This window comes from Fundulus heteroclitus, chromosome 3 (genome assembly GCF_011125445.2).
Source record: "Fundulus heteroclitus isolate FHET01 chromosome 3, MU-UCD_Fhet_4.1, whole genome shotgun sequence".
In the NCBI taxonomy this organism is placed as follows: Eukaryota; Metazoa; Chordata; class Actinopteri; order Cyprinodontiformes; family Fundulidae; genus Fundulus; species Fundulus heteroclitus.
The window spans coordinates 10,091,935-10,214,348 of record NC_046363.1 but is presented as its reverse complement, the minus strand read 5'-3'; the positions used below and the strand labels follow the sequence as shown (position 1 = coordinate 10,214,348).

At 40.9% G+C, this 122,414-nt stretch overlaps 1 protein-coding gene and 1 long non-coding RNA gene across 3 annotated transcripts; one reads left to right on the top strand and one right to left on the bottom strand.

Moving 5' to 3' along the window:
* Positions 1–2,615: 2,615 nt before the first annotated feature.
* LOC110369167 lies at positions 2,616–44,650 on the bottom strand. Of its 2 annotated transcripts, XR_004928743.1 has the most exons (5): positions 44,556–44,650; positions 44,381–44,448; positions 12,301–12,366; positions 8,890–8,972; positions 2,616–2,805 (listed from the first exon to the last, which is right to left on the bottom strand). It is a non-coding gene; the product is annotated as an uncharacterized LOC110369167 (long non-coding RNA). The 2 variants fall into 2 exon arrangements; XR_004928741.1 differs by lacking the exon at positions 44,556–44,650 and having other exon boundaries at positions 44,381–44,547.
* Positions 44,651–49,452: 4,802 nt separating this feature from the next.
* sall3a (spalt-like transcription factor 3a) lies at positions 49,453–64,918 on the top strand. Its single transcript, XM_012872978.3, has 4 exons — positions 49,453–50,854; positions 58,885–62,037; positions 62,253–62,584; positions 63,254–64,918. Exons 1-4 carry the CDS (start codon positions 50,773–50,775, stop codon positions 63,683–63,685), a joined length of 3,999 nt encoding a protein of 1,332 aa, XP_012728432.2. The 5' UTR covers positions 49,453–50,772; the 3' UTR covers positions 63,686–64,918.
* Positions 64,919–122,414: the final 57,496 nt, after the last annotated feature.

Sequence of the window (122,414 nt, the reverse complement as noted above, 5' to 3'; positions counted from 1 at the left end):
TAGAAATGCATTGCACACACACACACACACTAACACACACGTGTACAGCCATATGCTACGGAAAACATAACAACTGTGTCCCAGATGGCACAATGGGCAGGTTGGTGGGTCCAGAAATTTTGAGAGAGGAAACATTTTCAACACTGGGACACATTTTATTCAAAGGAACAGCAAATCTTCATGCCCCATAAACCTTTACACATTTTTCTGATGTTACAGTCACATACTGTACTTCTACATCTATCGCTGTGATTTTATGTGACAGAGCAACATAAAGCAGTGAATAATTGTGCACTTTTATAAATAAAGCCTGAAAAGGAGGACTGTCTTTCCCTTTACTGTTAGAAGTTTTCTGAATTGTGTCCCAAACAGCTTTATACATTTAGAGGCCTAAATTCTAGTCATTTTTTCTTTGAAAAATAGCTCAAACTCAGTCATATTTGAGGATGACCATCTGTATACATCAGTTTTCAAATCGTCTGACAAGTTCTCAGCTGAGTTCAGTTCAAGACTTTGACTGGGCCATTCTAATATATGAATTTGCTGTGATCTAACCACTCCATTGTGGCTCTCATTGTTTGATTGGGTGCTGTTCTAATGGAACCCATTCTGTTCCTGCAGGAGGAAATAATTCCCACAGCATCAGCAAACAGGCTTAAATTTTGTTCAGTTCTTTTTGAAAATGTTTCAACACCTATCCAGGAGTCCATTACCCCATTTACGCTATCCTTTTTTAACCGTGCCGAAAACGATCTGAGCTCAGTAACTGAGATAAGTATCGAGTGTAAATGGATCGCAAACTGAACTGAACCATGCCAGACACAACCGGACCGCGCTAAATCTAGACCAGTTCGATGGGTGGGCTCGGCCCGGTTTTTCAGTGGCACGGTTCTCTGATAACAAAGAGGCATGAGCAGATCGCGTCATCTCCTTACAGTCAGCTGACTAATTTTGCGGTTTCAGACATTCATAAAAATACTAGCTTCCCTACTGTGACACACAGTTTCCAGTGATGATTCTGCTTAGCAGTGTGATGAACCTCAACGTCTGTCGTTGTTTCCTGCGTCTGTAAGCCCTGATTAGACGTTTGTTTGTCTTATCCACGTCTCAAAAGCCGACTTTGACAAGTAAATTTACCAAAGGTTGGCTTCTTCACCTGACTCTCCGCAAACTACGAAATATCACAATTATAACCAAACATAACTTTCTGAATCTTACAGGTGCCGCCATTTTGATTTGCTTGAGTACCTCCTTCAATCCTAGAGAGCAGTAGTACCGTAGATCGTCACTAGGAGGCGAGGATCGTCGATAGGATGCTAGCGTGATGTGTAAACGGTCGTCAGAACCAAGCTCGGCTTGGTTAATTGATCCAAGCTCGGACCGAGCTCGGCATGAATCAGTTTAACAAGGGTAGTGTAAATGGGGCTATTGTCAGTTCTGGTGGCTAGCCCTTGAGCAACTGGCTGTTGGTCCACTGCTGATTCTAAGCACATGGAGGCCCATTCTCCTAGGTGCATCCTGAGTCAGAACAGCTTCTCATGACCCAGGACCATGGCGAGTGGGTCATTGATTTGCATCTGACTTGGAATGGGCCCAGGAGGACTGGCCTCCATGTCCTTAAAAACAGCAGTGTACCAACAGCTGGTTGCTTAAATCCCCCAGAATCGACTCCTCGATAGGTGTCAAAACAATTTTAAAAAGAACTGAACGAAAGTGGGGTTGCCTCCGATTTGAGCCAGTTTGCTGTTGCAACGACGCGGATAACTGAGAATTTGCACAGGCATCTTCCGACAGCATGATGGTGTGACTGGTGCATGTTTCACCACAAGTTTGAACTGTCTATGGTGATGTGCACAGCTGTTTTTTTTAAACACACACAGCTTTTTTTCAGGATGGCTAAAAAAGGTTTGGCAGTCCCCTTCCAGATGTTTGGCCTGTCCCCTACATAGCAGATCCTCTCCTTGCCTTGTCTGTCATTTGATGTGCATGGCATTGTCTTTGCTGGTATTTTAAAGCAGAATTTTACAATGAGGGATTGAACAGCGACTGGCGACCTGTCCAGGGTGTACCCCGCCTCTCGGCCATTCACAGCTGGAGATAAGCACCAGCACCCGTTGCGACCCCAATAGGGATAAGTGTGACAGAAAATGGATGGATGGATGGATTGAACAGCGCTTTGGTAAATGTTAACATGGGATAATGTTTTATAACCTAACCCTGCTTCTCCACAACTTTCTCCCTGACCTGTCTGCTATGTTCCTTGGTCTTTGTGATGCTGCTTGTTTACCTCTAAGGCCTTCACAGGATAGCTGAATTTATACAGACATTAAATCAAACAACGTTCCTAATGAGAAAACTCCTGAAAGCAATTGATTTCTCCGTGTCCCCTTTATTTGGGGGTATCAAATTAAATCAGGCTAAAGGCATTCCACATGCATTTGCAAAAATATGTTGTGAAAAAGTTCTAGAGGTACGATTACTTCTGCACGGTATATACTGCTCTAATCTGCAACTATGTGGCTGTTCCATAAACCAAAGAAGAAAAACGCCACAAATAAAATGAGAGTGGCCTGTATTCAGTATCAGTTTTGAAAATAAAACACAAAGTACCTCATTATTAGAAATGTGACTTTACTCACTGATCCTGACCCTCAGACGGGCTTTTGATTCCCGACACCTCCGCTGTACCCGCCTCCATGCTTCTTCATTTACGCCCCACATGGCCCGGCTCGGCGACTCGTGCCAGCCACTCCTTAACAACCACAGTCGCTCCACTATTTGCCCGTGCCAGGTTTGTTGTTATGTCTAGACGACAGGAAATGCAACATTACATTTGTTTACAACCAGCAGGAACTTGAACAAGAAGCCGTTACGAGATTAAACAGCGCTACCCAGAGAGAGAGAGTGCAAGAGAGGCGTTTGTGTGTGGCACAACCGCCTGAGTTTGGCAACCATCGACGGGTTCCAGGAGAACCCAACCAGAGACAGACAGAACCGAGGTCAGCAAAGTGAAAAGTTTATATTCAAGAGAGAAAAAAAAAATGTTGTTGGGATTAAAAGTATCAGAGTTGAAATGTGGGATTTCCTTCTGTTTTTTGCTTTTTTTTTTATTTGTGCACTTGTGTTGCTGTGAGCATGCGACTATTAATAATATGCGCTCGTTGTGGCTGTGGCTGCATATGTGTGTGATTTTGTGTGGCTGAGTTAACTTTCAATCCCTCAGCACCCTCTTAAATCTATACCCAATAAAAATCAGCACCGACTTGAAAAACAAAACCCAGGGAAACATCTGTAAAACATCGATTTCGCAGATTGCAAACCAACTGCATGGCTAATGAGAAAAGAAATCATTTTTGATTAATTAACCTAAAATTGGAGGATCTAAGCTGCCACTGGGGAGATGACAAGTGCTGCAGGCTTGAGATCACACAGGGGGGGTTTGGGAGGGTGAGGGGGGTGGTGTGATGTGGGGTGGGGGTGTGTGTGTGTGGGGGGGGGGGGGTCAGTACAGTGGAGCTGCTGCTTTAGTCCCACGTCACTACGATGAGGGAAAGAGGTATGGCTCCCATTACTGAGCCAAATTTACCAGGAGTCTCTCTGTGGTGATCAAATAAGAGTAAAATATTTTCCACTTGATGATGATTGTGCCCATTTTATTCATGAGGGGAAACATGTTGGTTAACTTTAGCCCGGGTGGAATTTACTGCTTTTACAGTATTTTAGTCAAGTTAGCTTAGGAATGGCTTCACACAGACCGCACCGGCAAACTCACACGAACGTCTTTTTCTTTTTTTTTTCTTTTTTTTTTACTTCTGAGGTTTCTGTGCAATAATGACAAGTTTGGGGTTTTTGTTTGCATTTGGGGAAAGCATTTCTGACATTTCCCGGAAACAGGGGAGTTTGTGGCGTTCACTAGTGTGGAAAACTTAAGCGACACTAATACCTCTGTCACTCCAGGATATGCTTGGTGTGTAATTCAGAAATATTCTGGGCCTGGTTGTATTATTATTTTCAGTTCGACGCATCATAGCTGACAATTCAGTGTCTTGCAGGGAAGTCCGAAATAACCGATTATGATCAACTGAAACATGTCTGGGTGTGTTAATCAGGAGCTAAGGCGCCCTTTGGATGATCCAAAACTCTGTCAACAGTTGTTATTGGATCCACTGCATTAAGCTTTTTAATCTTGTAGAGATGAATTTTGTCAGTTGCATAGAAGAAAACAATCATCTACAGATAATGGGCTACAGAAGTAGTTTTAGATTAAATACTATGTAAGAATAATGACAAATTAATTAACTAAATATGATGTCCCGTGTTAAATACTGAACATAATTTCTGCAAGCTATTCAAATATCCTAAACATTTAATACATTCATTTTAGGCTGTAAAAAGTCTTAAATATGTCTGAATTTTTCATTTGAGGTATTAAAATCTATTTTTAATATTAAAAATATTTTTTAAAAACCCAGGGAATAGTTAAAAAAAAAACTATTTTTCTCGGTCAACTTCTTTTTACTTCTTTTTTTTTCTGACATGGGGGTGGATCTCTTTGAGTGTTAATGTGATACAGCAAAGCTGCAAATACCGTGGCACATGTAAGAGATCAAGCCCATTGACAGGGATTCATCCAAAGTTATTCAGCTTTCGCGGTGAATCCGTGAGATAATTTTGTTCCACTTTAGTGGTTCCAAATTAAGTGTAATTAAATATGGTAGCATTCTCGCCGTGTTGTCAGGCTGTGGATTTGTAGATATTAAAAAGGTTTGGCCGAAAATAACAAAAATAAAATAAACAGGGAATAAACAATAGCTAAAACCAGCCATCAACAGCTGTTACAGAGCTCAGTGTTTAGTTTAGGGAGGCAGTAAAATCAGGTAACCTTGGCAAAAAAAAGAACTAGAGGCTCAGGCCAGAGCTGGTAAACAGCAATTTTAGTTTACAATGCTGTGCTAAACTTGCTAAAGCTATTTACTTATTATGTTATGGAGTTTTTTTTTTTTCCTATTTTATGTGAACTATTTGTTACCAACACGGTTACTGAATTAAAACAATTTTGTTTAGATAATTGTGTATTTTTACACGTTTTCATGTATAATTTAATGCATTTGATCACCCTCTCTGAGGGTGTGTAAGGTGTGTATGGAGTTATGCCAACAGAAATGTTCCATTCCACCATTCCTGCGCTATAAACTCATTTCAGTCAGATGCCAGTGAATGTCTACGAGGAACAAGGCATACACTGGCATCTGATTGAAATTACTTGTTTTACAAAGCAGCATGGCATCTCCCCCACCTTGTGCTCCGCACTGCTGCTCTGCTGCCTGAAAGAAGGCCACTACGCCTTTCCCTTTCTTTTTATATTTCCAATTGTGAAAAACGCGGTCTTGGCATGGAAACTAAAGGAGTTCCACTTATCGCCGCTCCCTTTTCAAAAAGCAGTAAAACTGTTCTAAATAACAAGTACATTTACTTGAAAACCACTTCTACATTAAGCAGCTGATTATTTTATTTCAAATAGGACTATTGAAACTATAATAGTTTATGCATTCAATAATTTCGACCCTGGTAGGAATAAGTGTCTCTTTGAAATATTTTATTTTCACTTCAAACTAATTGAAATCATGTTTCACATTTTTGAATAAATGTTTTTTTTGCATAAACGCCGTAAAAAGCAGCTGTATTTTTACTCAAGGTTGTCACACTGTGAGAATCTCATACCGGCCCTGCTTACCGTGCACACAGAATGAGAACACCAGGCTTCCTTGAAGAAGGAAATTGCTGATATCAACGCTGATGAGCAAAGGAGGAATTTCCTAAGACTTATTCCTAAATACCAAAGAGCAAAAGTGGCAAGAGTTTACTTTGAAGTGCTTGGGTTTGATCAAAAAAACACAATATATTAGCTGAGACAGAAAACCAAGCACTCATATCCAGTCCAGTGCTATAATAGAAGGAGAGTCCAGGGAGCCAAGCTGAGCTGTACTCACAACACAGCTGGCTCTCTGAGGTCAGTCAGGAACTCGCCGTTTATTTGTCTGACTGCTTTATTTGCTTTCTAATACGGCAGATTTGACAGATCTACGTGAAAAGAATGGCAGCGTGTAAAGAGTGTGGGAAATTCCCCCCCGTCAAAGAAATCCGTCTTTCCCCTTCCTCCTTTTAATTCTATTAGTTTTTCATAATTCATTAGCATCCTGGCTGTTTGCGCCCGACGCCTTCGTTTTACCGTTCCCCAACTGAACAACATATAATGGTTGTGCCCTAGAAGCTCAGCAGGGGGCTGCAGTAACAACCTTCCAGACCTCTGATGGCTAGACAGTAGGCCATTGTAAAGCTGAATCACCATGGATTTATAGCTGTGGTCCTGGCTTCCCAGAATGCAATGTCACTCTGTCACCATGTCATCAATCTGCTGTCTCTGACCAAAGACAAAGAGGGGGAAAATTGCGGTCGAAAAAGGGGGCACATCAGCAAGAGTGAAACTTATTTATGCATGATCTTATTTTTATCAGCTGCCCTGTCTGTCATGGGTAAAATCGTGTGAGCACAAACCGACAAGTCTGGGTCGCACATGCTTCCCAAGATCGACGTTGCACAATAAGACGGGGTAGAAGAACGCGCCTTCCAACAAGGACCGCTTTCAGAGAATTCCGACCTTATATAAGCTGTGAAACTTTCTGTACGGTACACCCGTTACACACGTGTTTATTTAAAAAGGAAAGCAGGTAATAAAAGTGCCAGGTTTTCTTAAAGGATCCAGTTTTCAGTATGGCAAATTGGAGCATTTGCCATACTGAAAAATAAAAAATAAATAAAGTGATGCCCTTAAACGCTAAGGCTGAAGTACTGGAAGCTCCTGAAGTCTTTTCCCATGATCGGCGAACAGAGGCTGATTTATCAGCTTCATAAAGGAGAGGTTCTGTGTCTTTTTTAAATGAGCAAGGGAAATCTAAATCCTCATGATTAATATGCTCTTGAACCCTCTCATAGCCATGGCAACCAGGGTGATTTGCCATGCCATGTGGAGGATTCTAGGCCTCAGCATAAAAGTAGCGTTTCTCGGTTGTTTATTTCACCCCCAAGTCTCTCAAAGATGTCCCTGTAGCTCACAGCATTTAAAATGTAACCTAACACTTTTCTGATTGAGATAAATATGATCAGTCAATGTAGTAACACTGTAAAACCAAACTTCATTATTAACAAGATTACCACTTTTTAAATTCTGCTCTCATCTTGCTCTGGTTCATTACACTTTTAGACTTTTGTCAAATTATTTTTTTTTCAAAAGCTGTGTATCATTAAGGTCATGGCATTTTTTTTCCTTACAGCCAAAATTATTGCAATGTCAAACAAAAACGACTCCTGCCTGGTTATTATTACTGGTAATAAAACACAAAGTCACAGGATGCAGATGGCTCTATAGCAGCAGACCTAAAAGACTTGGCTTCTGACCACAAAAGCTGCCACTGAAAGATGAAAGGTGGTCTACAAATGTAACGAGAGACAATTATAATTTTCATTTACGTGTTTACCATGCAGCTTTCCCTTCGTTGTTTCACAGTTAAGTACATTTTGAATTAATCTGCTCTTATGGTCTCTAGTTATTGCTAAAGTAAATAATAAAATTCAGAATTTAGATGCCTTAATTGATAAGGTGTATCTCTACCCCATGTTTGACCAGTATTTATGCTATACATTTTTTTTAAGTAAATGTTTTATAAGTTATGTTTTAACAAATCTATGTTCAGTTCAGGATGATAAAGTTAAGGTTTCACTAGTATTTATACATTTTCACTGTACAGCTGAGTCCAGATTCCCTAAAAACTGAAAGATTAGGTTAGCCAGTTCTGATTTTTGAATGAACATGTTAGCATCCGGTCTGTCACTTTGTCAGCATTTCTGTGCTTTGAATGCTGCCACATGGCTACTGTTGTCAGCCAGCCTTACATGTGTTCTGTGGCTCCTTACATTGTGGAATAAACACGTAACAACGAACCTCCATTTATGGCTCATTTTCTTATTCACAATGTGCAAGTCAAAGCAGAGAAATGACAGGCCACTGGTGCTAGTAGAGCAGGCAGTGTGGCGTGAGGAGCCAAAGGACCACAGCCTGCAACTTGCAGCATACACCTGAGCAGTATAGGTTAGATGTGTGGTGAGAACTTGAATTGTGGTGGCCCAAACAAAGTTGCTGTGAAGCACCCTCAACAAACCAGATGGACGCTGGAAGGCCAACTCCACTGCCTCTGCACCCACAAACTGTCCTGCTGCTGCCTTTTCTTTGCACTTTACAAAGTATTCTCCCACCCCCAATTCTGCTTTAAAACCTTTTAGTCGACCAGTAGGCCTAAATAACAAATGTAGATATCAAATCAAGGGGAGGAACTGAAAGGAGCTTCTGTTGGTAGAATTCATCATACAGCCAAAGGAAAACTCAAGAACTACCTTCTGTCTTACTCTAAAATAAAAAAAACTCAATCATAGATATGAGATGTAAAATTGAAAGCTGCCTCCTTTATATCTAACTGGATAGCTCTTCACAAATTCACTTAATTGTTTTATATACTCCAAGCTCACATAAAGAAACAACTTGCTACTACCCACTATGGACAATTTGACTAAATATGAAAGGCTCTATATTTTCTCTTTGTTTCAAGGTATAGCCAAATATATGGAGCCTATACACAAAGCATGCACCCTTTAAATGGAACAAAAACCGCTTTATCCCTCCATCTAAGACTTGTACTCAATAGAGTATGGCATCCATTTTTATACTTTCAGATGTCTATAAAACAAAATCCTATAAGGACTTAAATAGTGAAGATGCACAAGTAAATGAGAAACGTGGATGTAAAAATAGGAGAGAAAGACCGGGGGAAAACTCACCCGCTGTGACAGAAGTTTGCTGTTGATGCCTTGAGCCCGTCAAGTACCCGATGAGGCTCCCTTAATTTACGGTGTCAATAACACTGCAGTGGAAACACAGTTAGCATGATAGATGGAGACATTTTGGGCTGACTTTTCTCCAAAGTGCCAATTGTTGAAAGTAAGATAAATAAAAACTGCCATTATCTAAATCACCTCGCAGTGCCTCTGTTGCTGCTGCTGCATTTGATGCCGTTTACTGCTAGTTTGGTTTCTTTTCTGATTAAGGAATTAAGATTTTATTTTAGACATTCTCCTTAACAATGACCCTATTTTGTTCCAATGTCTCCATGAATGGTACTTCACAAATTCCTTTGCAAAAAGTCAACTAGTTATTGGAGAGACTGGATAGAAAAACCTGAGGATGTTTTCTGTATTTCTTCACGTCGACCCAGATCACAGTGGTTTGAAAAAGTTTGATTTGCCTTCATTACTGCTAAGGGCTGGATTGTTGTCTTGGACAAAGGGTCTTAACAGGGGGCCACAACGTTCAATTAAATGGAGAGAAGAGAGGTGAGCATTGATTTGAAAGACAGTATTTCAAACTACACCCAAGAGCCCAGGGCATGGCTCTCACACTGATGACACTAATTCTTAAGGGAAATTTGTGTTAGTTGGTGTCTAGACTTTTTATTACTCAAGCAAAGCAAAATAGAGCAGCCCCTCCTCTGCTGCTAATCCTCAGTTAAATACTTCTGGGCAGCAAAAGTTCTAGATAAGGAACACATATCAATCACACTGAAAGGTGAGTTGGTGAACCATTATTTACCAGATCAAATTTAGTCAGTCTTTTGAGCTCAGACGTTTTTCTTGCCAGTTGTTTTCAAAACTCTACACTATGTTAAAAAAACACAAATATCTTGAGTATGAAAGAACTACTCATGATAGTACAAGCATAGTGCAAATCCAATACAGACCAGGGTGTACAATCTACCAGAAAGGACCAAAGATGCACACAGGGTAAAATGGCCAAGAGACGGACAAACAGATGTTAAACAAGATATAACAAAAAAGCTAGAAGCTATGAATATCATAACCAAGAGGCTGGATGATGGTTCAGGAACATTTGTGAAAGGTATGAGTTAGAAATTCTACATTTAAATTAGAAACACCTTTAGAAGTGAGAAATACGGTGAGTGCCATGGTGAGTGAGCCACATGTAGGCATGCAAGACTCCAGGTACTGCCCAATATTCAAAAAAACATAGCCTTATTCAGGATGATAGTACTTGTTCAGGACCATACAAGTAGCTAGCCAATATTTTTAAGTTGCCAAACTTTATATCAGAGCTGTAGAGTTAAGATTCCATTTTTTGACTCTTTCTTTCTTGCATTAGCACATCAAGTGACATGAGAATATATTACTCTGTTTTCCATATGTTTAACTGCTCCGCGTTTAGATGACATTGAGCAACCAAAATGACAACCCATTAACAAACACACTGGATACCTTTTACGCTGCTCTAAAAGATCCATACTGCATTGTCACCTGGCCCCTTTTGGGACTTTCCGATCATGGTCTGCTTCATCTACTTAGGAAGATGAAGCAGACATAGGAAGAGGCTTACAGCAGTGGGGACCGGACCCTGAATAACAGCCCTGTAGGCCAAAGGTCTGTGGTCATGAGATCCTTTGAGTAACTGGTGTTGAAGCTTGTGGATGATATTACAGGCACCCTGCTGGCAGATGGTGGAGTTAACCTTCCCCACCCCAACAACATATACAAGGATCCATATGGATAATGCCAATCTGAAGTATGGCCATCCTCCACAAGAAGCTTATCCAGCTCACAATGCCGGTCTCCACCTTTCACAGGACCACCAGGTTCCTGACTGACTAGGAGCTGGTGTGGTTGAGGAGCAGCTTCTCCCGCCCAGGAATCACTGACTACACCTCAGCGGACTCATTTGGGAAAGTCCTGAAGTTTGTAGACAACATCACTGTCATTGATTTGATCCAGGAGAATCCACCTCTAGTCTGCACACAGACTAGAGGTGGATTGGCTGGTCCACAGGTGCAGTCAGAACTACCTGGAGCTTAACCCGCTCTAGGTGGTAGACTTCCAGAGAACACCCTCCAGCACTGTCTCCCCTCATCAACAATAATATGTCTGTTGTGGATTGCGTCCGGTTTCTAGGAACCAACCTTTTTCGGGATGCCACACATAGACAATGTTCAGAAGAAGGCTTGCAGAGACTGTAATTCCTTCGACAACTCCAACAGTACAACCTTCCACAGGAGCAGCAGGACATCTTCTACACTCATTATTGAGCCTGTTTTGTGCACACCTATCACTGTGTGGTTTGGCTCATCCACAAAACACACAATTAAGTTTACAGGGAGGATAATCAGAGACGACCTTCCCTCCATCCAAGACTTGTACAGATCTAGGCTAAGGAAAAGGACAGCTAACATCTCTGCAGACTGCATACATTCTGCAGAAGGACTGTTTAGACATTTAGCTTCAGGTTGGTCCTACGGAGCACTATTTGCAAATATCAGCCACCACACAGTTTCTTCCCTCAAGCTGTCTCTCTGATTGGGATTTAACAGTATTCATCAGCGAAACAGAAGAAACTTGCCGATTAAAGGTGATTTGGATTCTGAACTAAAACTCATTGCAGTCACAAAACAAATCCTCCAGGTGAGGCCAAACTTTTTTATCCTGCCAAATTATATTTGGGTTCCAGTTACAAGTATTGGGTGGCAGGGTGGTTAACGTATCACTTTCAGACACAGGTGTGGGGACATTGCAGTGTTTAGCTGTACATATCCTTTTTTGCCGCCTTGAGGAGCACTCCAAGTCCCTGGTTTACAAAGAGTGACTAAGCTGCATAACTTTTTTCTTTTTAATGTTATAGTTTCTAGATGCAAATTTGTTAGTAATACTAGTTGGCATGTTCCATCACAAGGTGTTTCCACAACTCCTTCCTTTCTTCTGGCTTGCAGCTTTTATGTTGAAGTTGACATAAAACCAGAGCAACAGTGCAAATCAGAAGTTTGGTGTAGTCAGGTATTTTATTATAGACCATTAAAAAATGCTGTGATTAGGATGCCTAACAGAGGACATGCAAAGTATTTAACATTTACTAATCAATTAGGAATAATCAAAATACAATAAAAGATATGAACACATACTATAACAAAAATAATTTACGTTTTATCATAGCTTTTATTATACAATTATTTATTAATATATTTTAATAGGAGCTGACACAACATCATACTATGTAACTGAATGCGAGAAAATCGGTGAAAAGACGATTTTATCATTTTGAAGCAATGACATGATGATTATGGAGTTAAAATACTAAAAATGGTCTTTAGCATCTTTATTAGCAAATAGAACACATCTTGAGAATTCGATTTTTACCTTGACTGAGATTTCCAAAAGGCTACCAAGATCCCTAAATCCTGAATTTCCCAGCACCAAATGATACTGTAAGATAAAGCATAAAACAGGGGCACGTTGCAATATTTAATTAAGCCGTTCTTTTTTCTGTCTTAAAACTTTCCCTCTCACACCCTATTGCCACTTAAATGAACAACAGACATGTCTCTACATGAGAACAAATAAAGGGAAAAGTTTCTTTTAACTAGCTTCTTATCTCTATCCTTCCACTCAATTTTAAACACATCACTGCCATTGAAATGAACATTTTAGTATTCTTAAACAACATCTGAGCCAACATCCAGACCAAAAAGTACCGTTGATAGTATGACCTGGTTGCACCCAGTGTGGTGTGTTCACGGATCAGAACAATACTGGATTTTTGATTTTCTCACCAATAAGTGTCAGTGTGGATCCAGCTGAATATCATTCTGGTCAACAAGCAATTTCTGGATATCTGTATAAAAAGCAAGGTAATTTCCTAGGTGCCACAGATAATGTTCTGTGGGAAAAGAAACTGTTAAATTGAAAACATGACCGGTCAACAACACGTCAATTTTGTGGAGGACTGAGCTCAGGAAGAGACAGATAACTGCTTTATTATTTTTTGAAAAGACATTAAATGAAAATCCTTATAAGAAAACTTTTAATTGGATGATTGCAAATTTGTATTTCTTTGATTCCCCCAAAATTTGGGAGGTCTGGAAATTGTTAAAGAAAGCAATGGTATTTTTTAGGGGGATGGGGATGCTTTTGGCAAACGTTTGAAGAGTAAGCAGTAAATATATGCAATGAAAGAAAAAAAGTAAAAAGAAAGCATGAATGTCTTCTTCAATCGCAAGGTTAAAGGGGACGTGTCATGCGAAGTCCACTTTTTCAGCCTTTAAATAAATTTTGTTGTGCACTTGGAGAGTGAAGGAGTAAAGAAAAGTTTAATTTAGTCTCTCTAAGAGCTGCGTAGATATATTTATATTATTTCTGGGTGATATTTTGCAAGCCTGTCAGCTTTCTCTGTTTCTAATATGTTTATTGAACAATGTTGACAGTTTATTGACAGTATTTGCGGCCGAACTTCTAAACAAGGTCATGGGCTTCTGGCTTACAGGTTTTTCGAATCTGCCATTTTTATTTGCTCACTGCAATTTTGTATTCCAAGCTCAAGAATGTCAAAGGTACAAGTGAAAAAGTCAAAATGTTTACTTCTAGGGTGTATAAGCTCACACAATTCATTTCACCATCCCCTAGCATCCGACAAAAATTAAATGCAATGTTGTGAAGGGGTGGGGTGTGAAGTTCCTCCTTTAGATTTAAAGAGACAGCACCAAAACGGGTTGCTCTCAGACACGCCTCAGAACATGTGTAAAAAGGGGGAACGTGAGGGCAAATTAACAAGGAATTCAGACCAAATAATTGCAGCTCCACCTTCTATAGACCACAATTGAATTATTTTAATGTGAAAAGGAATAATTGTAAAATCATGATATCTCCCCTTTAGCACATTACAAAAGCAAATATGAAGAGGATGAGTTGTGGCAAGACTACCTCTTTACCTTAAGCAGCCAAAAGAGCTGAAAAGTCCTGAAAGTTTAAAATTAAGGAAAATTAACTACAATAAGAACTGAAAGACAATTTTCTTACTTGCGTATTTTAAGAAAAAATATATGTAAGAAAACATCATAAAGTTCACTCATTTGAAATTATAATTTTCTTCATTGCTATTCATATTATTTTCCATTTTCATCAGAAGTCAGCAGTAAAAGTATCAAAATGTAAATATATTTGTTAATTATGTAAGATGAATTATACCTACGGATGAGTAGAAGCAAAGAAATTCAGGTTATTAAAAAATGTAACTTTCAAGAACCAGCACCTGACTATATCTCTTTGTTATCATTTCATTTGAGGATAATGCCAAGCCACACACTTCAAATGAGCCACACACGTTCAAGCACACACACTCAAGTAGATTAGCGGAGCCTCTGTGAGTGTGTGTCACATTTTAGTGGAAAATTACAGCTCTTTCAACAATTCCTCAGTCGGAATCCTATTCTAAAGTGGATTTTATCTGCAAATCACAATTATTTTGTTCATGTTCTGTTTTAATGGGCAACCCCGCTGGGCTGAAGAAGACACTTCTCTATTCATAAATGTATTACTGCTGGGGAATCATTAACTTATTGTTAGCAGCGCGACTGATGGCTTATTGACATGACAACAGTCAGCCAGCAGTTTTTGTCTTTAAGCCGAGCGTCCATATCACTGAAAACAATGTCATTTAGCCCATTTTCACCACTCCCCATTTGTGTTTGAGCTTAGTGAAAGTGACCGGAAAGGAAAGGGAGGGGGGGGGGGGAGGCATGAAAAGATAAGTGATAACTATAACTATTCAGTCTTCCGACGAAGACTGAATAGTTTTTTTTTTCTTTCTGATGAGGAGCAGGAAAAATAAAAGCTCCAGATGCCAGCCTAGCCGGGAGAGAAGGGTGTGAAATTATGATGAAAGGCAGAAATCTGTGTTTGCTGCAAATGATAAAGTGCTTCTGCTCATTCCAACTTAAGAGAATAGTAATAAAAGCCCAAACGGTGACAAAAAGAATCAAACAAAACAAAACAAGAGAGCAGGGACCATAAATTGCAATGTGTGAATTATCTTTAAGCGAACCTCCGTCTGGATATTTACGGCTGCAGAAGAGTCATAGAGTCTGACAGTTTGCACAGATGGTGGCCATCCTCGGTCAACATTCAAATAAAAACAGAACAAGCATCTCCCTTTGTGTCCCGCTATTCTTCTTCCAGTGAAAGTAGGCTCGGATGAAAGGATGGCAGTGTAAAAGTGTTTAAGTAGCCAGAAGTTGTAAAAAGAAAAAGAAAGTAGAATCTCGGTTTACGGCATGTGCAATCCTTTCTGCCTTGTTGAACTTTATTAAATTCTATCGTTTTTTTCCTTCCTGTGTGTCTCCATTTCTCAGCCTCTCATGCTCGGCTCAGGTATTTGTTTTTTTGATGTGGAGGGCATTCATACTGATCAAATTAAAATGAGGTAAAAATCCTAAAAAGATTAATACAATTTGTTTTAAGGATAATATCAAATTTATGGATCCTGAATGCCTAAATGACCTTTCTTTTTTTCTTTTCTTAAAGAGCAGTCTTTAAGACATACAGGCCAGATAGAACCCTGATTCCACGTGCTTTGTTTCCAGCAGAAAGTGAGGGGGTTATTGGTGGAGGTTATTGGTAACAAAGACTGTTGGCTTTCGAAGGAGTTTGCAATGTTATGATCACACGTCAGAATGTAGACAGAAAATCGTAAACAAGTAATTGCTTATTTAGACATTTTGTAAAGAGTTAATTTTAAGAGCCAAACTACCCTGATATGCCATCAAAGCCCTGTATGAATTCAGTCCAAAGAACCAAGGCAGTTGTCCACCTTGTGTTAACATTTTATATGCAGTTCACAAACAAAAAGTGTCGGGTTAAATTAATTTTTTTCTTGTAAATATTACATTATTGTTTGCTTTTGAGGCAACAAATCTTGACATAAAGTGGACAACCGCCCTGCTTCACTTAGCGTATTCAGCTCCTGTTGCTATTTCAAATGATTCCTCCAAAAGTAAATTGCTTCTGTAATATCGGTCCGTGAATCTCAGTCTTCCTGGCCACTGTTTCGTCTGGCCTGGCTTTATGCCATACCAATTAATTCTTCGGGTAAGATTTGGCAACTTTGGTTTAAATTACATAATCTCATCCTCACTGATAATCTGCTCTTCCTCCATTCTGCCTGGAGAATAAAGCCACAGTGACACTGCTCTGTATAATGTTGTGAATATTTTCCACTGTTTATGAAACTGAAATGTAAAAAAAAAACGATTGAAATAAAAATGCCGTATTAGTCTGTGGCAGGAATATCAACACTGAATGTGCTTTAAAATGATATTAGAAGTTAGAACTCAGATCAACGTCCATCCCTAGTGGAGCAGGTTCTGAGTGCAAGTCAGAAAACCAGTCGACTTACACTTTTCTGTTGTCTGCAATACAAGCCAATAACAGCTAATTTTTCCCACTGCACATCTTTAAGCACTTAAAGGAACATTTTCACATATACAAAGTCAGAAACACAGACATAAACACCCTTGTAAAGTAAAGCAAAAGAGCAAAACATGAATAAAATACTAAGCTAAAAGCCAAATACTAATCCTAAACTGAAGTAAAAAAGAAAATCAACCCCAACATAAAGTATCTAAATGGTAAATGGACTGATTTTATATAACGTGTTTCTAGTCAAATGGACCACTCAAAGCACCAGAGCCACATCCGCGCAGTCACACTCAAAAACGAATGTGTAGTCACACATGATACACAGAATGGTAGGCAACTTGGCGTTAACTGCCTTGCTCAAGGGAAGATCAAGATGTGAAAGGAGGAAGCTGGAATTGTAACCCACAGTCGTCCGATAGCGACAGTGGCGCAGGAGTTAGAGAGTTTGTCCTGCAATTGGCTGGTTGCCCAAGGACACAACAACTGTCTCAGTCCTTGTGCCTTTGGGCAAGACCCTTCACCTGAATTGCCTGCTGGCGGTGGTCAGAGGGTCTGGGGGCTCTGATATATGGCGGCTTCACCTCTGTCAGTCTGCCCCGGGCAGCTGTGGCGACTAACACAGCTCACCACCGTCAGGGTGTGAGTGGGTGAATGACTGATTGTAATGTAAAACGCTTTGGAGTCATCGGACTTGTTAAAGTGCTGTAAAAGTACCATTTTACCACCTACCATTTACCACTGATGTGGTACAATAAGAATTTATCTACAATAAATAAACATCACCTTCCTTCAATATGGGCTAAAATTAAATGAAGTTGTTTTTAAGCCGACAACTGCAGCATTTGGTACACTGTATTCCTAGTGTGTTTTCTGACTATGAGTTCAAGACTGGAGAGAAAAAAAATCAACTATTAACTACCTTTGTTAATGCATTTATACGTCTGTTTTTGTTTTCTACAGTGTGCCACTATTGAGCATCTGCCTGCATTTCTAACAGTCTAATAAAACCTCTGAAATTATGATATGGGTTTTAGTTTTTGTTGTTCCACCCAAAGACTGTTAGTCATCACCATCAGATCACTGATTTAAAGACTTTGTGGAGACAGTGTTCTCATTACTAATGCCACAGTAAGCATTTATTTTTACTGCGAAAAAATAAAGTATCAACATTGTGTACTGATATTTGGGGAAAAAAAGTTATCATGTGTTTTTGACTAATCTTTGGATCCAAACCTTTCATCAAATACAGACGTAACACGATTTCAGCAGCGTCTTCACACTTCTTTTCTTTTTGGGAGCTTTTTACACTTTCAGCACTTTCAGAGTGAAACTTCATGGAACATGAACTAAATATTTGAACTATCTTCCATGTTGCCAAGGACTTACAGAGTTTCTATAAGTCGACATGAGATGTTCATCCCAGCAGTTCTGTAATTTCTCTCTTTTCTTTCTCTCTAAGAGACAATATTCTTCTACAAGTATGTCTACGGTCTTCCCATTCATTAAAGCAGCTATGAAAGCCCAGCTAATGGATATGAAAGTCAGATCAATCTGGCCAGGAGACCAAGATTAGCGCGGCGTGAGTCACCATATTCCTCCATCTTGACAACCATGTCATGTCTCGCAGCCTCTCCTGACAGCTCGCCGTTTGATGCTTTATCTTTCATCAGCTCAGCTTTAATCTGACAGTTCCCATCTTTCATAATCATCTCCCCAAATAAAGAGAGAGAAAAAAATCTCTCTTCCCCACCTGGGGAAAAAAATAAATAAAAGCTTGCTTCTCACAGGATGCTCCCACAATTTTTTTTTTTTTAAAAACTGACTAAAGAGAACATCTATTGGTCAAATAATAATAATTAAAAAAATAAAATTAGAGTAAATGCTTGAAGAAAAGCCTGTTCGGTAAAACAAACTTGATTGTGAAGAGACTTTCGGGTGGCACTCGCTCTTGTAGCCAAACAAACAAACAAACAAAGGTGTGGGGGGGGGGGGGGGGGTTAGAGGGAGTGCAATCACTGACCTTTGTTCAAAGAAGCCATCTAATCTGTTTCCACTTTACTTAATTAGAAAAAACAGAGGGATTTTTAATGTGGCCAGTGTTAATGGGAAACAGCTCACAGGTGCTAATTAAATAGAGAAGAAAAAGTGATCTCTTCGGTATCTTTGAGGCCGTCAATCTATTTGTTCAGCCTCTGCAAACACGGCCAACTTCACTTTGAGAAGTCAAATTGCGGCCTACGTGTTCCAGCTCCTCCGTATTTGTACTGTACAACGTACACTGATCAACATTCATTTCACACCTATGAATTTCTGGGGCTGTTTTAGGTCAAACATGGCAACTCAGTAACGTAAGCTTTTTTTTCTCTCTCTCGTCTGTGGCTGATGGCTTTTTTTTTTCCCACTGAAGGCTAAGTCCCTGCACAGATGCTGATTAGCTACTGCTTTACAGGATCAACTAAGGAAACATGTGTGCCCTTGAGGTGGTTAATACATTCATTTCCTCCTTGACTTTGACTGTTAAAAGAAGACAGTGCAGCTGCTCCGGCAAAACTGATTTCCCCGTATCGTATGGTGAGCGTCAGGGGGCCATGAGAGCAGGCCAACTTCAGTATCGGCTTTGAAAAAAATTATGGAAACTTCAGATTATAATAATACAATTAATATCCAGCTAATTTAGGAAATAGAGTGGAATTTAAAAAGAAAAGAACTAAAGTAAGCCAAAGCCTTTTTAGAGTTTTTCCAAGTTGATCGGAGCGTTGTTGATCTTATATTTATTAATCTCTGGGGTAGCAGAGGTCTATTTATCTTAGACCCTCTTCAAAAAGAAACAGATGCATGTTAATCTTTAATATTCTTGAAATGACTAAAATAAATTAGCCACTCATCTAAGCTTGCCCCTCCCTATCTTCAGTCTGGGCATTTCTAACAGATAATCTCCACCGCACATTAAGATTAATTGATTTTAGAGGATATGTTTGCCAGCAGTTCTTGTAGATGCAGATGGTGCTGTAAATACATTTCAACATACTGAGCACAAATATGATGACTTTAATCATGTTTGTATGATAACAGACAATGCAAAGATATACTTATAGAATACTGTTATTGTATTTGTGTCTCTACATATAATTAACACATCATAAATGTATATATCAGCTTAGTGTGTCCAGAATAAGTCTAACGGCATTTAGCTTTCCATATTATGCTAAATGATTAGTAGAAGGAAAAAATAAAAATAAATAAATAAGAAAAAAAAGAAAAAAATATATATGTATATGTATATATATATATATATATATATATATATATATATATATATATATATATATATATATATATATATACATATATATATACACACACACACACACACACACACACACATATATATATATATATATATGTTTTGCAAAACAGCATACTGATTCCCATAACTATGAACTTCTACCAATATTTAGCAATTGTTGCGTTTGCCTCTGATTTTTTCCTTTTCGTTTTACATTTGTAGGTATTTTACATAAGTTATATATGTGTAATCTCTCAAAACACTATTAATATCCCAAACCAAAAATAAAATAATTTTTTCTCATTAAGACCATGGCCCGTCCTGCAAGTTGCATGGTGTGCTCAATTTCTTCTTTTTTTACTTATAACCTTAATAAAAAAAAAGTCCAGCTTGTATAATTTAATTTATTTCTTTAGTTGCATTCAACAACTTAAAATTCAGCTGACTATGTTGACTTGGAGAAAGTTTCCTTAATTCATTATTTATGGATTAATTTAAAGGACTGTTGATTATGTGTTCCACAATGGTGTTCAAATTGAACTACTCACAGGATATAATTTTAGGGGTAAGCACCCCATTCATTATTTCATTCATTAACTCATTCATTCTTATTTAGGCTACTTATTTTAATGCTCCAAGCAAAAGAAAATTCAACAACAAAAGAACATATTATGTGTCCTATTGAGGCAATGACCTCCACCCCATGTTATGCACCCTTAACCACATTAAAGCCCCCTCTGTATGGGCAGTGTGTGGTCTTCCTCTAAGGCAAGGCAGAGGGATGCAGGAAACAAATTAGCTATCTTGACCTTGTCCCAAGTTTTCCTTCCACCCATTGCCCTTCCTCCTACTCCTTCGCCTCCTCCTTGCTGTCCTTCATCAGGCCATACTGCAAGGGTCAGCTGGCTGACAACATGCCTCTGTTGCTTTCTACAGTGGAGATATATACAGATCACAAGCTCATTTTTGTGGGCCTGACATGCGTCATAGAAAATTTGTTTTATGAGTGCACTTTTATGCGTGAGGTCAGCTGGATGTGGTAAGGATGTTATATATATATGGCAACGTGAAAAAGTTTGTAGCAGTTGAAAACATGCAACGTGACACTTAAAATGAATGATCAATGAAAATGGAAACTGGCTCTTGTGACCGTTAGCATGAAATGCTTGTTGAAATCAGCATGACATCAATAGATATACACACAATGCACACACAAACACACAAAACAACCCCCATGTTAGTGTAAAAATACACTAACATGTATTTTCCCTGCTAAACAGTTGCTTCTAGAAAGAGCAAGCTATGCTCAACATTCAAACTTCAACTGAAAATTGTATCGTAGCGTCAATATAGATAAGCTATGCAGCTTTATCAATTTCTATTCCAAAATCAAAGTTCATAAATAATTTAGGAGTTTCAACAAAAGTTGCTCTTCAGAGAACGTGGTTGCTAACTTAGGGCAGTGGCTTGTGCCTGCTAGGTAGTTGGCACAAGCTAATGGCATCTGCTAAACTTTTACAAGGAGCAAAACAACTGCTCATGTAGATAATATGAACAAATTAAGAAGCAAAAGTTTTTAATTGTCTTTTACATTATTAGTTTGTTTAAAATTTGGATTTTAAAGTCAAAGGTGTACCAACGAAAGCAAATGTTATTGAGTATGAATAACAATTTTATCTAGGAATTAACACAAAAATAAAAATAAGAAAAATAATTCAATTGAATCACAATTTAATGTATCTAGGTTATGGATTATTGTTAGCAAGACATTCTTTCTGAAACATTAGACGCGATTCACTGTCACCTGTTTTTCTGGGCTGAAAAGCTAAACTCATAGCCTGACCCTGTTGAGTTACATTGACCGAGGGCTGGGTTAGCAAACTAACCCAAACTCTTTTTTTTTTTTTTGTTTTTTTTTACCAATCAGTAAGTAATAGGGTAGATTACATGAAAAGAGGATACGCCCATAAGACCCAGAAGCCCATTTTATCAACAACAACCTGAAAACCGCTATCACAGACACACGACACCCACAACCACGAAAGGAAAATACTCCATCATGATAACTGAGTTCAAAATCTACCAAGTACTGATGTTCTCCTGCGCCTAATATGAGAGACCCTTTGCCATGGGAGTGAAAAGAAACCTTCCAGTGGTGGGTATTGGATTGAAACAGCAACAAGCAAAACCTAATTCTGCCAGTTCACGTTGAAGCACGTCTATGTGGAGCAGTGTTCAGTCTGAAAGGAAAACAAATAAAAAAAAGTGAGCTAAAAAGAGGGGGGAAGTGGCAATATTAACATTCCTACTTCTCATTGAGCTATGAGGACTCCTTAATCCTTTGTGTAGCTTCTTCCTACATATATTTCATAGTTTCATACATGGTGCATCAATAACAGAGGCGACACATGCTCACAACACGTATTGATCCCAAAGTGAGGTAAACATGTCTTTAACACATGGGACGGGCTCTCCTGGCAGATGGAACCAAACTGTCAAGGAGACGTTGTCATCGTCAGACGCTGATGATGATGGAAATTGATGGTTTGCTTGGTAAAATAGTCATCTGGGTAGTGCGCAACTGTGTGTGTGGAAAATGAGGAGGATGAACCAAGCACTGAGCTGTGTGGCTGAAAGGAAACAACACACTCACAACACGTGTGTTCTGCTCACCACATGAAACTCTATAAGTCGGGAAATATTTGTTTGCTGTATGATTCAACGTGGCTTCTGGGAATGGATGGTAAAAAGAAATACATACAGTAAAAAAGACTCAAGGACATGGCTTTGGCTGGGCACCAAATTGACCATATCCTTATGACTAAACGGCAGCTTAGGCCAGAGCAATTTCCTCTGGATTTTTCAGCAGGCAGCCAAGTAGAAATTATTATAGCTGTGAGCTTTGGGTAAACTTCCAACAGTAGCTGTATACACACTGGTATAGCAAAATGTTTCCTGGGCCTTTTTTGTTGTTGTTATTACTGAAAACACATTATCTGGTTTGGACATTGTTATTGTTAAAAAAATAAAAAAATATATATTGTCAAGGTTTTGTTTACCGATGAACTCAGGACGCACACACGGGATTAAAAGTTTGAGTTTTTATTGAAGGAAGTCTGCTGGGTGGTGAGAGATGAAGACCGGAGGTTCAGGACTGCAGAAGGTCAGGGATGAATGTGATGGCAGGAGCTGACGGCCCGGAGACAGAGAGTCCACACTTGCTAGGTGCTGCTCGGCTAGCAGGCCTCATAGCACTCAGGTTAGCAGTTCATTTGGAGACACCAGGGCACAGAGCTGAGCTTCACCAGGGCGGCTAGTCAGGTTAGCAGAACTTAAGAGGCACCAGGGCACAGAGCTGAGCTTCACCAGGGCAGCTAGTCAGGTTAGCAGAACTTGAGAGACACCAGGGCTCAGAGCTGAGCTTCACCAGGGCGGCTAGTCAGGTTAGCAGAACTTGAGAGACACCAGGGCTCAGAGCTGAGCTTCACCAGGGCGGCTAGTCAGGTTAGCAGAACTTGAGAGACACCAGGGCACAGAGCAGAACCTCTCCAGGAACACACAGTGAACGAACAGTCTTTAGAGTGACTGACAGGACTAACCTTAACAAAAGGAGCAAAACAAAGCTTCCAAGGCAAACCGGGGACTGGCATGGAGAGGTGTGGAATGATGACGGCCCAGTGCTGAACTGAAGGCAGAGGCAGGTTTAAATAGAACACTTCACAGGTGGAAACAGGGTCTGGCTAATTGACTGGTAAATGATAACAGGTGTGACTGACTGCTGAGGAGGTGAAGTGAAAAATGACAAAATAACTGATGACTGAAAACTAACAATAAATAAAGTCAAACCTAACCCAAAAGAGATGAAAAAATGAATATAACAGAAAAACAAAGCCAAACCAAAACTCAACCATGACATTACCCCCCCCTCAAGGCCGGACTCCGGACGGCCTAAAATCAAACTACAAAGTGACCGAACCAGGGTGGGTGGAGGGACGGCAGGATGGCGGGCAAGAGTCATAACTAAGCTGATCTAACCTGGGTGGGTGGAGGGAAGGCAGGATGGCGGGCTAAAATCAAACCAAAACTACCCCCTAGGGCGAACTAAAAAGGATGTCTAACCGACGTTGACAGGCGAACATCGCCACCAGGCAAAAACGGGCATGACGGGCGTACGACAACGCCAGAGGGAAGAAACGGGCGTACGACAACGCCAGAGGGAAGAAACGGGCGTACGACAACGCCAGAGGGAAGAAACGGGCGTACGACAACGCCAGAGGGAAGAAACGGGCGTACGACAACGCCAGAGGGAAGAAACGGGCGTACGACAACGCCAGAGGGAAGAAACGGGCGTACGACAACGCCAGAGGGAAGAAACGGGCGTACGACAACGCCAGAGGGAAGGAACGGGCGTACGACAACGCCAGAGGGAAGGAACGGGCGTACGACAACGCCAGAGGGAAGGAACGGGCGTACGACAACGCCAAAGGGAAGGAACGGGCGTACTTAACGCCAAAGGGAAGGAACGGGCGTACTTAACGCCAAAGGGAAGGAACGGGCGTACTTAACGCCAAAGGGAAACCCGCCGGGGCGTGAGGAAAATGCCGGGGCTGGGGAAGAGAACGTCGGGATATGAGGGAAGCAGGAACATCTAAAACGCCTAGGAACAAGAACGGAGGGCGTACTTACACGCCGGGGAACCGAGAACAGAGGGCGTCCTAACACGCCGGGGAACCAAGAGTCAGAGGGCGTCCTAACACGCCGGGGAACCAAGAGTCAGAGGGCGTCCTAACACGCCGGGGAACCAAGAGTCAGAGGGCGTCCTAACACGCCGGGGAACCAAAAACAGAGGGCGTCCTAACACGCCGGGGAACCAAAAACAGAGGGCGTCTAAACACGCCGGGAACACTAAATCTAACGCTAGAAATCTAAACACCAGGGAAACAGGAACAAAGGGCATCCTAATACGCCAGGAAACAAGAGCGGAGGGCATCCTAAAATGCCAGGAGACAAAGGGCGTTCCAACACGCCGGGAAAACACAAAATCTACAGGGGTCAGAGGGCGTTCTAACACGCCAGGAAACAAAAATACCAGGAACTAAGGGCGTCTAAATTCCAGAGAATGGAGAGCGTCAAACACGCCAGGGGACTAAGAGCTAGGGGGCCAAAACTAAACTAAGAAGCGCTGGGACCTAAAGAGCGCTGGGAAACTACAGATCTAAACCAAAAACTAGAAAACCAGGCATGAACTAACCTATAGAACAAAACCAGAAGAACTAGGGTAGGGATAACAAAAGAAAAACCGAAGCAAAAAACTAGAAAATCAAAATAAAACAAAAAAACTAGGAAAAAGATCGAGACATCCAAGAAAACTATAAAACTAATGCAAAACCAAAACAAAGAAACTAGGGCAGGAACAGGTAAACTAATGTAACACTAGATAGCTAAAGTAACACAAAACTGAAGCTGAAAGACTAAGGTAACAAACAATACTTAAGCAAAATTATGAGACTCAAGCTAAACTAGAAATTAAGGCAAAACAAGAAAACTAGAACATGAATAACTAAACTAACGAGAAAACCAGAGAACTAAGGCTATAAATGAGGAAGCAAAGCAAAGCTTGGAAACTAAGGCAAAATCTAGAATCCTAAAACGGAGCAGGAAAAACAAAAGCAAAACAGAGACTAAGAACTCTAAGAAAACAAGAACCCCTAAATAACTCTAAAACCCCAAAAATCCTAAGTAAATCAAAAACTGAAATCGAGCCCAAAAAATAACAGAAGGCACTGGCCTTAAGGGCTCAGGCAAGAACGGCTGCTAAGCAAAAAAGAAAAAGTCTTCGTGGAGGTCGTCCTGGACGAGGCAGGCGGCGGAGCAGCATCGCCCGACTAAACCCTCGAGGAGGGCGGCCCCGACGAGGCAAAGTCAAGCGGCCCGGAGACCGCAGTCGGCGGCTCCGGCCGAACAGGAAAGTCAGAGACGGGCGCCGTGGTGGACGGCCCCGACGAGGCAGGGTCGAGCGGCTCGAAGTCCGCAATCTGCGGCTCCGGCCAAACAGAGAAGTCAGAGGCGGGCGCCGTGGTGGACGGCCCCGACGAGGCAAAGTCAAATGGCTCGAAGTCCGCAGTCTGCGGCTCTGGCCGAACAGAGAAGTCAGAGGCGGGCGCCGTGGTGGACGGCCCCGACGAGGCAGAGTCGAGCGGCTTGGAGTCCGCAATCTGCGGCTCTGGCCGAACAGATCAGTTGGAGGCGGTGCCAAGCTACAGGTCTCGGTGGAAACCGAGGCCAGAGGCGGGTCCTCCTGGACCTCCTCACGGGACTTGGGCGGAGGCAGGTCCTCCTGGACCTCCTCACGGGACTTGGGCGGAGGCAGGTCCTCCTGGACCTCCTCACGGGACTTGGACAGAGGCAAAGCGGCTCCCTCGGAGATCTCGGGCTGAGGCAAAGCGGCTCCCTCGGAGATCTCGGGCTGAGGCAAAGCGGCTCCCTCGGAGATCTCGGGCTGAGGCAAAGCGGCTCCCTCGGAGACCTCGGGCTGAGGCAAAGCGGCTCCCTCGGAGACCTCGGGCTGAGGCAAAGCGGCTCCCTCGGAGACCTCGGGCTGAGGCAAAGCGGCTCCCTCGGAGACCTCGGGCTGAGGCAAAGCGGCTCCCTCGGAGACCTCGGGCTGAGGCAAAGCGGCTCCCTCGGAGACCTCGGGCTGAGGCAAAGCGGCTCCCTCGGAGACCTCGGGCTGAGGCAAAGCGGCTCCCTCGGAGGCCTCGGGCTGAGGCAAAGCGGCTCCCTCGGAGGCCTCGGGCTGAGGCAAGGCGGCTCCCTCGGAGGCCTCGGGCTGAGGCAAAGCGGCGCTTACGGTGGCCGGCAGAGCGGAGTCCTCTGGTGGAGGCGGAACCAACTCCTCGGCTACCTCGGGCAGTGACGGGCAACAGGCTTTGGAGGGCGGTGGCGCGCTACAGGCTTCAGAGAGTGGCGCCGGGCCACAGGCTTCAGAGAGCGGCGCCGGGCCACAGGCTTCAGCGGACGCCGAGGTTGGAGGCGGATCCTCCTGGACCTCCTCTTGAGCCTTGACGGACCCTCCGCGCCGGTGGTTTTGCTGTCTTCGCCGGGAGGGGACAGATGAGGAATCCGGGGCAATCTGGGGGGGTGGCAGCTGGCCAGCAGGGCAGAAGGTCGTCTCGGTCACCGTAGAAGAAATCCCACAGCTGGCTCTCCTTGATGCGTGGAGCTCCGCTAGGTGGAACGATGAGCCTCACTCGAGGGGCCAGCTGCGAGTCATGGAGGTGATGACCGAGACGACGAGAGGCTGAGTGGCTTCTCTTCCTGGGTTCCGGGGTAGCCGTAACAACGCCCACGTAAACCACCTGGGGAGTGGAGTCGGTCCGGACGGGTGGCGCAGGGTCCCGGGCGGAAGCCATCTTGGCGTACCTCTCCCTCATCTGGCGTTCGCACATCTCCAAATATGCGAGGATGTCCGGGTCGTCAACTCCTGCAGGTAAGTCCCGCATGGCGCCTGAGTTCACCTTTTGACTGGGCCGTACTGTCAAGGTTTTGTTTACCGATGAACTCAGGACGCACACACGGGATTAAAAGTTTGAGTTTTTATTGAAGGAAGTCTGCTGGGTGGTGAGAGATGAAGACCGGAGGTTCAGGACTGCAGAAGGTCAGGGATGAATGTGATGGCAGGAGCTGACGGCCCGGAGACAGAGAGTCCACACTTGCTAGGTGCTGCTCGGCTAGCAGGCCTCATAGCACTCAGGTTAGCAGTTCATTTGGAGACACCAGGGCACAGAGCTGAGCTTCACCAGGGCGGCTAGTCAGGTTAGCAGAACTTAAGAGGCACCAGGGCACAGAGCTGAGCTTCACCAGGGCAGCTAGTCAGGTTAGCAGAACTTGAGAGACACCAGGGCTCAGAGCTGAGCTTCACCAGGGCGGCTAGTCAGGTTAGCAGAACTTGAGAGACACCAGGGCTCAGAGCTGAGCTTCACCAGGGCGGCTAGTCAGGTTAGCAGAACTTGAGAGACACCAGGGCACAGAGCAGAACCTCTCCAGGAACACACAGTGAACGAACAGTCTTTAGAGTGACTGACAGGACTAACCTTAACAAAAGGAGCAAAACAAAGCTTCCAAGGCAAACCGGGGACTGGCATGGAGAGGTGTGGAATGATGACGGCCCAGTGCTGAACTGAAGGCAGAGGCAGGTTTAAATAGAACACTTCACAGGTGGAAACAGGGTCTGGCTAATTGACTGGTAAATGATAACAGGTGTGACTGACTGCTGAGGAGGTGAAGTGAAAAATGACAAAATAACTGATGACTGAAAACTAACAATAAATAAAGTCAAACCTAACCCAAAAGAGATGAAAAAATGAATATAACAGAAAAACAAAGCCAAACCAAAACTCAACCATGACATATATATTATATTTTTAAATGTGAGAGAACAAACAAAAGTCACAGGGCTAAAGACAAGGACTTAGATTAAAAAATATTTAAAATCAACCATAAATAAGAATATATGTAAAGAAAGAAATTAACCAGTACATTGAATTACTCGCTGATATCCAATAATCACTCTAACTTCACCCCTATGCATTGCCAGATTGACAGTTTTAAGTAGTTCATGCGAAATCATGATTCAACCACAAGTCCCAGAGTTGCTGATGACACTTCCAAGCGTATTGCTGTGAATTCCTCTAAAGAGCGGTCACATGACCGGCGGTCTGTGTCCAGACAGTAGGAAGTGAAAGTGCTACAGCAGCCACAACACAGGTCAGATCTCAAGCGCGGTTTTCCGCTTTACAGAGCAACCGCTTTTCTTGCTTTACTCACAAAACTGCAAAAGGTATTTGAAGACCAATGACATGGGGTTGGATGAAATTTACACTATCTATATATCTATATATATCTATCGATCTATAGATATATCTATATAAATATATAAATCTATATAGATAGATATAGATATACAAATATGTGGATAAAATACACTAATCTGTAGTAGTAGCAGTATAATCTAAAATTCAACACTTTACATGATAATAATTTTTTTGTTTGCTTGCTATTTTACAAAATTACATTTGCCAAGATTTATAACGTCCCGATGTCACTAAAGAAAGTTTATGTCACGATTTTCTTTTTCTGAATTGATCAGAGTGTCAAAGAACCTGTAATTGGTAACCCATCACTTCATGTTTCGGTGGGTTATTTTTATGAGGTGAAACAGACGGCCATTTCCCCATGCCACCCTCTCCAGAACAGGAAAGACCAGAGAGCATGCTACTGAAATATTGCAACATAGGTTTTTCTAAAACTACAGAAACAGTAATCTCTGAACTATTGATTCAAAGTTTATCAATACTCTGATTATCCTAAAAAAAAAAATCATACATAACTTACTGGGCTGTTATGTTGCATATAAATATGAAAAAGAAAATTCTATTGCCGTTAAATTTATTTTGACGCATTTCACACACCTTTACGAGGGGTTTGCACAGAGGATGAAATAATAGATTTTTATAAATTTATACCTAGAAAACCGTGTATTTTTTCTAGCCCATTTGTGCAATCAGAACTTAACTTCAGCATTTGAATCCCTTTCTTTTTCAGGCTCTTAATGAGCTGAGCCTCGGAAGTGATTTGCCATTAAAGGGAGGGACACACTACAGATACCTCTGTTTGATTTTATTTTGGCATCATGTCTGACATCAAGCAGGAGGGGGGAAGAGGCGCAAACTTGGAAGGTTCGACAAAGACAGCAGCAGATGTGGAGGTGTGAAAAAATAAAACTGAAGGGGGAGAGCTATTTGGTAGCAATGAAGAAAGACATAAAAAACTGCCTCTCACTGAGATAGTTGCTCTAAATGAAATACCTGCAGATTGCGTGTTGCTTTGCATTTGCAGGGGTATTCAATTTTAATTAGGGTTTTGGAGACATCTTTTATCAGACTGTCACTAATCTCGCTCATTCCTGTCCGCCTACACCCGTCTTTTTCAAACACACGCACACACACACACGCACACACACACACACACACACACACACACACACACACACACACACACACGCACACACGCACGCACACGCTCACACAAGCACACACACACACGCGCGCATGCATTTCATACCAACACTCACAAATGCAAATTCACTGCCACAAGAAACATAAATAAATATAACAAAAGAAAGACAACAATTTGTCTGATATCCACATTATGAAAAAGGCAATGAAGCGGGCAGAAAAATCGTTCTTCTATTTCATTGTGAAAAAAAACACAAAAACAAAACAAAAAACTATTACCTCTACTTTTTAATTGCATTTTCTTAGGGGCAAAGGTGGTAATTAATTTTGCTCCGGGAGGCGCGTGTGAAGCAATAACAAGAATATACAAAAATGTGTAAAGAGCAATCCTGCCTTCGATTCCCAAATTTTACAATTCATCATGGTTAAACTGGTGGGGGAAAAAAAAAAGCAACACTCACACCAGACAGGTTCCGTGTTGATTTAAAATTTTCACTTAAAATGGTACAAATGAAAGCAAACAAATGATTTTAGGTAAAAAGTGCAAGAAATAAAAAACAAAGCAAAACAAAGCCAATGGGTTATACTTTGAGCATTCCACACACCGTATTTTCACTGTGTATCACTAGAACCATGGCATTCAAAAACAGATAATACAAATATTAAAATTATTTCAATGCAATCACATGAAAACGGGATTTTCCCGTTTCTCGACGTGGCAACTTTTGCCTGTAAAATGTCCTCCTCCGACCTTGTGTTTTATCTGTGTGTGGTGTTGGCTGGCCTGTCTCCCCCTCTTCATTCCTGGCCCCCTTCCATTGTTAGTCACCTAGTTTATTGGCTGGAGCAGCCGTGGCGTACTGGACATCATCTGAAACTACAAACGACAGGATGCAATAAGCTGGAGAATAGCAGCAATCTGAGGAAAGTTCTCCATTCACCAGAGCTCCCTAACTCTCTGTCTTCTTATCCTGGGCAGAAAATAAAAAAATCAATACGGCCTTACAGGGCTTGATAAAAGTGCTGGACAGGGAGAGAAGCAACGCTGGATATAGTAAATTAAAGTGATCAAAATTTTCCAGTCGACTCAGCCTGCAGCCTACATAAACTAACAACCCTGTCTCCACAACTGTCCATCAATACCCCCCCCCCCAAATCCACCCCCACCGCCCGACAATCGCAGCTCTCTTCTTCAGCTTTATTTCTGTCTTTTCACTTGATTGCTTTTATATCGCCGTTCTTTATTTTATTTATGTAAAACAGAAAAATGTTACACATAAAGCACATGGAAATGTGTTTGACTTTCCAGTTTTTCAGTGCAGTGGGATTTTGAAAACATGCCGGTTTCACCAAGTTAACACTTGCTTGCGTTGAGATGATTATACTTAAAGCATATGTTGTGGTAATAGTACGAGGTACATTTTGTATTATTTTTTTATTGTGTATCACGATAAAAACCCTAAATATCACACGGACATTTCACTCTGTATGACTTCAAACTTCACAAACACAAAGCAGAACTACATTTACGAGACAACCGTTACTACTCGGAATAGAGGGACTGGGAGGGGCTGGTGTGTGTGTGTGTGTGTGTGTGTGTGTGTGTGTGTGTGTGTGTGTGTGCAAGGGTGAGGGTGGGGGTTCGGGGTGGGCTGCATTTTAGAAAACAAAGTAAATGCAGTCTGATTTCATAAATGACATTAACAAACAAAAAAAAAAAGACACAACATACTTTATGTTACACAGCATTAGTTTTTGATGACACCAGGGGTTTATAGTTTTCTTTGTTTTTTTACTTGGTCTCATAGTTTTACATCCCTTCCTTGTACATTTAAGGAGCCTAAATTAGGAAATCAATGTGAAACACTGAGCTTTCGTGTCACCTCTGTGTAGTCTGCTTGTGTTTATGATTGTAAAACTTTTATTGGAATTATAAAATGTCACGCCTGACCCCCCCCCCCCCCCCCTTTGCTATTGTTTAAGACTAATGACACATTGCAAGTCCACAGAAAAAAAAAAGAATAGATAAGACTTCACTGACAAATACCAAGAAAGCACATTTGGCTGAAGTATGATGAGGAAGTTTCAACCCGAAACAGGAATCTACACCAACTTGATGCAACAGTCTTGGGAAGCGTACTCTTGCACTCTTTCTCTTGGGTCCTTTTTGGTTAATCCATGCACCAACTATGACTTCTTAACCCCCAAACCGTAAGACCTAACTAGAGATTTACTGATCAGGATTTGGATTTCCTGTCTCCAGTAAAGTTTTGACATGCCAATACCAATTTTGGCCAATTTCCTTAAGAGCTATGACATAAGAAGGAAAATAAACAGCATTTTTTTTGTTTTTCATAGTCTTACTTGAGTAATTATCATGAATGGAGGTGATGTCATGCTGTGTTTTTGAGACAGTTACTGCAAAACTGTTTTTTTTTTTTTATTATTTGCTCAAAGCAAACACTGAAATATTCTAGAGTTGACCATTTAAATTGGAATTAGCATCTCATAAGTTTGCTGAACTTTCTACTCTACTCTCTCACACAACCTCAACCACTTCTCCATGTCCAGGCTGCTGCTGATTTCATTTTAAACTACCGTGAGTCTGAAAATAGCCAGTTTGGTAGAGTTTAGTGTGATATATTCACTAATCCGAAAAATAAAATTTCTGAGGTTTAACATCAATACAGTCAGATTAACATGGGCTAGCCAGATTTGAAACTTTATTAGCTTTTTTCATAGACGATGAAATCAGCACGTCAGATTGTTTAGCATGTTGTAAGGTTGAGCTTGTTAGCTTTTAATTAGAGAAAGCAGAATTTACGTCATTGACTTTTGACACAGTTGATATTAAAGATATGTAGATTATTTTTTTTCTATTTTGAAGTCACGTATCAACTTCATTTTCAGGAATTTAAGGCTAAAGAGCATACACGTTACAATTGGAATTACATTTGGAGCTTGACATCACTGTTTTCAGGCAGCAAAAATGTAAGAAAGACATTTTAAAAACTAAGAGGGATGTTTGACCTTATGTCACGCCCAAGATTATGTCAATTAACACACTTCAAATAACTTTGTAATCCTGAAAACCATTAAGGTCAGATCGTTAGCCGATTATAATGATAATAAGAAGATTAAAGTTAGACAAAAGGTCAGAAGCAGCGTGTTGTTCATACTCAAGTAAGTGAAGTCTCCATAGTAAACAACCCCTTAGTAATGCCTAGTGATGTAAGATACCTCAGTGCAAATAGTATTTGTCATTTATATTATGAATATATGTTTTGTTAATCCTGTGCATTTCAGTATGTGGGTGCATGGTACCTGTTTTGACCTGTTATTGACTGGTTACCTATTCAGGGTATACCTTGCCTCTTACCTTTGACTGCAAGAGACAGGCACAAACTTGCCACAGCATTCCAAGAACTAAGAATTTAATTGAGATAAATTAGCACTGTATAAATTCATCCAATTGCAATCAGGAAAATAACCTCAGTGTATGCAATTGGATGCAAGCTTTGGTGGGATATTATATTTGAAGTATTGAAATTCTCTGGGCAAATAACATATCTGACATGTCAGAGATACTTTTATTGCCATCATTGTACACAAGTTGATGAGTACTGTTAGGCTATATTCACACTGCAGGTCTTGATGCTCAACTTAGATTTTTTGCTGAAATCCGATTTTTTTTTTAGGTGGCCATTCGCAGTACTATTAAATGTGGCCGTCATCATTCTGCTGTCTGAATGGTTCACGACTGCAAAGCGACCTGCAGATAACAGAAGGAGACGTCACAAAGCAGCGCACTGTTTGCGGAAGTAATGGTGAATGTGATTGTTTCTAGACGTGTTCAATAAAGTATTGTCCAAAAAAAACCCAAAAAACTCAGAGATAGGCTGGCGTCTCTGCTTGTTATTATTAAAAGGCTCTTGAGCAATGGGAGCCAATAATATTAAGACTATATCATAGCGAGGCTAAATAAGGTAAAAAGAAAGCGGCACAGCTATTAATAGTCTTCTATGGAGCACTAACTGCTACTACAGTGTTTGGATGTTTAGTGAACCAGCAGAGAGATACGAATGACGGATAAAATGCGACATGGCCGTTCAGACAGCAGACGGTTTGAAAGAAATCCAATACGTATCCAAATTAGGCTACGTTCACACTGCAGGTCTTAATGCTCAATTCCGATTTTTTTGTGAATTCGGATTTTTTTGCGTGGTCATTCACATTTCCAAATATATGCGACTTGTATGTGATCTCCTGTGTGAACTGAATGCGTTCAACCTAACTGTCTTGCATGCGCACTCGAGGACGCGATGACGTCACACGTAGCAAGCGTCCTCAGTGTTTGCGGAAGTAAACATGGATTATAATGCTGGCGCGCATTTTGCGGTCTTTAATTTATTTTCTAACCGGAGCTTTCCGTCCATTGACCGCTCTTATCATCGTAGTCCGCTATGGGTGTCGTCTTTCTTCCTGCTTCTGCATAGCAGGACGCACAATAGTGACGTTTGTCGAGTATCAATGACGTACAGGTCGGATAAATGCGACCCGGCCCCACAGACACAGGTCGCATTTGAAAAGATCAGATACGTATCGTATTCAGGACCACATATCCAAGCGGCCTGGGTCGCATTTGAAAAGATGAGATACATATCAGATTCAGGACCACATATCCAAGCGGCCTGGGTCGCATTTGAAAAAATCCGATCTGTGTTGTTCAGACTGTCATGAAAAGATCAGATACAGGTCACGTATGGGCAAAAAAATCGGCATTGGGTCACTTCAGGCTGCAGTGTGAACGTAGCCTTAGTACTACACATGGAAGTGTCACAAATCAGAGTTTTTGGTGAAAAGATCGGAATTGGGCCGTTCACACTGCCGTGAAAGAGACAGATATAGGTCGCATATGGGCAACAAGATCGGATTTGGGTCACATTTCCTGGCAGTGTGAACGTAGCCTAAGTGGCAAAGAGGTTAATAATCTCAAAGAGTAGGGAGGACATTGTGATAAAAGAAAAGAGAGAAGAGTCAAGAAAATTTCAGTTAATTATAACCTATTTCATTTCTGTAATATTAAGGGATAGTGTGGCACTTACATGGTTTCGTCATATAGTCCCAGCTCTAAAATAAATATGGCAATATACCATTCAAATCTGATATGTTAGGATGCTTTGTTACTGAATTATTCTGGGATCTTAAACACCTCATAGCCTTTCATGCCAGTTAGCAAGCCAGTTATAAATTTAAAGCTGATGTTGCCAATCTAGTCACCCAATGCATTCATTTAATACAGACAACAGAAAGTTTCAAAATGATCCACTCAGATAATTTTACATGACCTAAAGTCTGTTGTTAGCCAAGTACACATCACAATCTGATATACGCTACGTGCTTTGCGACAAATTTGTCCCTCACTCAATAATAAAAATAAGTATATCATCTGCATATATTAAGAAATGCTAGCAGAAAAAGATCCAGAATTTGGATTTCTTTTAAAGTAGCTCATCTAAAACCTCGTGCTCAGGATTCCTATTTCTAACCTAAGACTTAGTCTTTACGAGTCTTAATTTTTTTAATCAACGTCACTGTTAATATTTGGCGCTCTGTCCGAAGCAGTTTTGGTCCCTTGTTTGGTGCTGAGCATCCAACTTCAGAACCATGCGAGCTACTATGTTTTTTTGTTAAAAACAGATTTAATCTGTTGTTTGAAACAGAGTGCTCTGGCAGACACGCTAATTTAATTACAGTAATTCTGGTAGCAGCTGACTCACTTTACTTATGCTTGGCTCATGCCAGCCCAAGGCACGGCCCTCATCGGCACCTTGTCCATCTAGCAGTAAGAAGGGATTAATAGGGATTGCCTAATCCCGTTTAGACTCATGGTGTGTGAACTTTATCACACAGCTAAACTTCACACCGATAACAGCAATTTGACAGCATCTCTGTGCTGAATACAAAAATGTCCCTGGTAGATTCATTGACGAAGTCAAACCTATTTGGATTGCATATGATCAGATAAATATGTCACATTTCACAGACCTTTTTTTTAAAAACTCAGAATAAAAAAAAACATATTTCTTCCAACAAAAAAATAAATAATTTGCAGGCAAGATATTCAGAATTTCTTGAATTCTAACTATGTTGTATATCTTTCTATGATTGTGCTGCTTGACAGCCACTACGTATGACCACGCCCAACTCACGGCAAGGTTGATTAAGCTGAACTCCGTTGCATGTTTGTGCGAGCGCTGCCCGCGTGTGCCACTGGGTGACACTGGACGTGCGTGTCAGGAATCGGCTTAAAAGAAACACCATCCACTTGGACCTTCCTTGCCGTGACCTAATATCCTGTTGACCCAAGTTAGACAGCAGACAGCCTTGAGACACTTAAATCCAGCCGCAACCCAGAGCAACCCGCATATGTCCGGTCAGTTCACATCAAGGGGGACCGGGGGACCTTCCAGGCCTTCTGCCAAAAAAAAAAGGAGCTGCAGAGCCCTCCTGACTGGTCTTCAGCTAATAGTGTAACATTACACCCATCTTCAAGCCAGACACAGTATTGTGTTTCCTGACAGACAAAATGACTGGAAAATGCATGTCAGGAATAAACAACCACGCAATCATTTCTGCACACTAAATAAGTAAAATGTTAGTTTAAGGGAAACTACTGTATGTTTTAGTTGAGATAAATTGTGTGGTGAAGAAGGTATGTTTGAAGATTACAAGTCAAATGCACCAGTTGAGCAGATTAACACTGAATCCAATTTATCAAAAGGTCTCAATGAGTTATTAGCGATACAAATCCCGATTGTCAAACTGAAAATTTCTAGAGCTACCGGCTCTATTTCAAAAAGCAAAAGGATTCTATTTAATCCATTTAATAAGCTTTAAACAGTTCTATGCTTAATACATGAAACTTTAGCATACATTTTTCCCCATACAATGAAAACATTTCTGTTGGATTAATAGCAATAGAAATTACACACAGCGTTATTACAACGTGTTCTCGGTGTTACCTTTACTGTCGAGGCAGGGTACAGTGTGTCATCGTACATTTAGTGGTTTTGCAGTAAATTCAACTGCACCAGATGAAGGGTTAACACACTTTGACTGTGTGTGTTCAGTCTTTGTATACTTAAGCTTTTATTCACTGAAGTTTTGAAATGTTCTTGACATTTTTGAAGGGTAGGTAGAAAAAGCTCAAGCTTTGCCCTGTAACTTTTTGGCCAGCGTTTGTTGTATTACACCGAGAGTATGATATGTGTAGTTTAACAGGGAAATTACTAAATTCACAACTATTGATTACTGTACTGTACAGCATGGAACTCTGGAGTTAATAATTTCTATGCTAAAAGTACCTTCTTATTCTAAGTAGTAAACTGTATTATCTGTTTACATTATATTACTGTTTCTTTGCAATGCATTTTGGAAGACTTCTAAGAAACCATGGCCATGACTCCATTTTGAAATGCAATCTAATTCATCCAATAATTAGCTACAGGCATCTTCTCCTCAGCTATGGAGTTTTATTATCTGCTCCATATATTTAAATGTATTTTTGGTTACATTGTGTCCCGCCAATATATCTGATTTACAGTTACTTCAATGCGTTTCTGGAACACCATTAGCTGCCGTGTTTGGGTTATTTTTGCACAACATTAAATTAGTTGTAGATGCTTCCTGTATGCTGGTGAGCAGTTCAGGGAAGCAGCTATTAAACCTTTGCACACGATCATTACGCGGCCACAAGTATGAAGATTAGGATAACTAAATTTAGTGTTGAAAGAGATCGCCTGTGCCATATGTCGTTTCAGTTGCGTTCCGCTGTGAAATGGATCTAAAACGTGCGATTAACGGGAGCTTCCTTTGTAATCTGTAACAGTTCTGCCCTCTAATCCAGCGCATGATGTCAGGTAGAGATTGTCCGCCTGCACGGTCTGCAGCAGGTACTGCTGAAGCTTAACTCCGGCCCTGTACCGACCGTGATCGATTAGTTTGTTGCCATGTAAACGCAAACGTCCATACCTCCCCTATGCAGTACATAAATACACACACATACAACTGTGTGCACACATTAAACACACACACACACACACACACACACACACTGGGTTGATTTTAAAGGGTCCTCAATCACAGCTAAACAACTGACTGATCAATGGCAGAAATGAGTAACAGCTTAGAGTGTTAACAGGCCTGCTTTTGTCAGTTGCTTTATTTTGATCCATTTTTATCACAGAACATATTTCTCTCAGTGTTAGAAGACTGCGAGCTCCACTGAGGTATTAATTAAAATCTAAATACTAAATATTGATTGATACCTTATCAGGGCACAGCAGTTGGTCTGCAGAGTATTGATCCAGCCTGTGATTTATTATCATATTTAAGAAAAATCATTTTGGGTGATTATACGAGGTAATGGATTTTTTTTTTTTTTTTTTGGCAAGGGTGTAATTCTTTCTTTTCCCCCCCCCCCTTTTCTTTGTGTGTCGTGTTTGCTATGCTAAGGATTGAACAGATTTCTCAATCGCATTCAGAGATCACTGATATCCTTAGAACGGTTTCCCCCTCCCCCTGAGTTCCCCTTTCAGTCCTTTCTGACCCTGTTGGAGCGGAAGCTCGCTCACGAGAACGATCCGGGCACTTGTCATCGGGAATAATGGCTATTGGGATTACCTTTTTAATCACAACAAAGATTAACAGATGGTATGAGAGCAGTTATTAGCAAGCATCTTGCGCTCATCAAATCAATAAGATGATTTGTAATCACGCTGTTGGAGCGAGGGAAAAGGGAGCCGAGGATGTTCCCAGTGAAAGATCCTGGCAATCAGAGGCTACTGTGTAGCAATTACCTCTCCACCAAATAGGTGCTCTTCCTCCGCTGGCTGGCAGCCCTCCAAAACACACGGCAGACTGATAGCAACACAGGGCATTAACACGGCAAAACACAAAAACACAGCGTGGGTAGCCTTGTATTTGATCAGGTGTTGGGTTGCTCTGTGATTTCATTTCACTTTGCGCCTTTTAATTTGCCGGACTTCTCCTTGTAGTCGAGGGGGAAAATCTAAATGTTTACACATGCTGTCGCTCACTACAAAAGGCCGTATAGCTCATTAGCCAGAAGCCATAAATAAGTCAGTCTGGGGACAAAGAGGGATGGCTATAGAAACTACAGAGAAAAGGCTTCCCTGTACAAATATTTCTCCCCTGGAGACAGAGGCAGCGAGAGATAGAGAAGAGCCAAATGTCCGTTGACACGCCGTAGCATCTAGTACAGTAAAGCTCAGCAACGTAAGATCCCCTCACGGCAATCAAGCCTTTTGCTTTGTTCGTCTCAATCTGCTTGGTTACTCAGAAACAGCACATTGTTCTCTGAAAACACTTGCCTTATGACTGGAAGGCCAATTTCCTTTTTTTTTCTGTTTGTCCGTTTTAAGCAGAATTACTGAAATACAATGCTTAGATTTGCTTTAAAAGTCCAGCTAAAGGGAGACTTAATCCAACCTGTAAGTGCTCTAGTTAATTTACCGTAGATCCAGATGTCAGAGTAGAATGTCCTTCTATCTCGGTTTAAGCACAAGTATCCCTCTGAGACAGCTCAAGTATGTTTCAGGCAGATATTTTTACATATCTCAATAACTAACATTTTTGTCATTATTATATTACTACACAGTATATTTAACTTGTCTTTGAACATTAAAACTCATTTAAACAAAGCCTAATTTTACCGGATGCATATTTTCATGATTTCAAAATAGGATTGAAGGTAAATCCTGTCTTCGGGTATACGTGTTACAAAATTCTGTAACAAAATCAGAATTGGTTTAATTTTTACACCATAAAACAAAATGTAGTTTTCATATGCCCTCTACTTTAGCTGCGTGTATTTTAATTTTTTTTTTTCAGTCAGGTGAAAGTTTAACTCTAATTGCTGCTTTTACAGCTTCCAGGCCTTTTACATCAGACCTATCATTGGTGGCATTGTATTACTGGAGCTAATAGGAACTGCTGAACCAAAAACAAGACCAAAAAATGGCTAACCAGCATCTCAGGAGAGAAATGCTGATATAATTTACCTGAGCTACACTAGGGACCTTTATAAAAACTGAATAGTTTTTTATCTACATTTTTTTCAGTCTTGTTTTCAAACATGTTAAATTATAATTTTCCAAATGTGGCCAGCTGAGACCCATATTTCTCTGAAAACGTGAAAGTGGAAGACAAGAAGGCCCTGCAGAGGATAGTGTGGGGAGCTGAAAAGGTCATTAAATTGTCCTCAGCCTCTGTGCAGGAAATATGTCCGAGCTGCTCTTCACACCCTCTCTGTGACCTTTGAGATCTCCTGATCTCCAAAAGTAGCATTGAGGTTCAGAACCAATAGACTGCTCCACAGCTTTCTGTCTGAGGCAATTACAACTCCGACCTACGTTAAGATTGTACACAATAGAGTTTAGGAATTGTTTCAGATGTTTTCTGTTTTTTTTTTTTTTTTTTTTTTTACGTCTGTGCTTTATCGATGTAAAACCACGTACACTAATTTGTTGAATGATCCCAGAGAAAACATGTGATTTTATTGTAAACGACTAATAAAATAACAATAAATTAATTTAACTTGATTAACTCAACACCTCATAAAAATGTTTAGAATTCCCTTAGACAAACGCTCATAAACTGTCCATTAGCAAAACAATTTCTACAAACAAGTTAAAAGGTTAGCACATATTTTTTTTTTTTTTTTTTTTTTTACAGTCCCTCTCATCGGGGAATTAAGTGGTGTTGCAGCACGGACAGTGTCTCCTCTCATGGCACACACAGCCACCGGCACACACCTGTACTTCTACACTGTCAGACAGTGTAGATGTGCACTTACCAGGATTAAGCATGGCGAATGGTGCCAAAACAGTGACAGTATGAAGTAACCGATGCTGTTTAAAAATTCAAGGGCCTCCATTGAACAGACACTGTAGCACACATATTCCTGGGCCAGAGATCCCCGCAGCACACCGGTTTGACTGCCTGCCTCCTCCTCTACCACCTCCACTACTAGCAGCACATCTGGTCACAAACCCAGTTCCTCTGGCATGGTAGAGTAACTGGCATGGCAGTGAACGGTTGAAGAAAAACTTTCAACAGCAGTGACTTTAAAACTTGTGTTTTTTTTTATATGATCACATTCATTTAAACATGCAAAAAAAAAAAAAAAAAAGATACATTCCCAGTCCTGTACACAGGGACATCCCCTCACACTAATACTAACACACATACCCAGAGTCACTTGTGAAGTGGCTAATATCTTCTCAAGGTCAAACCTGACAAGGAATTCCAATTAGATTAAGTGTCATCAGTGAGGCTTTAGTCCTTTTGTGCTCATTGTTCTTGGAAATGGATGTAGAGCCTGAAATGACCAAATTGTTTGTGCCACATCTTCCACCGTCAGAGTGTTTGGCCTGGTTTATACGATGGACGTTTGATGCAGTGTCTGCAACTTAAGTGTCAATGAATGTTAATTTTCCTACAATAATGCGTGTACAAGACGTTTCTGAAGCACCTTTGACTCATACAACTTTCACTTTAAGGATTTTTGTGATTGCATGGAGATCATCTTTACATATCTAAACCTTAAGTCGGAGGCTTTCTTTAGAAATAGTAAAAAAAACTATCTCTCTCTCTCTCTCTCTCTCTCTCTATATATATATATATATATATATATATATATATGTGTGTGTGTGTGTATATATACATATATATGTATATATACATATGTGTGTATATGTGTGTGTGTATATATATATACACACACACACATATACACATATGTATATATATATATATATATATATATATATATATATATATATTATATATGCTCATATAGATAGATAGATAGATAGATAGATAGATAGATAGATAGATAGATAGATAGATAGATAGATAGATAGATAGATAGATAGATAGATAGATAGATAGATAGATAGATAGATAGATAGATAGATAGATATGACTACAGTTCATTTTCACACTTAGCCTGTTTGCAGACACATCCACTGAAGCAGCAGCCTCATCGCCGTGTCATCTATCGTTTACTGCTCTGCCTCTCTCACTACATTTGACACATAGTCCTTTGGTGGCCGCAATGAGCGTTTTGTCATCTCGTCTAAAGTGCCAACTCGATGTCCAATTACGCCCCAGTGACTAATTTAATCACAGTAGCAACAGAAATGACTTGATTCAATTCGTTTCACTTATTCCCGTTCGGGCCAGTCGGATCAAATTTGACTCATCTCAGGTACAGGCTGCCTGTCACTTTGTATCTCAGGGCGCCTTGGCTGAAGCGAGATAAGCATGCCCTGATATGGTGAATAATATAATTTCTGGTTAAGCTCTTAGAGAGATTCAAATGACTCCCACTAGATGCTGAGTCAGTGATCTATGGGAGAGTAAAACACTCCACTTTCAGTCCAGGCTGACAGCCACTTGCCACTTAGTAGAGCCCCAGCTACAATAATCATTACTAATTCATGCTGTCCACAATTATGTATCAGATTTTGTGCATCTTACATATTTAACCGAGAGATGTGTGGCAAAGTGCAAAGCTACAAACCGCCTGGAAAAAATGACACACTGTGTTGGTTAGTCAGGCAGCTTCTACACACCCTTTTTTTTTCTTTACCCCAACATGTTAGTTAATGCTACTGGAGGAGACGGTGGGTGGATTTACTCAAACACTGGGTGAAAAATGTGGCGCAGTTTGTTTGGTTAGAGAAAAAAGTAGAAATTGTAAAATAGTACTTTTAATATTGAAAGCGTCAGTGGGTTGTGTTAACAATTTTTGTTCACTTAAGTCAAAAAAATTATAGCAAGGTTAGCTAGCAATAGCTTTATGCTTTTGTTCCACATTCACACTTTGACTAATGAATTATTCAACAACTCAGTATAGGCATGGATTTCTTTTTATTTTCCAGGTTTATTTGGCGAATATGAGCTACAATCTCCTTGGCAACTTTGCCATGAATTATCAATCAATCATCAAAACTTTATTTATATAGCAGTTTTCATACAAATTGCCATGCAAAGTTCTTCGCAGAGTAAAAATAAGACAAATCCTCACCCGCATGATCCCCTTAAATAAGTCAAACTGCCCTGTTTAAATCTCTGTAAGGATTATGGATCATGGATGTACGCAATGAAGAACTTTCTTGTTGAATAACAGGAGCAAAGCAGCCAAGGAGGAGGCTTTGCATACACTTTTTTAATCTTTAACCTGTCAGATAGTGCAGGGAAAGTAGTGCTAGCTATGTTCTGCACTCACATAAAGACAATATAGGCAGCTTTTTTAATACTGTGTTGTATAATGAACATGAATTATGTCATTTAAACGTAGTTGCTTGTCATTAATATTCGACATTATGAGATTTTTTTTATCTTATTCTTTTATTTTTACATCTGATCATTTATATTGCAAAATTAAGTCCAACATGAATCATGTTTTTAAGCCCGATTATAACTGTTTCCATAACCTTGGTTCATGTTAAACATTTTTAACACGAGATCAGTCTGTAATTCAACCAAACTGGGTCGTTTTTTATCTCAAAGGGAAAGCTTGTCACACTATAGTTTGCAATTTCCCTGAACATTACAACAGTTCACTGCTAAAATGTATCATTATGAAAACAATCCGCAAAGAGATCTAAGGCTATCCTATTTGTCATTTTTCAAATACTTTAAACACAATTTCAAAACTGAACAGTTCTTTTAAAGTAAATCCCAAAAATTAGATTTTTTTAAAATTGTTCTTGAACATTTTACAAAAATCCGACTGTAACAAATGCTAACACATGTTAAGTCAAAAAAACTCCAGGGGTTTTCTATTATTTCGCCAGTTGTGTACTGTAATCGTAAAGTAGTACCTACAAGGGAATTTTTTTCAGTAAATACTTCAGCCTATAAAAGCCTGTTGAATATCTGAAACTGTTTTGGATCCGCATGGGGCAATTGTAATATTTTTAAATGCCTTAATAACCCAGTTTGTAACTTGTTTCAAAGTGCAGATAATTTAAAAATTCACAACGGCTTTTTATCAAATCCCTCCCCGTGTGCTTTTATAAAAGTTATCCTGGCCCAACCATGTTAATTACCACCAAGGAAATATCAGCTCTATAAATCATAGGACTTATAGTCCTAGTAATCAAGTTCAGGTAATCCTACAGAAGGACGAGTAGCTACAGCTATTACTAGAAGATAGGTGAGTTTAATCTTGGCTTGCAGAGTAGTTATGAAGTGTCGATAAGGCGCGACACAAGAGGAACAGGAGATAATAACAAGCAACTATATACTGGGACAGAGAAATTAATATTAATAAGGGAAACGTCCCCAGCTGTCTGATTGGTGCAGATGTTGCTCCGGGGCGTGCGCCATAGGCTGCTTCGGTAGCCCGCGGTGTGCGTGCGTGCGCTTACGCGCGCGCCCGTGTGTATGTGTTGCGGCGCCGAAAAGATTTCTGATTGGTCGCTTACGCAATCCTCCGATTATGATTTTTTTTTTTTTTTCATGCTGCGCAACTTCAACCGTCATATCAAATGCTCCCTCACTCCTGAGAACACGCATAATATCAAGTCCCGCGACGGGCGTCCCGTGTGTTAAATGTTAAAACAATCCACCCCACCTACGGAGCAACAGAGAGAGAAAAAAAAAGTAAGGAATGTAAATTTTCATTTACCCTCTTGGCGTCCTGCTCCGTGCCCGGCCTCCCTCCGCTCTCCATCCGCAGTGGAAGACAGCCTCAGCCTCGGAGAGCAGAGGAGAGGAGCTGTTACGCACGCCCGCCACTACACTTTTACGATGCATAGAGGGCCAAGCCGCGCAGGCTTTTTTTTTTTTTTTTTTTTTCTTACCTTGCCGCACAGATCCAGAGGGGGTGAAGTGGTTTTAACAACGGATGTTTGGGAGATTACGCGTTCCTCTTCTCTCCCACCCTCCTTGCCTCCCACCCCCCCCCCCCCCCCCCCCCCTCACCTCCTCCTCCAGCAGCAGCAGCAGCAGCAGCGTTGGCGACTCTCTCTCGTTGAAGAGTGAGTGGCCTCGTTGGGGCAAGCCAAACAGTAAGCCGCATCCGGTACCGACAGCATCATTAAACGACGTTTTAGTTTTACTTTCCCCGCTGCTGTCGGTGCTGAAAATGTGCAAACCTAATTCATCATTACTGGCAATAGACGCTTTCTTCTCGTTCACTGTAAAAAAAATAAATAAAAAAAATTCTACAATTTACCCAAGATGTAACAGTTTTATTTGGGCAATATTTCTGGGAACCGCCAAATAAATAAATGAATTAAACAGATTTTAACCAGCTTTTAAGAAGTACTTATTTCATAAAATTACTTAAATTCTAACTGACTGTTAATATTATTTTGGTTTGTTCTAATAAGTTCAAAAGAAACAACAAATGAAAGCAGATGTTAAGCAGGATTTGCGATGGACTCATTACACTTTACTGAAATAGTGACAACGCATAACAATACGTCCAGCACATGGTTGATGATACATAACAATAGGTCTGTGAGAAAAAAGATGAAACTTCTCCAAACGTTTGGAAAAAGTGAGAATCCCATCATCGTTTGTTTTCTAGTAGATTAAAGGTATAGTGTATTCTTTTAAAGAAGTCCAATTCAGGTTTGACTGGTCTTAACATAGCTTCTCTGAGTGTAATGCCATTTCGCAGAGTAAAGATTTCACAATTTAAATGCAATTTAAGGAATGGCTTTTCAGTGTATCACACTCTTCAGGCTTAGTCACTATAGACTTTTTTGATGTTAAGCAATGGAATATCAGATGAAATCCAGACACAATGAAAACTGTGCAACAGTCATGTGGTTAAGAACTAATACGGTGCTACAAAGCAGTTTCAGATTTGTTGTGTTTTTAACGCCCGTCGGTTAGACAGCCATGTTTTTTTTGTGGGGGTTTTTTCCCACCGTGCCCACACAGTCTGTTGTATCTTGTCTGTACCTTTCACAAGTCTTGTTTCTACCCTATTCATAATGCTGCCAGATAAAGGATTTAAAAGTGGTGGAAGGTTTGTCAGCAACATAGCGGCACTCCGTTGTTAACAAGGCAATCTTAGAACTACTTCCTCTTACATTTCAAAATAAGAGTCTCAAGCATAAATAGTAAGCGTCTAGCTTGCAGCACATACCGTTATATTTGGGGCTCATAATAATAGCTTAAAGTCATTCTGCCTGACTTCGTCACTTTCTGACACTTTGTGAGACAGACTTCAGTTTGACAAAAAATGGGATTTCTTAGTCACGTCCATACACCTTTAGTATAAATCTTTTTTTTATAAGGTGGAATATAAAATGTTTCTCTGACAACATGTGCTAAGATGTGGCGATTGTTGGCTACAGCAGCGTCGGGGTCGTGAACGCCGGCTAGCCAGCGAATTTGACTTTAGCATTAGCACTATCACAAAACTAGTTAAAGCTGAATGCAAACGTACATTCTAGCTGCAACGCATAAACTTCCTGCATAAAAGGCAATTCGTTTTTTTAACGAGTTGATTATTTTATTCACAATTAAACCCAAAAAACACATACCAGCATCAGCATACTCTGTGACGTAGTTGGTGGAAAAGATAAAAAGGGACTGAACCATCATTTGTGGACAATTTCTATTTGACATTTTATAGCAGTTTTATTTATTTATTTATTTTTAATTTATTACTAAAACAGCACAGCTTGTTTGTGAAAGTTTTACTAAAAATTCTGGAATTTTATCGGCTAAAATTAAATAGCCTAAAAAAAATATTTTTTATAGTGTACGTGAATTTGTTACATTCCAAGCAGGATAAAACCTTCTCCCAATAGTTTTCCCTGGAGTTTTTGGATCTCCCCCAATCTATGCCCCTCCTCCTATGTTTCTGTAGTCTACCCCGGATTAAAATGGCACCCAGACTTAAATGGCACCTTCCTCCGTTTCCCCTTCCCCTTCATCATCAGCAAAATAAAGATTAAGCCTATACGGAGGAGATTGTAAGGGCTCTCCCTCTCAGAGGAACAGGGATCTTCATTCTGCTGCCTTTGTGATGATATTGATGATGATGATGGCCAAGTGGACAGTTTGATTTTTGTGCGGTGAGCTAGTTATAAAGAATCAATATTATATCAAGGGGGGTAACTTTGGTGATAAAGGACTCCGGCCACCGTGGCTATTCATCATAAGTCTGTAGCAACCAGATAGGTCAAAAGAAATTATATTGCTCTAAAGAGTGTGTCTCCTTATCTCCCGGTACCAGAGGGAGTGGAGGACATGCCGATCGATACAGTATAGCTGCCGTGGACTCCTTGCAATTATCAATAGCTGATTTTGTCTTCCCGGGGCTGCATCTATTAATACCAGATAATAACACCCTCATGGACATTTACTTCCGAGGGGATGATGAGAGAAAAAGTAGGAGTAAAGTTTGGTCTGCAGGCCGACCTTGTTGTCAACAGATTTGTCTCATATGAGGTGCACACGGGGCAATAGGCGTCAAGCAGACAACGGGGACAAGGAGGGAAGCTGAAAAAGGTGAAGCTGAAGGCTTACACTCATATAACCACAGGCACAAGCTGGTTGAAAAGACGTAAAAAAAAAGAACCAAAACAACAGGACATCGCCTGCCTTCAGTCCGGAAATGCCATAAAATGTCTAAAGTATGGCTGAAACACTGCAGGTTAAATGCGGCTAACGAAGCATTTCACATTTCAACTATATTTTTTACAGTGTTTAGACACAAGGCAATGTGGTGTATTCAATGAAAGTTTGCTCAGAGTCTGCGTTCCATTATGTCTCGACTAAACTTGGACAATAACTGCTATGATCAAGGAATTTTTCAAAGATATGTCTAAAATATTCTAATTGCTTGCTGGTTTGTTTTTTCATATATATATATATATATATATATATATATATATATATATATATATATATATAAATATATATATTACCTTTGTGTGTATTTTCTTGCTTTTATTTACTTTCACTTTGCTGCTGGTACACCTGAATTCCTCCAGTGTGGGACAATAAAGATGCTTCTATTCTATTCTAGTTTATTCTATTCTGGGGGGAAAAGACGTTGTGCTAGGAGGGACTGTTTTGACATTGTAAACTCTTTTTTTTTTTTTGTGGGTGAAAGTCTGACAGTAATATGTTTATAACATGTATTTCATATTAATCATGAAAATAAGACTGGGTAATGCTTCAGATCTTTGCAACTTTTTTGTCATATTTAAACGTCAAAACACATGCAACTATTTTTTGCAACGTTCACACAGAAGATAATATTGTTGCTGGATGATATTAATGTCATATTTTAGCTTTCTGACTATCGCTAAATGAATACAAGGACTTGCCGACTGTGGTTTAGCCAGTTAGGTCACTCATGTCAACGTTTTAACCACATTTAGGCATTTATTGTACATCTTCATATAGATGTCTGTTGTTTGGAGCAATTATTCTATATTTACGGAGGAATTATGGGGGGATCTGAAGCTAAAACATGAATGCAAACATGACATACATTTTGAATTAATAATTATAAGTAGAACATACCAGTTTTGGGTTAGTCCATTTTATCAACCCTAAAAAAATTCAAACACATGTAGGCATCTCTTAAAATGCATGTTCGTCATTCTGTATTCTTTAGCTTCCCAGCCTGAGTTTCAACATCTTTCTTCAGGCTAAATTTAGACCGGACATACAGTGACATTCAGCCACATACTCTGTGTCTTTCTTTGGGGTCAATACAATTAGCTGACCTGAAATAGCAAGAATAAAGATCCTTGTACATTCTACGTTTTCTTTCCAAATTGTTGCAGTTCCAACGTTTTGAGGCACAACATAACACCGGGTATTATCAGCCAAGGCAAGAACATAAGATGCATTGGCCAGCCACATTTGATCATCCTTATGCAACTTTTCCACCACATCTTTTCAGCTTTAAAACCATATTTTCACTTTGACTGGATTGAAGACAATGCTGCACTTTATAATATTCAACACAATTTTACTCAGGATTGCTTTCAGTTTTTCTTCGGTGTGAATTTGACTGGTTGGCCTGAAATACTCGCAAAAATAAATCTCCATTGGCGTCTGTTGTTTGGAGGGAGTGTTCCAAATTTGTTAGTTTTGAGAGAAAGATGTCAGACAGAAACAAAACCATAATGATACATTTTGTATTAATATTCTCTTCACAGAAGAAAACATTGTTCTTTCTTTATTTTTGCTCTCTAATACTACTACTACTACTACTAATAAAAATAATAACAATAATAAAATGAATAATAATAATAATGCAAAAGATCTGTAAACAATATTTGCTAAATTTAAAGAGCCCAATCACATTGTGACTTGTGCCAAATGCTGTATCTTGTTTCTCCCTCTTATTAAATTGTGATTTAACAAGTTAAACTAAATAAAATGATTAAAAGTAAAATAGGTTAAAATAGGTTAAAATCATAATGTCGGGTTTTACCCCTTTTATTGTTTAGCTTTGCACAATTATTAAATGAGGAAATCGGCTCGCTCAGAGGCCACAGATAGGCCCATTCACGATATTATTCTATTTTTGTTTATGATCATATTTTCTTTCAGCCCTCAAACAAGACCAGCTGGTTTCTCCCGCCGCTTTGCAAAGGGTTCCTAAAACTAACGCGAAAGTACAGAACTTTCAATGAAAACGCAGAATAATATGACGCCCTGTCATTTCATTTACAGTCCCGCCGTGTGATATGATGGGAGATCGACCCTGGGTGGTTCTCACTGGAGGACTGAGGACGAGCCAGTGAACAGCAACGTGGTGGTACATCCTAGTGGTGGCTGAGAGCAATGGGCTGAACCCTTGCTTGGGGGCTGAATCTCGCACACTCGCACACACACAGAGAGAGCGCACAGTCCCCTCCGCGCACACAGAGCCTTGCCCAGTAACGAGAGGGAGCGACGTTGCGAGCGGGCTGCCAGAAGATAACTTCAAAGTTGGCTTCACTTCCCGGAGGGGGAAGACGCAGCGACCGAAGTCTCTTCGTCTGGGAAACAAGCGCTCGCTGCGCGTCTTTTTTTTTTTTTTTTTCTACTTTCGCAGAGCGCACCGACGGCGAGGGCGCAACCAGGAGCCGAAACACGCCAGCAGGAGCAAAGGAGCAATTTCACAGCGATCAGAAGACTGAAGAGACTTCTTTCGTGCGGACAATTGAGTTCGGGCTCCCAGTCAGTGTTGTTGCTGAGCCAAAAAAAAAAAAAAACGTGTCGCTCTCTCGGAAGACGCGCGTCAAAGTTTTTGGAGAACCGACCTGCGCCATAACCAAAGAAGCAAAACAGTGATGGTTTAACAGCAACTTCCAACTCAAAACTATCTTAGTGCAAAGATGCGCTCCAAGAGAAAACTTTAAAGACAGAGACCACGCGTCAAGTCGCTTCCTTTGGGGGGGCAGGAGGAGGTGCGTGTTCAGCCTCGGTGCGAGTAAAAGATACAGCCAGTGTGAGAAGTGTGCCTATAGGTGGGAAGACAGACTGTTCCAGAAGAGACCTTAAGAAGTTTCCAGCTCCATCAAGGCTTAGAGATGCGCACCAGAACCACCGGAGAGGCACCGCGCTTAGTTTGAGCCCTGCGCTTCTCTTTGGAGAGCTCCATGTGAACGGGACAGAACAGGAGAGGCTCGCTGTGTTGTGTTGTGTTGTTGGGGGGAGGAAAAGGAGAAAAAAAAAAAAACTCTAATTGCTCAGTCCGTCCCTCATTACCATATCCAATGCGCGTCCGCTGGACCCCAGCCAATCCTCCCCACCTTCACACGGTGCCATTAATCGCGAGGCATTATTCACTATCATAATTATTATCCCGACATGCGCAATCCGACGCACAGCGACAGAGGCGACAGGAGCGGCAACACTGGCTAATTTCCCCAGATTGCAACGCCTCTCACACACTTTCCGAGCGTCGCAGAGTGTTTGTGAACTTTATTCATATCATCTTATGTTGTAGCGCTCTTCGCTGATGCCTCTGCACAGCGCGGACACATCAGCGTCAAGTCAGCGCAAGCAGCACTACGAGCACTCACGCCTGCAGCCTGCAGCCGCAGCATGTCCCGACGCAAGCAAGCCAAGCCGCAGCACCTCAAGTCGGACGAGGATCCCGCACTGACCGGGGTGGTCTCCGAGCACGGTGAGTGGCTCTGATCAGCTGAGCAACTATTGCGCTCTTTCCTCGCCCGACCTTAGAAAGTGCGCTTTCTTAATTCAAACTTTTCCTATCGAATAAAACAATATTTTTTTTATTTAGTCACTCTTATTATGGAGGTTCTGTTAGGATTGATTTCTTAACTACATAAAAAGCCTTCTATGATGCAGCCATTAACATAAAAGTTCCTCCTTTATTATGCAAAGTCTTCCTTTTTTACTGTCGCACAGATTGTATCATGACCGGCTGTTGGTTGACAGATGACCTTTAGGATTAATGGAACAAATGCGGGCATTATAGCAACCTAAACTCCGAGCGGTTCACCTTTACAGCATCCGATTTATTTGCAGAAGGCCTTCTTTTGAAAAAGGCCTTTTTTTTCTTTTTACAGTAACGATTTTCATTTTTATTTCTTTTGCAAATATAAACATCGGTGCAACAAATTCTTAAATCTTGGTAGATTTCCAGTCGATTATACATCCGCGACTCCGCAATGACTCCCAGACGATCATTTAAATGTTGACTCTCTAAAATCTCGAAATACGTAAATGTAAGGCCTTAAATTTACGTTAAATTTCTTTTCTAGGGTTGTCTCTTTTTAGACTGTGCGTTTGTCTCTTTTGTCTTAAGTGCGCTACAAGAAGGGGCCAAAATGCGGGAGTCTGCTGCAGGTCGAAGCCTTGTTTTTGTCATGGAAATGTTTTTTTGTTTACCCCCCACCCTGCACATAAATTTACCACACTTGATTTGCTCCTTTTTTTCTTTTTCTTTTTTCTTTTTTTTTTTGCTCACAATCTCGAAAAGGTAGCTTGACAGAGCTTGTCCTCGCCATATGGAGAAAAAGGATTATTTAGCCGTCAGCCTGCCCAACAAAAAACAAAACAGAAAAAAAACCCCACATCATTATATTAAAGTTAAAGTCAAGTCTGGAGGCTCCTGAAGCACTGTAGGAACTGTGAAGCAAATGAAAGACAGCGAGAGGAAAAAAATAACCTTCAGTGTAAAAATAATTATTGGAAAAATATTGCAATTTTATTAGAGAAATCTTTCAAATGTATATATATTAACACATTTCTTCATATTACACTTTCAAAATGCAAATTTGTCCCAGAGCTAAAGCTTTATTACCACGAAGAAATATCAGTAATCACTGCAATTATTGCCACAGACTCCCAAAAAACACACACGTGTGCTCTCTCACACACGCGCACACACATCTCTGTGGTTCCTTAGGACAGAAACGAGTGATGTAATCTCGGGGGAGCGGCTGTCTTTGCATGTAGAAATGTTGCTGTGCAGGAAGGTCTGTGTGTGTGTGTGTGTGTGTGTGTGTGTGTGTGTGGGGGGGGGGTCCCATTAATGGCTCTTGGCTCTTTTGTCCAGTTTACTGTTTTTTTTTTGTAGTTTTTTTGTTGGGTAATTTATGGGGTGCCCGCATTCACGAAAATACAAACACTGTCACTGGGCATTCAGATACACCCCCCATTGAGAGATACAGGGCAGAGATACAGAACATCCATCAGGTTTCTCTCCTGTTGGATTCTGTAATGGTGAGAACAGGAACTTCCTGTTTCTATTGAAAGTCCGCACGGCAGTGGATGTGGAATCAACCGCAAATGGCTCCAGAAGAAACTGACTATGTAATTATTTTTCTCATCTCAAGTAGTGATTTTTCTCCTTTAACCTTCCTTTTTTTTTTTTTTTACTGTATCCTAACAATACCATTGTGCTTGAGCCTGGAAGTGCCCGTGGAATGTCCTCTCCCTATTGTTGCACCACACTGGCTGGCTTGTATTCAGGGGGTGCAGACGCAACAGCGAACAATCCCGAGCCTTTTGGCACAGCACAGCGAGCCCATAGTCACTTAAACAAACCTAATAACGCCACGTTGCATCCAAAGCCACCTCACACAACAAGCGTCTAATGCAATACTGTCAGCGTATCGTCGCGGCATGATCGGATTGTCCGCTCCCCCGTTGCTGTGGGGGAGCTGTATTGATCGCTGGCTTTTTACAATCCGTTGACTTTGCTGTTGAAGAAACTCGAAAGTTCCGATTTGCCTGATTTTGACTTAAAATCCATATTATTTCAACTAATGACGGTGAAAATGTAAAGCGTGGTTCTTTGCTGCTGGGGTGGGTCCATGCAGCGCGTTTCATGAAGAAGAAAAAATTAGCACGTAAAGAAAATTCCATTATTGGGTTTTCTCCCCAAATTTCATAATTGTCGGATGTGTTTCGGATAAAAAAATTTCCTACAGCTGCACCTCAGAGACGGTGTGTTACTGTCTTGCATCAGCCAAAAAAATAAATAAATAAATAAAAATACACGAACAACTAAAATAAAGATTCAGCAACCCCTTGTCTGCCATCTCTGAGGCCTTCTGGACACTTGCCCCTCCCCTGGGGGCATGGGGGGTAGTGTATGTGTGTTAGCATGGGGAGGGGGGGGGGGGGTGTCAGCTTAGGAGTGCTTTTACAAAGCTTGCTGACTTAACCTTTGTGTAGTCCCCGGCCGGGCAGATCCTGCCGCTAGATGTCAAGCTCTTTGTACAATTAGAACATGCATGCTGCTGACCTTGGCAGCGCAGCTCGCTCGTGTCAGAGTAAGAGCAAGCAGCGCGCCGTCACGTCTTTCACACATTCTTGTGCAAACTGTGTGCGTTAAAAAAGATTTCAAGAAAGTTCCCTTGTTTATAGAGATCATGGGGCGGACGAGCAGGGACAACTTACAGAAGTAGGTTCTTCCCTCTTTAACCTTAAAAAAGGTTGATGATGCTCTTCCCCCCCCCCTGTTAACTGCAACACCCCCTCAAAAATGTTTGTAATATTTCAAGGCTAAAATCTTCAGAAAAAGAGTTGAAATCTTCAGCCAGTACCTTCCCCTCCTGGGCTTTGTTGAAGAGCAGCAAAGAATAAAAAAAAAAGAAAAAAAAAAAATGCGGAGCGAGTGCTAAAACCCCTGCTGACAGTGACAACATAGTTGTTGCCCACTTCCCCTGCAGAGGGGCTTTTGTTTGCCTTTTGTTTTAATCCCTTCTCACCAGGGTGCAGGCCTGCGGACCACCCACGTGGAAGTGCCAAGGATGTCTTTGAGAAGGCACTCAAAAATGGCTGTGTCTTAATTACTACTCAGAGCTGAAAACACTGCACAAGCAAGCGTGATCCGGATCGAGGGGAAGGACGAGGCAGAAGACGGAAGGACTGTTTGGGAAGCTTACAGATCACCTGCTTTAGATGCACACTTTTCCCCCCCCTCTCCTGGCCTCCCCTGGCAACTTAGGCAAATAGTACGGTGGGTCTGGTTGCCTTGCAATGTCAGGTGAAAATTGCTCTCCAAGAAGGGGGTGGGGGGTGGGGGGGGGGGGGGGCGTTAGACATCCCTGCCCGTGTTTGACAGACACATTTTTGAAATGAATGGCAGCCATAAAGGCCGTATATGGCTCCAGCGGCGAATCGGACAGGCAAGAAGAACATTTCTCTGGATTAAATGATACAGATGACCGAGGCCAAATATATTTATTTCAGAAAGAACACAGGATGGTTGAATATCCTTCTGTCGTGGAGGACCTCTGTCCTCGCGATCTCAAACGGCGTTGTAAATCCAGGCACAGAAAAGCCACGTTTGACGAGCGAAGCGGTCATCCAAACGGAGCGCCGTCACTGAATACTGCATTGCGAACGCTTGCACAAACAAATCGTTAATGTTTTGGCTGCGCCACATCTGCAGGGGATGACAAAAGGCCTCTGTGTGTGTGTGTGTGTGAGTGTGTGTGTGTGTGTGTTTGCAGATATGACTGTACCACTCGATGACATGCGCACACCCGCGGAGCCCGCCTCAGAACGGGCCGAGCTTCCGTCAGGTCTGAGGGATGCTTTGGGATCAGTCGCTTGGGTATCGCCTCGCAGGCATTCGTCTCCGGGAATTGTTTGCTACTCAAGACACATAAATGGTGTCAGCAAATGTAGAACGAAAATAGTTGTTGCAAAGGAGTTAAGTCAGGTCTGACAATATTTGCCTGAAAGCGAAACCTGAGCTACAGGAATTCGTATTCTTCCCACGCATCCATAGTTAATTTTGATTCATATCGTTTATATTTGAAACTGAAGAACCAGCGAGCACACAACACACTGGACTGTATTTTCAGCCCTGAATAGAATTTATAACAAATCTTCATTTTAAGAAAAATTGCTTATCAGGAAGATGAGAGTTGTGGTAGCCCATTTTTAAAAAGAACCTTTAGTGGAATAAAAATATTTCCAGAATTCCAACATTGTTAGACCCATCAGGCCGTCTTTTGTTTCTTTTTCCTCCCAGCTGGAGGGGGGGGGGGGACTTTGCAGTGAATCATCTCTGTCCGAGAGCGTGAGGTTGTCCTCAGATTCTTGAAAGAAATGGAAGATGTCGGAATAACTGGAGCACAGACGCTGATCATCGACGGTGCGCGTGGAAAAGCGAGTTGCCAAATAAATCCCAATTCTCCATTTTTAAAAGGAGACACAGCGGATGCGAAAAGTGTCGCTCGCTGTTTCTGTGTGCCATATTAACGGAATCTGGAGAACAGGAGCGTCGGGGCTTGTTCCCCGTCAATCCCCTGCCGTATGTCTTTTGCAGAATTAGCAGAAACCTCTGAGGTTATATGTCGGATTGGTGATTTTTAGTTTGGACGCCAGAGCAAGAAACAAAAGTGGACACGTAGATTCGGTGCCTATAATCCCTCTATCGACTGCGTTCAGCTAAATATTTACATCTGGGTAAATGAAGACTTTTAAAGGGATGAAAAACAGATTGGATTTTTTCCCTTTCTCATGCTATAGGCCTAAGAAAATCAATACACTCTTCTGCACACACACACACACACACACACACAGACACGCCTGCATGTGTCTGCAAACACACCTTTTTGCTGCAAAGATGCCACAATTCTGACAGCTGCACAACGAAGCGTTGAACGCGAATGCAGCTGTTTCCACCAGCTCATTCAAGTTCTGATATTTCCATTCACGCTTCAAAAGCATTCAGGTGTTTTATGGCCCTTAGATCGCGTCGCTGTAATTAACACTGACTAATTGTTGCAGCACTCAAACTCACACAGTCAGCAGCATGTTTCTCAATCTTGTTTCTTTTTTTTATTTTCTCTCTTTTTCTCTGAAAATTTTAAACGGCAATGGGTACATGTTTTAATGAGTTTTAGCGATTTGAGATATTAAGACTGCTAAACTTAATTTAGATAAAATGTTTGACGTTATAAACTATAAACAGTAAAAGTAACAATCAGGCTGCTAGATGAGAAACCACAAGAGTAGAAAAATCTGAACTCTTTTTCACTGGACAAGTTTTAAATATGAGTCAGGTTTTAAAGAAGCAGGTCCGTACAAAAGAAAAAAAAAGTAAAACATTAATTCTTATGTCTTGATTTATATATTTGTTTGCGTGTTGATCTCTGCACATATGCAGTCTCTGAGTACACGCTTTGTCTTTGCAAAACGTGCCAGTGTGTGTGAGGTCAGAGGCACACAAAGGCCCCCACTTGTGATTGTATGAATGAATAAAAGAGATTGACAGTAATACCATTCTAATAACTAATCAGCTCAACACAATGCCTGCTCATTTGTGTTGACCTTTCAACCCTCAATTATGGAAATGAGTTGCGCTGTCCGCGGCCGGGTTAAGGAGCTTTTTAGCCTGCTGTCACGTGTCGACTACATTTCCAGGCGCTGACTCCTGTTTTTCTCTTCTCAGATTTTACTTTTGCTTTGAGACGAATTATTTTTTTATTATTTTGGACAGCGATTGTGATATTGATTTGTTAAAATGATGATGCAAATCTTAAAATAATTCTTCACATTGTATAGTGGGTTCTTGGATATTGATGTTTTTTGTTTTTACCTCAATAACAATACTACATTGTCATTTTCTTACAATATATGTCCTACCCCCCACCCCCGTTTTGGTCACATGTTAGAGGTGGACTGATTAATTTCTTTACGAATGAGGCATTATAATTGAAACTTCCTCTATAGATTAGTTTGATTGTGGCTCACTTTGCTTTATTCATACTGTATTTCTGCTTGTATTTGTATAGCGTGAATTGTATTTAAAGCTTTAATTATAGAGAAATTGTTGTTTTCCAATTTTTTTAATGATTTTTTTTTTGGGTACAATATGTACCTAAGAAAATAACAACAACAACCAGACCAAAACATCTAGTTTAGCTGTAATTGAACACGGTTCCTACAGATACTGAAAACGGGCATGGACCTGCATAAGCTTTTCATGGTATGATACCTTTGAGAAAAACGCAGCAGTTTCATGTTAAAATGGTATTTACAGAATACTTTAAAGCAAAAACACCTAAAATACCATGACACGTTTATTTTATTTAACAAAAAAAACAAACAAACACAAAAGCCAAAAATATTCTTACTGCAGCTAATATAACATTATATAGCTATAATAATATTCAGGTTTTTTTCATTGTTTTTTTGTTTGTTTGTTTTGTTTTGTTTTTCATTTTAATACATATTATTGCACCTAATAAAGTGATATTAGCTGGTTATTTAGTCGGGCTTTCTGCTCCAGTACGCTGACCCTAGTTTGCTGCTTAACAGTCAAAGCTTGCCAGCTGTAGTCTTAAAACAACATCCCTTTAATAGGAGTGATGGGTACTGTCTCTTTAGTTTCCACACTATGATTTTTAGTTTTTTTGCAACCTAAAATTATTCCCAATTGACAAATTTGTCATTGTTGTAAGTGAGGGAAAGGTGTAGTAGCAACCAGGTGACCGACAGTGTGCAGTAATAGGTAGAGGTCGGATCACCACTTTATGCTCCATACAACAGAGAAAAACATCTGTTCTCTCTCTGGCATCTAATTAAAAGGGCTTTAAACTATATGGAAATCCTTAAGTTTCCAACCAAAGTCAAATATCAGTTGTTTATAAGCCTCAGCACTTGACACTGATAATCGGCCCATGCCTAGTTTAAAGGGATTTGTACACATTATACATGCACCGATGCAGACATGCTATATGACTATACTTAAAGAGAAAAAATAAACTTACACAAGGGGCCATTTGCCTTGGTTTTGATCAAGTGTGAACTGGATCCATGTTCAGAGGTTGTGCCGGTTTGTTTGACTCTTGAGGACTGCATGTGGGAGAGGAAGTGGCTTCCAACAACTGCGATTAAACATGTGTAACTAATCAGTGACATTGCTGCCATGGCACAAGTATGTAATTTGTAGAGTCTAGTGTCGGGAAGAAAAAGTGAGTAGCTGAAAGGAAATCAGAAGCATTATGAATATTTAGAAGACAATTTTGTTAAACAGAATTTAGATTATTTTTTCTGCACTTTATTAAATACTTAATTTCCTTCATGTTATTCAAATTATAATTAAAGTAAAATATAATTTTTTGTAACATTTAAATTGATGTTCTGGTAGCAGTTGAAGTTTGGAGTCCCATGCTTTTCAGGACTAAAGATATTACCTTTGCTGTGCTAAATGAAAAGGCCGGAGCGTTTGAAATTCAGGTGGAAATGACTGAGCTTGATAGCAGAGGGGAATCCTAATGGGGCCATCAAAGTCCTTATTTGTACCCAACAGATGAGGCAGCTGTGAATTGTATGAAATATTGGAAATCAATGGGCTCTATGGAATTTCATTAAGCGGCAGTATCCACAATTGATAGGCCCTCATAATTTGATGGATTGCACAAAGAAAATTATTAGCTGCCTGTATGGAGAGGGTGTGAATGCACAAATCTGGGTCTTGAGAGTTGGTGAACTAGGGTAATTTGTTCTGCGTAAAAAGAAAAAAAAAATAGAAAGAATATTGATTTCAGTTATGTTAAAAGTGGAAAAAAAATCAAAGGTTAAATCTTTGCTGCACTCTACTGCAAAATATGTGTGAATTCTTTATTGATTATTTATTCATTAATTCTTCTTTCACCCCCCCCCCCTCTCTCCCTTCTTTCTATCCTCATCCACTTCCCTTACCCTCTCCCCTCCTTGCAGCCCAAGGTGATGTGCTGGATGATGCCGACAGTGGGAATGAGAGTCGCAGCGGCAGTGAAGAAACTCATGTATGTGAGAAGTGTTGTGCTGAGTTCTTCAAGTGGTCAGACTTCTGTGAACATTTAAAGAGCTGTACAAAGAACCCCCTTGTTCTCATAGTGAATGACAATGAGGACACACCTAACCCTTCCCAGGAGTACCCTTCAGAGCCCTCACCCATCCCGAGCTGCAACAGCGAGCAAGATGACAGTGAGGACACCAGGGAGGGGAACCAGAGTCCTGCCGGTGTGGCAGATGACATACCGGAGACCGATCCCTTAAATGGGGTCAATGTCCTGGAAAAGGAGGATGAGCAGATGGAGCTGGAGCTCTCTGCTGAAAAAGATATAGATTCTGAAGAAAGAGACGTGACATCACCCGAGCCAGATGGCTCCCTACCTCAGCTAAATGATGTTGTCCCTTCTGCAATTACAAGCTACACCATGCCAAGCACCAATGTTACCTTGGAGACCCTGCACAGTACTCGGGTTGCAGTTGCCCAGTTTTCGCAGAGTGTAAGGGCAGCAGCGGGCAGTGGGGTGTCTACCATGGCTATCCCTATGATCCTGGACCAGCTTATGGCTCTCCAGCAGCAACAGATCCATCAGTTGCAGCTAATAGAACAAATTAGAAGTCAAGTGGCCCTTATGAACAGACAGTCTGCTCCACAACCTGCTCTCAACCACCATCACAAAAGTGCTGCAGGAAACCAGGGGTCCATATCTTCGTGTGTTGCTCCGGTTGCAAACCAACTTCATTTGCATAACTTCATCACACCCCCTGTCCATCAGCTACCTGTCAGGTTGCCTGCCACTCTTAGTGGTCAAGGCCCTTCACCTCTGACCTCAGCAATAGAAGGGTCTCTCTCTCAAACACCACAGAGTAGTAATCAGCAGTCTAACTCCTCAATCCCAAACACATCTTCAAATAATTCACCGTTTCCACCACCAAATGGTACTGGCTTGCCAGCTCTGCATCCCTCCTGTTCGTCCACTGTCTCAAATAACAACAGCAGCACTAGCAGTAGCATAACAGGAGGAGGTGGTGGTGTCAGCAGCAGCTCAGCTCTGTCCAGGAATTCAACCACCCCTCCCTCACTAAGTCACAGTAGCCTACTGAACTCTGCCTCCAGTCTACCACTGATACCTCACAGTTCCTCGAGCAGCGTCATCTTCCCCAATCCACTGGCTAGCATAGCAGCCACAGCCAACGCACTTGACCCTCTTTCTGCTCTAATGAAACACCGCAAGGGAAAGCCCCCCAATGTGTCTGTGTTTGACACTAAGCCCAGCTCCGAAGACCCCTTCTTTAAGCATAAGTGTCGGTTCTGTGCCAAGGTGTTTGGCAGTGACAGCGCCCTGCAGATCCACCTGCGTTCTCACACTGGAGAGAGGCCCTACAAGTGCAACATATGTGGCAATCGTTTCTCTACCAAGGGGAATCTGAAAGTCCACTTCCAGAGGCACAAAGAAAAATATCCACACATTCAAATGAACCCTTACCCTGTACCAGAGTACCTGGACAATGTGCCAACAAGCTCCGGTATTCCATATGGCATGTCATTGCCCCCAGAAAAACCTGTTACCACATGGCTTGACAGTAAACCAGTCCTACCCACTGTGCCCACATCGATTGGACTCCAGCTGCCTCCAACGCTCCCAAGTATGATTGGAGGTTTTTCCGATTCTCCAAGCCTCACTCCACTTAGCAGGTCCCCTCAGAGGCCTTCTCCGCCCACAAGTGAGTGTGCATCTTTGTCCCCAAATATCGTCAATGATTCTGGCATGACCACTACTTCGTCCTCCCCAAAACTTAGCATTGGGAATGATGCACCTCCTCTCTTGAAACCTGAAGGCATTCTCTTGTCCCCAAGTTGCCCTATTAGGCCAGGAGAGACCGCCACAACAACAGTAAGTCAAGCGCTTCTTCCCACCACTGTCACCTCCACAACATTTTCAGGCAGTGGCCAAATCACCGAGCCTATAAATAGCCCCAACTCCACTTCCAATTCAGTATCCCATCCTGTCCTTCCGATGCTTTCTGACCAGTTTAAGGCAAAGTTTCCTTTTGGAGGACTCCTAGACTCTATGCAAACCTCAGAGACATCAAAGTTACAGCAGCTTGTGGAGAATATTGATAAGAAGATGACCGATCCCAACCAGTGTGTTATCTGCCACCGTGTTCTGAGCTGCCAGAGCGCTCTAAAGATGCATTACCGTATCCACACAGGCGAGAGGCCTTTCAAATGCAAGATATGTGGACGAGCATTCACTACGAAGGGAAATCTAAAGACACACTTTGGTGTTCACAGGTCGAAACCACCACTTCGAGTCCAGCACTCTTGCCCTATATGTCAGAAAAAGTTCACCAATGCTGTTGTGCTGCAACAACACATCCGTATGCACATGGGAGGGCAGATTCCCAACACCCCTGTTCCTGAAAATCTGCAGGAGATGGAAACTGATGTGTCGTTTGATGAAAAGAGCCTGGACGCAATGAGTAACTATGATGACGACCTCCTGGATGAAATGGAGCAAGCTATGGATGATGAAGTGGACTTAAAAGATGGAGAAGTCGACCCTTCTAAACCGTACTCACCTGGGAGCTCGCCCCCAACTTCTATCATTTCTAGCATTGCTGCAATGGAAAACCAGATGAAGATGATTGACTCCACTGCCAATATAACTCGCACATTTGGCCAGAAGACAGCACAGAATGGCAGCAGCTTTCCCAGGGAGACAGAGTGCTTTACAACTGATTCCCTGACTGCTGCGGGAGATACTGAAGGTCAGAGTTTGGGAAGCCCCGCTTTGTCAGAGTCCTCAGGCTCTATGCAGCATTTGTCACCAGCTCCCAGTCATTCTGAGAGCCAGCGATCCAAATCCCCAGCTCTACTCAACAATAATAACAGCAGTAGTGCAATGACAGCAGAGGAGGGCCAGGAGAACAATACAGCTGGCTTGGCAACAGTGAAGTCAGAAAAATCAGAGACCCCGTCTCCCCTTTCTGCTACTGAAGGCACCGGGGCCCTTGACCTGACTGCCACTCAACCTAGCAGGCATTTCATCAAGGAGGAGAGTCACTTCAATATGTTGTTTCTAAACAGAGATCGGGGTGAGTCTGTTCAAAATCTAATAAATGTTAACTTGCATGTTAGTAAATTTCTAATAATACTAAATATAGATGAACACAATCTTGAATAACAAGATTTATGCATGTTAAAAGAGGAGGATCAATATATATTATTAGCCTCCAATTTTTTTTTTAATTACAATATGCAAATTTATTATGTCAACATTTAAAATTTTACTTTTGTGTTTGTTTTTCAGGGCTATGTACTCCTAACTTAGCCAGTACAGCAACAAACATGATCAAAATGGAAATGAATGGACACGGCAAGTCTTTGAGCGACAACTCTCATTTGCCTGTCGGCGTTCAGGTTCCAGCTGTAGCACCCCCGAGCACCATGAGCCCCAGCATCAACCCTATGTTGGCGCCCCCGCCTCCCCGTCGCACTCCAAAGCAGCACAACTGCCACTCATGTGGAAAGAACTTTTCCTCAGCCAGCGCACTTCAAATCCACGAGCGCACACACACAGGAGAGAAGCCTTTTGCCTGTTCTATATGTGGAAGGGCCTTCACCACAAAGGGCAATCTCAAGGTGAGACCCAAAACGAACTTTGAATACATTGGGTCATTCTGGTTGCAGAAACACATACACATTAGCCTCATTCATATGTCTTTGGTAAACTGTTTCTAAACTGTTTCTAAACAATTTCTAAACAGTTTACCAAAAACTTCTGGAGAAGATCTGTCTACTCGTTTCTTTCAATAACGGGCTCATTCTCGAGTCAAGCCATCAAAACATGTTTAAAGTCACTGACAGCTGAATTATTTTAAAGTTTCACATGATGTAAGGCAGTGGTGCCCAGGGCTAGTTGTCAAGGGAAGAATCTTGCATGTTTTAGGCATTTCCCAGTTTCAACACACCTGATTCAAATGTAGGGTTTATTATCAGGCCTCTACCAAACTTGACAACATGGTGGATAGGTAATTCAGTCACCTAAATCGGCTTTACTGGAGCAGAGACAGACTCAAAATGTATTAAAAACTATTCCTAGAGGACTGGAGTTGGACACCAATAATTTACAATTCCCTTTGCATTGTTCTTTAAGCTAAGGTTAGTTTCTTTTATGTTAAGTTTTGGCATTTCCCAATTTATTCTATGCCATAACATGTTACTCGTGTTGTATTTAGAGATTTGACTTAGAACAAAAAGCCCAACAGCGTAATACATATTTTTTTCTTCTCAATTTGTCACTACTTTTAGGTTCACATGGGAACCCATATGTGGAACAATGCTCCTGCCCGTAGGGGTCGACGCCTGTCGGTGGAGAACCCCATGGCCCTTTTGGGCGGGGATGCCATGAAGTTCAGCGAGATGTTTCAGAAGGACCTGGCAGCCCGAGCTATGAACGTTGACCCGGGCTTCTGGAACCAGTATGCGGCTGCCATCACCAATGGCTTGGCAATGAAGAACAATGAGATTTCTGTGATTCAGAATGGAGGCATCACCCAGCTACCGGTCAGCCTCGGCGGGGCAGGAATCACTTCGTTGGGAGCCATGCCTGGAGGCATGGAGCGAGTACACACTGGTAGAAGCTCTCCCATCACGGGTATGGAGAAGTCTGGTCTGGAGGTTCAAGCCAGTCGACCCTTTTCCAGATATATGGAGGAGAACAAAGAGATTGGGATCAATTAAAGACTTATCTGTATTGTAGCAGTTTGACAAAGACTAAAGTATGAGAAAATTACTGAGAAAAAGAAACTGCTGATCCAGTCTAAACTCATGCATACTTCTTTGTGTACATATGACATTTTTTTTGGTTGGTTTTGGAATTATTGTATTTAGTATTGATTAGAGGCCTTTGCCTTTCGCCCATCCCCCTCTCACTTGATATTTTGTCTATACAAAGAAAACTTTGTCTCTTGTTTGAGAATATGTCGTCTTGCAAGATATGCATGGTACTTATTTGATTTTATCGGTATGTTTGACTGCTTTTATGAATTCCTTTGGAAACCGGGTTCCTGCCTAAATGACAATGGGCAAGCATCTTTTATGGACAGGACAAATCCACATAAGAACGATTTTGTTTAAAGACAGTCTGACTTTTGTCCAGCAGCCCTGTTAGCGGTTGCCTTTTTAAATATAAGGGCAGTGACAAGACTGAGGAAAAGCCCGAAGTGTAGTGTTTTCGTGCTCGCTTGATACAACTTTTTTTTTCTCTCATGAACTAGAAAACTTGAAAAAATAATGTTTGAACTATTTTAATCTTTACATTTAGTCTCTCAGCATTGTCTTATAATGTTGTCCCGTGTCTTTAGTATTTATGATATTGACAAAAAAAAAGCGGGTATTCAAAAATATATTTAACAGCCCAAGCATTTTATTGATTTTTTTATAAACAGCAGGCTTCACTGATGATTATCTCTGTTAATAAAGACAGTATGTCAGTTGAGTTGACCAACAGAGAAAAATTGTAGGTTTTATTTGGATATCTGTTGACACCATGCGTATCTTCTCGTGTGATAAGGAGGCAAGAGATATCCAAAGCTGCTATGACCACAACCCTGCTTTTAACCTTTGTAAAAAAGAAGGAAAAAAGAGGTGAACCTTTTGAAGAAATATCTATGTATAGAAATACAGACAAATCTAAAACAGGTATGCATATTTTGTATCACATAAAATAGACATCATGAGTTGAGAGATATTTGTCATGTTTGTGAATGCACTTTTTGAAAACAAGACGTTTTGTCTGTGAGTTACCGTTAACCTTTTGACTGAGCTATCTATCACGTGCTGTTTTCATCGTTTTCAGCAAACCACTGCTCCCACTGACTGAGTCGGTTCTCTGTTACTGCATCTATTGCAACTCGTCACAGTGCAAACTCATCACCCAATCAAAACTCCCCTCAAATAAAAAAGGAAAACAGGTGTGTGTTTCAATGGTGTCTTTATCTCCTATGAAATGTCTCTTTCGTTTGTCACTTTTTTTAATTAGAAAATAAACCCCAAAATATAAGATGTTCATAGTCACAAAACTAAAGTGCATTTTTGTTCCCATTATTACTGAGTGGAAGAATTAAAACGCTTGTTTTGTAACTTGATTACATTATATTAGTATATAATACATTTTCAGTTACATTTTCTCATAGATTTTGAGGTTAACGTTCTTGTAATAGTAATATTCTATTCAGTTTTATTCATATAGTGCCTATTCACAGCACAAGTCATCTAAGGGCACTTTACAAAGTCAATCCAATCAAGTCATACAGACAGATTGGTCAAAAGGTTTTCTGTCTAAGGAACCTTAAAAGAAAGCATCAAATCATTGACTTGCAGCATTCGCTCTTCCTGGATGAGTGTGTAGCCACAGTAGATAGTTGCTTGCATTGTGTCTCTGACTTTGCAGCAATCCCTTATAATCCAATAAAATGAGGAAAAATACCATAAAAATTGAAAATCTCTAAAATAATAAGCTGAATGATAATAAATGACTTTTTTTATGTTTTATATCTATCCTGAAAAGGTTCAGTTCTAAATGTATGTTGAACATCAATTTAATAGCTTTACATTCACTAGTCTTTTTTTTAGATTTGGAGATAAGAAAGTAAAAAAAAAGCTATTTATTTAACTTTGTTACATTTGCATCTTAACTTGTGGATATTGCTTTGTTATATTACCAAGCATAAGAAACACACACACTCACACACACAATTGCAGCTGAGAGCTGGTCAGACCTTTTTTTTTTAAATTTGCATGGGTGAATGTGCCAATGTAAGACATTCTTCAAACTATTGTTAAATGATGTTTTCTTTAAAAAAACATGTTTTATTCACTAACATCCCATAATCGCAGCGTAAGATAAACTTTCCAACCCATTTGTTTCTCAGTGTTTCTATATATCTGTCGGAAACCACATGGGGTAATAATTAATTTTCTTGCCTCCCTACATGAAGCATGTCGCAATCAAACTAGACGTAAAGTCACTGCTGTTATGTTTACTACAGAACAATATTACAGAAACTAATTGGTTTTCAGTACCATGTGAGTTTGTTAAACAGAGTCTTCCTTTCCAAGGTATGATGCCGGCCAAAGCTGTGTCACTAGAGCTGAATTGTGAGACTGCGATGTGGGTGAGTAAAGCTGTAAAAGAACATTGCAGTTGGCTGAAAGTGTAAGTTAGTGTGTCGATGGCTTCCCTCAGTATTCTGCCCTACCAGAGCTGGACACTGGACACAAAGTGCACTTACGCGGAAACATGCACATCTGCACAGCTTCTTATTCTGACTCGAATCCTCCTGGTATCACTTTTGCCAAATTAAACAAACAGACAACAAAAAAACTATTCTTGGAAACAGAGGAAAAAAAGAACTATATCTTAACCGTAAACAGAGTGCATCCAGATCAGCTGCAAGATGAAAGCTTGGCCTTGATGTAATCACGCAGTTCAAAAGAGCGTTTTAATGCTTAGCTGTCTAATGAGTTGGTGAAGGGCTATAATGTAAGACTGATCCTGAATTCCTCACAATACACAGCCAAATTAGCTTGTCCTTACCTAGTCCCGCCAAGAACAATCATTGAGGTCAAAATGAAACAGGTAAGGCCACTGAGAATAAATAAATACATTTTCTCTGTAAACATACACCTCTTTACAGTCAAACAAATGCATGTAAATATTAAAATAATAGTACCACTACATTCTAATTTAATGTGGAAACCTAAAAAGGGTTAAAAGGTGAAATAAAGTGGAATATGCCCCTTTCAGTGCAAAAATAACATTTATGACTCCTGCTGCAAAAACCTGTCAGTCACCTGGGACATAAACCACTGCTGCCAGGCAAGGGCTGGTCTATCAAAGTCCAGCTTATATGGGCTTTCACCATTGAGCCAGGAGTGTTTATTTTTTTGTTACCACCCCCCCCCCTCCCCCATTTACTTTTTACCAGATATTCCTTTTCATGTTGATGGATGTGAGTTAACTCCTTGAGAGCCCTCGAGAGCTCTTTCGGCCTGATCCGGTAATGCTTGCTGCTCCCGCGCGTAGTAGAGCCATTGTCTGACACTGTGTAGTCAGCTGATCACTGGGAGCTTAGTCAGTGAAATAGCTGAGTAATGAAGAAATCTCATGCTGACTGTTTTTCCTCTGTTAAGGCACTCGTTTTTGCTGATATTTGTCTGGAAACAAAATACATTCCTCTCGTGCTTCCACTCATGCGCTTGCATTTAGCAAATCATTTTGCTGACGGCCGGCACCCACGTATGTGGAGGCTGTTGTCTGGGACACTAAATGGTGATTCTCTGCACAGTAATACTATATGTTCAATGGCCTTTTTCCTCGTCAAACTGCTTGAGGGATTTCAGCCACGATGGGCTGCTTGTTCAACATGGGGTTACTGGAGGTTAGAGCCTATGACTCTGTATGAATGTTATTTCTATAGAAAAACACTGTTACCCAAATTTTCCTTTTGGAATTTTATTATTTTTCCATTAGGCAACAGAATACAATGTAATGCAGCCCTGCAATTTAGTTTTACTAGTGAAGAACTTTTAATGGAAACCAGACAGAGGATCTTTTGAGCCATGTCCTTTTAGGAGGACTTTAACAAGTATAGTTCCAGAGTAGGTTATAAGGCTAATTAGCTAAATAAACATACTTTTTCATTTCCCTGCCTTTTCTTTTTCACTTCTTATTAAAAAAATAAGTTCCAGCTTTTTTCTGAATTCCTCACAGAGTATATTTCTCAATCTTTTTTTTCTCTTTTAGTTGCACTTGTTTTTGTTTGGCTACCTGTTGGAAGTGAACGTGTGTGACATTTGGGCACAGCACAGTGTGAAAAGACAGGCCATCATGGGGACGGGCCTGTCGGCTGTTTGTTTAATGCCCTGCCTACTGTGAAAGTCTCCCTGAAACAGGCGCAGTAAATATCCCCATTGATCCAGAGGCAGGGGGCCCTGCGATGATGTAGTGGTGAAGAGCCTCGGGAGTAAATCTAACCGACAGTAATCCAATCCCATTCTCAAGGCTCTGGGATCGGAGATAGGCACTTTAAATCCAAAAGTGTGCTTTTTCTTTCTTTTTTTTCCCCTTTTTTTTTTTGCACAGCTCCTCTGCTTTTGTTGCTTTGGCATTTGTTGTTCTTCACTTCCACGACTCAGTCGTCGAGTCAATCCGGAGCTTGCTGAGGTGCTTCGTTGGCTTTGCTTTATATTTGTTTGAATTCCAAGCTCCTTTAATGACGCTACAAATTTGGTCTCTTGGTCATTCGGCTGTCAAATTCCCTCCCACACCTCTCCCACTTTTGCACGTCTAAAGCATGTGCATCCACCTGAAGTGCAAACTAAAAGTTAAGAGAGTGTGAAAGGTGTGTGTGTGTGTGTGTGTGTGTGTGTGTATCTGCATGCATGATAACAGTCCTCTGGTAATCAGTGTTTTCTGTGGACGGTAAAGATACACTGGAAATCCTGAAACCCCATTAGGCTGGAATTTCCCTTTGATGACCATAAGCTGCCCGGCTAGCGCTTGACGGGCTGCTTGGCTGCTCCAGCAAGTGTACGTTTTCATGCGAAGCTTTCAAGATGACAAACTTATGCACTCCAGATACCCTGAAAAAAGAAGAAGCATTGTGTGGTTACCAATTCAAATTCTTTCCTGTATGGGTTGTTAAGAGTTGCTCAGGCGTGGTGCACTTTAGCCTAGCTGGCATTCGAAACATTAACTGTTCGCTATAGTAAGTGATAAACAATTCAGTGTGGCGCATCAGAAGGTTGCCTGCGGTAGCACTTTACATTTAACATACTTTCCTGAATGCAATCAGCAACAGTTAGTGATCACAGTCTTGTACGGAATACCATTTAAAACCATTAAGGGCAACAAGACAAAGAGCTAAGAAAGAAAACATCATCAATAACTCAAACAATGTAAGGTGTGTCACTGCAAGTAAAGTTACACTGCATGAAAATAGGGGTACAGCTGTATAAATTAGATTATGTTAAAAAGTTTTAAGTAGTTGTTTATCCTACCTTCAGTAGATAGCATTTCCATTGAGTATGCACCGTATTCCTGGGATGTGTAGCTGTAGGACTGATTATGGGTACAACCTCTATGGAAGTGGTTTGTCTAGAAGTCTAATTGTATGTAGTGAAGAATGTTTTCCATGAAAATTAAACTTCATTTCGTCTTAATTTTTGTTCATTTCCACAATCACACGCTTAATGACATGTCATTTTTAGGCTTTGGTACTTTGTGTTTTCAACATGCACTCAAAGTGAAACGGGATTGTGCTTTGCGACTTTGTGTCTGTGAAAGGCATTTTATAAAAATAACCTTACTTAAGCCCCGTCCACACAAATACAGGTTTGGCTGTATCCGACAAACTTTTTGTCAAAAAGGCGGTCCTGTCCAGACGAAGCAGTTGCACAGTTGCAGAACCAATAACATTTGAAACCGGCTCCCAGAGTGGGAATGCTTGAGACTGCCCCCCACAGCGACTTCTTCTGGACACTCCTATCCACATAACCGGCTACAAACGTATGTGTTTGTGCCTGCGAGCCAAAGTAGACCTAGCCTCTCCCATAATACGCATGCGCTCACACAAACAACAACAATGGCAGACTCCAGAGTTGTGGTTGTGTTTCAGACACTATTCAGTTTGTTGTGGACTTTACACTTGCCAATAGGGTGTTTTCACTGACGTCACTGGCCAACTTCCGGTCCGCCATATTGGGTGGCACACTTCCTTATCTCTAGTTGTCTTACACGTATTATCGTATCGCGAATGGATAAGTACGCCAGCACGCTAGAGCGACCAGATAAGGACGTATACCTGAGGAAATGTTCCGTGATCGACCATATGGACCCGTATGCCCTCCACGGTGCCTTGTTTAGCCGTAATCCAGATGCATTACCTGGTGTTCGGTGAAAACCCTCTGCACACTCTTGAGGAAATGAGAGCTTACAAGGGTCTAGAGGCTCACAACCAGTTCACATCTGGTTATGTACATCAAGGAAATCGCCATCATACGTGGACGGGTGAGTTTTAATAAGATGGTAAAAATGTAAACAATCCGACGCAAATGTGTCGCATGCTTCTGCGGTGGCTGGCGGCCGGCGGCGGGCGGTGCGCGAAGGCGCTTGGCTGCAAGGCCGATCGACGCCGCTCGCGGCTTTAATTATTTAAGCAGAACAATGACCAGTGCAAAATTAAGTTGTATTTACCGTATTGGCGCCGGTAGGAGCTGCAGATCATAAAGCCAGCAAACAGTGGGAACACAGCAACTCGTTCAAAGGTAAGCTGCGCTCAGACGGGTTAGCACATGCTAACCGTTAGCGCTAACAACCACTCGCGAATGTAATGTACTTTTAACTAGCTGCTATGTGTTTCAAACGTTTAGAACACACTCTCATTGACATCGGGATACTGTGGAAAGTTATGTTCGGTCGACTTACAGCCGCGATCCAAGCGAGCCGACGATCTCTTTGTTATCTCTGTAACTCGTTCAAAGGTAAGCTGTGCTCAGACGGGTTAGCACATGCTAACCGTTAGCGCTAACAACCACTCGCGAATGTAATGTACTTTTAACTAGCTGCTATGTGTTTCAAACGTTTAGAACACACTCTCATTGACATCGGGATACTGTGGAAAGTTATGATCGGTCGACTTACAGCCGCGATCCAAGCGAGCCGACGACTCTTTGTTATCGCTAACAGTTGTTCTCCGTGGTTGCGCCTCCAGGCAGGAAAGCGGTGGAAAATTAATCTGTTTCTATGTTTTTCCCATGGCGATCATGTGTTGCGCTGTTACAGCCCACAATACAGCAACGGTTTACCATGGTTGAAATCAAGTTAAGGTGAAATTAATCAAATTAAAACATGGCTGAGAGGGGGAGTACAGTATGCGGTAGTAATAGGCAGTAGAGGCGGCGGAGGCAGTCAACATGACAGCCGCGGAAAGTAATAAGTCATAACGCCCAAGCCCTATTATCAATATATTCTTCTTATATGTTTTAAATACTTAACAGTTAATTACCTGTGACAAAGTGAGCACCGCAGACTCTGGCGTATTCCAGCTTAACACCGTCCAAATCGGACCTGGATATCCGTGTCAGCCATAGGTGACGGCGTTGTTCAGACAGCTGTTTTTTTTTTTTTCACACTGATTCACTATTACGGCTGGTAGGCGATAGAAAGAGCGTTGATCTCCACCTCCACGGACCGTGCAACCAACCATTAAACACGTTTTCCCCATTGTTCACTTCCAATACTGCCTAAGGCGTCATACAATGCAGGTCAACGGTGCGAAACGACTGCCACCCAATATGGCGGACGCGCTGAGTAGTCACGTGAGCGTGACGTCAGCTGAAAACCCCCTATTTTCCTCCTCTACTGCGGTTGTTTGGACCGCCTACTCTCTCCAGCATTCATTGTTTTTGCATTGCAAGTTTTGCTTCTTCTTCTTTCTACAATTCTGTGACAGTGTTACCACACCACTCACTGGTGTGGCATAGGTATTACAATGCCTATGAAGACTTCTCTGGCTTGGTGCGGTTTCAACTTTTCTGTGCAGATACAGTTTTTGGCTCTGTGTAGATGTAGCCTTACTTATTCCTACTTGCTAACCTTTGTTGCTGCAAAAAACAAACTATATATTTTTTTATATCAGAAGATATCGAATGTAGCATTGCACAGGTTTTCATGTAATTGAAAACCTTTCAAACAGATCAAACGCTTAGAACTGTGAATTTATTTTAGGACAAGGTTTTTAAAACTTTATTACAATTGTCTGGTTCGAAATTTAATTGAGCTAACTCTTTGCCATCCGCCTTTGATCAAAGAAGTAATTAATAAATTCCTGTCACCAGGTCTGAATTCGGAAAATGACTAAGTAGTAGGACGGAATAGGGGAAGAGGTAAAAAGAGATGACTGAAGATTAAAGGTATAGTGGACAATCTTTTCTTGGCTTCGAGTTCTGGAGGGATCATCTTATCTATTGGTTGTTCCACATGCCAATCTTTAACCCCGTTTACACTACTCTTTTTTAACCAAGCCGAGACCACTCCGAGCTCAGTAACCGAGATAACTCTGGAGTGTAAATGGTAAGCAGACTGAACTGAACCGAGCTAGACATAACCGGACCGCGCTAAATGCAGACAAGTTCCAGGTGTGGTCTCGGCCTGTTTTTTTTCTGTCCCGATTAGCTGATAACGAGGAGCAACCAAGGAACCGAGATAGGTGGTGTGTAAACGGTCATCAGAACGAGGCTCGGCTTGGATAACTGATCCAAACTCGGACTGGTCTCTGCTCGGATCGGTTTAACAAGGGTAGTGTAAATGTGGCTATTGTGATGTGCTCACCTAGTGCATATGAGTGTGCTCGTTCCTTGCTAGTTTCCTCTTACTGTGGACGCACACTTCTAGTTTTTATGTATCTGGTTAAGTTTGTTTCAGCCGTTCATTGTAGCTCCACTGCAGAAAGTCTCCAGAAGCAAACTGTCTAACAACTTTATAAGAAGAAGAAGGCCTTAGAAGAGATAAGACTAGAGTGTATTTGGGAGATTCTTTCCCGGGGAGTGGAAGAGCAGGTAGGATGGTCTTGCGCAAATGCAGAATTCAAAAAGTGACCTGGGTGTTTCTTACCTAGATTTCTGGAAAGAAAGTGGTACGCTATACCTTTGATAATGATACGACCAAGGTTAATACATTGAAAAACCTCAAGATGGACATAATAATTACTTTTAGGATAGTAAAATAAAATGACCAGAAATAAATATCTTAGATTATTGGGTTGCTTTAAAATCGCAACAACTGTACTTTGAAGTTCAAAGATTAAACCCAAAAAGTTTATAAGCCCAGACAGTTTTTCATTTTTCATCACTACGCCAGTTAAGATACCTGAAACCTATGGTGTGAACAGCAAATGGAGATGTAGGGGAACCTGTTAAGTGGAATGGGTAAAATATGATTCATCTGTAGTCTTATCTGTATAAAAAAGATATAATAACATTTGTCCAGTTTCTATAAAAAATTATAGTGGATAAACCTAAATAATAATTAAACCCCATATGCTGTCTAATCACCTCTAAAAGCTTTGACAAGCTGTTTAAATGCCATTTCTAGGAATTCTGTTTTTCTCTGTGCTGTTGCAGTCTATTCAATGTGGTAAAGGGTGTGTAATATGCACTAAGGTGTCTAAGGAAAGCAAGGGAAAGAAGTGCATGAGAAGGTGGGGGTCTTTTGGAAAATCAATGAATGCATGAAACATTGTGGTGGTCTACCTGAAAGAGAACATGTCATCAATTAAACAAACTTGGCGAACAGGGCCAATTCATCAGAGTGCGTTGCAGATCAGCTATTGGGTTCAGCTTCGACGTGACAAATGCTGGACCTCCTCTGTGTTCCCAAGGTTGCGGATCGATAGAGATCATCATTGTGATGTGGCCCTTTTATCTCACAACCTCCTTCCTTAAGCCTTATATTATTCTGACCACAGATATCTCAAAGGGGTTGGAAGGGTGAGAAGGGCACACGCCTGATTTAGTCGTTTATTCTCAGAAGTTGTTGGGATTATTTGCTCAGATTGGTTGCATGACTTTTGATGGCCTCACCAACCAGAAGACCTTTGAGTGGCTTTTTTCATGCTTCATAACTTCAGAAGCACGGGATTTTACAGTATTCCTCAGCGAGTTAAAATCACTCCTGTTAATGTATAACTGCTTTGTAATGACATCCTCTCATAAGCCTATTTCCCCTTAGCGGCACTTATTCAAACACATCAAATCCTTTTGTGAGGAATCCCTTCTGGGTTGTTATTGATCTGAGCCATTATGGAATTTCATGCCAATAAACTGTCATGACTTACTGTAACAATTTAATGCTTAGGTTTCAACTCAGTCATGTTACCAAGAGGAGCTTCCTCACAATCAGAGGCCATTATGAGAGAACTGAGGTGTATAACTCAGGTATGCATAAAATAAGCCAACAATGGCTTATTTTAGCTGTAATCAGATTAGTTAACCATACTGTTAGTGTATGGACAGGTCAGTATAATTGTGGTGTTATTATATGTATCTCAACACACTCAGCTGACATTTCCCTTCATAAAACCAAACTCCACCTCTGATTTAAGGTGTGATTTGTGAAAGCTTATTGAACATTTCTTGGTGTAGTGAAGGCTTTCCTAACCCCCGCCCCCATCAGTGAGCCCAGTGAGCCCACAGAAGAAGCTCGTTGTAACTGCTTGTGTTTGGGGTGTCGTTCATTGGGTCACAATTCATATTTGGGGCAGCACAACATCACTGTAGACAAAGCAACAGTCCATCTGGCCATTTTTCACTCCATCCTGGCAGACTCCCCAACCAGGAAAGAAGAGTCCACCTTTGTTCCAGTCGAGACCCAGAACGTCCGATGTTTGAGGAGCTGCAAACATTTAGAATTTTTGAACTATAAATATGTCCATCTCAAAAGAAATATATATATATATATATATATATATATATATATATATATATATATATATATATATCTTTCAAAAAGCAAAAAAAATGAGAACTGGGAGGATTTAATCCTACATGCCACAATGCATTTGGAATACCTTATGTTGAAGGGTAAAAAAAAGTTACGTAAAGTTGTAACACAGCGACATAATCTTTTGATTTGTTTGCTGCACAAATTACTCTGTTTTCATGTTTGTAGAAATAAAACTAGATAAATGGGAAACATGATTATGTGATATTTCATCAAATTGGCCTTAAAATGTATTACCAGCAGCTTTAACAGACAAAAAGGAAAATTTTTGAAATAAATTACATTTCCATATAAAGATATTATTGTGTCACATTTTTTAAAGTAAATTTCCTTTGTGTGATGGCATGGGCAGTTTGAACGAGATCATAGGGTTTGCGCATTGGAAGAAGCGATAAACATACGGTGAACATGTCATCAGCATAAATTATCAGTGAGATTTTAATGAAACCTACACGCAGTTTCAGTCTTCATTCACCTATTCTTCACATGTCTTATGATCTACCTTTGTCAAATCAATTCAGTTCCTGTACGAGGCCTGAAACGTTACACCTGGTCTGTGGTGGTAAAATATGCATGCAGACACTATCAGTTACATGCTTCTAGTCTGCTCCAGCTGGGAGAAAATGAGGATATTACAACTCTCCCTGTGTTTTACCGGCCAGCCCTAGTTTCCCAACACTGATTTGAACCAGCTTCTGCTATCTGTTATTCATTAGATGAGATTTCAGCCCCTGATGCAACTGCAGGAATTAATAAAATCAAGGCTTTAAAACCTAGACTTAGCAGTAGCAGTCGGCAAATAGTGCCGGGACAGTTCTTGTTGCGACTTGGAACAATTTTCTATCCGACTTAGAAATCCAGATATCATGTTATGAGAGGGTTATCATTCACAGATTAACGTTGCCCTTTTATATTTTACGCGTTTGCTGGACATTTTCTCCAAGGCAAAAATGTGATACAGAAGCACTACAGAAAGCAGAATGATGCAGATCACTGAAATTGGACTGCTCCTTGAAGTACATTGCAGTGTACATAAAAAAAGTGCAAGAAAGCCATTCTCAGCACATCCTGCAACAGCATCTTCACTCATGTTGTTTTTGATGCAGCCTGATTGGGAACAAGGGTTGCTGATGTGTGGAATCTGGAGAGTTCAGAGTTGTCACTGTCGGTGATTGACATGATGAGGGGATCAATGTAAAAGCCTTGCTTCCAAGCAATAATCCTTCCAAAGTGATCACATTTGAAATTGCCTAGGGATATTGATTACACGCGTCGGCCCAAAAAACACCATATGCACAGCAATAATAACCAAGTGGGCTAAGGAGGCAGATTGTATCCCTGTTTTCACAAACTGCTTGTCTGTTTCATTTTCATACTTTGCTCTGCATATTTGTATAAGCATGTAGCATGCTGTGAACATTTTGAGTTCATATCAAGGGTCTTCAGTATAAAACCTAAATTAAAGCTGCTATTCCTGCTATTGCTATTGCTGTTCTAACTAAGCAGGAATACTTTGTCTCTGAGAAACAATCTGATTGATGCACTATTAATTCACTATTCCCACTAAGTTCTAAATATTGTAGCCAAAAAAAAAAAAAAAATAATCAAGTCCCTCTAAAAGTTATGCCTTGCCAGCAGGCCAAGTACTATTATATGGAAGTCAGGCTTAAATTATACAATCCCCATAAGGTCTGTGATTAACTCATCCTGCTACTATCTATAATATTTCCTGAATAAGATGGTTTGCCAGTAAAACTAAACATAGAGATAAACTGTGCATGCTTTCATTTTTAGTGGGTTGTATTTAGTGTAATGTGTCTTACTGTAAAATGAATCATTCAGGCAGCTGCAGCTCATTTAGAAGTACTGCTGCCAGAATCCTACCAACAAAAGGAACATATTGTTTCCCCACTAGTCTTTATGTCACTGATCTTGATGATTGATCTTAAAATCTTGCTGTTGGTCTGTCAGACACTGAACACTCTTGACCCTAAATACATTTCAGACTTATCAGGTTTAAACCATCTAAATCCTTAATATTGTCAGAGACCCATTCAGTCTGTCTTCCAAGCACCAGAATTAAATAAAACAATATAGCATTTAGTTTTATTGCTGCTCAGCTTTGGAAGCAAAGATTTTTCCCATCATGCCTCAGGTATATCGTTATTTGAAATCTTAATTTGGATGTTTCCCTCTTTTCATGTGATCCCTGGCTGTTAATATTATTCTCTCAGTGTATTTCTTGTCTTTATTGCCGTCTTCATTACCTGTGTGTCTTAATTATTCTGTTAAACAGTTTGCATTACCTTGTGTATGAATGCTATCATAGGAATAAATTAAAAATTCAGAAGTCCAGATGAACCGTATATTACCGGAACGATCGGCATGTCCTATTCGATGGCAGCCATATTGGATTTTGAGCTTGTGACTTCTGACTTTCCAATTTAGAACTTCAGAGGGTGTTTTAAGCAGTTTTTTTTGGGGTGGGACCTTATAAATCCAAACTTCTGACTTCAAACAGAACTCTTATCTACAGCAAGGTGGCAAAAAGTGATATACTGGAGTAGCAGGCTGCCATTTTAGCTACTGACAACACGGTATGTAAGACAAAGCTGTACATGATCACAGTGGACCATTGCATTACATCTTATCATTTCCTCTAGAGCTGAAACTTAAACTGAAACTCATCAATAATGCACCCATGATCTCCCATTCAGAAGCTCTCCATGGCAGCTCAAGCTACTGCTGTGCCTCCTCGCCACTCTGTGCCGCGGCTTTTTCATCAAAGAAATCTGCAGCAACAGCTTAAAATGTCCTAGACATTTATAAAGCAACCTGTTGTCCTGCTTAGATTTCACCATTAGTCGAACATCCAAGATTCATTTGGTCTTCTTATTAAAACCGGCACTAAATTAAAGTCCCCATAATGAGCTTTTTTGTTACTGTCTTCTGTTGTCTGAAATAAAATGTCAAGCCTTGCGTCTCAGCAAAATAATATTGTTGACTTAACAGGGTGAAAAATGTCCTCTGTGCATCTCTGTCTGAGGACGTTCCTGAATTATTAAATACTCAGAATCTGGTTAAGCAGTGTACATTTTCCTAAAGGTCAGAAAGTTCATTAACTATGAGCTGCCATTGATTGTGTTTTTTTGTGTATTTCTCTGCTCAGCATTGGTTTTGAACTGAGAAGGTATAACTGTTACAGCAACAGTAATTAAATTCTACACTTTGTATGGTACTCTGTAAAAACTGAAAACATTTTTGTTATCATTTCAAATTCTAACTGTGCCACAATCGGGTGTCATTATTCAAAAGTAGGTTTTTAAAGGTTCTTCTTCTATTTCAGTATGCTTAACCAGCTTGAGGAACTTAGAGTGTTAAGACTCCACGCCCCACCCCCCGTTGGTGTATCTTGACACTGAAAAATCCATTCTGACTACGAAAGCCCCAGTATCTGTTTCAAAACAGTCCGCCGGCGTCGATCAGCATGATGTTGATAAAGATCTGTATTTTGATTGAACGTGTGCAAAACTACTCATACTTTACACAGGCGACTTTGATGTCAACCCATTTAAAATCATATCAGATGCTGTGCAGCAAAAAAGAAGAAAAAAAAAAGAGAAAAAAAACCCTTCTCCAATCAGCGGAGATGATTTCATATAGAGGGCTCTTGGGTTTCAGCTTCATAAATAACTCATGGTAATCCCATATTTCTCTGACTTCTCTCATTTGAGCTTGAGATGGAAAGAGGGCAGTTGTGACAAACATTGTTAGTGCTACTGCCAAGACACCCTGACCTGGATTTATATATCTTGGCTGCTACGGTTTCTTTGTGGAAGGACCTATGAGGTGATGTCCCAACTTACTCAAATACCTGTTCCCTTTTAATCCATCACATAAAAAAGTGCACATAATTGCTGTAACGTTTTCTTTTTTTACTGTCAAACTGGGGAGGTTGGTGGTGGTGTAGGGGCTATGAATATTGCGTGAGAGTTTAACCGTGAATGCAAGTAATGATTATGAAACATTTCTGTCGTGATTAGTTAATATCAGTTTAATAAACAATATTGTTAAAATGTTCAAAAAGTATTTTTTTCTAAGCTGGAATTTTTTTACAGTGGCGTCAATGGTATTAGTCTATGTTAGTGTTATCACAATGATATATTTTTTTCTAATTATTAATATTAGCCACATACTAATGCAGAATATATTCAGCTTTGCTTTAGATCTGTTTTTTTGCTATACAGTTTTGTTTTGGAAATGAGACCCCATGTCTCAGTGAGAGGAGGGGGTAAAAATTAAAGTAAAAAGTAAGAAAAGCCAAATAAGGAATTATCTAGGTTTACTAAACATGCATAAATATTTTTCAAGTAATTCCAGTTAAAGATACAAGGAGCCCATCAGCTGCTGCACATTAAAATGAACACGCAAGCAACTGCTTGATTTTTGTCTGCAGTACGGCACTCATGTTACGGCATTAAGATCCAAGCATTATGATTTTACCGACGGTTAAAGTTTAACGATGCAACGTACAAATTGCAGTCTGCAACAACGATTCAGGCTGTTGTATGTTTTCGAGTTCGAGAGATACGGTAAGCGTAAAGTTCTATGTTCAGTAGACATGTTCAGGCTTTTACTGGGAAGGTTTGAAGGAAGTTGTGTCTCAGTTCGTTTGCTTTATTAATGCTTTTAGAAAAGCAGACAAAGTTCCATGTTGATATGCGAGAAAACCCTCGGGCATTATACCAGCAGTCCAAGAAATCTGCCAACCAGGTAACAAGTTAAACAGACATAGCAGAACATTCAGATTTTCTGATCTTTTTCAATGGACAATCAAAAAGCTCAGATTTCTTTCCCTCAGGGTTGGTCAGAAAACAGTTTCAGTGGTAATTGTACTTTAAAACTGTAACGCCAACCGTCAGCAATGTTATCATGGTATTCAATCAAAACGGCAAACATTTTATCCTTATACCTCTCTGTGCCTCTCTGTGCGGACTTTTTTGGAACAGCTTGATTCATAAGTCAGAGGTACTCCTGCTGAGACTTCTTCCTACATGTGCAATTTTCCGAAGCCAGACACTTGCCAAGCAATAATTATGCCGAAGTTTTCAATTACACTCCTTCCATTTCATTAACAAAAAATGTTTGGCTATTGTATAATTAGATATATGAGCTTACCACCTACATTTAACATTGCCACTACACAGCGGCTTGATGGAAAACAGGAAGGTTTTAGCATGTGTGCACTTACAGTGGTTCAGTAGCCTGCTATAAAGGAAAATAAGCTAGACATTATAAGGCTGTCCTCCCCTCCTTTTTTTCCATCGTTTGATAGGGTCCTCTAATCTACCCAGGCATATACAAGCCTATAATTGAGTATCATGAAATGTTGGGAGGTTTTGTTAACATGCAAAGCACACGTGTTATCAGTTCTTGGTTATAATTAAGATGTTACAAGGTGCTACAAGATCCCATTTATACCAGGCGACCTGGTGAGAGCTTGTTAGTTACCTTAGAAGCTGGTAATAAGTGAAACAAGATGAAACTGTTATGCAATAAGTGAATCTTTAATTTTCCAGTGGCCATTTTTACAGAATGACTTGCGCTGTGGTTTCCTCATTTCGCCACTTGCGCAGCGTGACCGGTTGATGATATTATATAAAAAATTAACCTGTCCGTCACTGCGGTTATCTCCCCATCTTAAGTGGCCGTACCCTGTCACCACACAGGCTTGAGTTTCAGGGCAGCTGCAATCCAATACACGTCGCAGAAACTCTCCTCTGCCCTGTTCCCTTTCACATCTACACCACCAGGTTTTAAATGGAGGCCGATGCCGCTCTACGGTGCCTCGTGAAAGTATTCACACCCAATGTCCTTTTTCGCTTTGGTCACGTTACGATCTCAGATTTCAATATATTTTATTGGGGATCTTCCGTGAAAGACCCAATGAAATCTGTGATCAGGTAGCAAGATAAGGACCAAAAAGCATAGCGGGCAGGCCTGGGATAAAGCTGTGGGGACGTTTGATGCAGGGTCAGGTCAGAAAAACAAACATTGCAGCTTTTGAACGTCTCACAGGGGACTTTGTAATCCATCATTAGGCAATGAAAATAGTATGGCACAAATGCAAGCCTATAGTTACCACTCTGGCTCACGAGTACCAACAAAAAGAGGGGAGACGACGCAACATGGAGCATTAACACTATTTATTTAAATGATTCACCTGTGTGTATAGATCAGTATCAATGTGCAAGTGTTGTGTTTGTGGTGAGGGGCAGTGTAGAGCAAACCAACAAAATGAAGCTGAAGCGCAAGTTCAATCGAAGAAACTCATCGCCTGCCTCCATTCAATCAGAGTCCGATCCGCCTCTGTGAGCCAATCAGCTACGAACCGCCCCTCCATGAAGCCAATCAGCATCCCGCGCTCATCTTAAAAGCAACTTCAAATCCACGTCTCAGCCTGCTAACCAGCAAGCGCAAACGGATTGCATGTCGGATTTCGAATCAGATGTCCGATTCAACCCACCCCCAACCCCTTCTCCACCATCATAGCTGAGTTCATCTAGCTTCCAAGACGTTCCTCCATCCTCAACCCATCAGAGTGTTTTCTCCCAGTCTTCAGCACTCCCTATCACCCCGTTATTGGTCCGGCAGAAGACCACCATGTTGGGCCCGGATCTGCCAGAGGTTTCTTCCCAAAGGGGAGTTTTTCCTCTCCACAGTCGCTTCAAGCTTGCTCATCATGGACAGTTCATGCAAACCTGTGTTTATCAAGTTGGACATCTATCTTAAACAGATCACCATATGGACTGAACAAACTTCTTCTATCTCCACTCCACCACCAGTTTCAGACCTGGGGGGTACATCCCTGTTCTCATACATCTACTTATGCATATTAAAGTATAATTCAGCATTAATGTTCCTGCCGAGGTCTGAGCGCCAAAGACTTCAAATATTGTGTCAATAAAATCCTTCTAATTGCCATTTCTTTCTCTGTGAGTTTTTCAGATTGAACTAAAAGTCCATGCTGTGTCGACTGGAGCAGGGCCCCATGCTCCAGGAGGAGCAGTCTGGAGCAGGACTAGGCTTACCCTGCGCTACAAGGCGAAGAGGAACACCTGACACAGAGGAGGTAGAGGCAGGAAAGGCCACAGAGAAACAAGTCCCCCCCCCCCCCCCCCCAAACCCCTGTAAACTTACTAGACGGGCCAAGATCGTAACACTATCAAGACTTGGCCAAGAATAAAGCAATTGTTTAAATAAATTCCATAAAAATCCCTGTTAGCAGTTTGCTGCTAGTCATTAACGTAGGCGAATGGACTAAATTTATGTCAGGGATGGAGGTTCTTGGCCTAGAGGCTGGTCTCGAGGCCGTTTTTTTCCCGGTCTCGGTCCTGGGCTCGGCCTCGTAATGTTGGTCTCGCAAAATTAGCTTGAGGCCGGTTTGAGACCCAGGAAAGTTTTCAAATACTAACTCCCTTTGATCTGCGCCGCAAAGGCACGTCACAAGAAAAAAAGCGAACAAACTGAAAGGACGTGTCCCTCTAGATTCATAGCGACCCAAAGCTGTTCCCCCACATAATACTGTCCGAGGATAACTTTGGCACAACACCTGAATGCAGTCAGAACTGCCCCTTGGCTCTCCCACTCACAAAGTTGGCTTTATCTCACCAGCCTGATATAGATCCATGCTGTCTGCTTCTCATGTAAGTTTTAGGTCTATGTGTACATTTGTAAAGCTGAGAGGGGCTGGGGGCCCTCAGCTTTGAGGTTATTGTTCTAAGCTCTGTAGATTCAAGCTTATGTGTAAAAATAGCCCCAAAAAACATGAAGATGACTCTGACTCCCCAGGGACCACAGAGCAACTCACTGTCGAGCCTGTGTTCATTGGGGGGAGTTTTAATATACAGAAGAAGAAATAAAAATGTAAGGGGTTGTTCACAATATTCAGCCTTTGCAACCTCTTTTAGAGAGCAACCTAATCCCCGTGTTCTGTGGATCTGCTTTGGTCGGTTTTTACAGCTGCTGCTGCTGTTCCGGACACAGCGCGAGCCAGCAGGCCCTCCCCCCTCCGCTTCCTGCATGTTGAAACAAGTCCCAAATAAAATCAATAGGATAGTAGCTGTGTCATGTTATTTTGACCAGTTTTAACAACACATAACCGCTCTGAAAAACTGCTTAGCTGACGGCTGAAGTTCCCTTATAAAAGGAGCGTGCATGCGCATCGACTTCCGAAACACAGCGGCTACTTTGTGAGCGGTGCCTTTAAGGCAATGGGACGTTACACAACTAGTTCACAGATGTCACAAAGCACCATGTGTGATTGTGAATGATAAAGGTATGCTTTCTACATAGTAGACAGGGCTCATTACATTACTGAAAATTGTGAATGACCCCTAAGTAGGCTATCCTGTACCTGTTGCCTGTCAACCTTCCCAGATGTGAAAAATAACCGTTTTGTAATGAAATTTATATTATTTACACTTTTAAAAGTTGCTATTGGCTACTGCATATGTACTGCATACAAAAAAAACACATTACTACAATAATTCAAAGTTAAAAACACAAGTAATATATATATATATATATATATATATATATATATATATATATATATATATATATATATATATATTAGAAGACTAAATAAAACCATAAGTTAACTCAGATACTGCATTAAAAACCAACGAGTATAAAAGGATTTTAGCGAACAAGTTTACAGCTCTGGGTTTTTATAGAGAAGAGTTCTACTGTATACTAGACATAGTAGAAGCACCGATTGCTGAGATGTTTATGCAAACAGGCATTCAGACAGTAAAAGAACTGGAAAACTCCCCCTGACCCACATTACAAATGTTACACCAGTTTGCACATTTTTTGTTTATTATGGTGATTACCCAGAAGTAATTTTAGTTGAAGAATTAATCTTTTTTAATTCTGCACATTGTGCTTTAAATCATGTTTTGTTGTTTGTTTGTTTGTTTCTTTTAGAAAAAAAAACAGTGTCCCAAAATATACATCTAATTTGAAAGATTTGGCCTTTGTCTTGGTCTTGGAAGGCCCGGTCTTGGTCTTGGTCTCGGAAGAGCCGGTCTTGACGACATCACTGAATTAGATAATGCTTTTCTAGTCATGCTGTCCACTCAAAGCACTTTACATTAGAGCCACATTCACCCAATTGTACCCACAAACAGGTACATTCACTCACTGATACACAGATTGGTCAGCAACCTGTTGTTAAGAACCTTCATTAGGAACACATCAATATGTGGTAGAGGCTGGAATTGAACTCACAAGTTTCAGCTTCCAACACAACTAGTCCACCCTTTGAAGTCACAGTAGTCAGAGACACACCACGCATGTGAAAGAAGTTACTCTGATCAGATAAGAGCCAAATTAAGCTATCTGGCCCACATGCAAAACGGTAGGTGTGGGGGGAAGCAAATACTGCACACTGCATTGCCCTGAACACACCTAGGTGAAACATAGTGGCATCATGCGATGGGGATGCTTTTCTTTAGCAGGAACTGTGAAGCTGATCAGAGCGGACGGTGAGGAGGTTAGAGCTAAACATAGGGCGGTCCTGGACGGAAACTTGTTAGGGGCTGAAAAAGACTTGGGTCTGGGGTAGAGGTTCACCTTCTATCAGAACAACAACTCTCAACAGACAGCCAGAGATACAATGGAATGGCTTAGATCAAAGCAAATGTTAGAATGTCCCCATCAAAGCTTGGACTTAAACCCAGTCGAGAATTTGTCAACATGTAAACGATGCTCTTCACAGAAACGCTCCATCCAATCTGACTGAGCTTGAGCTCAGTTGCAGCAAAGACCTGACACAAATGTCAGTCTGTAGATTTGGATTTTAAAAGTTTATTAGAGAATTATAGAGAACAAACTTCTGCATGGCTATAGAAGAGTTAGACCTTCAAGTGTAGGTATGTACGTGTTGTCAAAAACCTGGTGAACATCTTGGAGGAGAGAGAGAGAGAGAGCGGCAGAAATAAAGAAAAGAAACTGAGCAGGGTGATCTGATGATACAGAGATAAAGTCGGCGGGGGACAGAGTTTTAATGAGGCCTGCCTCTCAGGGGAGAGCAGGCTAGAGGTTCTGTAAAGTGACCCCAGCCCAATATTCTTCTGCCTTGTGGCGAAATGACCAAAGCCCCGTCCTCTTAGTGCAGAATTTCACTAAGACTCTTCTTGTCAGGATTACTTTTATTCTGTCACAGGTAAACCGGTTTTAAATTGTTGAGTGCCCAGCCCGACGTTGGACTATACCGTGACTGGTCATCGTAAACTGAACCATCTGACCACATGTCTTTCAGACACACTCAATGCTCTCCGCTATCTGTCAAAGTTAGACTTCAGTATTATGTAAATGAGTCCCGATTCCCTGTCATTAGTGATACTAATTGCATTATGGTGGTCATCAGTTGCAAAAATGATCTGAGAGTGGTGTCCACTTTTAAGGCAATTTTGATACTAAATGGATTTTGCCTCTTTGTGCATAAGAGCAAGCCCCCTCAAGCTTGCGCTAATTACATCCATAATCAAATGCATTCTGTGTCTCTCTGTTAATGACATTGATCTTTTGGAATATCCGAGCCTATATTCTGTGAGATTATTGGATAAAGCGCGGGGCGAAGTCTGCGTGACCCCAGGAGGAAGACGTTGTTGCAGACATAAGTGGGTATTAAATGGATATAATTGACAGTGACCCTTCCTGGCACTCTGAGCTGCCGAGGCCTCTGGTCCATGGATCATACAGCAGAGGGGGGCGAATTAGCATGGGTTAGGAAAGGGAAAATTAAAATTGAGAAAAGGGAGATGGGCTGTGAGATTGATTACTGCTGAGCCAGGGGGCTTACCGGCAGATATGGGCTAAAGAAGAAGATTTCAGGCTCAACTGATGAGGCAAAATCCATCATTTAGGAACTTTTGTTTTCAATTTCGCCATGAAAGCTTCTTCAGGTACAGTACCTAGTGAAAGTATTCAGCCCCCTTGGCCTTTTTCATGTTATGCTGCCTCACAACCTGGTTTTCTTTGTATTTTGAGAGTTTTCACCATTTCAGTTACAGAACATGCGTACAACTTTAAAGATATATGTATAAGACATATTTTTTTTTATTGTGACGCGAGCTAAAAATGGTACACAATCTTCAGTTCGCATAGCTGTTCAACATCTCTAAAGTCAGTGTTTTGTAGATCCGCCTTTTGTGGCAAGTACAGATGCAAGTGGCTTTGGATACGTTTTAATGAGCTGGCCCTCTCTTATCACTATGATTTAAGGATATTCCACAAGGCAAAACAGAATCTACTTCTTTCATGTTGAAGGGTTTTTGCTTATGAATTATGATCTTAAAGTCTTCAGTTGAACTGAGGTTTGGACTTTGACAAGTTAATTCCACACAATGACCCAATAATATCTCTGTATTTTGCACCATTTATCTGTCCTTTGAGTTCCTCCTGCAGCAAATCACTCCCTCAGCATGATGCTGCCTCCACCACTTTTCACTGTGGGCATGGTGTACTTGGGTGATGGGACGTGTTGGGTCTGTGTCAGACATAACGTTTTCCTTGGTTTAATAAAAGTTAAATTTTTGTCTCATCTGACCACACCACCTTCCTGCATGAATTTGACAAAATTTGCCTTCCTTTTTTTTTCTAACTCCAGGCAATGGCTTTGTTTCCGCGCATTCTTCAAAAAACATACAAAAAAAAAAAACAGCTTTAAGGAGTGTACGGCTTATGGTGGTCCTATGGATAGATTCTCCAGTCTCTGTAACTCCTTTAATTACCCTTTTGTCTCTCTGCTGCCTATTTTTTATACTGTATATATAATATTGTTTTTCTTATTTTACTTCATCATCTCATACTATTTTGTGCAGATCCATCACATGAAATAAGATTAAAAAGCATTCAACTTACAGGTTGGAATGTAAAATAAGCAAAAAGCCAAGAAGGGTGAATACTTTTGAATGGCACTGTTGAGTCTGTTTCAGTGTTTTAAGAACGTTTTTTTCCTTCTTTTATAAGCAATAACATTTAAATCAGTGGTCTTTGTGCACTAGCTCTTTTCACTTACACACATTTAAAATCTCAAACAAATGTCCAAGTCCGAAAAGCTGAAAGATGATTTAAGGCAGTGGAATCACATCGATAAAAAAACAGTGTTTAAACCTCTTGCCCCTAAACAGGACTTTTGTTATGGCTGTCTTTTAATGTTGGCTTTTTTTTGTTGCCATTCTATCACATAGATCATTTGTGGAGTGCACAATTACATAATATCTATTGTGATGACATATTTTCCCACCTGAGCTGTGGGTCCCTGCAACTCCTCTGGAGTTACCATGGGCTTCTTGGACCCTTCTTTGATGAACATTTTCCCTGTCAGTTTAGGTGGATATTCATCTTTTAGTAATTTTACAGTTGTGCCATACTCTCTTTTTCTTGGGGTAATAATGTATAACCTAACTGGTTTAACTGTCATTTTCTCCCTTGGTGTGTTCCTCGGCCTTATGGTCTATGACCACATATTACATTAAAGTTAGTGGTTGTAACATGAACATATGTGAAAAAAGTTGAAGGAGTATACCTACTTTTTCATGGCACAGTACCAGTCTAATATATGGTTCCTGAATCCCAATGTAAAACCAGTAAAGTCTTGCAAATGTTTCTCCATGTATGTAAAAATAAAAGCCTTTTCCATGTCTGCACTGTGACTGCATGCAACTGTGAGGCAACTGCGCCCCTCCCAGCACAGGTGGATCCCATTGTGGTGCCCGCACACTGTTTGGTTTTCTCCTGCGCTGTTGGCAAGATGAGGGTAATTGGAGTGTTGGCATGGTGAATCAGTGCCAGGCTGGGTGGGCAGATTGCATATGATGATCATGTTTTGACCAGATGGCTAGCTGGCACTGGGGCGTCGACTGGCAGGATGTGTATATGCATGTTCATTTGTGTGTCATTCTGAGTGCTGGTGCGGCTGAGGGTTAAGTGGGTGTAAATAGCAATTTTTTGTGACTGCTCATTAGTGAAACTTTATATGTACACCTTCAGACATGATGAGCCTCATAAAGATTGTGTTGAAAGATCTGCTCTTGATGCCAAATTTGGATCAGAGGAATTTGTAGCTGGTTTATCTGCATATTGAGATAATAATTTATCTCCCCTGCTGTGGAGAGGTAGGGAAAAACAAGCTTGTATAATCCTAAATTTGTACTGGTGTTTGTGATACAACACTTTTTGTTTTGTATAGTTATGAATCTTATTTTATGTTCCATTAGGATACAATATGGCGAACCACTGCCAGACGTTTAAAAACATTTTTTTAGTGGTGTAGATACTGCCAGGACAGGATGCACGTGTAGAATGCAATGCAAACCTAGTTAAACTTCTGTCTCACTTTGAGACATATAAAGTAAAAAAAAAATATGATAAATGGCTGCACACGTTTGTATTATTGTTACTTTTCTCTCTAGTCCACATAGACTGGAAGGCATACATACAGATTCACACATACACATACACCCCTCATAAAATTATGTGAAATGTTGCTTTGCAAGTTTAAATTTTTATTGTCACGAGCAAACTTCTGGCATAATTCAGTCTGAGTTTTTGACCACTGTTCATAGCAGGATGTGTGTTTTATTGACACTGGATGGGCCATATATATATATATATATATATATATATATATATATATATAAAATGAGATTTCCGTTTCACTGGTGCACCTTTTCCTAACAAACTTTTTCCATCCACTTAACCTTCTATGAATATTCAACAACCAGCTTCAACCCCAAGCTTCTTTGACCTTTTGTGACTTATCCTCTTAATGGGTGGTGCCAATGACCTCATGGACATCTGTCAAGTAAGACATCTTCTCCATGACTATGTAGACTACTGACCTGAACTAAGAAATCATTTGGAGCAGTGGTCTTCAATTGCGGTCTTCAAGGTCCAGTGTCGTGGAACTTTTAGATGTGTTTCTGGTCCAGGACACCTGAATCAAATGGTTGAATTACCTCCTCAGTATCCAGTCAAGTCAGTCAGAGTCCTCCTGATGACCTGATTGAAGCAGTGTAACCAGTTCTCAAGGACTGGAATTAAGGCCTACTGATTCAGAGGCTCAGTAAATCTTTGCAGGTGTTTTGATTAGGACCTGACACCACAAGGTTCCGTTATTTACCTTTATGGCAATATTCTAACTTTCTGAGACATTAGTTTCATTCTTTGATTTTGTGCAAAAAAACAAGATAAAAAGTGACATCCGTGGAAGCCTTCTGTTTTGTTTTCGTCTTTTTATTATGTAATTAACAGTATAATGGTGCATTCACACTGAACACGTTTCCAGCTAATCTTTCACCTGATTCGCATGATGTTGCTCGCTTGACATTTCGCCAGCAATTCATGTGGCCAACACAGACAACACTTCACTCGGTTCACTGCTTGTTGTCTCATCAGCTCAACATGGTGTACTGGGATTTTACCAAGCAAGTCATAGTGCTGTGTTTAATGTGGAAAACCCAATCACTGGATCCAGCAGAGACCCTCCAGAGACACTCCCAGTTTGAGGCGTCCCGGAGTTCCAGCTCAACCACGGTTGTTTCCTGCGGTGATTCCATCTGTCCAGGATTCAAAACTGTTGTTCTGCTTTGGGGACAGATAAGGCTAGGAGGAGCTCTGGAGCTCAGGGAGGACAGCAGTAGATCAGAGTAAGAGGCTGGTAAGTCTTCAGCAGAGACACAAAAGAGCACAGAAGCACACATTGATCCAGGAATCCTTTCTATGTCATAGGGTAATGGCAGATGATCTTTCTCCCCCTGTATGGTGTCACAGCTAACAGAACGCCAGAGCAGGTGTACCTACTATGAAGACAAAAAGGACAGAGAAAACAAACAGTTGGAAGTTGAAATAACAACAAACAATGCATATTGGAGAACAGTAGGAGAACTCAGCAGAGTGATAAAATAGATCTTGATATCCTCCAGAAGCCTAAGCCTATAGCAGCATAATTACAGAGACAGCTCAGGACAACCTAAGCCACTCTAACTACAGCATAAGCTTTATCAAAAAGGAAAGTTTTAAGCCAAGTATTAAAAGTAGACAGGGTTTCTGCCTCATGGACCAAAACTGCCACAGGGGAGGATAACTAAAGGATCTGCCTCTACTTTTAGAGACTCTACGAACCACCAGCAGACCTGCAGTCTGAGAGTGAAGTGCTCTGTTAGGAACATATGGGGTAATCAGATGTCTGATAATTGATGCAACTTGATTATTAAGAGCTTTATACGTGAGAAGGAGAATTTTGAATTGTATTCTTGATTAAAAAGGAAGTCAATAAAGGGAAGCTAAAAATCGGAACAATATAAGGCCTGTTTACACTACACGTTTTTAACCGAGCCGAGCCGAGACCAGTCTGAGCTTGGACCATTTAACCAAGCCGAGACGACCGTTTACACACCACACTATCCCGGTTCCTTGGTTGCTCCTTGCCTCCTAGTGACGATCTGCGGTACTGCTGCTATCTGGGATTGAAGGTGGACCGAGCAAATCAAAATGGCAGCGCCCATAACATTCAGGATGTTATGGTTAGACAGAGTCGGCTTTTGGGAAGTGGATAAGACAAACTAACGTCTAATAAGGATTTACAGATGCAGGAAACAACAACAGACGCTGAGGTTCATCACACTGCTAAGCAGAATCATCATTGGAAATTGTGTGGCACAGTAGGGAAACTAGTATTATTATGAAAGTCTAAAATTTGTCTGAAGGGAGTGTGAATCGGGACGTGCAGCCAGACACGCCGGAAAAACCGCTTACAGTCAGCTGACTGTAAGGGCATGACGTGGTCTGCTCATGCGCTCTTCGTTATTAGATGACCGGGATTAAAAAAAACTAGTCCGAGACCACACCTGGAACTGGTCTGCAGTTAGCGCGGTCCGGTTATGTCTAGCGCGGTCCAGTTCAGTCTGCTGACCATTTACACACAAGAGTTATCTCGGTTACTGAGCTCGGACTGGTCTCGGCTCGGTTAAAAAAGTGTAGTGTAAACGGGCCTATTGATCCCTCTTCTTGATTTTCATCAGAACTCTTGCTGCAGCATTTTGGGTGAACTGAAGACTTTGAACTGCATTTTGTGGACTTTCTGATAGTAAAGAATTACAACAGTCCAGCCTTGAAGTAACAAATGCATGGACTGTTTTTCCAGCATCACTGGAAAAAATAGTTGTAATATTGGCAACATTCCGAAGGTGAAAAATAGAAACCTGTTTAATATGGGATTTAACTGACATGTCTTTTTTTTTTTTTACTGTATTACCAGAGGCCAATTTAATGCCATCCAGATTAAGTGATTGATTAATAAATTTAGTTTCCGTCTTTTCATAATTTAAAAGCAGAACAGTTTAAGTTATCCTGTTTTAATGTTATCAAGAAATTCCTGTAGTCTAAGTAATTGATTGGATTCTTTGGGATTTATGGATAAATATAGCTGATATCATCAGCATAACAGTGGAAATTAATCCCATGCTATCTGATAATTTTACGAATCGCAAGCATATATATATATATATATATATATATGTATATATATATATATATATATATATATATATATATGTATGTATGTATGTATGTATGTAATAAAGATAATTGGTCCAAGGGCTGAACCCTGAAGATTTATTATTAACACAAACAAACTAGAATCTGTCAGAGAGATAAGATTTAAACCAACCAACAAATTTTCCTTAATCCCTACAGTATGTTCAAGTCTTTCTAGGATAATATCGTGATCAACTGTATCAAATGCAGCACTGATCTCTATCAGGACAAGTACTGACACAAGTCCATTAACAAAGAAAACAAAAGAAGATTAGTTATAGGTCTGTAAGTTATTAAGTCATCTTGATCAAGAGAGGGTTTCTTAAGTAAATGTTTAATTACAGCTTAATAACGGCTTCTTTAAAAGCTTGTGGTACATATCCATTTACTAAGGATAGATTAGTCATGTATACATTTTTTCATTTGTCAAAGGGAATACTTCCTTAAATAACTTGGTATTATATATATTGGTTATTTTTCCGAGCATCTGCAGTCTGAACGATAATGCCTTATTTCATCTGTCTTTTATGTCACTGTACTGGCTCTCACTTCACATCCATACACAGTAGTGGTAGTGAGTGCTCCTAAAAAGACCATTGTTCACAGCTGTGCTGCTTTCTTCTTACCTTATTTCATGTTGTTGTGATGTGGTCTTAATATTGTCAGCTCCCGTTGCTCAATAGCTTTATAATAATAACAAGGATTGGCCAATATCTGTGCTTTTAAAAAAAATGTCAAGGCTTTTTTTAAACTAACATTTATTGAACACTTCTACAAACAATTACATTCACCATTACTGCTGTGTGACATCTCCTTCTGTTATCTGCGCAAGCGAGTGATTTGGGTTGGCTGGCTGTTTTCCACTCTCTGCTCTGGTCCTCTTGTGACGGCCAAGGCCGCCTTTATTGTGAAGAGACTGCTCCTCTGGTTTGTGCTTCCAGGAAGTGGGCGGCGGACCTGAGTACCACACCTGCAGTGGCCTCCTATAAATTGGCCCAGAGCACATGGCTGCGTCTCTCTCTGGCTCTGCTCTCCATGGACTCCTCTGGCCTCCTGCTCCAGCTTTTAGTTTAGTTTGATCCATGTACACTTTCACACACCTTATACATCTCAACATTACATACACCACTGACCTACACTAGCACGTTTATTTACTTTAATAAATTGTTAAACCTTTCTTTTGTGTGGTCTCCCCATCATTGTTCCTACCCTCCTGAGCCAGGGTAGTAACATGTGGGGGCTCGAACCGGTGATACAAACCTGGACTTTTTGGTGAGTTTGAAAATTTTTCATACTTTTTGTAACAATTCACCCAATCAGGTTAAAAATAATTAGTCTTTTTGGGGAGATCACACATGTTCAGTTAGTATTTGGTCAGTTTTTCCTATGGAGCGGGTGTGCCATGAGTTTGAGCAGAGTTTTGTGCAGACCTCATTTTTTTTTTTTTTTTTGAAGCCTATTTGAGTTTTGAATAGATATTTTGTTTTGCAGCACCTTTGTTTGGATTGGGGCTAGTCTCTTGTAGGCCTCAGGAGCATTTCCCCCTAGGGGATTTGCAGATTTTTGTTTGCTTGAGAGCATTAGTGTGGAAGTACGTGCGGGTTGCAGCATCCCTTTTTTTTCCCCCTACCCCTTCCATCGGCTCGGGAGTGCGCCGTGGTGTCAGTAATTTCCAGCTTGCTGGTTTTGCTGCACCAGCGGTATAAAACGGGGCAGACAAGCTGCCTCTGGCACATAAAAACCCACCGCCAGGCTTCCTGAAGACCAGGGTCCAGTTAGCCAGATTTTTGGATAGGTAGATAGTGGGACTGCCTCATTTCCTTGTGCTGAATTCTTCTAGGAAAAATGGCTTCCATTGAGTTTTTCACCCAGTCACCATCAGAGGAGCATCTGAATAGCTGTACGAAAGATCAACTTTTGCAGTTAGTCGAGCACTATGGGGTTGACATTGGGGATAGGAAATTAAAAGATGAGATTAAGTTGTGTTTGAGGTCTGTTTTGGTCCATAGTGGGATTTTGCCAGGGAAGAATATTGGTTCTGAGTTAACTTTTGAACAGAGAGAGAGATTACTTTTGTTGGAGATGGAAAGGGAGAAAATTTTGTTAGAAAGGGAGAAGTTGTCAGCTTCTACTAACGTCTCAAGGAGAGAGTTTGATGTGGTGTCCAATTTGAGACTTGTTCCGAAATTTGATGAAGGTGACCCGGACACATTTTTTTCACTTTTTGAGAGGATTGCAAACTCAAGAAATTGGCCAGATTCAGACAGGGTTGTGATGTTGCAGTCAGTCTTTACAGGGAAGGCGCAGGCAGCATATTCAGCTCTTAGTGAACGTGACAGTAAAGTTTACAGGATTGTCAAAGAGGCTGTACTGAAGGCTTATGAATTGGTTCCAGAGGCCTATAGACAACGTTTTAGGTCATGGAGGAAGTCTGAAAACCAGTCACATGTTGAGTTTGCCAGAGATTTGACCAGGCATTTTCAGCGATGGTGTTTGGCTTTGGATGTTTCGACTTATGAGAAACTTTGTGATTTGATTGTTCTTGAGCAGTTCATAGATTGTGTCCCACCAGAAGTTGCTATTCACATAGTTGAACGTGGCCCAAAGACAGTTTCTGAAGCAGCTACGATAGTAGATGAGTATTTCTTGTCTCATAAAGTTAAACCTAGGAGAAGTTCTGATTTTGTTCCAGCCAGACCTGTTAATAACTCCGCCAGATTTCAGAGGTTTGAGGGTTCTAAGCCTAATAGTTTTTCAAAGTCCCAGAGTTCTGGACAGTTTTGTAACTACTGCCGTGAGAGAGGGCATTGGAAATCTGAATGTCCTGTGTTGAGATCTAAGGGTGGTCATTTTAGTAGCAGAAGTGTTAAAGCTGCAGTTTTCACAGCACAAGCTAAGACCTCTTCAGTTTCGAGTGAGAAAGTTAAAGGCTACTTTGGATTTGAAGCTTTTGTTTCAGATGGTTTTGTGTCCCTTAGTGGAGATAGCAGGAAAGTGCCTGTGAAAATCTTGAGGGATACAGGGGCAACAGATTCATTTATCAGTGCTTCAGTATTGCCGTTCTCCAAAGAAACAGATACTGGTGAATGTGTTATAGTTCGAGGTGTTAGTTTAGTTCCACTTACTGCTTCTTTGCATAAGGTGTTTCTCTCTTGTGGTCTTGTCAAAGGAGATGTCCATATTGCTGTTAGACCAGCTCTTCCTTTAGAGGGAGTGGATGTTATCTTAGGGAATGACTTGGCTGGGAATCAGGTTTGGGCTACTGGTTCCCCTGTTAAAATTTCAGCTCTGAAGGAACCAGACAACTGTGAGCAGCAATTTCCAGAAGTGTTCACAGCTTGTGCGGTCACCAGGGCCATGACCAAGGCTAAGTCTATCAAACCTGAAGTTAATAGTTGTGACTTTAAACTTGTTTTACCTGACTTTTTTTTCAATCTCCCAGCAGGAACTTGTGTCTGAACAAAAAGCAGATGGTTCGTTGAGTGATCTTTTTGAACAAGTGAAACCTATTTTGGAGATTCAAAGTTCGGCATCGGGGTATTTTCTACAAGATGAGGTACTCGTTCGAAAATGGCTTCCCCAGGCCAGTGACATCCTGGGAAATCCAATTTTCCAAATTGTTGTTCCAGTTAAATTCAGGCAGAAGGTTTTGTCAGTTTCTCATGATCGGACAGGTCATTTAGGAGTTAAGAAGACCTACAATCATATCCTCCGTTATTTCTTTTGGCCTCGTCTTAAACGTGACGTTGCAGCTTACATTAAGACCTGTCATACATGCCAAATTACTGGTAAACCTAATCAGTCGATAAAACCAGCACCGCTTCATCCAATACCGCCTGTTGAGAATCCATTTGAGCATCTAATAATTGACTGTGTCGGGCCTTTGCCAAAATCTAAATCAGGATCTCAATATTTGCTAACTGTAATGTGTTTGGTTACTCGCTATCCAGCTGCTTATGCACTTCGCAATATTACTGCCAAATCTATTGTCAAGGCATTGTCTCAATTTATTGGCATTTTTGGAATACCAAAGATCATTCAGAGTGATCAGGGATCAAATTTTTCGTCTCACCTCTTTGCCCAGGTCTTGGATCAGCTCAACATTAGGCACAATCAGGCTTCAGCGTACCATGCACAGAGCCAGGGTGCACTGGAGAGGTTCCACCAAACTCTCAAATTGCTGTTACGGTCCTATTGTATAGAGTTGAGTAAAGATTGGGAAGAGGGGTTACCGTGGTTACTGTTAGCAGCTAGAGAAGTTTTCCAGGAAAGCACTGGGTTTAGTCCTAACGACCTAGTCTTCGGCCATAAAGTCCGAGGTCCGTTAGCAGTACTTCATGATAGTGGGGCCACCGAGAAACCTCCCGTAAACTTGTTGGAGTATGTTAATGGTTTCAGACATCGTCTTTACACAGCTGGACAATTGGCAAAAGAAAATTTGGCTAAAGCACAAGGGAAAATGAAGTCACATTATGATCGTCATTCAGAAAAGCGTCAGTTTAGTGAGGGAGATCAGGTTTTAGCGTTGCTACCTATTGTTGGTTCTCCATTTCAAGCAAAGTTTCATGGTCCTTACACTGTAATCAAGCAACTTTCTGAACTTAACTATTTAATTTCTACTCCAGATAGAAGGAAAAGTCAGCAGCTTTGCCACATTAACCTTCTAAAACCCTACTTTGTTCGTGAGTCTTTGCAATGCATGGCTGAGGCTCCGGTTCCTAATACAATTCTGACTGCCTGTGACATCCAGCAGCCAGCTCTTCATGGGGGGGAGGAAGGTGTAATGCCAGATGAAGCTATTCTTTGTGGTAGGCTTAAGAATTCCGAAACATTACAAAAATTAGATTTTCAACTTTCCCATTTGCCAAACGATCAAGCCTTGCAGTTGTCTGCTCTAATTAAGGAGTACCCTTGTTTGTTTGGAGACACCCCTTCAAGGACAAATTTAATAGAACATGACATTGACGTGGGTGATGCCAAGCCCATTCGCCAGAGGTTCTTCCGAGTCTCAGAGGAAAAGCGGCAGGTTATTGATAAGGAAGTTAAGTACATGCTTGACAATAATTTGGCTGTTCCTTCTTCCTCCAGTTGGGCATCTCCATGTTTGATTGTGCAGAAGGCTGACAAGTCTCCTCGAATGTGCACAGATTTCCGTAAGGTAAACTCAGTTACCAAACCAGACTCTTTCCCATTGCCCAGGGTTGAAGATTGTGTGGATCAAGTGGGTAGTGCCCGGTTTGTGAGTAAATTTGACCTTCTCAAGGGTTATTGGCAGGTTGCCTTAACTCCAAGAGCTCAGGAAATCTCAGCATTCATTACTCCATCAGGCCTGTTTTCCTATACAGTAATGGGTTTTGGTTTACGAAATGCACCTGCAACATTTCAACGTTTAATGAACAAAGTTGTAAGCGGTTTGAAGGGTTGCGCAGTTTACTTGGACGATGTGGTTGTTTATAGCCATAGTTGGGATGAACATTTGAACCAGATTCAGGCACTGTTTGATCGCTTGGCCAATGGAAACCTAACACTGAATCTTGCAAAATGTGATTTTGCTAAAGCTACAGTTACCTATTTAGGCAAAGTTGTTGGGCAAGGTAAAGTTCGTCCTATCTCAGCAAAAGTTTCAGCAGTTTCGGAATTCCCAGTGCCTACTACCAAAAAAGAACTTATGAGGTTCTTGGGACTCGTAGGTTATTACCGTTCATTCTGCAGAAACTTCTCAAGTGTAGTCGCTCCTCTTACCGATTTATTGAAAGCAAAAGTTAAGTTTATATGGTCTCCGTTATGCCAGAAAGCATTGGAAGATGTAAAGTCTCTTCTCTGTTCAGCTCCTGTACTGCTTGCACCTAGTTTCAATCAGCCGTTCAAGCTGCAGGTTGATGCCAGCCATGTTGGGGCTGGAGCTGTTCTCTTACAGGCTGATGAACAGGGGATTGACCATCCCGTCAGTTTCTTTTCCAAGAAATTTAATTCGTACCAGCTTAACTATTCAGTAATCGAAAAGGAAGCATTGGCTTTAATATTGGCTTTACAGCACTTCCAGGTGTATATAGACTCTGGAACATGCATGACCGTTTATTCCGATCACAACCCTCTAACATTTCTAAACTCTCTCCAGAACCCGAATCAGCGGCTCATGCGTTGGGCCCTATTCTTGCAGCCGTACCATCTTGACATTAAACATATCAAGGGAACAGAAAACGTCATGGCTGATGCCCTGTCCCGTGCCCCTGTTTAAGACCTCTTCTCTCTCCTCTAGTCTCTCTCCTCTTAATTTGCTCCCAGGCGCCGGGTTGCTGAACAGACTGTGACTGGAGAAGGAGATCACTGGGCCGGACTTCTCTTTTGTTCACTGACCCACCGTGCTATGTTATTCCGGGACAGCACGGTGGTGACCCCATGTCCCGGGGCCATCATGGCCATGAAGGTACAGCGAAACTGGAACCGGGCTTCTCTGGAAGGTCCCGCTGCGGGGCCCTTTTCTTCTGGGGGGGAGTGTGACGGCCAAGGCCGCCTTTATTGTGAAGAGACTGCTCCTCTGGTTTGTGCTTCCAGGAAGTGGGCGGCGGACCTGAGTACCACACCTGCAGTGGCCTCCTATAAATTGGCCCAGAGCACATGGCTGCGTCTCTCTCTGGCTCTGCTCTCCATGGACTCCTCTGGCCTCCTGCTCCAGCTTTTAGTTTAGTTTGATCCATGTACACTTTCACACACCTTATACATCTCAACATTACATACACCACTGACCTACACTAGCACGTTTATTTACTTTAATAAATTGTTAAACCTTTCTTTTGTGTGGTCTCCCCATCATTGTTCCTACCCTCCTGAGCCAGGGTAGTAACACTCTACACTCAGTTAATTAGTGGAGCAGCTTCACCTGTGCTGACCTTAATTAGCTGCCTGGTTTTCAACCTGTGGCCTGCCTTTAAATGCCTGCCTCGCTCAGTCAGTAGCTGCCAGATTGTCCTCAAGCCTTAGCGTGAGTTGCTGGTCAGTGTGTGTGTGCATTGCTTGGTCTGACCTGGTTTTCTGTTTTTGGATTCCCTGTTTACCTTGCCCTCGCTGGATGCCTCAATGGCTCTGTAACTCTGGACTTGACCTATGACTGTTTTCTCGACCACAGTTCCTGCTGTACCCTCTGGATCTGTTCTGCTTGTCTGCTGCCTGCCTCTCTGTGCCTGACCCTGTTTGTCTCTTGGACCTGCTCTCAGTCCCCAGCCCATTCAGCTAACACCTGCAGTTAGCAGTCCGTTGTCAGCTCTGAGTGTCCCTTGCTTCTTTCCGGATTTTAGTTTGCTTGCAGAAAGTTTTGGCAATTTTTTGTTATTTTTTTTTTTATAATTAACCTTTGAAGCACAATACAGTGATTTGGCTTAAATACTGGGTTCTGAGTTACTGAGCATTGCATTTGGCAGAAAATTATGTTCCTTCTTAATGTACAATTGCAACTTTAGAGAAAAACAAATTAAGAAGAGGAAAAACTGGCAAAAAAATAAAAAATATGTCATTTATTCAGAGGTGCATTAGGAAAACCACATATAATAAAATTCACATTTTTAAAAATTTCAGGCTGCTCGGATTTATATATTACTTAAAAAAAATAACAAATGGCTCCAGCAAAGTGTGTACATGTGGCCTAGTAGAATTTGTGTTTGGGGCATGTGCAGCTGCCAGCAGTGTTTCCAGAATACTTTAATCTTTCCTTTCAGAAGCTCACTTCCTATGTCTGCGTGGGGGACTTGATTGGAGGCAGTGTTTTGACACCCATCTGTGGAAATGAGTGGGCCTACTGCTGCCACGGTTGTATCAGCGCAGTCCGTTTGCTGGGGCTGTTTCACTGTCACTTTTCACCCTGGCTACTTAATTAGAGATGGAGCAAAAGAACCCAGTCGGGCAGCACTTCAACGAGTCAATCAGCCATGAGGGCAACCATCTATACCAACTGGGTGCTTTGTGTGAGAAAAAAAAAATACATTAATGAAATCTTATTAGGTGATGATGAATGATTTACCAAAAGGGTACATAATAGGCACCTCATTAAAAGTTGCACACATGTGACTCACGTGTTGTACATAACAAATGGTTGAGTTGCCCTAGCTCACACATCAGTGGGGGCAAACATAATTACAGTGATGCCGGCTGTAGCCCACTGCACCACACCAAACAAATTAATTCCAAAAAACATTGAGCAAAGCTAACTGGCAACAATAAAGACTATTGATGTGGCCAGCAGATTTCATTACTACACTGTTTCAACAAATGACTAACTTCTTCAGCAGAATCTAACAATGCGAGAGCAGCAGCCGAGAGCAGGAGCAAAGACAGAGAGGGAGGGAGGAAGGGAGCGTTACTGGCATGGCTGTCAGTAGGGGGCTCAGGCCAAGTGGGAAAACGTCAGCACTGTCAATGGGAAGGAGGGCTTGATGTCGCAATGATAGGCCTGTGTAATGGGCACTTTGAAAGGACAATCACTGCCTTCGGTGAATCATATAGGCCGAGGTATAATTCATGTTTGCGTCTCTGCGAATTTGTGCCAGAGCATGAGAACACAAACTATTTGTAGTCTGAAGAAACTAAGCTAATGGTTATACATGACCTTTTACGAGTTGCAGCACTGTGGCTCATGGTGTGAGTCACAGTAAACTCGATCCTTTGTTGTACTGTTCTCTTTTCAAATCCTGATACTTTAGAGACAAAAAAAATTGCAAGTGTGACTTTGTTTGTCTGTAAATACATATTTCTTATTCTAAAATGATATCACGAGATTCAGTACTGGTGGATAGTGAAATTAAGCATCACATGAATGTCAGTGCTAATTCATCATACTCTTACTGAACATATTTTTTCTAGAGATCTAGAGGAACTGCATAGTTGATGATCAAATGGGCTTAGCAAGGCAAACTTTCCCTCCTTGCTTAGGGATAAACTTGAATTTGATCTCTGCTCTGAAAATGTCATCTTTTCAACACAGATACATATAGGAGGCCTTAAAGAGATCACCTTTAAGACCCTTGTGCTTTTTTACAGCAAGAATCTCCCATGAAGCAAAAATAAATGCTTGAAGTTCCATGTTATGGTCCAGTGTTTTTTGCTTTAATGTTCAAATCTGTCTTTTAATAGGTTCAAACAATCTTTCAGTTAAGTTCAGCAGGTAGAAAGGGTAGCCTTAAGAGAGAGGGAGCACATTACCAAGTCAAAACTTCATAACAAGGAAGTTCAAGATAACACCATGCCTTCAGGGAATGTCAAAAGATACGATACAAAACCCAATACCTCTGCATGTTTTATAGAATTGATTAAATTGCTTTATATGTTCAATATTCTTAGTTTAGTCTGACAGCAGCAACAGCCTAACGATCAAACACTAGAATGTTTGCAGGTCAATAAGAGCATCTTAAACACAGAATTGGCAAAAATGTGGAAATCAACTCTATCCTATATATTGACATAGTGGTAGCATAGCTTAATGTGATCAAATATGATGTTCAGCAAGTTTTCTTCCATGTTATCAGATGCATGAAAAGCCCTAGGCTAAGTGATAACGTAGTTAGCATAAAGAAAGACAAAAAAAGCCTACAATGACTAAAATGTATCATTTAAACAATTGCATAAAGCAGGGCATACACTGCACAAGTTCTTGCCCTTTTCGGGCCGTTTCTTCAGTCGTGCGAGACTTTTTTGGATCGAGCCAAGTTTCAGCTTGATCGGGCGTCCTGCGTCGTGTAGTGTACAGGGGCTAGCGAGGGGCGATTCGCCTCTCCCGACCACCTACCGATCAGGAATCAAACATGTTTGAAATTCAGTCGGCCCTGGTGAGTGATCATGAGTAATCGTGAACAATCGTGAGCGATTCCTGCTCTTGAAGCACAGTTACGACCCTCTACGAGCCGATTTCCCCCGATCTCGCGTACTGCGCAAATAAGGAAATTCTTCTTTGTCTTCTCAAACGAAAACATAAGAGTGGAGAGAAGCATGACGGCTGTACGTGTGACATGGAGTCAAACTACAGAGGAGTAACTTGTAGAATTGCCAAGGCAGCGCATTTTGTTCTAGTGAGCCTCATATTTAACAGTGAGCATTGACACTTCCGCCTTTTTCTTCTTCTACTGTTGACATTTGGCTATCGGGTAGGCAAGTCTGAGTAGCGCCATCTCTTTACGGGGCTGAGTCCGACGTGTGGTTTTTGAACGTACAGTGGTTGCATCAGAGCGCCGGGCCTCACAGTGTTAGAACAGATACCGTGAGCAGTGAACTTATAAACCTTGCAGTGTTGTCGTACAGTTTGAGCTGTATGTGAGTACCACGATTAAAAATATCGTACAGTGTATGCCCGGCTTACACTGTAAGCCGGGCATACACTGTGCATTTTCATTTGTGAGATTGAGAAAAAGAAAAGTAACCATAACTATTGTGGTAAATTGTTAGCTATATTTAAAACAAACAACGAAAAATTTGTAAAATAGCTAGTTTCAAGCTGACTTAAGCTAATGTTACATATGCTTACTTGAACAGCAAGTAAGAATAATTGGAACAGGGAGGTTTTTCTAAATATTAGCTAGTATTGCTACCTGTAAGTACAGCTGTTAGATAAATGTAATAAAATGATAACAATGCAGCCTTATTAATTATGTTATTTATGAAACTGAAATACAAGTAGTCTCCTCTGTTATTGGTTAAATAAAAAAAACACACACATCTATAAGTGGTAACTTAGCGGCTTTTCCAGAAAAGTGCTTAAAATTAATTATTGAAATATTTCAAATAGCTTTCTCCATTGTTTTAAAATAATTTATTTTAATTTTTAAATAAAGAAAGATCAATGCACTAACCAGGCTAAAAATGTGCTAATTTAACATTTAGTTTAGTGGTGTAATCAGATCTGGTGGCATGAGATAGTATGAAAAATAAAAACTTGTTAAAGTAAAGTCTATCTATTTTATGTGAGCATGACTTTTTCTTCATGTATGTGCCCAGACAGTGGGGGATGAAAGCTTTGACATTGACAACTCATTAGATTTGTTTGAGACTCTTATTTAAGAAAAAATAGGACGTAGTTCTTGTGTTCCCATGTTAGATTGATCGAGCCTGCACAAAAACTGCTTGTTGGGCTCATCAACAGGCCTGTGAAAATATCATGAGTGACTGTTTTACATAAGAAGTCTGGACTTAATTTTAAGCCTCCAAGGTAAAACCTCTAAAATATTGGACCTCATTAAACCTGAACTTGATTACTCTATACTAAATTCTTTAAAACAATTGAAGATGAATGAAAATTATTTTCATGAAAACATAAAAAGGGGGCATTTTGGCTTTTTTTGGCAATAGGTCCACCCTAGAATTAAATTTCTACACAGACCTGAAAACTCTTTATCCAGTAGCCTGGCTGGTCAAAAATATTCTGTACTGATTACATAAAAGTCACAGTTTGTGATCTGTGAATCCTTTGATTTTTGGTTTCCCAAAAGTAATTCTAAAATTAAATCTCATTCTCAGAAATCAAAGAATGTGTGTGAACTCATCTTGTGTAGTAAATGTAATAAAGCCCATTTCAACAGAGTTGAGTAAAACAGCATGGCTCTCATAGCCAGAACGTTGTAGATGTTAGCCAAATGTAATTCTAAAAGGTAGATTTATGAATAAACTGTGGTTTAGCCACACAGGTTCTGTCACTCAATGTTCTATGCTTAACAGGTTTTGCCAGAGTTGTTTTTGTATTAAAACCCCTATTGATTTACACAAACATCAATATATTTATTTGGGCAGAGTAAAATAAAAATGCAAATCAAATATCTAATCATGCTAATTGTCTCCTGATTCAAAGATTCTTTCTTGTATTGATTTGGAACCGGAAGATGCTGAAAAGTTATGCCGATTGGCTAGAGTCATTGTTTCACTCTTTTTTTTAGTCTGTCAAAAAACAAATAAGAGAAATCTATGTGATTAAAACCTCCACTCCTCCTTACGAATTAAAAATTCATGGGATTTATTGAATTGGTCCGAGAATCCCCAAATATACGCAGTTTGATCAAGTAGGGATTAAAAGTGTCATTGTACGTGTCAATGAGGGCTGGTGGCGACGTGGCTGTATCACATTGACTCTTGCGTATTAATACCCAGGGTCCTATTGGACCATCAGCTGATTGTTTGGAATGTAAATGATGCTGCTGATGGCTCCAGTGACTGATGGCTTAAATTCCAATTAATCAATTGCTTCATCAGTTTCCCTAATTCAGATCAAATATCTCCTGAGTGCTCACTCCTCTTTCACTGGTATTAGAGGAAATAAATGCTCTGGAAGTAATTTTCATCAATCTCGTGTACATGCCAATATCCCTCAGAAACCGGGTCCAGGTTGAGGACTTAATGTCTTAAGTGTGTGGATGCATGCGTGTGTAGAAGGGAGACTTGGATATTAGCATAAGGAGTTTTAAAAACCAGGGACCCAAATCTGTAAAGTTTTGATCTGGATTTATTTCATTGCTCTTTCCCCCCTGGGCTTATTTCATTATTTATTTGCAATTGATTTGTACATTGAGTAACTTTAGTTTACCTTTTGTTATATGAGAAATAGCACTATGAGACTCTCATATAGGTCATCTCAAGCAATGGAATCAAATGACGCTGAAAAGAAATCATCTTTTTATCACATAGGCTCCCTACGGTGCATTGACAAAGTATTTAAAGCAATCACACTCAGTGAACTTTTTCGCATTTTATGATGTTACAGCCACGGTCTTCAATGTACGTCACTGAAGTTTATGCGACTGACCGACAAAACCAATAACTTCTAAAGCACGGTTAGGTTATAAAACCAACATGGTAAGTTTTGAGAATCTTACGGAGCACTGTTCAATTAATCATCCAGAAATGGAAAGAGGTAGGCACAACAACAAACCTCCCAATAAAATGCCATCCACACAGACTGACAGACCGGGCAAAGAAGAGCATTATTAGGAGAAAAAGTTACCCATGTTAACTCTGGGGCAGCTGCAGAGATTCACAGCTCGGGTGGGTGAGTTTGTCCACAGATCAGCTACTAGCCACGAACTCCACAAACCTGACCCTGAGAAGAAAGTCATTGTTGAAAGAAAGTGGTTCCCACAAGTCACACAAAAACATATGGAATATGGTGCTTTGGTCAGATCAGACCAAAATTAAAGTTTTAGGACAACATGCAAAAAACCTATGTATGGTTAAACAAAGTAGAAACCCTGCACATCACCCTGGAGCAACCATAGTAAAACATGATAGTGGCAGCTTTATGCTGTGGGCAGGCTGTTTTTCAACAGGGACAGTAAATTGAGTCAGAGTAATCCCAGAGTGTTCATACCTAGCACCCCGATCATTGGAAGACCCCTCATGGACAGAATGGAGCAAATGTCCTGACTGCTGCAAACCTTTTGTTTTGTTTTGTTTAGAATTTGGTTTATTGTTATTTTTTTTTATATATGTATGGAAATTTATGGATATGTATGGATACCTTAAACATTTGATGATGTGAGAAAGATGTGAAAACAGGGGTATGGATACTTTCACAACATGTTGTTTCTATGTCTAAAAGCTGCCACAGAGGACCCCACCGCATGACAAGCCTCGTCATTTAAATCAACTATTCATAAGACGGCTGTAATGGGGTATTGACTGACAGATTTAATAAATCAGTCATGCTGGGGCTTAACTGGTATTTATTAGTACCTAATGGTCGCTGTTTTAAAAAATTCATTGAAGACTTTGCTGGAGAGAGTAGACACATAATCGTGTCTACTTCATTTATTTTAGTCGTCCCTTTTCAGTTTGAGCGTGTGTTCTAAGGAATCCTCTTCTATTTAAGCATGCAGAACGAAAGGTACTGTAATTTGATTTATGAATTTGATCCCACCCGCACCCTAATCTAATTCATCAATGTTTCAGAAGGAGCAATTATGCTTTGTGCTACAGCTCCTCATAGCTTCATTATGCATCCGGAATATATTTGCAGAAGGAGTGTAATAACTTTGCTAAAAAGGCCACAATGGCCAAATAGCTTCTTTTTTTTTTTTTTTTTTTTTTTGCTGCTCACACCTCAATTAGGTCTTTCTTCTGAAATGTTACTTTCATTTTTGATTAGCAGCTTTTCAGAAATGCAAACAACAAAATCCAAACTCGGGGCTTTGCGGCTCCGCCACAAACTTAACCGTGTTATTTGTTATAACTGCAAATGTATAATTTGGCAATCTGACAGCATTGTTTGTCGCGTCCGCTGCCTGCTGGAGTGTGAGCCGTAGTGAGCGTGCATCCATTTCACGCAGTTTTAATTCCAGCATAGTGGAATAATGGCCTCCCAAGTGTTTCTAATCTAATTAAATATAAGCTGCATACAAATGCCTCGAAAGCAAAATGAAAACATTTTTGTAAGAGGGCTGTTATTCATTTGTTCAATTGCACCCATTTACCAGTGAATCTTTCTGTGTTTACTTGGTCACTTCTAAGTTCTTAATTGTGGGGAGAAGGCAGACCTTAATGACGAGGAAAAACACTGTTTTGTTTTCACGACATGGTGTGAATTATCCGAGCATGAGCGGGTGGCCGAGGAGCAGTAGCCGTAGGAGCAGAAGGAGTGCTGAGAACAAGCAGTGATGCATGCACCCAGTGCCCCCCCCACCCCTCCAACCCGCTGCCCCCCACCACCTCCCTGCGCTGCCCACCACAGCCACCTCCACCGCCCCTCGACAAATGCTCAGCGGTCGTGAACTACATCGATCCTGGGTATAATTCTCTATGAAATTGATGGATGAGGGCAGCCATTGACAGAAAGGGTAAAGACCACTTTGAGATGTCCCCTGTGAATAAGTATGATGGAAAATAGATTGTTGAAGAAGATTTATGTTTGTTCTCTCCTGCCACAAGAGAGGGCTACCCCCCACCCTCGTGTACCCAGCCGCGCTCCAACCAATCAAACGTGTCATTGTGGTCAGATTAAACTCTCCGGCGCTATTCAGCTGCCAACTCTTTGACAATTAGCTGATTCTCAAGGTGCATAAAACAAAACCAACATTGTATTTTGTCGGGACCTCTTTGTTACTGGTATGATGGTGAAATATTACGCTGAGATACAAGTTCATAGCAGAAGTTCCCACAAAAAAAAAAAAAAGGGTAGGGAAAGAGTAGGGAAAAATTTATTTTGCTCATTTTGAAAAACAATAGTCTGAAGCAAAAAAAAAAAAAATAAAATAATCGTGGCCATATATGTCAGTCATTTTTACTACAAACAATTTATATGAATTTCAAAAATGAGAGCTTGGTGCACAAGCCTGAGATTATTGTGTGTGTTTTTTTTATCCCAGACAGGGTCAAAATTATATACAGATACATAAAATAAACAGACACCACCAACTAATATAAGGTTAAATGTCCCTTAGTATGTTACACCTCAACCACGGTGTTTTAGCAGCAATCAAAAAAACTTCCTAAATAAATGTGGATATTTGAAAACTTTTCTGGGCTTTTCTGCTTTTGGGATCTGTTGGAACACGCACGATCCTTCCACCACCATGCTTGGGATTTAATGAAGTTTTATACGTTTTTGAATCTCACATTTACTTTACTTCAAACTTACTTTACTTCAAACAACATAATATCTGAGTCCTCTGTACTAAAACCTTTCTACTGAAAGCATTTGACTAGTCTATGTGTGCATTTACAAATTCCAGTTGTCCTTGAAGGTGCTGATTTAGGAGCATGTACGCACTTCTTTCTCAGTTGACACTATCCCAAGTCACTACTCATAGACAATAACACTGGTTTTTCAACATCTTTGAGTTGAGGATAAGCTTGAGCCATGCTGGAGCCTGGGATTTTCCTTAACATTTTAAGCAGATTCACTCTGTTGGAGGTGACACTTTAGGTCAAGCGAAATAAATCTGGATACACCTGGGTGCTGTGACAGGACAATGATCCCACATTTTCTTCAAAATTAGCTTTGTGCAAATAAAAGTAGGGTAACAAGAAACTTTTAATATGGTTCTCCTAAGGAACAATTAGGAAGTATATGCTTAAAAGCGGAGTCAGTGATTGGACATAAATCAATTTAAATTGAACTTTACTATTCCTAAAAAAAAGAAAAAAAAAAAGAATTCAGCCAGGACCTGTTGACGGTTTTTAAAAATCTATAGATTTATGCCACTTAGGAAGCAACATTAAGACATTTGTCAGGGGTAAGAATTTATATTTTAGTCTGGATGTGTAATTTTGAACCTGGGTTGATTAAAGAAAACTGGAATTAAATTAAAACTGATACACTCAGCACCAGTCCATTCAAAATACAAATGGCTCAAAAATAATTATGAAAAAGCCCCAAATGATTGCACAATTTATGTTTAGTTTATGCAAATATCTGACCAAAACTGGGTTATATTGGCATTTTTCAGCACAGTGTTCTTGTTTGTTTGTTTGTTTTTGTTTCTTTGATTTTATTTATTGATTGTATTTACGCCTCAACTTTGGATTCCTCTGAACCCCTATAGTTGAAAAAAAAAAAACATTACCTGAATGCTTCTGCTCCATACAGTCTGTTCACTCACACTACATGTTGCTTTATTGCACCCTGATCCACATTGCAACTGCACTTTGAACATGCGCTCAACTTCTACACAGAACAGGCATTTTCAGTGCATGTGTTTTACTGCACATACTGCATTTCTCTGAGCTCTTCGGGCATTCAGCCGCTGAGCTTAGTGAATGCGTGTACAGTATGTCTAGCTGCTGTCCTGGCTCCTCTATGGTGTAGCATTGTTTAGCTGCCAGCAGTGTAATCAGATAATACCACAGAGAGGTCAAAAGCACTGCAAGCTTTAGCTTCAGATTTCTGTCACCTTTTAAAAAACCAACCAAAGGAATTGTGTCCACTGAGATCTGTATTCCTCTGTAGGTAAATTTGAAAGCGCTCTGGAAATTGCTATGCAGCTCAAAGGAAAAGAAAAAAAAAGAAAGAAAAGAAAATAGTTTTTAGTTGTGTGCCAGATAAACTGTAACAAGGCTGGGTTATGAACAAGTTCCTGCCAGTTTAATTGCAATTCCATCAGCCTTAACTGTAGTTTCATTTTGCTATAATTGGCAATCACTGTCATGCTACTAAACTAAATTGAAATGATGAAGATTAGCTGATACACTTCATTGTTTGTATTTAGCTCAAAGCGCTACTTTGTGTTGAGAATCGTTTGCATCCTTTCTCTTTGTTTCACTTTTCCAATAAAAAATAACCTCTCTGAATCTCCCTTATTATTATTATTATTATTATTATTATTATTATTATTATTATTATTATTATTATTATTATTATTATTATTATATTAGTAATAATAATAATAATAATAATAATAATAATAATAATATAGAACAGAAGCAGTAGGTAGCAATAATATAGTAATTTATAATCTTTGATTCTTTCGCATGTTTTACTTTACAACCACAAATGTGGATGTGATGCCACATGTCAGTCAATTCTGGAGGCTTGTCAGCAATTGACCGATCAGCGATTGCAATTTGTCCTGAGGTAAAATGTCTCTTACCTGCTGGAGCTGCACAACCTTTACCTTCAGTGACATTGTTTGTTGGTTGTGTTTTATACTACGACTGCACTGCGGTCAGAAGGATTTGAGTAAAACACATCTGTGAAAATGTTTAAATGTTGTCAGCGGGGAAAGTGCAATTCAAGGTGGAACATACTTTATTCATTTCCCAAAAACCAGAAAGCAGTGTAGAAAAATGTAAAAGATGGACCAAGGCATGCAGTCAACCTTCTGAGCAGCTGAACACAACAGTGATCAACGTGGAACTAAGGCATGTTCGTCTCTATGAAGGTAACTGCAGGCAAATGTTAATAATTACATTGCATGTCAAAAGGTTAAATTAAAAGCTAATGCTTGGTGCCAGTTTTGCTGTGTTTTATATATTTTGCGTGTCTGTATGTTTCCACTTCTGGTTGCATAAGTTGAGTTTGTTTTGTTAACAGGTCCCCTATCTTGCACAAAGTATTTCATTGGTAGTGCAATGCAAACTTTGAACTCCTATTTCAGAATTTCATGGTGAATTATTGCCATGGGGAGCTTGATAGCAGCATGAAAACATCTATTGCAATCTGCAGTAACTATTTTAAGTCACTTATACATATTTTAAATTGGGTATAAGTTGGGTAAACTTGGGCATTAATTTCTATTTGTCCACAGTTACAGTACCTTGACATAATTTCAGTGATGTACGACTCTTTGGAGCATTTTTTTTCCCTTTCTACTTTGCGTTAATGTTGGTAGATAAGGCACAATTGCCTCTGGTAACACTATGAGCTTCACTATCACCGCCATTACAATGTCTTTGTTTGTCTGAGGCTAGATGTGCCTCTGATACACTTCTGCTTGGGCGGAGCAATCTTACAGCTGGTGTTACATCAACTGTGATAAGTTTTCTTGTCTCTGCTGAAGAAAAGCATCCCCACAGCATGATATGGCCGCTGTGTGTGTTTCATGATACGGGCTGTGTTTGCAGGGTGTTTAAATAATGTTTTTTGACCACACATCAGAGTTTAGTCAGTTTAGGCACATCTGATCAGACCATTTTCATGTACATGTGTGGGAAACAGCAAACGAGTCTTCTTTTGATTTTCTTTACATAATGGCTTCTTTTCTTGCCAGTCTTCTTAAGCCCAGATTTAAGTTGTGCACCACTAACATAGTCATACTCAGCTTGGCCTGCCCAGTTCGGCTCCTCCCCACTCTACTTAATGGTTTGTGTTTTCGACTGGCCTAGAAATGCCTGGAACGGATGAATGTAAAAATAAATTTGGTTTGACCCACTCTGTTCATGGTGATCCTTCATATTAATGTTGTCGCTCTTCAGTTTTTCTGAACTTCCTTGGAGAAAGACCTTCTTATTTCTCCTCGGCCAATCAATAGAAAGCAGCGTGTTCACGTTAAAACTCCACTCAACTCCATTTGGTTTGACCTTGCTCTTGAGCAGGTCTGCAGAAACCCAGGCTGGCACTGAAAAAAAGACTGCTCCAGAAATGCGTGCAAAGCTGAGTGGTGCACGGCCAAACCGAGCCTTTGGAACTGGGTCTATAGTAGTCTGTAGTCTCAGCAGATTCTCCACCAAAGGTGCTAGACCTCTGCAGCTCATCCTCAGTTACCATGGCTGCTTCCCTGGTTAATTCTCTCTGAGCCCAGTCAGCCAGTTTAGGTGACCTTTGGAGGCCCTCAGATATGCAGGTTTTTATTTAAGGGCATCAAAATAAAGTGTGCTGAATATGCCTTACTGCCACAGATTGTTTTACTGTAACAAAAAAATTTCAACCATGTATACCTTTCTTTACACTTCACAGTTCTGTGCTACTTTGTGTTGGTCAATCACATCAAATCCTATCATAAAACAGAAGTGTGTGTGGTTGTAATGTGTGAATATGTTTGTAAGGCACCGTATACTTCAAATTGGAATTAGGAGGTCAAAGAGGATGACTAACACAAGCCTTATTTCCATGTTGAGCCTTTTAGTGTCATGATCAGCTACTTGTGTGGGCTCTCCCTGAAGGGTCTTCCCATGATGCTCTGCCAGCGGGGTGTCCTCTCCCTGTGTAGTGTTTTGTTTACAGGATTGTCTTAGGAAAACATCACCTTTGGCTTCCCAAAGGGTCAAAGCAGGATACAACTAGTATCAATTTTGCTTAGAAAAAACAACAACTTATAAATTCCTATCAGACATATCCAGAATTCAAGACCTCGATAGGCTCCACTTTCATCTGCCTGCCAGAGGGCAACGAGGTCTCTGCTTTGCTTATGTTTGATTTGGCAGCTATGGTTGAGTATAATTCGCTTTTAGCAGAAAGGGGACAGTAACAATTTTTTTGTTCCTTTTTTTATGAATCTAGCTTTTTAAAACTAGCAGTGAATCTGCCGTTCTCCCGGGTGCATCAGAAGGACCTTGAGTGATCAAACATTAAACATATTGACAGAAAATTGACCCTGTCAAACACACACAAATTCATTTCCATAATGCTTGACCTGTAATTACTGATGAGGTCAGACGGATGTTGACAGGGTTGTGTATTTGGATGACCTCGACCAGTAATCCAGTGTTTTCTGCAAATTAGGGTTTGCAATACAATCAATCAGTTTTTGATTTCTTGTTCAAAATGTGCTGTTTGATCAGTTTAGGAAGTGCTATAATTGATTCAACACAAATACCTGTAGGTAATAAAGAGCACTTAACATATTGCTTCCAAAAGGTCTTGGATTTTTTTTGTGTTAACATTTGTCCTTGTTTACATCTATGGAACTAGTTTTTTTTTTTTAAAACATATGTGTTCATATTTTGCTAAATGAGCCAAGGTTGCCGAGCCAGGCTGGATACTAAGACTTAACTTTGCAACTGTCATCAAGCAGTTGCTTAACAAAGCGTCTTTTACATCAATGTGGACGAATTCTGTTTCTGTCTTTTCTACAGAACTGATTTACCCACCCCACTCACTTCAGAGGACTCCATCCCACAGCCTCGCTCCCCCACCACAATCAAGTCCTCTTCATCACTTCAGGTGAAGAACATACTGTAAAAGTCCAACGTGAGGAAGGCTGCTGGGTAAGGGGGCAAGTCAAGGCTCTTGAGGAACTGCGCAGAGGAATTGTGTGGCATCATGGGATACATGTTCAACCTGAGCTGGAAACTGAGGAAAGTCCCACAGCTGTAGAAGACCTTCTGTGTGGTACCAAAGACCACAAATCCAAAGGACCTCAGCAGTTGCCGTTATTAGCACTAATCTCGCATCCTATTGAAGAATCTTAAGAGGTCGGTCCTCAATCATCGTCACTCCCTGTGAGGTCTTGGATCCAGCTCAGCTCACCTACCAGCCCAGCATCTGGGTGAAGGATGACATCATCTACCTCCTGCACAGAGCTCTGACCCATCTGGAGAAACCTGGGAGCAGTCTGAGGATCATCTTCTTTTATTTCTCCAGTGCTTTTAATATTATCCAGCCGGGGCTTCTGAAGGACATCCTGCAGCTTCTGAGGGACCACCTGTCCCAGTCGATACTGGAATACCGCACTGTCTGTCCGCGGTATGTGACAGGACTGTGTGTCTGAAAAGCTGGTCTGCAGTACAGGGACCCTGCAGAGAACTGTGCTGGCATGGTCCTGCTCTGCCATATTTGGTGTCATCAGAAGTGAGGACGACACAGATTCAAGACAGTGGACACAAGAGTTTGTGCAGCGGTGCCAGCGGAACCATCCGATCAGTGTGGGGAAAACCAAGGAGCTGGTGGTGGCACACCAGCAGCCGTAAACATCCAGTTAACCAACATTCAGATAGTGGACCTGTAGAAGCACCTGGGTGTTCACCTGAACAATAAACTGGATTGGAGTCAGAACACTGATGCTCTTTACAGGAAGAGTCAGAGCAGACTCTGCTGAGGAGACTGAGGTCTTCTGAAGTGCTTGGGGGTAAGCTATGTCCTAGGATGCCCCTTCAACCCAATGCAGGTGGTGGGAGACAGAAGAACTCTAGCTACAATGACATCAATCTTTGACAATCTCTCCCGCACCCTGAATGTGGTTGTTACAGATCTTGAGAGTTCCTTCTGTGACCGACTGCTGCATCCTAGGTGCACAAAGGAGCATTGTCACAAATCCTTACCCGCAGCTGCTGTTAACTGCTCCTAACAAGCTCAATAATTGTTTATCAACTCTATTGCTTGCAGTTTATTTTTTCATTTCATGTGCATTTTTTTTATGCATAGAAATATGTGCATTTTTAAAAACAAATTAAATTACCCTACTCAGTTACACATTTCTTTTGACCCGAGTATTCTTTTTTTAATAACCACACTGTAGTTGTTGTGTTGTAATTTTTCTGTTATCATTCTTACAATTGTTTTTGGATTTCTATCTATTGTCATGCTTGCTGGTAAGACACAGGGCTCAAGTGCAGGTATTTCATGCAACGCTCTTTAATGAATAAAATGGAAAACAGGTGGAATGGCACTCAAAGACCCACTGTGACTGGTTAAAACCAAACGTCGGCACTTGGTGACGTTTCACCAAATCAGCTTGGAAAGTTCTGCTGAAAGTCCCTCCTTTCCCCGGGCACATTCGATGGAAGCCGATCCAGATTGGCAATGTTCAGAACTAAACTGAGAGTGCTACACATTATCAATCGGGCTTGCCAGGTTAAGGACCTGCAGCACAGACAGAAAAGCAGACAAGCTGACAGAGGAACGAAGGAAAGGACATAGGGCAGTCTGACAGAAGACACCAGCGATTAGGAATGACAACCAGAAAGGTTATATGCAGAGGAAAGTGTGGTGAAAGGCATGGCAAAACAGGTGCGAACAATCAGGTGAACACGTGGTAAAGCTGATGCCTGTGAAGATGGAGAGATCCTAGGGGAGGAGAGTAATGAACGGAGATACAAAGAAATCCTGGAAAGAATCTAACCGAGACATGAACAATGTATAAAGAACACAAGAATAAACAATGAACCTGATCCACAACTGAAATGGCAACATAAAAAGCTCAGAAAGGCAGAAAACAGAAACATAAAAGAAATCCAAAAACTTCCTGAACACTTCAGTATCATAATAGTCACAATTCCACTTTGACTGTCACTTTGCTTTTGCTACACCTGAATTTCCCCACAAACGTACAATAAAGGATACTTCTATAAACCAAGTCCCCTTGACCTAAGGTTGTGAACTGATGAGGAGACCTTCTTCTTTTCTGACATGGGGCTGAATTAATAGTTGGATCATGCAAGGTTCTGAAGCAGCCTATCACATAATCCCCACCATGTATGACTATTGGTTTGATCTTTTTCTGAAATCCTATGCTAGTTTCCACCTGATGTGATGAGAAACTCACCTCTCAGAACGATCCCCTTTTATCTTATCAGCCCACAGCTTTAGAAACGTTATTGCAACCCTTTCCAGACTGAGAGACATCTCTTATGTCAGTGGCTCTTGAATTTCTTCACATCAGGGCATGCCATGTTCCTTTTCAAGATCCTTTTACCTAATTCATGTTGTCAGACATGATCCTCGAAGTCTGTCTGTAATCAGGCCTAACTGTGGCCAGTGAAATTAAACTCAACAACGAGCTGCATTGGCGCAACGGTTCACGTCAAAACTGCTTTTTGTAATGAAGTAATTGTTTTTTCTGGTATTAAAATTAGTTTGATGATCTGAATAATTTAAGTGTGACAACCCAGCTAAATACTGAGGAAATCTATAAGGGGCCAAATAGTTTTTCACTGTACTGTATGTCAGGTGGTACTGTCTAATGATTTGCAGCAGCTAAAAAAAACCTGAATGGCCTTGACATGCTGGATATTTTATACTTTTTTTTAATATACATTTGTTTTTAGTTCCCATCTTTTTTTAGATGTTTTGTACAAAAAAATCCATCAAGTCATGCCTTCAAATTAATAATTTTATTACGGCTTTGACAAGATTGATTTCTAATAAGTTTATTTAATATTTCTACATTTTTATGTAAAGGTAAATTGTACATAAGCCTGAGAAATAATATCTATCAACAGGAAACACAAAATATGTCATAAGGGTTTTTGATCCATCTGGCACGGAAAACACAATGTCTAATCTAAAATATTAAAAACAATGGGAGATTAAAAATACCCAACTACCAAATGTATAAAGTTATCTACAGCTGGGAAGTCGTAGATAACATGGACCTGTTTAATATCATGCAAAATAATTTCACTAGCCGGACATCCTCCCTGGATGCCCCAGCGGTGAAGAAAGCTGTCACACACAAACACATATCATCCTTTGAAAGGTGTAACCAAAGCCCTTAGAAGACACCAGCACTGTACTTTTGTGTCCCTCTTCGACACCACCAAGATGTGTGTGGCAGAGTTTGTTGTCTTCCAAAAGCACTTAATGTGATCAGAGAATTAAAATTTCAGCAAGTCATTAAATGATAGCAGGGGCCAAAGGGCCCGCAACGCCGAGCTAGGGTTTCCTGCAGCGCTGCGGTCATATCTCTGGCATTCCCACATCTCGCTCATTTTGTTCTAAGCTGAATATATTACAGCCTTACCGAATGTCCCGCTCAGCTCCAAGAGCTGTGAGGTCAGTGGGATTTTCTGTAACTGGAGTCAGACAAAATAGTATTAACGGCCAAAAGAACAGTGCAGAATTATTTATGGCTGCCCAGTTCTCCCTTTGTGCTTAAAAAAAAAATAACAGGAGCTGTGATAGGGGACTCTGTTTTAATTCACTCAGAAATGTGCAGAATGCCTTTTTAATGGGATTTTATGTGACATAAAAAACACAAAGTAGTACATAATTGAGACATGGATGGAATATCATTGTTTTACAAAACTAAACAATCTGAAAAGTGTGGCATGCATTTGTATTCTGTCCCCTTTGCTCCAAAACCCCTAAAACAATAGGTGAAAAACCAATTGGTTTCAGAAGTCATTTAATTAGTCACTGGTCTATAATTTAAAGTAAAAGTACAGCTGGTCTGTGAAGGTGTAAGAAGTCAAAATAAGGACCGGGATATGTAGACAGCACTATACGAGATCTATATAAATAGTTTAGTCCTAAAAGAAAGTCAATTTTGGGGTGGGTCAATGGAATAGTGTAGATCAAAGCATATCATTGTGTTCTGATGGCCCAGTCAAAGTCCAGACTTAAATTCAGTTGAGATTCTTGACTTGAAAAGTGAATATGCCCAGAAGCTCTCCATCCAGTCTGACTGATCTTGTGCTATCTGACAAAAAACATTAGTAACACTTTCAGTCTCTAAATGTTTATCGCCTGAGGAACCCAGTTTTTGTTTGTTTTTTTGTAAAAAAAATCCTTTGCCATTGCTTAGCAACATGACCACGTGTGAAATAAAAATGGGAATTCATATTTTTTATGTCACATTTTGTAAGATAGTGGCAAAACCTAAGTGAACATGAGCAAGATAATAAAACAAGCAAATGCAGAATAGAGAATTCAAGACACTACATCTCTTTCATTTCTCTTACAAGAAAGCAATAGTGGCAGCTCCAAAACTTGTGTAAATATGCAACAACAGACAGTTCAATGGCAGTTTCAGGATGTCGGCTGCTTATGGAAGGGACTTATTTGATTTGTTTTTCTTCTTGGAATATTTTTTTGGCGGTCAAGGGAGCGATTTCTCAGTTCATGTGAATGAGTGGAGCATAACAAAGTGGCCACGCTTTAATAAGCATTTAAAATAAATCAAGGGATTAGTGTTTTGATTAGTCTTTCATAATCTTGCCCAAAAGACAATGATATTTATTCTTTTCAGGCTCATTTCGTTTCCCCTGTCTTCATAATCCTGAGCAGTGGGTCTGAGTGCTTTGGAGCTCGGCCAACATACATGTTCAGCTACGACATATCGGTGTCAGGAGCACTTTGGGCACGTGTGTCTGTCCGTGCCAAAATTTCTTCTCGCGTGTGAGTGCACAAGCGTTCGTAAATTTGTTTCAGTGTGTCGGTATCTGTGTGTCTGGGCTGTAGATGCTTTGTCTCGTTAATGAGAGGCGTTCGGGGGCCTCCGCGGGGGCCTGTGCAAGATTATCTTCTCCTGTTTTGCTATGAAAGCTCTTCTGAACGTAACCGAAGAAACTCACTCAAATGGTGGAGGGCTCAGTTGAATTATTCAGCATTTACAATCAATTTTGACCCCCGCCTCATCTCGACACCTCCCCGGACCACAGGGCCTGCAGGCTCATCATGGGAATGTTGACAATTCCCCGTACAATGCATTCTCTGGCCCCCATGGCAACCCGAGAAGCTGTGGGAGCATGGGTATTTGTGTGAGTTTGCATCTTAGTGTGCTGAATTATTAAGTCCCTCAAATGCTGTTTTATTGCAGTGAGTGTCAGGTTGTTGGATTTTGTTTTGTCGCAAAGAAATTGAAGGAATAGGGCTTTCATTCAAGGAATACCCAATTAAAAGGGTTAAGAATAGTTTCTGAGCAGAGGCTACAGATCGTCTGTGCGCTGTAATTATTGGACAACTGAAGTACAGCACACTAAAAGGCTGTTGGTTCTTTTATACTACTGCTAGTTTAAACGGAAATGTCTTGTGCCAAAACATAACTAGCAAAAAAAAAGTATAAAGAAGGTCCCTTGTGGACAGTACGTTAACCCTTCTCCAAGGTATACTTAGGAATGCAAAACCTTTGCTGCAGCTGGATCAGGTTGCCCTATCAGGCAGGTGAAGTCTAGTGAGAATAATGAATTTGTTATTATGTGAGAATCCCATGTTACAAAGTAGCTGCCACTTCAGGCTAGACATGAGGAACCATGTCAAGAATCAGTAGATATATAAGCGCCTTCTTTATTTACCAGCTATTCGATACATTTACAAAGTGATTATAAAACACTGTGACGATCTAAATAAAGACAGTAGTGCAGTGTCTCAGTGAGCAGAGATTCTGCCATGTTTCAGAGGACCAATGCCACATAACCTTTCCACTTGTCAATCTGGGTCAGCCTTCCTAGAGCAGTATTAACTATCTGATCCGTGTCCCACTAACAGGATGGGAAAGATGCAATAAAAACACAGGGCTCACATCTTTAAAGACCTTAAAATAAGTTGTAAAAAAAAAAAGGGATCATTTTGTAGCTGATGTCACACTGTCTTGCCAGGTGTGTTGGCTTGTCAAAAATTTAGATTTTTTTAGCTGGTCCTAATGAGGCATGAAGCACATAAAAAAAAAAAAAAAAAATCAAGGCATCATTTTTAAGGCACCTGTGTTGCTTAGGATGCTCCCCAGAGAGCGCGTGTATTGGTACGAAGTGATTTAAAATCACCAATGGGCAACTGTCCTATCATCTTGCCTGCAAGCTGAAGCCTGTATTTGTGTGTTCACAAACAGACAAGAATCCATGTTGTCCTGCTCCCACCTCAAACATTCAAGTAACGACCCAAAACTGATTGGCAGGCTGCAGTATCATGGTTTAAGGCGGGACGTACAGCTTGGACGAAAGCAAGAGCTGCCGAGCCCACAGCCGAACCAACATAAACATGGCAGCGCAGGAGGACGCACGCCAAACTTTGGTAAGCAGGCACCTGGTGTTGCTTCTTCTAATCAGTTAGGAAAGTTCTGCTGGATGTTCCTCCTTTACCCGAACAGATTACATGGGTGCAGACCCAGATTGATAATGTTAAGCACTCTGGTGGGGCAAGACACTTCAACCGAATAGCCTGCTGGCGGTGGTGAGAGTACCTGCTTTGGGGTTGTCTGACTTGACAAAGCGCTATATAAGTACAAGCCATTTATCATTTACCTTATGAGTCTGGGACTGCAACATTTGAAGACGTTTGGGGAAAGGAGGGAATTTCAGTAGAACTCTCCAAGCTGATTGGACAAAGCGACTCTTAGTGCCCACCTACCAAAGGTTGGTTTTAGCCAATCACAGTATCAAATTAAAAGGTAAGCAGCAGCTTCTATGATAAACTAGAAGAAGGTAAGCTATTCAACACACTTCTTGCTGTTCTACTATCAAAGAAGAAATTGTGGATTCTTACAATACAGATGTGGTAGTAGCAGCTACGCATGCATCCTCCTGAGCTGCCATGTCTGTGTTGGTTCGGCTATGGGCTCAGCCACTTGTGCCCTCGTTGCACCGGTATATCCCACCTTAAACCGCAGTACTGCAACGAGATTGGCCCTAACTGTTTTTGGTTCAGACACAAGCGGTTAAGGCTAGAGCAGTACAAGATGGATAATTGTGTGTTTGTGAACGCATAAATAACCCGAGAATGTATCTTGCAGGCGAGGTTACGAGAACAGGACTTACTGATAAAAAGTGGGTGTCAGAGTTGCCCCTTACCTTCAGAGAACAAACGCGGGTCGGAATTGGAGCAGAAATGTATCTGAATACTGGATTTTAAGGTTTCAACTAACAGTTTTGATCACAATTGGTAGTGTGCCATGGTGGTGATTTACAGGTAGACTGCTTGAGAGTGTTTTCAATTTCACCATGGTTTGTGGATTTGTTGGATGCCAAAGCTACTCCTTTCACAACATACCATTTCTCCTTACTGGCTTCTCTGAACAGGATCCATTTCCACATTAATATTGTGTTTTGTGCTGTGTTACCTTCCAAAGGTAATGAAAGCCCTTTCACAACTTTGGGATTCATCGTGGACTGCATTGATTCACCTTTTTCTTTCAAACATTTTCACCAGTGGTGGGCCGTCAGGGCCTGCAAGGCCTTCTCTGCTGGCCTAAAAATATCTGAATCACAGACTGATGTTAATTATATTTTGTCCATGAATACGTATTAAATAATTCCAAATGGTCTGTCCGCTTCCTTTCATTGCTGGCCCCTTGGTTGCGCTGCTTCCAGACGTGTATTTTCATATATAAGCATTTAACCAATCACATTTCAGCCACTATTTGTTGCCAGGGTCAAAGAAATCTGCCTGGAGGCCTTCACAATCAGTTCTGCGGTCCAGCGCAAGATCCTCGCGCGCACTACCGCCAACTCCACGGCAAGATTCTGGACGATATTATTTGCCAGACACAGACCAGATTTCAAGACCACGAAAAGCTGATCTTTGTCACCCTCCTCGACCCCCAGAAGTTTCGGGAATACCAGAAAAATTTCCCACATGCAGCCTTTTCCAGCTTAGCACTTAGCTTAACTTTTCGATCTGCCTCTGCTAAGAACAGAACTAACTGTAATGTATGCCATGGATGACTTTGCAGGAAAATCTCCCACTGATCTCCTTGACTTTCTTCAGCAGAAAAACCTGAATGAGAGCATGAGGCAGCTATACACATTTGTGTGTTTGGCAGTGACCTTCCCCGTGTCTACTGCTTCTGTTGAACGGACATTCTCAGCCCTTAAGCGAATTAAAGCTTACACCAGAAATACGACAGGGCAGGCTCGACTTTCAGCATTAGCTTTGATGGCGATAGGAAAGGACTTCTTGATAGAACTGAAATGCACGGATAATCTGCACAACAGTTATTGAAATCTTCTTGAGGAAAGAAAGGAGGATGAATTTTGTGTACAAATAATCTGGATTTTTGGTGAGTAAAATGTTGCTATATTCCTAAATAATATTGCAATTTTATCAGGTTATTTTTTTTATGAATTTTTTATGTGTGTCACGGCTGTACCTGCAGTAGAAGTTTTATAGCCATAAGATAGTTATTGAGGGTTGGATTGATTCAGGCGTAGCACTACTGAAGGCCTTGGTGTGAAATGCACGGCCCGCCACTGATTTTCACAGATGTTTTATGAAAATGCTGATGACTACTGTGAGCTACAAAAATAACTGAAAAGATACGGCTGTAAAAATTATAGGTTGCGCCTTTAAAGTCTTTGTAGATGCATGGTAACCAAAGGTTTATAACTTTTAGCCATGTTGATATAAATCTGCATACTGAACCAAACAGCTTCCTATACATTTTTTTCATTTTAGATTTCTTTTTTTATTTAGATTCACAAATTCTAACTTTTCCCCCCCTATGAAATGTGATACAAAGTTTAGGTGAAAATTTAAAAAAATAAATGTGTTTTTTTTTTTTTGGCAGTCTTCATAAAAACACACAAAGTGTGTCTGGACATTTCCTCTTCATGAAATATTTTGATGGATTTTCAATTGCTCTGACATGTTGCACAGCGACCCGTGCACAATGCTGTGCATAGCTGAGGACTGCACACACAAAGCACGTTTCCACTGCGTGCTGAGAGTGTATTAGTCAGACAGGTGTCAACTTTCCTCAGGTATGATTCAGCTGTGAGGGCTGGAGGTGATTGGAGTCGCTATATTCTCCTGTACAATAAGCCGCAATATAATAGTCTTGTGGATTACTTCAATTGCAGGTGATAACAGACAGGCAGTGGAGCGGACAGGCCGATACAGGACACCCACTCCTGTGTGGGAAGCCGTATGAATAATTTCTTGTCTGCGTGCAGGACCGTGGGGGCTGGGGGGCCACGATGGGCATTGAGGGAAGGAGAAAGGAGGGGGAGCAGTTCTGTCACTCAGTTTGACTTTACTGCTGCTGCTGTAGTCACTGTACAACACATTGGCAAGATTACACTAAAAGGTCCAACGGGATATTGAATGTTTTACCAGTTTGGTTACGTTGCCTGTATAGATCTTCCGCAAATTTCATCATATCTAATGTCATCCTTCACAGGAAATATGACCATGGCTTTGGGCACGGACACCGCCAGCGCCTTACGGTCTGCCTGTGGTTGCCGGGGAAGTGTTGCACGTTCATGTGTGTCAGTCACAGACAGCGAGCCGTCCAGCGCAACGCTGTATGCAGGATTCCTTGTCAATGGTGGAATCATGGAGGAAGGCGATACTTGGTTTAAGCATGATTAAATTGACACCCCATAGAGTGTCTCAGATACGTTTTTGTACTCTTGATACTTTGGCGGCTGCTTATTCAACGCTGTCTCGCGTTCAGTCTCACCTGTCATGCTGACATCATTGCATTGCAATTACAGTGAGTGAGAGGAAGAATGCATTAGGGAAGACGATCAAGGCCATGGGATCTTTGTCTCCTATCTTATTGCTGTCTTTTTTTTTTTTTCTTCTGTCCTTGCAGTCAGAACACAACATTATTCTTAAATTTGGTTTTTGAAAATGGTTTGTTGCACTTTACATATTCTAGATGTAAACATAATGATTCATTTGTGAGTTATTTTCCTGTTATATTTGAATGAAGCATAGCTCCAATGGATTGAGCTCTGTTGTTTTTAAATCAACAAAGAATTCTGTCATTAACATTGTTTTTACTTTGGCAGTTAGGGTCAACAAACATTTATGAAATTAAATGATTCCTGCTAAATGTCTTTAGTAGCTAGCTACACATGCCTACAGTGTTGAATACAGTATCTAATTACATAGTATTGTGAATGTGACTACAGATGTTAATTTTAAGTCCTGCTTGTAATTAGAAGATGAAGAGGTTTTTTTCCCCCAGCAAAGAGAGACAGTCGTGGTTTCTCTTTCTGACATTACGCTTGATGATGTTAGATCAGCAATATAGTATTTATCCGTAGTGACCATTCAGGGCCTACAACGCCTTCTCCGCTGGCCTAAAAATATCTGAATCTCAGGTTGATGTTAATTATATTTTATCCATGGATGCTTATTAAAAAATTTCAAATATTCTGTACTCCTCATTTTACAGCTTTCACTTTGGTTGCTGTTTCAAAGCATTTTACTAATTATATTTCAGTTATTTGTTGCCACGGTCAAAGGAATCTGCCTGGAGGCCTTCACAATCAGTTCTGTGTATCATAAATAAGTGTCAACCA

Bases quoted from the DNA above. Each gene is read 5' to 3' on its own strand.
- sall3a (XM_012872978.3), top strand. From the start codon at position 50,773: ATGTCCCGACGCAAGCAAGCCAAGCCGCAGCACCTCAAGTCGGACGAG. The intron at 50,855-58,884 runs GTGAGTGGCTCT...CCCTCCTTGCAG, and splicing joins CGGGGTGGTCTCCGAGCACG to CCCAAGGTGATGTGCTGGAT. The intron at 62,038-62,252 runs GTGAGTCTGTTC...TTTGTTTTTCAG, and splicing joins GTTTCTAAACAGAGATCGGG to GGCTATGTACTCCTAACTTA.